Source organism: Chionomys nivalis, chromosome 1 (assembly GCF_950005125.1).
Source record: "Chionomys nivalis chromosome 1, mChiNiv1.1, whole genome shotgun sequence".
Classification (NCBI taxonomy): Eukaryota; Metazoa; Chordata; class Mammalia; order Rodentia; family Cricetidae; genus Chionomys; species Chionomys nivalis.
The window spans coordinates 28736070-28879442 of NC_080086.1; the positions used below are offsets into that span (position 1 = coordinate 28736070).

Sequence of the window (143373 nt, forward strand, 5' to 3'; positions counted from 1 at the left end):
AAGCTAAACCAAGACCAGGTGAACGATCTAAATAGACCTGTTAGTCGCAAAGAATTAGAAACTGTTATCAAAAATCTCTCTTCCCAAAAAAGCCCAGGACCAGATGGTTTCAATGCAGAATTCTACCAGAACTTCCAAGAAGAGCTAATAGCTATACTCCTTAATGTATTTCACAATATAGAAACAGAAAAGTCATTGCCAAATTCCTTTTATGAAGCTATAGTTACCCTGATACCAAAACCACACAAAGACCCAACCAAGAAAGAGAATTACAGGCCTATCTCACTCATGAACATCAACGCAAAAATTTTCAATAAAATACTGGCAAACCGAATCCAAGAACACATTAGAAAAATTATCCATTATGATCAGGTAGGCTTCATCCCAGAGATGCAGGGCTGGTTCAACATATGCAAATCTATCAATGTAATCCACCATATAAATAAACTGAAAGAAAAAAAACCATGTGATCATTTCATTAGATGCTGAAAAAGCATTTGACAAAATTCAACACCCATTTATGATAAAGGTCTTGGAGAGATTAGGGATACAAGGGTCATACCTAAATATAATAAAAGCTATTTACAGCAAGCCGACAGCTAACATTAAATTAAACGGAGAAAAACTCAAAGCCATCCCACTAAAATCAGGAACACGACAAGGATGTCCACTCTCTCCATACCTCTTCAATATAGTGCTTGAAGTTCTAGCAATAGCAATAAGACAACATAAGGGGATCAAGGGGATTCGTATTGGAAAGGAAGAAGTTAAGCTTTGATTATTTGCAGATGATATGATAGTATACATAAGCGACCCCAAAAACTCTACCAAAGAACTCCTACAGCTGATAAACACCTTTGGTAATATGGCAGGATACAAGATCAACTCCAAAAAATCAGTTGCCTTCCTATACACTAAGGATAAGGAAGCAGAGAGGGAAATCAGAGAAGCATCACCTTTCACGATAGCCACAAATAGCATAAAATATCTTGGGGTAACTCTGACCAAGGAAGTGAAAGATCTATTTGACAAGAATTTTAAGTCTTTGAAGAAAGAAATTGAAGAGGACACCAGAAAATGGAAGGATCTCCCTTGCTCTTGGATTGGGAGGATCAACATAGTAAAAATGGCAATTCTATCAAAAGCAATCTATAGATTCAATGCAATCCCCATCAAAATTCTTCACAGATCTGGAAAAGACAATAATCAACTTTATATGGAAAAACAAAAAATCCAGGATAGCCAAAACAATCTTATACAATAAAGGAACTTCTGGAGGCATTACCATCCCTGATTTCAAACTCTATTACAGAGCTACAGTATTGAAAACAGCTTGGTATTGGCAAAAAAAACAAAGAAGTCGACCAATGGAATCGAATAGAAGACCCGGACTTTAACTCACAAACCTATGAACACCTGATTTTCGATAAAGGAGCTAAAAGTATACAATGGAAAAAAGAGAGCATATTCAACAAATTGTGCTGGCAAAACTGGATGTCAATCTGTAGAAGAATGAAAATAGATCCATATCTAACACCATGCACAAAACTCAAGTCCAAATGGATTAAAGACCTCAATATCAGTCCGAACACACTGAACCTGATAGAAGAGAAAGTGGGAAGTACTCTACAACACATGGGCACAGGAGACCACTTCCTACGTATAACCCCAGCAGCACAGACATTAAGGGCATCATTGAATAAATGGAACCTCCTAAGACTGAGAAGCTTCTGTAAAGCAAAGGACACTGTCACTAAGACAAAAAGGGAACCCACTGACTGGGAGAAGATCTTCACCAACCCCGCAACTGACAAAGGTCTGATCTCCAAAATATATAAAGAACTCAAGAAACTAGACCGTAAAAAGCTAATCAACCCAATTATAAAATGGGGCACTGAGCTGAACAGAGAATTCTCAACAGAAGTTCAAATGGCCAAAAGACACTTAAGATCATGCTCAACTTCCTTAGCAATCAGCGAAATGCAAATCAAGACAACATTAAGATACCATCTTACACCTGTCAGAATGGCTAAAATCAAAAACCCCAATGATAGCCTTTGCTGGAGAGGTTGTGGAGAAGGGGGTACACTCATCCATTGCTGGTGGGAATGCAAACTTGTGCAACCACTTAGGAAAGCAGTATGGCGGTTTCTCAGGAAATTCGAGATCAACCTACCTCTGGACCCAGCAATACCACTCTTGGGAATATACCCAAGAGATGCCTTATCATACAACAAAAGTATATGCTCAACTATGTTCATAGCAGCATTGTTTGTAATAGCCAGAACCTGGAAACAACCTAGATGCCCTTCAATGGAAGAATGGATGAAGAAAGTATGGAATATATACATATTAGAGTACTACTCAGCAGTAAAAAACAATGACTTCTTGAATTTTGCATGCAAATGGACAGAAATAGAAAACACTATCCTGAGTGAGGTAAGCCATACCCAAAAAGAGGAACATGGGATGTACTCACTCATATTTGGTTTCTAGCCATAAATAAAGGACATTGAGCCTATAATTCGTGATCCTAGAGAAGCTAAATAAGAAGGTGAACCCAAAGAAAAACGTATAGGCATCCTCCTGAATATCAAACTTCATCAGGCGATGAAAGGAGACAGAGACAGAAACCCACATTGGAGCACCGGACTGAAATCTCAAGGTCCAAATCAGGAGCAGAAGGAGAGAGAGCACGAGCAAGAAACTCAGGACGGCAAGGGGTGCACCCACACACTGAGACAATGGGTGATGTTCTATCGGGAACTCACCAAGGCCAGCTGGCCCGGGTCTGAAAAAGCATGGGATAAAACCGAGCTCGCTGAACTTATCGGACAATGAGGACTACTGAGAACTCAAGAACAATGGCAATGGGTTTTTGATCCTACTGCACGTACTGGATTGTGGAAGTCAATCTAATAAATCCTCCTTTGATACGTATTCACCCTCTCATTTTGGTCTAATAGAACTGTGAAATACTGAGCCAGTCACTGAGTGTGTGCAGGAGGTGTTTCCTGTGCAGGACCAGGCTGTTGATTCCCGCCCTGCTCCCTTATTGCGGCCTCTGGATTCTTCGCACCACCCACACCTATTCCTGATCCAAAACGGCCCCAATGACGGTCAAAGTCCCTCTGCTCCGTCAGCTCTTTCTCTAACCTTTTCCACCCGAAGGTGAGTTTAACCATAACATAACTAAGCGTGTCTTCCCTTTTATAACCCTTCAGTAGTTCCCTAGCCGTCTGATTAAAGCCAAACCTCACAGCCTGGTTTGAGACCTTCCGCTTCACTCCCCGTCTCCACCCTTCAGGACTTTCTTCCCCACTGTGGGAACCCTGAGTGCTGCCTTCTTCAGCTGCACAATTGTGGATGCTTTCCCTATAAACACAGTTACTCTTCCCCCTGGGCCCCTCCCACTTCCTGCCCCACAACAGAAAGATTTCATTTTCAGTGCCTGTAGCACAAGCTCTCAGTATCTACGTACTTCAATTGTGCTTCATTAAAACCACAAACTTCCCAGCTGCTGGGACTGCTTTGGGAAGTGGGCGAAACTTCAGGTGGGATGTCGCTGGAAGAAATGGGGACCTTGAAGGTATGAATGGCCCCCAATCCCTTTCTTTCCTCTTCCCGCCCTTCCTCTCTTTCTTGCTCTCAAATTCTCTCTCCTTCCTGCCCACCATGGGGTGAGGAGCCTACCCCACTACACTTACAGAGCCTTGATGTGCACAGGGCTAAGTAACCATGTATGCTCTGAAGCTGCCAGCCCTTTAGGTTGCTCTTGAAGGTATTTTGGTCATGACTATGCAAAAGTAATATGACAACCTTATAGAAACTGAATGATCATACAATATTTACAAGTAAATGTGCAATAAACTAAAGTGGGGGCTGAGGGGGCTGGAGAGATGGATCAGCAAATAGGAACACTGATTACTCCTGCAGAGGACCTGGCTCACAGCCATCTCTAATTCCAGTTCCAAAAGGACCTGACGCCCTCTTGTGGCTTCCACAGGTACTTCATGAGTGGATGCACAGATACATAATGCAGACAAAGCACTCATACACATAAAAGAAAAATAAATGATCAAAAAACGTCAGGCCAAGGGTCACTGAGATTTCTCAGAGTGTAAAATGGCTTTGCATATAATTTTTTATTGTTTTTATTAAGCTATATATTTTTCTCTGTTCCCCTCTTCCCTCCTACCCTCTCCCATGATTCTCATGCTCCCAATTTACTCAGAGATCTTGTCTTTTTCTACTTCCCATGTAGATCCATGTATGTCTCTCTTAGGGTCATCTTTGTTGTCTAGGTTCTCTGGGATTGTGAATTGTAGGCTGGTTTTCTTTCGCATATATGTCTTAGCACCTGAGCCTAATCCCTGGGTCCCTCGGTGGGTGAGAGAACTAATTTCCATATGCATGCCGTGACACAGACAGACACACAGACACACTAATAATAATAACAACAACAATTGTAATATTTTTCAGTCAGGGTGATCTGTAGCCAGTGCTTGCCAGTATAGTCACACTAGCTGTTACAACACTAAAAACACCTGCTTCTACTGTCCCTTGTCACTCCAATTCCTCCTACTACCACTGAATCCTCTCTGACAATGCCTGGGTTCCCAGTTTCCCAACTGTGGTCATGTCTTGTACTGAAGGCCACATCAGGACCATGATCTAGCCAGATCCCCTGGTGAAATTACCCATTCCAACTGATCCAGACCCATGTGCGGTCATTGCTAAGCATCTACATTACAATTATATAACAATTATATTCATGCATTTTCTGTTGTCATCACAAAATACCCGAGGCTGAGTCATGTGTGATATAGCCTTTATTTGATTGGAAATTTTAATTGGCTGGAGGATCGAGCCAGCATGGCATTGGCATCATATTGTGGACCATATGGGATCATAGCATGGTAGAGAAACAGAGAAAGAACCATTAGTGCACAGAAGAGAGATCCCATGGACCAATTGCCTCCCACGGGGCCTTGTCTTTTAAAGGTTCTACCACCTAAGTATTGACACACTAAGAACCATGCCTCCTGTATGTGAGCTTTCAGGAGACGAGCCACGTCCAAGCCACAACAATATTAACTTCTGCTTATCAACAATATTAACTTCTGCTTATAAATAAGGTTTAACTGTGTTTTTTAAATTATGATTCTCATTGAAGGTGCAGCAAACATGGGAACAGGAAAGGAAAATAAGAGTCCACCACGGCCGGTGAGTATATCCATCAGGATCCGATCTTCGTGTAAACCAAGAGATAAGCAGTTTCCCGCCTAGAAAGCAAAGAACAAACACATCAGCACAGAAAATGAAGCATCTGCAGCGAATCCAGGACACAACATGCATCAGTAACCTTCCCAGTTCTTAGATCAAGCATCCATCTAACCCACGACCCGCGTGAGTGGTTATTAGTTGGCATCTAAATCATACAGTGAAAACTTGTGGGACCACAAACTAAATCTAACTCTGCTTCTGCAAATACACTCAGCCTACACAGCCGATTTCAATCGGTTGTCCATGTATTGCCCACAGCCTCTTCAGCGCCACAAGGGCAGCGCCACGCAGCTGCACCAGGAGCTGTGCTCCACAGCAGAGAACTTCCTCCCTCGCTCTCTACAGCCTGCCAGTCCCTGGCCTAAATCAGAAGGGCATCAGGAACAATCGGAAACAAAGATCTGGCATCGTACAGAGATTCTTGGAAGAAACAAAAGAAAGCTGGCAAGTGGGCTGAAGGAGGATTTCGACACAATTGTATCGACTTCTTTATTTATCAAGTGGTCCCGCCTGCCTCTGAGCTGAAAGTCATCTTGGATCACCTTTTGTGTATGCCATTGTCTCGAGACCAGGAAAAAAAGGCCGGCAAAGCTTTACAAAGACCCTTGGATCTGTCTTCATCCTGCTTTATTTTTCTCTGCAGCGCCCCAAGTAATGATTGGTTTTAAGAGCTCCTTGTTGATTCTTACTAAATGCAAGCGACTGGCAGACATGAAGAGATGAAAAGAATGACCTTTTCCCCTCAAAGAGTACATGTGACATGTAAAAGAAAGTTAGATAAGCAAGCAATTAAGAGATGGTCTTTGTCATAGGGACGCGTGCTTAAGATACAATGATAGCACGTGAGAAGCCCACGGATCTGCCTGGGTCAATCCATAAAGGCTTTGCACTGTGGGAAAAGGCCATGAGTAACGAAACACAGGGGGACTTTGCAGTTAGGTAGGAAATGGCAGAGGCGGCATTTGGACTCCATTACAAACCCACAGGCGTTACTGAAATCTTACTATCAAGGAAAGCACGGTGTAGTGGGCTGGGTAGTCACAGATGAAGCTGGCTAGTTAGTCTCAGGGGAGTTATCAGAATGTAAGTAGCAGCTGAAGTCATGAGAGTTTTCCCACGGCCAAGAATTCAGAGTGAGTTCACCAAGCCGGCCCTGTTCTTACCAGCGGTATCTGTGATTGCCGTAGGTACACTGGACGTCCTCCCAGGTCACCTGGGAATGCATAAAGAAGAAGTCAGCACCCGGCTCAGTATTCAGTGTTCCTAGCATGCGTGGTACTGTGATTTGCCCCCCCTTGACAACTCCATTACTCTTATGCCTTTCCAAGAGTTACAACTCTGGCCTTAGAGGAGTTCCCACGGTCTGAAGCACAGGGCACTGAGCCTAGAGGACCAGAACTTGGGCCCTGCGCTGAGTGTGTGTTTACACTTATAAACCAGGAGCAGTTTTCAAGAAAAAAAAAGGACTTTGCACTCATAAACAGCACCTCCATTCAGAAAACAGGCTCCATGGTGAGGATCCAGATAGCCCCAGGCTCCGGATCTATTAGAAGTAGCTAATCTGGGGCAAGCAGCAATTTGGATGATGATTCTCACCCTACAAACATGGGAGTCGTTGAAGCAGAACCATTTTCCGTCCACAGGATTCCGGATGTAGGCACAGTAATGACCAAAGTCAGCCAGCCCCACATGGGCGATCACAGCAAAGAGTTCATAGTGCACTTCAGACTGCGGGAGACAAAGGCAGAAATGGTTCAGCCACCACCCTCCATCCTACCGTCGCGGACTCCTTCTCTGGAACTGTAAGCCCAAAGTAAACCCTTTCTTCCCTAAGTATCCCTCCCTGGTCATGGCGCTTTAGGGACCAGTTCAATAGATATCAGGAAAGCAGCGTCGCTATCACAGATCAAGTACAAAATTACCAGAAGTATCCCTCAGAACTGACACTAAATCATGCCATTCCCTCAAAACCTTAGGAAAGCAAAGTAAGAGCTAATTCTCTGTGGGAAAGAGAGAGTGGTGGAGAGAGACTGGCTGCCTGTGAGTCAGGTGACCACGCTAGTCAGAACGCGTTCCACATGACGCGTTCCACATGTCCCACACGTGCGCTGTACTCAGCAGGCACGGAGCCTGGAGCCCAGGTCCCCGAGCTCCGCAGCCAGGGTCCCTCACTGCTCCGTGCCGTCTGAGCCACCACAGCTCACCTCCAGGAACCGAGAAGAGGATGTGAGCCCAGAGCCTACCCCTCTCCACAAGTCACTAGTACCTCACACACTTGGAGCACGGCCATTGGAGGCACCAGACAACCAAGCGAAAGCACCGCAGTGAGGCAAATGAGGGCCCTCCATGCTAATGGGATGAGAGGAGAAAGCAGACATGACACCCACTGCGTAAAGACGGTCCTTATACTCCAAAACCGTGGTCTGGGCGTGAACCGGCTAGCAGACCAACGAACCAGAACAAGCATTCCAACACCGGAACCACATGTGTCCGAGCTAAAACTTGCAAATGCAGCATTTCCTACGCCAAACCTCCAAGGAAAAGACAGTCTTTTTTTTTTTTCACTCAGAATCTCCGAAGAAGTTATTAACTTGAGACAACGGAATTAAATTTCCCCCTAGTTAAATCTGGTCCAACAACTGGCTACTTTGATATTATGGTCAAAGCAGGCTCTGGCTTTTCAATGCCAAAGTTTAGTTGGTTCTAAGAACCTGAAACTTTGTGTTTACTTATGTGTCTGAGAGTATTCCACACGCCATTTCAAACAGGAAGTACAAATTACAGGTCCCTTTCCTCACTGCTCTGAGGCATTTCCAGAACAGCCAGTGTTTAGAAATCTTTACAAGTCAAGACAAGGGCTTGTAGCGAGCTGCGTGAAGCCACACCTGATGGCAATGTAGAGAGCTGCGTGGAGTCGCACCTGATGGTGCTGGCTCCCGCCTTCCGCGATCCCAAAAGCGAGTGCTCTCTGTGATAATCAACTCCTATGGCTAAAGCCTGACTTATGCTATTATCACGCAATGATTGTCAGCTGCTTGCATATGCGTGGACCTATGGGCAATGCCCACCTGGCAATCTGAGGTTGGCAGCCCAGGCCTACTTAAGGGCTGGGAGAGGTTTGCCCAGGGGGGGGGGAGAGAGAGAGAGAGAGAGAGAGAGAGAGAGAGAGAGAGAGAGAGAGAGAGAGATTTTACAATTGTCAAAAGGTCCTGAATAAAACTGCAGTGAGAAGAGCTCCGGTGGTCGCGTCATCCTTGCTGGACGAGGGGGGCTGCGACAAGGGCTGGCGGTGACAATGGGTGATGACCCACCACTGCTTCTCAGCATGACAAAGGCTTGATCAGTAAAGTCTGTCATGGGGAAGGAAAGAACTGACCCCCACAAGTAGTCCTGACTCCACTCACGCCATACACATACTCTAACAAATAAATAAATGCAACTTTTTAATTTTTAAAAGTGAAGCAAAATAGAAGTCCTGAATGCATATGTGCTTTGTGAGTCATGCCAAACTGCAGTTGGTTCTCCACCGCTGTATATGCCAAGTACGGCCAAGGGGGCCTGGGTCCCTGGATGAGAGCTCGACCCAGGAAGTGTTTGGCCCACAGGTCACCTCACAGTCTGCTGACATGGACTAGAGCACTTATGAGTGACTGGTGCCCAGAAGCTAATGGGGATGGATGGCTACCTCAGAAGGACACAGAGCCTGCTGGACAGCTACCTCAGAAGGACACAGAGCCTGCTGGATGGCTACCTCAGAAGGACACAGAGCCTGCTGGACGGCTACCTCAGAAGAACACAGAGCCTGCTGGACGGCTACCTCAGAAGGACACAGAGCCTGCTGGACGGCTACCTCAGAAGGACACAGAGCCTGCTGGACGGCTACCTCAGAAGGACACAGAGCCTGCTGGACGGCTACCTCAGAAGGACACAGAGCCTGCTGGACGGCTACCTCAGAAGGACACAGAGCCTGCTGGACAGCTACCTCATGTTGAAATATGTCTCTGTTGTAATAAGAGCGGCGGGGCTGCGTCCCGGGCACCCAGCCGCCCACATGGCTAGCTTATGCCCCGAAATAATTACACGGAAACTGTATTCTTTTAATCACTGTCTGGCCCATTAGTTCCAGTCTCTTATTGGCTAGCTCTTACATATTGATCTAACCCATTTCTAATATTCTGTGTAGCCCCACAAGCTGGCTTACCAGGGAAGATCTTAACCTGCGTCTGTCTGGAGTGGGAGAATCATGGCGACTCCTTACTCGGCTTCTTTCTCCCAGCATCCTGTCTGTTTACTCCACCCACCTAAGGGCTGGCCTATAAATGGGCCTAGGCAGTTTCTTTATTATTTAACCAATGACCTTCCTCCATCATTCTCAGAAGGACACAGAGCCTGCTGGACGGCTACCTCAGAAGAACACAGAGCCTGCTGGACGGTTACCTCAGAAGGACACAGAGCCTGCTGGACAGCTACCTCAGAAGGACACAGAGCCTGCTGGACGGCTACCTCAGAAGAACACAGAGCCTGCTGGACGGTTACCTCAGAAGGACACAGAGCCTGCTGGACAGCTACCTCAGAAGGACACAGAGCCTGCTGGACGGCTACCTCAGAAGAACACAGAGCCTGCTGGACGGTTACCTCAGAAGGACACAGAGCCTGTTGGACAGTTACCTCATAAGGACACAGAACCTGCTGGATGGTCACCTCAGAAGGACACAGAACCTGCTGGACAGCTACCTCAGAAGGGCACAGAGCCTGCTGGACGGTTACCTCAGAAAGACACAGAACCTGCTGGACAGCTACTTCAGAAAGGCAAAGAGCCTGCTGGACGGTTACCTCAGAAGGACACAGAGCCTGCTGGATGGCTACCTCAGAAGGACATAGAGACTGCTGGACAGTTATCTCAGGACACATAGCCAGCTGGACAGTTACCTCAGAAGGACACCAAGCGAATCTGCTGAGATGAAGGACCGAAGGCAAGCCTCACCTGCTCCTTGGTATCACCAAGTTCTTTCTCAGTTGACAGAACCTGACTGAAATCCAGGTGCTGAGGGAAATACACTGAGTGGCAGACCTTTTCTGTCCTTGAGTTCCTGGTCGAGAATCTCATAAGGTGGATGGTCAAGGTCTGGGGCAGATGAGTCAGCTTCAAAACCTGACAAAGCAAAATCAGCGTGACAATAGAGTCTGGGCGCCTTAGATGGGCACATTCAGAGCTGTGGCAAGGCCAGCAAGATGCTCTTTCCCACGAGGGGCATGCAGGGCACCTCCAAGACTCACATGACTGAGTGTCACTCACCACACATTGCCACAGAAGGCCTCTGCTCAGGCACAGGAACTGTGGTGTCTGCTCTATACAGCTCTAGCCAAATCCTAAGGGGAAAACCTTACCCACTGCTCTTGTCCCTAAAAGGTTCTTCCTGTCCCTCTCAGTGTTACGATCTAAGAAGCCATGTCTGAAATTATGCAGATAAGAAGCCCTGGGATCCCAAGTACTGGCTGGACCCAGGTTCCTTATGTCGGCCATTATGAGATGCCCTTAAGGGGTCTGCAAAGACCTACCAGGAAACCCCACGGGCAGCCCCAGACTGTGAAGAGGTTAAATGGACTTAAAGAATACCTGTTTCTGAGTTGTCTTCTTCCCGCAGCTCTGACAGAAACACTTCTCTGGGCCTGCTAACTCTCTGGGCTGGGAGAAACAGCGTAGGGCATCCTCCTGTCCCACCCAGGAGAACAAGAATAAGCAAAGGGCAATATTCATGTTACTCATCTCAAAAACAGCCCTCTGCCCCTGCCAGCAGAAGCCCAAGCTTCGCTACACTTTAATCCCCATCCCCTTAAGTGGGCACATGTGATACATGGGGCAGGATTTCAGAAAGCACCCACTGGTGAGAGGAACAAAACTGGAGGGGACTTGCCAGGGGGAGAATGGGAAGAACACAGGAGGAGGGAAAGAAGCATCCTCCCCCAAGTCAAAGGAGAGATTGGCCCAGGGTACACACAGGAAACAGAAGTCACTTTTTAAAAATTGTATTGTTTTTGTTTTCTTTTTATTTATCATAGTAGGGGAGCATGTACTTTGCCAAGGCACATATGTGGAGTACAAAAACAAGTTTTCTAGTCTTCTTCTTCTACTGTGTAGGATGCAGGGATCAAACTCAGGTCATAACTATTGGCAACAAGCACCTTTGCATGCTAAGCCATCTTGCTAGTCCACAAATTACTTTTTAAAATGCAAGGGTAGGAGGGCTGGAGAGATGGCTCAGAGGTCAGGAGCACTGGCTGCTCTTCCAGAGGTCCTGAGTTCAATTCCCAGCAACCACATGGTGACTCACAACCACCTGTAATGAGATCTGGTGCCCTCTTCTGGTGTGCACACTGTATACATAATAAATAAATAAATCTTTTTTTAAAAAATCCAAGGATAGTGATTGAAGCAAGGGGAAACTGGCTACCTCGGGATGCACAAAGTCTCTGATGAGAAGTCTCTCACCAGTGTTTTCAGAGGCTTTGAGTCCACGTCAAAAAGAGGAAGAGAAAGAGTGAGCAGCCGACTGCTTCTGCTGCTCTCTGCGTCACAGCCCAAACAAATCAGGGACTCCTTCGTCCAGATTGCGAACAGAGTCTGCAAGCGCTCGGCCTGCAAGTAGAGAGAACAAGGAGGTCAGATGACCTAGGTCACGCTAGGTCAGGACAAGTGAATTTTAGACAGAAGCTCTAGAAATGACTGACATAAAATTTTGCTTCCCTGCACATAAATATAACTGCAGTGGGTCTGTTTACAAACTGTTTGTTTTTATATGTGAAGCCTTAGCCTTTAAACTGTTTATGTTAGCAAGAATTATAGGTTAATAGTCAGCCATGTTTGTCATGCTTATAGTCATGTTAGTTAGGTTTTCTAGATATACAGAAATATATGGCAGATGGATAGGTAATCTTCAAACACTTCATAGACCTAGATAAATGTTTTAATAACTTAGAATTCTGTTGACATGAGACACAAATGCTCCTGGCAGCACCAATCTACTCCCAAGAGGATGTTGGGCATCCAAGATACTCCATATGGAATTTGTATGCTTCTTGGCAAAATGACCTGTTGGGCAAAGAACTGCCCTTGCCTCTGCCACTGACAGTAAGCATGCTGTCCATTCCAGATGAGCAGGACACAAGGAGAAGCAACTGCTGAACCTTGCCAAGACAGGGTAGGACAACATTTCAAAATTCCCTGCTTCTGAAAATGAGCTGTCAGATATTCTAAGCCTGTAGCCAAAAGTGGATGCTCTAACTTTGCAGACAAACACTGGGTGATTGTCCAGGCAGCCAGCTATCTCTGTCATTTCTTGCATTTTTCAGAAGTTGCTTGTTTGCATTTCCTGCTTACTCGGGTAATATTTTCCTTCTCAGGTCTTCAATAGGATTGAAGACTAAATGGTTACAGTTATTCCTCTTGTATCTTAACTAAGAGTATATCAGGCACTAGATTCTGATTCTTCAGGATAGGACAGATATTGAAGTAATCTCTGTAATTTGCCATTTACCTATGGTCTGGACATTTAGTATGTGTTTCTTACTTGACATTCTTATTGGTCATAGTTCCATGTTTGTTTATGCTATTACCCTTTCTTTCTCCTAAACTGTACTTGATAATCATTTTTATTATATATGGTTTTGTATTATGTTTAGAACCTTCTTATTTAGACAAAAAATGGAAGTGTAGTGGGTGTTTACTCTGCCCATGACCTTGGGCTATCTGGGCCAAAAGAGGCAGAGCTTCTCATCACCTCTTTAAAGGAAAGAGGGAGAGTGTCACTCTCTCTTGGGTGGTGAAGACCGAGTCAGGTGGTGTGAAGCAGCGTGTGATTAGTTCCCAGTTTTCTGAGGGCTCTGCAACTGGATTTACCATATCCCATATGTGTGAGTGTATTTTTCCCCTTTCATGTCTTAATAAATTCTTGATACCCCTTAAACAGACACACGTGGATTTCTCATAACAGATAACCACACCAGGGAGCTGCGCCAAGCAAGACTCATTCCTCGCTCATAGTGCACACAGTAGTGGAGCGGGTCCCACAAGCCACATCTCACATCTCTGACTCCTCAAATCCCAGCCCTTACCAAGTCCACGTCAGTGATCTGGTCCTTAGTCAGGTTCCAGATTGTAAGGTAGAGATGAGCAGCGTCATGCTGGACACACACTGGTCAGAGGGAAACACAATTAGTAAGGAGACGTCTCATGCTCTTGGAGAGCCACATGAACACATAAACACTCCCTCCTTTATCCTTCCCTGGCCTTCCCTCACTTTCTAAAAGAGGAAATGAAAAGCAAGCTTGGCATTTGTTTTTTAAGAGTTTCTCTTAGAACTGAAGTCACAGTACCACCACTTTCTCTCATTAGCCACCTCTATAGGCCTCTGTCCGCTTGCCGCAGATCTATTTCTCCCACTTTTCTGCTGAGCAGCTCCTATGACTGGACTCCTCCGCCCCCTGGTGGCCATTTTATTCACTTCCCCAAAAGCAGAGCCCAGTCGGACCAGGATTCCCCAAAGGAGCCAGAGGAAAGGAGGATAAAGAAAAGACCAACTCCATGTTAGATGATCCTGGCTAAGATGAGCAGGAATGTTGCAGGGAGCTGTCTGTCTGTCTGTCTGTTATAAGTAGGTCTGAAATCGTGAACAGATACAACTGTCTTTAGTGGTGTTGTTCCAAAGGAATGGGAAGTCAGAAAAGACGAGAAACACACTGCGGACTATTTCACAAAAGGGCAGATCTGTGCCACAACGCAGACATTTCAGGCTACGGCACTTTCTGTGGACGTGCTACGTCTCCCATCACAGCACCATCGTGATAATCATAATACATATCACCGCAGAAACTTGACACCCTATGGTGTGTTCTCTGACTTTTGACCGGTCCTGTTTCTAAACTCTAAGCTCCCTGGAGGTAAAATCACTGCCATTCCTGTTGCCTTGTGCACATCAAATGTACCATGATGAATGTGAACAATATATGTTAATTGAACATATTAATTAATCTATATAATGAACCCAAACTCAACATTAATTTCCCTGGGGAATTGGGTGCAGACGGTGTCCTGTCACAGAGCTAACAGATGTAAAGAAAATTGGATTAAGGTGTTGTGATGGTCAATTTTGTTTTGCATTGTTTAGATTTATTTATTTGATTTTATATGTATATGTGTTTTTCATGCGTGTATATGTGTGTAACGTGTGTGCCTGGTACCCTTTAAAGTCATCGGCTCATCGAGGTATTTTATCACAAGAGAAACAAAACCAGGACAGTTGCCATCTCTAGTCATTTGTGTAAAACCTCATCTGGCCATCCCAGAACCAGAAATCCAAGTCCCAGTCATCTACAAAATGCAAGAGTGAAGCCGGGCGGTGGTGGCACACGCCTTTAATCCCAGCACTTGGGAGGCAGAGGCAGGCAGATCTCTGTGAGTTTGAGACCAGCCTGGTCTACAGAGCTAGTTCCAGGACAGGCTCCAAAACCACAGAGAAACCCTGTCTCAAAAAACCAAAAAAAAAAAAAAAAAAAAAAAGCAAGAGTGCTTGTCTGTGCCACTATGTACGTCACACTTGGGAGGCACTACACGCACCAAAGAAAACAGATGTCCCTGAGAAACCATATCCTAACGGAGGTCAGGTTCCAGCTGATCAAAATTCACACAAGAATAAAAGGCCCCCAGGGGACACAAAACACTACGGAAAGCTGAAGAAAGATGAGAATACAAATGAGATGGTGAGAAGGATCGTGTCGAGAAGTCGCTTTATTCATAAAAGCAATTAAAATGCTCACAACCTAAAACCGGAGGGCTGGCGAGATGGCTCAGAGAGCAGAAGCACTTCTGAGCAAGCCCAAGGACCTGAATTTGCGCACTGGAGCCCACTGTGCACAGAGAGCATTCCCAAAAGCCGCCCTCTGCCCTCCACGAGGGTCCATGTCAAACATGGTGTGGCGCTCGTGTGCCTGCACTGGTATATGAAAAACAATAAATAGGTAGTCCTTAAAAAATAAAACCATGTATGTCAAACTCACGTTTAATATCATACTGTGTGAAGGAAATCTGAGATTTTCCCCTAAGATTCACAGCAAATTAAGAATATCCTTTTTTAAGGTAGATACAAGAGACCCATCAGATACTCAAATATAAACTGAGACATTGGCTGTTCTTCCAAAGGTCCTGGGTTCAATTCCCAGTACCCACATGGCATATAATATATGTCTGTAGCTCTAGTCCTAGGGGATCCAACAATTACTTCTGGCCTCCAAGGATATCAGGCCTATAAATGGTACATAGACATATATACAAGCAAAATAATCATAAAAAACCTTTATAGTAAGTTTAAATCTGGATTTTAAGAATCATGAAAAACTACACTCCCTAGTGTCTCCAAAGGAACACAATAACTTGTTAGTGATGGGCCCCAAAAGGACAGAAAACTAATAAATTGTGTGACAAAGAATTCAAACAAATGATTGCAAGGAAATTTAATGAGACACAAGAGAATAAAAACATCAATTAAGTTAAAAAAGGAAAACCATTATATGAGTGAGAAATTCAGCATACATATAGAGAAAATAAAGAAAAATCATGGCACTAATGATACCATTAAGTTTTAAAACAAAACAAAACAGTAGATAGCCTCAACAGTGTTGAGCAGGCAGAAGAAAATTCTAAGTAAGAAAATAGGTCTTTGAAATAACCAAATCAGAAAAATGAAAACTAAGGAAATTAAGAAAAACTAAAAACAAAGTCTATGGGACATACAGCACACAATTAAGCAAGAAAGCATTTACAATACAAACATTCACAGTGCCGGTGCTGAAAGAGGGGACTGGAAAGGAGAGGCACAGAAAACCTACTGAATTCATCAATGACAACTTTCCAGCTCACTGGGAGCAAATATAAACATCCAAGTCCAGGAAGCTCAAAGAGCCTCCTAAAGATTTAGTTAGAAAAGACTCTCCTTAAGGCAAAGAAAGTGGGATGAGACACACAGAGTCCTGCAGCAGCAACAACACAAAGCCAACCAAGTATATTATACCCAGCAAAGCTATCCTTCAGAAATGAAGAAAAATAAAGGTTTTCCAAGAAAAAAAAAAAAAAACCTGAGGAATTCTTCACCAGGTTGGCCCATGAGAATCTAGATAATAGAAGAGAAAGATGACATCTGACATCATAAAAGTACATGACAGGTAGGACAGCACCTTCTGTGCACAAGAGAGAAAGAGAAGAAAAATGCCTATTCACAGGGGTGAACAAGAAAAAATGAAAGAAACTATGTGTGGTGGCACACACCTATAATCCTAGCAAGCAGGAGGCAGAGGCTGGAGGACCAGAGCTCAAGGCCAACTCAGCTATGTAATGTGCTTGAAGTGACGAAAAGAAAAACAGGAGGAGGAAGAGGAGGGGGGCAAGGACTAGGACGAGGAAGAGGGAAGAGAAGATGAGGAGGAAGAAAGGGACGAAAGAAGGAAAAAAGAATAAGAACTCTCCAGAACAAATACAGAAATTTCACATCATTACAAAAGCATGCCTCTTTTCCCAGTGGTGACAGTTAATGTACACCAGTTCAGTTCCCCATTGACATATCTAACAAATGACTATATAACATCAATGGTGTGATAGCTACAAGAAAATCTCTTTACTGGTACAGACACACAGAATGAAAGTGAAGGCTGAAACTGATGTAACAAGAAAAGAGAAACCAAAGGCAGCAGCTACACTCGTGCCAGTAAAGTGGACTAAAATTCAAGCACTGCAAAAGGGGACAGAGAAGGTCAGTATGGAACGAGAACACAGTTGACTCAACAAAAAGACGTAGCAATTGCAAATGTATACACTCCCAAAACTGAAGCACCCAACTACAGAAGGCAAATATTCTGAGGTCTAAGCACAGAGATAGATTCCAGAACTACCTGAGTGCTTCACTACCCCCACCTTCAACAGTGGACAAATCATTTGGGTCAAAAAAAAAAAAAAAATCAACAGTGCTGGTGAGACTGATGATTCATCAAGAAACTCAATGTCCAAGACCTGCAACCTGAGTGTGACACCCAGAACCCACAGTGGGAAGAATCAACTCCTGAAAGTTCTCCTCTGGCCTCTACACACATCTGTGGTACCCTCACTCACACATACATAGCATACATAAACATCATAAAAATAAACAAAATTTTAAATCTTTTTAAAACCAATAGACAATGAGTTAAACAATATGATACACCAAATGAATTCAACATTTACAAAACATTCCAAATGAAAAGAGAGGAATAAGCTCTGGCATTCAACTGTTGGTAGTTCATTCCATTTATTATATATTTTATAAAAGATTAGAAGAGAAGAATCCAAGGTCGACCCTTCTGAGTTAGGTCCTCAGAAGAAGAAACATTGTAGCATGGTCTGTGATAAAATTCCGAGAAAAGGCTTTCTCTGGTTTACACTTCTAGGTCACAGTCCATCACAGAAGTTGAGGCAGAAACTCAAGCGAGAACTTGAAAGAGAAACCATGAAGGGATGCTGCCTGCTGGCTTCTCTCTGACTCATGCTCAGCTGACTTTCTTATACAGCCTGGGACCACCTGTCCAGTGAGTGCTGTGGGCCCCAGTGAGCTGAGCCCTGCTGCATCCATTAACAATCAAGTCAATCATCCGTAGACACACCCACACCCCAGTCTAATCTGGACAATCCCTCAACTGCGCTCCCTGGTCAGGTGACTTGAGAGTTAAAAGTTAACCAGGACAAAGGACAACAACAGGGAGGTTGACAGTGTGTTTTGGCAAAGGCACACTTGGCTATAGGCAACACAAAGAAATGAGTGTTTAAAGAGAAAGATATGCTAATACCCCGATGTGGTCATTACACAATGCATAAATGTATCAAATCAACACACTACACCCTGAAAATAGGCAGGTGTCACACTAGCTTTCTTTAAAGCCACTTCAAAGCAGTAAGCGGATAATAGTCACAAAACATTCACACTGAAACTTTTCCTTTCAAAAATAAAGAGATGTGTGTTTCAGATCAACGTCAATGCCTCTAATAAAAGGGGTCTGGAGTCTCCCTGTCCTTTCGCTGACCAGCAGCCCTCGCCCTCACTCTTTCCCTCAGGCCCCCTCCCCAGCCGACACCGTGTATCAGTGGGCAGGAGCTGGAGCTGCGAGGGCTCTTACACGACACGTTGTACTTCTGGAGGCAGTAAGCCAGCTCCAGGGGCAGCACTGCTTTCTGTCGGCTGTCCTGCATCTTCTCCAGCAACAAAAGCAACTGGAAGGGGACGCTTCTCTTCTGCTCTTCTGTTCCCCGCGGCACTGTTATCCTGTCAAGTAAGAACAGCCAGGCGGCTCATACCCACCCTTCTCCAGGCCAGGAGCACACTGAAATCATTAAAAGAACTGCAAAGACTCTCCATGTCCTTGCTATTCTCTGAATTAAGGTAGAATTATGGGACTGGGTGGATTCATGCATGTACTCAAGTGATTTAGTATAGGAGGGAGATCAAGATAGTCCCACCCGACCATGCTCAACCATCACATTAAGGAAGGAAGTTGCACCACACTCTGGGCCCACACTAGAGTGAGCAGGCAAATGTCCAGCCTGAGGTACTTCATACTGCAAAGGCAAATACTGAGTTAGGTCCTGGGAAGAAAGGACAATACGGCAGATGACAGGTTTTGACAATGGTTTATTTAGCTACAGGCAAGTCTCACTTGCTTTGTGGATAAGCAAAACAAAAAAGCACAGGGCCAGATAAATCACTGACTAAATGTGTGCATCCATTCACCCACTTTCTCTGATGCTGGTCCACTCCCTCCCAGCTCCAAATCAGTGGCCGTCATCCTTGGTTGTACTTCAAAAGTGTCTGAGGAGTCTTTTAAAAAGCACTAGTGACAGCGAGAGAGATGGCTCGGCAGTTAAGAGCACTGACTACTCTCCCAGAGGACCCTGGTTCAATTCCAGACATCTACATGGTGACTCATAGCTATCTGTAACTCCAGTTCCGTGGGCTCTAACTCCCTCCTCTGGCCTCCATAGGCAAAACAATAAAATAATAATAATAATATTTAAAAGCACTAATGACACAAACCACCTGAAATCACCTGGAGGCAGGGGCGAGCATTGTCTATTTTTAAACTTTGTAAATGATGCTAACCTGCTGGACAAAATATGCAAGAAAAGGTCTTTTCTCGGGCATCTCTGGAAAGGAGACTTGGGGAAGTCAAAGTCATTGTGAACAAATGGAGATTCTAAAACACCAACGATATGCACATTATCAGGCAGAACCAGAGCTGTACCTCTTCAATATCTTCCTGAAGTCCACATTCATCATCAACACCTGCACCAAGGAGTTCAGGCAACAGGTCTGTCCGATGTTGTGTAAACCAACCAGGCCTTTAAGACAAAGAGGGGGAGAAAAAAGGCTGAAGGCCAGACATAACACACACCAAAACTCAAACGCTTTTCTTGGGTCTACAGAGGACATGGTATCCAGAGAAACACTCTCACAGACACAGATTTCATCAGGCTTTGAAGAGTTAAACGACAGAACAAGCCGTAGTAACTCACTAGACAAGAGCGACATCGCACATTGACAAGGAGCAGCAGAGTGGGTGTTAGAGGGAGAAGGCATAGCAACCCTGAGAAGGTATCTGGGGAGCTGCTCATTTTCCTCACTCCACGTTTCTACCCCGGTAAGTTAGGATGGGCAGCAGCCGGGCTCGGGGAGCATCAGAGTCCATCACGTTCACACTGGGCTCAGTCCTCTCCACAGAAATGGAGGGCACCTGAGGCGGCATTAGGCAGACCCACCAGCCCTAAGCTTACCTCAAGAGGCAAAAGGCCAAACAATGTTCAAGAAGAATGTGGGGGAACCAAAACTAATATTTCTAGACATGCCAGCAACCAGCCTCCCTTCCCATCCCAGCCACAGGCTCAGCTGACCCCAGAAGGTGAAAGGCTGAAGAACAAGAGAGTAGCCCGAATCTCAGAGGCCTGGACAAAGAGCTTCTGAGACAGGAAAAGACAAAGAAATGAAAACTTCAGGGGCAATGGGTTTTGGCTGCCAAATCAGCAGAGCCTCTTCTTTAGCAGATGAAGCCATTAACATGAAACTAATGCGGAGCACGCCCCTTTCACGACAGAGTGGGAACGAGGCATTTCATATGCTGGGAAGCAAGAGTGGAGGCTGCACTGACCGTGAGGGCGGTTCCAGGCACTGCAGTGTTCTCTAGACAGCCTTTTCTTCCTCTTCATGTCCTCGTCCTCCAGTTCTGAGGAGCACTGAGGGTCGGCCACGACTGACGGGCAGGTTTCCCTCAGAAACCCAGACCCCTTGCCCATTAGTGATCCACACCCAAACCCCGAGGCTGGGACTGCCTGACTGAGGCTCAGGATTCCCCAACTTCACTTCCAGGAAGCGTCCGCACAAGCCAGGCACAAAGGAACCTCTGTGGGAACACACAGCAACAGATAACACTGAGATGGGGGACACATGCATGCCACTGACTCTGACTGCTAGAGGTGGACTGGTTTAGCTCTAAAATGAGAATTAATGACAAGCTGGGCATCCCCTACCCTTCTTTACCTTTTATCCTTCCTCAGTATGAACTGTCGTGTCTTAATGCTGGCCTCTTCCTCCTCCTGGGTTCTTTATCTTAGTAAATGGTCTGGACCAAAAACCGAAGATCTCCTTGCCCCGACTCTCAATCCTTAAAAATTGAAAAAGGTGTCAATTCTACTGGCCAAAGACTGCTCACAAACAAACCCCTCATTTTCCACATCCTTGAGCCCCTGGGACATGCCTGCAAACATCTAAGGTCCTTCCTCTGGGAAGTTTGTCCTAGGTCCTCAGGAGGGCTTAATGGTCATCTGTTTTAAGCACTTTGTGCATGAAGTTGCTCAAACTCTGATGTAAGGACTCTGGGTCTCTGTGTGGAATTGGTGACCCACAGCTCAGGTTCCCCCTTCAGCAAACAATCCTTCCCAAACTCAGAGGACAACTGAGTCCCTTTCACCCAAACCAGAGAATCATAAGCACGAGATCATCGTACAGATGAGGAAATGTACTATGATCCGCCAACCCTTGTTCTTACTTCCTCCTGACAGTGCAGGCCTCCCCTAAAATTCTCTGGGATCCCCAGAGGTCCCGCATGTGTTGCAGAACAGAAGTCATAACTGCTGAGCCAGGTCTCACCTGCCCCTCTCCAGCAAGCTTGGGCAACTGCCAGCCACAGCAGCCAGATGGAAAGAGTGCACTGGTATCTCCAGCTAGGGATGACGTGAAAGTGGAAAACACCCAGCCATCCTCAGCGACCATGTGCCCTTTGATTCCCCCAGTTCCCTTGAAAGGGTTTCAACTTCTGCCTGCAGCTTCCTTCCAGCCCTCAGCCTGCCCACAGACCTAAGCTGAGGCACCGTGTCCTCTGTGTCTCCTTCTCTTTCTAGTCCGAGTAGACAAGCAACACAAGAGTTCCTCTGTGTTTCTCTTTCCCCACGGGCAAGTAAGTCAAGAGGCCTGAGAGCCCGTGGGCTATGAAACACTAAATCAGCTGGATTCAGCTAGGGCCCTCTCAATAGATTCTTCTCGAGACAGAGGCTGGTGATGGGAGGTTTCCTCGATTGCCCTCCATCTTATTCTTTGAGGCAGGGTCTCTCGGGTAACCAATACAGTCTGGTCTAGCCAGCCAGCTCACTCCATGGATTCCCTGCCCCCACCTCCTGAGCACTTAGAATTGCAAGGAGACTGCCATGCCCGCCTGGCACCTATGCAGGTGCAGGGAGCCCAACCCCTGTCCTCACCCAGCCAGCGTTTTACCTAATGAGTTATCTCCCCGGTCTAAAGGTAAGGTTTTCTTTAATTGTGCGTCTATGTTCCCACCTGCGTGTGGATTTGTGCTCATGCGTGCAGTTGCCCGTGGAGACCAGAAGAGGGTGCCGGATCCCTTAGAGCACTGGCTGTTGTGAGCTGCCCAGTTTGGTTGGCAACAAAACTTGGGTCTTCTGCAAGAGCAGTGTGCCCTCTTAACCGCTGAGCCATCTCTCCAGCACCAAAAAGGTGACATTTTTAATACATGTGGCTGGCTACATGTCTTGTATCAGTTTATAGTCTGGCCAATGGAGAGAACCAGTCAGAACTCAGTGGCTAAACGAGTGGCCTTGTAACAAAGTTTGTTAAAGATAAGAGGGCAGAAGGGGGTGGGTGCTAAGGCTGTTAAGCCAGGCGTGTTGTTAAACACCAGTAATTCCAGCACTCAGGAGGCTCAGGATAGAGAATTACAAGTTGGAGACCAGCCTGGGCCACAGAATGAGACCCTATGGAGAGCACAAGAATCTGAATCCTGATGCAAGAAAAGTAATACGGGTGGTGTGCAAACATGTGGTGTCTGGAGAAAGGGCATGTGGGTAAGTTTATGCAGAGGGCTGCAAGAATATTTGCATAAGGAAATCTGCATAAGGAAATCCAAACTCAAAATGGAAGGAAAATACAGTCTAGAAATTTACTAAAGTGGTAAGCTAACAGTCATGGAAGCCCAAATCGAGACCATAATAAGACATCCTTCTACACTTTCCATCCGGGAGCAGTCAACACTTCTGACAATCTGATCATCACACGTGACAAATGTGTTGAAGTGAAATGCCATTTCACTCATAAATATGCAGTTGGGGGGAGAGAGGTGTTTGCTCGTTTTGGTTTTGGTTTAAGATTCGTTATTTTATGTATGAGTGCTCTATCTGCATGTATGCCTGTATGCCAGAAGAGGGCATCAGCTTCCACTATAGACGGTTGTGAGTCACCATTTGGTTGCTGGGAATTGAACTCAGATTCTCTGGAAGAGCAGCCAGTGCTCTTAACCTCTGAGTCATTTCTCTAGCCCCAGTTTGATTATTTTTTGAGACAAGATGTTACTTGGAGCCAAGACTGGCCTCAAATTTAATCCCCTTGCCTCAACCACCTGAGTTCCAAAATGACTGGCAGCAATGTCACCACACCCAGTAGAAATCTGTATAATTCCTGTGTATCAATTAAAAATAAAATGCATATTTAAATTTTTTATTGAGCCAAGCATTGGACAAGGTATGGGTAAGTAGGATTTTTTTTTTTTTTTAAACTTGGAGACAGAGTTTCTCTGTGCTCCCTGGCTACCCTGGAACTCACTCTGTAGATCAGGCTGGCCTCAAACTCAGAGATCTGCCTGCCTCCACCTCCAGAGTACTGGGATTAAAGGTGTTTGTCACCAACGCCAGGTTGGATCTTTTTCTTTTCAAATATTAATAATGTGCGTATGTGTGTGTGCGCACACACATGGCTACATGCCACAGCACACATTCAGAAATCAGAGGACACTTTGGCTGAGTCGGTTCTGCCTGGGGATTGAACCCAGGCCCCCAGGCTTGTGCAGTAAACACCTTTACCATGATTTTTTAAGATTAAAAGTTTCTTATTGTATTATTTACTTACTTCGTGTGTGTGTGTGTGTGTGTGTGTGTGTGTGTGTGTGTGTACATGAACGCCATGGCACACAAAGAGAGGTCAGGGGACAACTTTCTGGAGTCAGTCTTCTCCTTCCAAATAGGTCCCAGGACTCAAACTCAGGACATCAGGCCTGGCCACAGGGCTTTCAGTCACCGAGCCATCTCACTGCCGGCCCCCAAACAGGATTCTTAATGCTACAAGGGGCAGACTATAAAATGGCCCAATCACTTGGGCAAGTAACTTGTTATCATCTTTTAAACTCAAATTCAATATCAAAATTTCAAGGGATTCTTTTTTACTTTTTCCCTTTTCTTTACTGTTTCTTTGTTTGAGTTTGTTTTATTTTGCTGGTGACCTTTTCCTTCCTCCCTTTCTTTCTTAGCTAACTAATTTGTTTGCAGTGCTGGAGATGAATCTAGGCACTCTCAACATGCTAGGCAAATGGTCTACACTGAATCACATCTACACCCCATACAGAAATTCTCAGTGTCCTTGGAGACATGTGTGACATGGTCACAGTGGCACTGTGCTGTACAAACCTTAGATACCGCGTGTCCATCAATGGACATGAATAGACTATAGCACATGTCACAACAGGCTGAATCGAGAAACAAAATATTTACTCATGGGAGCTGGAGAAATGACTTAGCCTTAAGAGCACTTGCTGCTCTTGCAGAGAACCTGGGTTTGGTTCCCAACACCTACATGGGAGCTCAGAATTCCAGTTCCAGGAGATGAGATGCCCTGATCTTGCCTTTGTGGGAACTGCATGTATGTGGTGTACATATATGCATGGAGGCAAATCCTTGTATGCAATTTTAAAGTAAATAAATCTTTTAAAAATAAAATATCTACTCAAAACAGTGAATCTCAGGCCTGAGGAGATGGCTCAGTCTGTAAAGGGCTTGCTTAGCAAGCGTGAGGACCTGAGTTCGAGTCCCCAGAACTCACATAAAAAAGCCAGATGTACATATCTGTAGTCTCCAGAATAAGAGACCCTATCTCAAAAGACAAAGTAAATGGCTTCTGAGGAGCTACACTAAGGGTGATGTCTTGCCTTTATGCACATATCCACATAGACAGACAGACAGACAGACACACACACACACACACACCATCACCATGACAAAAATTTCTAAATAGAAAATAAAAATCAAGTTTAGGCCATTGTTCTGAGGGAAGGCAAAGGCATGAAGCTTGAGGAGGGTCAATTGTGGCTCGGGACAGTCGGCTTTGGTAGCAGAGCAAGCACCCGAGGTTTATTTCACTATGGGTCAGTCCATGTAACCTGGATGACAGCAGCAGATGCTGTCTAGCTTAGGCCTGAGGGAAGCAACCCTCTCTCTGTGCAGCTTGAGCTTGGGAGGCAGAGCCAGCGCGTGGAGGCCAAGTCTGCAAAGCTGTTTGGCTGATGTGGGGAGTCTTTAAAAGTTCAGGCTGAGCCTGATGGTGACTGCAGCACACACCTGTAATCCCAGCACTCAGGAGGCAGCAGTAAGAGGGTTTCTGAGAGTTTGCGGCCAGTCTGATCTAGAGTGAGTTCTGGGACTGCCAGGAATACAGGGCGCAGGGGGTGGGGGTAAAGGTTCAGGCTGGTACAGACGCAGGTAGAGCACCATGGGGAAGGAAATCGAAACAAAGGGAACTGAGGAAGGTGGTAAGTGGGCAGAGAGGATGCAGCTGAGGCAGGGGTGACAGACATCTGCGGGAGTAGAGGAAGCTGCATTTCTAAGCTCAACCCCTGACTCAAAACACACTGGTTCCAAAGAAGAAACGTAGCTCCGCTGAACCTTTCTGAAGCTGTAGCCTTCAAATGAGGGGGAACGGCGGGAATAACCACCATGGGTAACCCACCGATGTGGTCATAGAATCAGTGAGGGTCTTGAGGGAAAGAGCTAGAGAGTTAATGACATGGTGTGGGAATTCCGGGTGGGGAGTCCCTCCAGGGCTATTCACTGGGGGGGGGGCAGCTATAAATGCCCTGAAAGGAACAAAATTAGTATTATTGGCAATATCAAAGTAGCCTCATCTTCAAAACTTTTGAGACAAGGTCTAGTAATGTTGTCCACTGACTCAAACTTTTTTGCATAGATAGATAGATAGATAGATAGATAGATAGATAGATAGATAGATAGATAGATAGATAGACATATTAGATAAAGTCTCACTATGTAGCCTAGGCTGGCCTCAAATTCTCAACACAATCCCGCCTTGCCTCTCCAGTGCTGTGATTACAGGTGTGAGCTGAACCATCACATCCAAACCCTTGGTCCTCTCACCTCACTCAGCCTGCCCAGGGCTAAAATCCCCAGGGACTACTAATGGCCCAAACCACTGTTCTGGACTTTGAGCCATTTTCAAGGATCTGCTCACATTTTAGGAACAATGGGAATGTGGTGGACAAACTGAGATCTCCCCAGAGAAAACCCAACTAACAGAGCATCTTGGGGCTCCTCTGGCCCGTGTGGGATGATGAGAATTGGTGCTCTCCTGAGCATACCCTTAGACATACTCAGCCCGGAAATGCGGGTGCACCTGTCCAGTGCCCACTGGAGCTCTGGCCACAGTCCAGGCACATCGTGCCCGCCATTGTAAGCCTTATCAACCTAAAGTTGATTTAAAGTACCAAGACTGCGGAGCACGGGCTTGCTGAGCAAAAAAAAGAAAACGAACAAGCAAAAAGCCTCCCTTTTAAAAAGGCCCTCTGCTAGTGCGCAGTGAGTCACGGAGAGACCATACAACCCACCTCTGGGCTACATTCTGCTCAGCTTATTTTTCTAAACACAGGACGGAACAGGTATCAAAGCTCTCAAAAGACACTTCTCAGGGAATGTTCTAAAATGTTTTGAAACATTTACTTCACCTTCTGAACCGATTTCAAAGTATGAACTCCCTCCATGTTAGGCATGAAATTAAGTCATAACTTTGAAACAGCTTGAACTCGGACTTCCAGAGGACTTTTATGTTTAAAGGTATATATTTGGCTTCCTTCACAGAAGATGAAAAGCAAGCCCGGGGAACAGGTTTAGAAGATTTGACAAAAGTCTTTCCACTTTCTGAGTTCACTGATTGCACTTTTAGGAGTTTTCCACGAGTGTATTTGTGTATTTGCACGAGGGCATACAAAAAAAGATAGTAAAAATAAGACATAACCTAAATGTCCATGAGTTAGTGAAATACGAACTTCTCATACGACACAGCGGTTAAAACAGTAGCATGGAAAGGAGAAAAACAAGAAGCAAGTTACAGAACAACGTTAAAGATATTCATAAAATGATATTGAGTTAATAATTAAGCGAAACATTTCTACACATCTGTCTGCGTTGTTTGGATTTTTAACACACCACTTTTGTAATTTCTTTTTCAAAGTAAACATAATGCATGCCTAAGGTCCAAATAAATATATCTGCTTGGGAACAAACCTATTGTCCCCGTAGATGCATGCCAAAAATGCAGACTGACACTATTTGCGGAGCCCAAGTAAATTCTTAATCATTTGGAGTTACATGAGCTCTGGTGGATGAAGGAAACTTCCAAAGTTAGCCACAAACTTGCCTCAAGTACCTCGCGTCAAGCCTCCTACGCGAAGACCCAGGAGGGATCCGCGACGAGCTCCGGAGGAGGACACGGTGCAGCTACCGCGCCCGGGACAGCCACGAAGCAGCTTGTCAGCCTCGCGGCTCAGGAACATCTACAGTTCTTAAGGCACAGCGCGCTGGGTCCCGCCCTGGCCCTCCCCGCCAAGCCCTCTGCACGCCCGGCCACGCCCCCCTCACCGCCAAGCTTTCGTTTTCCTCTAGATTCAAAGGAAAGCGAAACTCAAGACAGCGAGCCGGCAGGCGGGCGGGCGCGAGGAGCGCGTGTGCACGCGCCCAGGGAACCCGTGGTCTCCTGCACCGCATCTCAGCATCCTTGTCGGACGTGGCCCGGTGCCTCCCGGGTACACGGTCTTTTTTATGTGCAATTGTAAGATTGGAAATGCTCACAGTTGCTGTGACAGCTGCTCTGGGAGCCGGCAGCAGAGGACTCCCTGGCTGAGGCTAGCCGCAAGGGGGGTAAAGAGTCAGCGCTAACATTTATTGCGTTTCTGTTATTTGCCAGACTCACCGTTAAACTATGAAAATAATTTTATCTACACAGTGGCCTTTTGTGTCTTTACATTTAATCCCAATTTTATAGGATAAAATGTTAAATTTAAATTAACGGGCCACTGACCAATCCCACCCCTTTGTGGAAAACAGCAGACCATTGTAATTAGCACACCAGGTGACCATGAAGGTACGAACACAGCCTAAACCGAGCATGGTTTGAAGGATTCGGGATGTACATACATGAAATGCTTTCCTCGCTCTTTACGGATGTATTTCGTGTGTGCAGGCTGTGGGAGCGGAGCCAGAGGGTGATCTGCTAGCTGCTGGGCTTGGCAAGATGGGCACGAGATCAGAATGACATTTCCACACGTATTTGCTCAGAGAGTGGGTCTTCCCTCCCCACCCCTCCCCCAGCACAGGGCAAAGGTGACAGAGAGATACCCCTAACCCAAAGCTAACGGGATTTTATGAGTTCTGGTAGAGTCTTATTCTGTTTTTTGGTTGTAATTACAACCTAAAGATACACAAATATATGCCTGTCTATAACGTGTGTGTGTGTGTGTGTGTGTGTGTGTGTGTGTGTGTGAGAGAGAGAGAGAGAGAGAGAGAGAGAGGAGAGAGAGAGAGAGAGAGAGAGAGAGAGAGAGAGAGAGAGAGAGAGAGAGAGAGATGAACTATACACAGTTGTTGATAATAATCCAGGATGTCCATGTTTGGAAAGAGAAAGCGGTATGGTGCTCGAGACAGCACATTGTCTCTTGACAATGGTTGACAGTGGTTGAGGTAATCAACGTGGCATTTGTACACATCATGAACAAATATTTTAATTAAGTCCCCAAATGCATCTGCTAACCAACCAGTTATGTGGCTAACTTCTTTTATCTGCTCAATTGTGTCCAAAAACAGGAACATCAAAAACTGGAGGGAAATGAAAAGAGGATGTTGTAAAATTTGATCATTTGATTAATATATTTTACCCAAAGAGTTCTAGGGAACAAATTGTATTTGACCCCAGTGGTTATTAGCAAACAGCTCCTTATAGCCAAGTGATTTTTTTTTTAAATCCTGCTTGTTCAATGAAGCAAGTGATTGGCATCTGTGCCAGTACGGAATGGACAAGGGTCAATCATGGCCAGGAGACATGGTTGACTAAGAACTCACTGGGATTCCTATTGGGTCTCTTCCCTCGCCTATTCCTGTTCTCTCCTTACCTACCAGCACAGTTCAGGGCTAGATCAAGGAAGTAGACTGAGCGAGGTAGACAGCCCTGCAGTGGAACTCCACAGGGGCCCAGGGCAGGGTGTGGAGAGTGTCAACAAACACAGGAAGACTGCCCACCACCGATGTCAGAACCTGTTCTAGTTGAGGAATCCACCCATACATGGAACGGGTCCAGTTTGCCTGGGCATCGGAGCCTAGAGAACTGGAGTGGGATTCTGTGTGATAAGAAAGCACAGGCTGGTGAGGAATGGTTCCACGAAAAAAGACGCTGGTAGAGGTGAAACGCTAATTACACCCAGAAGCAGAATTACACAAGCAAATTCACAACAGTTTAGAACAGGTAACAAGCTTGAAAATGCCCAGGAGTAGAGCTGAAGATGAAGAACGAAAGCCAAGTCCTGCAACTGTGAGTCTACATGGACCCAGGTTTTTGATGAGCAGTTAGAGAGGTGTGCCTGTATAAGTGTGCATACTTCCCTAGCTTGGCTCACTGCGAGGGATGGATTGGAGACACCCCAGAGGAACATCACACCGGTCTGGCTTCTAGTTGTTCTTCTCAAACAAAACAAACCAGAACTGCTTTTTAAAAATGGTTCTTCCAGCAGGGCAGTGGTGGGTGCATGCCTTTAATCCCAGCACGCAGGAGGCAGAGGCTGGGGCGGATCTCTGTGAGTTCAAGTTCAACCTGGTCTACAAGAGCTATAGTTCCAGGACAGGCTCCAAAGCAACAGAGAAACCCTGTTTGGGAAGGAAAAAAAAATGGTGCTTCCAGAATTGGGACAAAGAAAAGCACAAGAGAAACCCAAGCAGAACCCCTTTCTGCACAAAATAAATGTCCAAAGAATGAGAGGGGTGTGTCTAAAGGACACATACCCCCCCCCCATTGGTCAAGTCTGGAACAAACTAAACTTGGAAATGGATATGGTAATAACGTTGCAATCACTAAAATTGACAGAAAACTGTTGTAAATAACGGGGCAAAATGAAAGAGAGCTATGACTTGGATATTTACATAATGTCAAAGTAGTTTCCCTGAAGGCACACACCACTTACTAGTAAGAGTCTACACATAATGTTACTTTGTAACTGCAAATAATATAATTAATGTGAAGACCAGCTAAGTGGTCAGAATGAAATGTCCTTCCCACAGCAGGGGACGTCACTGGTGTCTAGGCCATTGCAGTCACACCAAGTAACAGAATGTAACAGGACGTAAAGAACAAAAGGAATGCAGCTCCCGTCTATGATTCTCTTGTCACAGACCTGAGGCCTGACTGCTCCCAAAGGAACATCTGAGTAACCCAGAGTGACCGATGTTCTGCAAATCAGCTAACTGTCTTCACTAAAGAAAATCAAAGGTGTGAAGAACAGAACCAGACTGGCAGGAACTGTAGGAATGAGGATAAACCACAGGCCCTGAGCTGGGTCCTTCTGCTGGAAAGGATGTTATTGCGAAAACTGGTAAAATTTGAGTGGCAATAATTTCACACTAAGGAAGGGGCTGGGGGGGGGAAGAAACATCATGTGGGAAGTGTATTCTTGCTGGGCATGGTGGCACACATCTGTAACCCCAACACCTGGGAAGCAGAGGTCGGAGAATTGCCTCAAGTTAAAGGCCAGCCTCGTCTACAGAGTTAGACTTTACCTCAAAAAAAAAAGGGGGGGGGGAGAAAGATAATTTACCTTTATGTGGTACAGAAAATAATGTAAGTTCTTTGTACTCCAGCTTTCTATAGGCTTTCTATTGGTAGTATATCTTTTTCTGAAGACCGCTAATATAATTGTACTTTGTAGATGCTTTTTCAGTACCAGGAAGGAAAGAATTTCAGCTCCAACCACCTAATACTTGTTTCAGAAGTAAGTTTGAGACCCCAGGAGCTTTTCCTGAGGCCTGTCCATTTCTGCCTATGTAGGGTAATTTCAGTATTACCAGAATTCTCACTGACAGAATGTCTTACTTTTTGCCTTTTGGGTAAAGTTGAATTATGAAACAAGAGGCCATGCTTAACCACCTCACTCAAAAACTTGGTCACAGAAGAAATTGTTGACTTGGAAGGATGAGGCAGTCCCCTCCCTGATGGGGAAGTTACTTCAAAAACAAGTCCTACCAGAGGCCAGAACAGCGATGCTTATAAGGACAGACCATCTGCATGTAGTGAGAAAGCTTGTTGTTTTAAGGGAAGCCATGGCTAATAAAATTTTAGTGATTCCTTACCAACCGCATTTCTACACAATGTGTGCTATCTGGTGTAGCTACATCTCCACAGCTCTTTTCTAGTTCCCTCTTTGCATCTTGATGTCTTTGTACTCTAAATTTCTCTGCATTCTGCATATGGTCAAGAATAAATAGTAAGCTTTATTTTTAAGGCTGAGAACTGAATCTCCCTCAACAGAGTCCTGCCCTGAGAAGGAGGGCGGTGCTGGCTTGAAGCAGCCACACAGGAACTTAGGTTTCACTTTCCCAGCTAAAGGTTCAGAAGACACAGTAACAGAGACTGTGAGGAAAGGAGAGCGCCTGTCACCTGCCCAGACGTCCCCTGTGCCCTGGCGATGCCTCACTGGGGGCCCTTCTAACGCAGTACAAAATGTCCTATTTTGAAATATATATTTTACACATAAGGAAAAACAGAAATATTCCAGTGACCTCAACATGACATTCACTCAGCATTAATTTTGGTACAACTGTCTAATTTGTTTATCAACCTTGAACATGTGCATACCAAGCACACCACTTATAAATCTACATATTGATTTTTCCTTTTTGTGGACTATTTGGTGGTGAATTACAGAATCAAGATTCTTCAGCTCTGAATAATTCACTGTGTATCTCCTAGAACCAAAGATCATTTATTACCTAACCCTGGTAAAATTATCATCAAATTTGGAAATTTTCTAAAATCTAGCCAATATAAATATTGATTAAGATGAATAATCTCATTTATTTAGGGTTTTCATCATAATTTAGAGACCTTTATAGACTCATGTGTTCAGTTAAAAGAAAAATAAACTGGAAGCATCTTATGCTCCCAGTACAACGTCTTGCAAAACTCTAGTACAAATTTCACCCAGAGCGCTGACACAAGCCAGCGTGCAGTGTTTCCTGTACCGAAGAATGCTCCTATGTCCTTGCTCCTCCACCTCCCTTCCCTAATTCACTTGTCTGATTTCCGTATCTACAGTTTTGTCGCTTCAAAGGTGTATGTGAACAAGAGAGATAGTGCAGAGACTGACTAACGGATGGGGACCACAGTAGATGGAGAAGCTGAAACACTGCAGGTCCAGGGCTAGCTTTAGCCTCCTAAGTAAATATATTTCCTCATCCACCTCTGTGTAGGACTTTAAGTCCTGTGATTGACAGGTAAAGCCTTTGGAACTTATTAACATAAGAGACCACTAGGTTCCAACAACCCAAAAGCTGAGATTGTCGTCAGACAGCGTCCGGACCTATAGGAGAGATTCCCCCGTCTTCTTTTGCCACCTCTCTGATGTACCCACCACTGTATTTTAAAATTGCCTTGATTTATGACTCTGTCCTGCTACTAGGAAACTGCTTTCATGATGGAACATGGGACCTGGGGTAGCCTAGCTCTGTGTTTCCCATGCCATGGTCACTCATGATTGTAGAGTAATAGCAATAGTTTGTTTTCTTCTATTACTGAGTAGTATTCCGTAGAATGAATGTATTTGTCTAGCCGTCTCTCGAGTTATTTTCATTTTTTATTGATTACAGATAAGAATATTTAAAATTATGTCATTTTTCCGCATGGATCTATTTTTTCTGGGATAGACACCTAGAGCACAATTGCAGGTGGTTGGTAGCTACATGCTTAAGTCTTCTTATGAGTGCCCAATTCTCTTCCACACTTGACAACATTGTTTTACCTTCCCAGTAGCCATGGGTATGCGATCTGGTCACCAGTACCCTTCCAGCATTTGCTGGTGTCACTGTTTCTTAGTTTAACCGTCTGATAGTGTCCACAGTAGTTGGCAGATGAAACCCAGCACTGTTGCCAGTAGCCTAAGGAAATAGGGACCATGGGGACCCTCCATTCAGATAAAGCCAGGTCCTTGAGTACTTTTAGGACAAGACAAAGTGACATGTTAGCTAGCTTATTCGGGGCTTAATAGGGACGGTGTATATTTCCATATTTAAACATGGAGAGCGAGAAAGAAGGATGGAGGGAGGGAAGGAGAGAGAGAGAGAGAGAGAGAGAGAGAGAGAGAGAGAGAGAGAGAGAAAATATTCCTGTGAGACATGATGAGCACAAGGTTCTCAAGAGAGGTGTCCCTCTCACTGTCTCTGCAATGACTGGCGCATGACGACAGAATCATAGCATCTTTTTAGGTTACTGTCCTCAAAGGATGTAGCTCACAACATTTAAAGACTAAGCAAGGTGAAAATTGAGCTTAACCATTAGCTGTTTCACTGTTCTTCAATTTCCATTATAAATGAGATTTCTGTAAGGGAGACATTGTTAGAGACAAGAAAGGAATGGTGGGCTGGAGAGGTGGCCCAGCCATTAAAGGCTAGGCTCACAACCAAAAAGATAAGAAAGGGATGGTGGTGCAGCCACGGTCATGGCCCCGAGAAAGCACAGTTCTTTGTCTGTGTTGAGCAGCCATGTCTGGGAGTTTTTGCAGAAACCATGCCTCATCTCCGAGTCAGGCTTAGTGGTATTGGCCGCATTTGTGACTCAGTCAGAGGGAAATGCAGACTGGACTCCAATATGAGGAGCTACTCTGCCTTTCTGGGCCATCTCAGTTTTTCCTCTACAGTTTTCTGCTGTTGCTATGGCTGTCTCCTTCTGTGACTGGGGTGGCTGCTCTTTGACATGCAACCATGGAGCCCAGGGTGGCCTCAAAAGTCACTAGGTAACCGAGGATGACCTTTGCCTTCTGATACTCCTGCCTCTGCCTCCTAAATCCTTAGTCCCAAGCCAGTTTGATAATTAATCCTTGAAATTAGCTAGGATAATTAATTAGCTAGGACTGGATCAACTTTAAGTAACCAGTTTTTCCTTCTTCCTTCCTTCCTTTCTTCCCTCACTCCCTCGCTCCCTTCTTCCTTCCTTCCTTCCTTCCTTCCTTCCTTCCTATCTTTCTTTCTTTCTTCTTTAACACAGGGTTTCTCTGGCTGTGTAGCTCTGTAGCTGTCCTGGAACTCACTCTGTTGACTAGGATGACCTTTAACTCAGAGATCTGCCTGCTGATGCTGGGATTAAAGACACGCACCACCACCACACCCATCGAATAGCCCCAGTTTTCGTAGAGGCACAGAAGGGCGGGGAATTGAGTAATTAGGGTGAAAGAAAAGAAGAAAGAAAAAATTCCCCATATTGCAGCCTCACATACAAAACAAGAATGCCAACTCATAGGCGTGGGTTAACAGCTAAACCAACAGCCAAAATGGCACATAAACAGTCATGAGAAACCAACACGTGTTGTGAACACAGACCACAGACTAACACAGAGCTAAAGGAGCGTAATACAATCACATTAACTCAGGGGGTTTGGACCAACATGGCTATTTTTGTTGTTTTGCTTTTTTTTAAAAAAAAAAAAAATTTATATTGAGGCCCTTGTGTTTGGTTGTATATCTAGAAGGAAAGGGGAAAAGAAGAACTAGGAAAAACCCTGGATTTTTCAGTGTCCCTAGAGTACCCCTTTAGAGATTTAGGGAAGCTACAAGCACGTTTCTTTGGAGGGTGGTGTCCACGTTTCTTGTGTATGCAATTGCAGACTTTACAAAAGGCCGTTGGTTCCTGTGGGAGAAGGAGGGGGTGAGGAATCAACTGGAAAGTCTCAGTTTCCATAGAGAGAAGATAAGAGCCTTATCAAGTAAAGAACTGGCCGGCTAAATGTGTTTTGGAACCAGAAATGTGTTGATTAAAGATATTATCTCCTTGGGTGCCATCCTAGGGCTAGTTCATCTCAGCTGTATCTTAAGTGTTTTTAAGACAGGGAGTGGCTGGTAAAATGGTATCTCCCCAGACAAGCCATGTTCTGTTTCGTCTGGCCCAGGACAAGGGTATGTATGAAAAAGCAACGTTGGAACCCAGGGCTGCTGCTCAGGTCACTGCACCTGAAGCAGCTCTTCCCCCTCACAGACAGACATCTGTGACTCTCTGGAGAACAGACTTCTGAGTGCTAGGACTTCTCATGTGGAAAAGTGGGTATGCATCAAAGTGGGGACTGGCGGGAACACATCCTGCTCCTTACCTCCTCCCTGCCCCCTGCCTGAGAACCAGGGAGCCTCACTTGTAACTGTGAAGTCACCCTCGACCTCAGGAAAGTCTAAGAAGATGCAAGAAGTACATTACAGCGGTGCATTTTCAAGGTGCTGTGAGCTTAAAGTCCACCCGACTTACAGGTCAGCAAGATGCACCAAGTACCTCTTACTCTGAGTAGCCTGAGGTGGTCCTCTCTTAGGGACAGGTAAAGCCAGGTACTTCTGTGCCACAGAAAAGAGTTGAACAAGTCACAGGACAGCAAGGTCAATAATGTTTTGGATTGAGTTGGGGGTTTTGGGTGAGGGAGGATGGTGTTTGTCTGTGTTTCTCGAGACAGGGTTTCTCTGTGTAACCCTGGCTCTTCTGAAACTCCCTCTGTAGACCAGGTTGGCTCCAAACTCAGAAATCTGCCTGCCTCTGCTTCCTGAGTGCTGGGATTAAAGGTGTGCGCCACCACTGCAGCCACCACCACTCCTAAGCTGTTTTTGTTTTTGTTGGACCCTAGTGTCCAATCACCGAGGAGGAGGAGTCGCCCCAAGAGACCATCTCTCTCATCACAGCTGATGTACAAGCATGAGGATTTTATTGATTCTGTCATGGCAGGGTCTTCCAGGAGTCAGGAGGCTAGAAGACCCTGAATGTCTGGTACAGGCTATTTTAAAGGGAAAAACCACAGAAGGAAGGGGTCCTGGGGGTTGTTCTTTATTATGATTGGCTTATTCAAAAGGGCTATTACCAATAATTGGCTGGAGAGTGGTTGTCAGACCAGATGAGGTAAAAGGAAACATCTGAGGGTCACTTCGCCCCTTTCCCAGGGCCTGAGTCAAAACATCAGTCACTGATTCAATACCTAAGGGCTATCTCGCCCCTATTCAATAACTGAGTTCTATTTGGAGAACATTGACAAGGACTCAGGGAGATGATGGAACGTTTCCAACATTTCAGTACGTGTGTGGGCAATTGTTAGGTTCGTGGTTCCCAGGGGATTGGGAAGCATTACTGCTGAGACTGAGAGTTGTCAGAAATGGCTTCAGAATTGTCTTAAAGTTCTACAGTTTTGTTTTGCTTTTTTTTTTCTGCCCCCTTCCTACCCAACTGCTTCCCACTACTCCACGAGTGAGTTAAGTTTATTAAGCAGAAAAATCTCCAGTGGGAACAGATGACCCAGATGATCCAGCGTTTCAGAGAACAGTTGTCAGAGTTCCTCTGAGTTCTATATCCAGAACAGCTTCAAGACTGCTGACTGAAATGATCCAGCCTCACAGAATACTCCAGGACTTGGCCATAATCTTAAATTTTCTTTGGGTCCCCATAAGATTATCAGTGCCTCTAATCAGCAGTAAGTAGCCTAAAAAACTGTACCCACATTCCCCCAAAAACTGAATTATGGATGTTTGTTCTTGTTTAACGTGTTGGTTACAAGTTGTTATGGATAATGGTCAGGAAAAAAACTAAACAAAGAAAATTAGATTCAAGGTTCTTGTTTTGAAAAAAAAAAAAAGGCCAGGCGGTGGTGGTGTGTACCCTTAATCCTAGCACTCTGGAGGCAGAAGCAGGTGGATCTCTAAGAGTTCAAGGTCAACCTGGTCTACAGAAACTTTGTCTTGAAAAACCAAAAAAAAGAGAAAGAAAAGAAAAAAGGAAGGAAGGAAGGAAGGAAGGAAGGAAGAAGGAAAAGAAAGGAAAAGAAAAAAGGCAGTATAAATAGGGTAAGATAGAAGGTAGATTATTGAATCTACTTTTAAAAGTACCTATTAGTTTTAAATGTTTTACATTGGATTGAACTTTTATATATTGTATAAAAACGTTGTATATTGATACAAGTTTGATATTAATTTTCTTTTTTTAGATTTTTATTTATTATATATACAGTGGGCTGCTTGCAGGTATGGCTGCAGGCCAGAAGAGAACACCAAATCTCATTACAGATGGTTGTGAGCCACCATGTGGTTGCTGGGAATTGAACTCAAAACCTCTGGAAGAGCAACCAGTGCTCTTAACCTTCGAGCCATCGCTCCAGCCCTGAGATTAATTTTTTAAAACATATTGTACATACATTTCTAATCTTCTTCAAGGTACTGTACTTATACAGCTCATTTAACAATGCAATGTAAATTTCTAGCCCTTGAAAATTATTATTATCAACTGTTTATGATAATAAATGAATATAGGTTAGTAGTTAATCACCTAGTATAATTGAACTTGTAGTCACCTTAGGTATGTCTTCAAGGTCAAACAACGATGTATTTTAGATAGACAGGTCATCTTCAAACACTTCAGAGATCTATAGAGTATGACATTTAAGGTGTTTTAATAACCTAGGTTCTTCTTTTTCATGACAATGAAACATGTCTGCTCCTGGTAGCACCAATCTACTTCAGAGAAGATAATGGGCATCAAAGAAACTCCAAAAGTAAGCCACTGGGCAAGAAAATGCCCCTGCCTTGACTGCTGACATTATGCTGTCCAATTAGACAAGCAGGACACAAAATATCCTGCTTCATAGAAAAGTCTGTCAAATACATTAGGCCTGTGTGCCGAAGATGGATGCTCTAACGTTGCAGAGGACCTTTGGATGGCTGTCCAGGCAGCCAGCTGTTTCTGTCATCACTCACATGTTCTGGAAGTCACTTGCTTGCACTTCCTGCTTACTCAGTTAGTATTATTTCCTTCTTGGGTCTCTGAGGGAGTTTAAGATTACATAGCTGTAGTTACAGCTTACCAGACACAGAAAGCAAGTTATGATAGAAAGTAAATTAAGTATAAGATTTTGATCTTACCAATACAGGATAGATATGAAATATTTTCTATAAATTTGTCAAATGCAAATGGACTAGACATTGTTGATGTGTTTATTGCCTGTATATATTATTTATAGTCATTGTACTTATTGTATATAGTTTTCTTATATTAGTTATAGCTTTTTTATTTTTTTAGACAAAAAGGAGAAATTTAATTGTATTTTAATAAATAAAGACTGCCTAAAGTAAAACAGTTCCCACCCATTAGCCTTACAGATCAGATATGCACCTTTAATCCCAGTAGCCACCCTAGTTGCCATAGAAATCGGGTGTGCATGCCTTTAATCCCAGTGGTGCACGCCTTTAATCCCAGCCCTTGAGAGGATTATAAAACAGGAGGAGACAGTTCTTAACACACAAACTCATTCTGAGATTCTGGGAGGCAGGATTGCCATTTCAGACTGAGGTCAAGGTAAGAGCCATTGGCCAACTGTTTTGCTTTTCAGATCTTCAGGTTGAACCCCAATTTCTCTCTCTGAGTTTTTATGAATCATGCTTCAGTAAATGATCTGAGTAAGCATGAGTATTCAGAAAGATTGTTGAGAAAGGAACAGTACAGTGCAGAACCAGTCTGCCTCCATGTTAGGCCTAAAGGTCGTCTTATAGTAAAGACAAACTAGGCTCATTCTTGTTTTATGATAAATCTGTTTCTCAAGGATTAAGCTATGTCCCATCTGTGACCTTAATACAAATGGTTCTGTTCTGTCTGTTCCAGGAACGACAACCATGTCCTTATTTCAAAAAGTTAATAGCCATCTGGCACTCCACCTTTGTTTCCAGAGGCTACAAGACCCCCTAGAACTGCCCTGTTATCACTACCTGCTGTTATGCCCACCTGGCGACCATGTCTTTGTTTCAGGAGGTTGTTATGCCTAACTCTGTTCTGTTCTGCTGCTTTAACCCTGCCCACTGTGTCCATCAAATCTCCCATTTGGAAACCCTCTCCCCTGAGCTTTATAGAAACCTTTTCTTCCTCACATCCAATGCCGACCATTAGCAATATTTCTTGCTTCCTGACCAGTATTCCAAAGATGGATGCCAGGGGCTGGGGTGAGGCCCCCGACTATAATACTGACCCATAGAACCCCGCCTTAGGGGGAGGCAGTCCATGTACACAAATTTAAAAAAAAAAAAAAAAAAAAAAAAAAAAAAGCTTGCTTTAATTAATTTGGCCATGATGATTTAGGTCAGTGATTTCTCTCCTCCCATCTTTGAGATTAACATAGAGCTAGACATGGTAATGCACTTCTTAATCCTAACCCTGGAGAGATTAGGCATGGAGGCATAAAATGATCAGGAGTTCAAGATCAGCCTCAGCTGCAAAGCAAGTTCAAGGCCAGCCTGAGCTACATGAGACCCTGTCTCAAAACTGAAAGGAATAATTTCAGCTCAGGACCCCCCAAGACCAAAGGAGATTTACTTGCCCCAACAGGGACAGAGGGCAAGGGACAAGGGACAAAGGCAGGAGGCAGAGGAAGAGGGGTAAGAGGAAGGGAGCAAATGAGAGGGGATAAAGGAGCAAGGGAGAGGGGGAAGGGGTATTTGTTCCAGGGGACAAAGGACTGCCTCTGAATAGAGAGGACACAGATGTGGCACATAGGAAAATGGCAGTTTATAAAGGTACCAGGGGAAACCCGGTGTTAGGATGGGGTGTTTAATTTTATTTGGGCATGTTGATTAGGTAAGTCAAAGGGGGATTTTGATTACTGGACTTTAATACTTTGGTAGCTGGAGGAGGAAGTTGCCACATAAGGGAATAAATAGTTCTTGGTGGCTGGTTTTAGGAATGTAATCTAACAGTTTAGCAAGGCAGAGGAATAGGGGAGAAGGCCAAGGTCTGCCAGAGCCATGCCCACCATGTTCAAGCTGGCCAGAGTCCCTTCAAAAACCAAAGCAAGTTCAAGGCCACCTGGGCTATCTGAGATCCTGTCTCAAAACATGAGAAAGATAAAGAAAGAACAGAAGAGAGGGAGGGAGGGAGGGAGGAAGGGAGGGAGGAAGGGAAGGAGAAAGAAAGGAAGAGAGAAGAAATAGAAGAAATGGAAGAGAGAGAGAACACATATACCCAAGATAAGGATACAAGATTCCCAAATTCATACATGTACCCCTGCATAAACATGAGCATACACAATACATACATACCGATTTACAGTTAGGGCGAAGTGCTGGGGGAGAGAGATATCATGCTCTCCCCTCCATGCCTATGATCTCCATCCAGTTTATAGGAAACTGCGAGACAATGGCTACAACGGATGAACATTCAACTGTTACGTAGGCAAACTGCTCCTTGCTTCTGAGGAAGGGGACCTTAGGTCTTAGGTCTTTCAGGCAGCTTTATACATAAGTCCAGGAAGAAGAAAATGGAGTCCTTAAAAGTCACCATTTTGAAAGCAAAGAGAATTGAGTTTTGGAGACAGACAATTCCCACCCATCCCAAGTCTGGCAGAGTTCATAGGCCCTAGGTCCAATCCTCTAATGAACAGATAATAGAAGTCTTTTGTATTTTTTTCTCTGGGGGTCAGCATCAAGGACCAGACTTCTGCATTCCTACCAAACACTGAAACAGGCATGCCTAAAGGAATGAGGACATCCAATGGAGCCTTTCTCTCTGGCTAGCTGACATCTTGAAATAAAGGACTCCAGGGAATCGTAATTTCCCCTGACTGGGGACTCCCAGACTAGAGGAGCAAAAGACTGGAGCCTGGTGCCGGCCAGAGAAGAGCAGGGGGATTTTCACAGTCCGACAACATGCCCTATCACCTACAGGAGAGACTGGAACTGAGCCGCAGGTCAGTGATGGAACCACATTTGACCAGGGCTACTTACATGTGTGATCCTCTTGGCTTCTATTTAAAATCTATCCCCCACGTTAAGACATAAAAGATGGACTTGGGGTTCTTGGGGGAAATTCTGTCTCTCTTTGTCCCTCTTCTCAACTGTCCACCTTGAATAAATCTTTTTCTGTTTTTCATTATTAATTTGGCTCCGTTTTTGTTTGTTCTGTTTTGGTTTTGAGTCAGGGTCTCTCTGTGTAGCCCTGGCCCTCCTGGAACTCATTCTATAGACCAGGCTGGCCTCGAATTCACAGAGATTCGCCTGCCTCTGTCTCCCAAGTGCTGGGGTTAAAGGCGTCTGCCACCACCGCCCAGCTACCATCAATCCTTTTTGTTATCCACCAAAACCAGAAGATAAGCCCCTATTGCACCAAACACCTCCTTTCCCTAAGTAGACAAAACGGGCACAGCTGTTGTGGAGGCTATGCCACCCTCTGACTGGATCGGAGGTGCGCGCCACAAGCAGAAGCTGATACTGTAGCCTGACTAACAACCTCACCTGGGAGATCATAGGTCAAGTAGGGCGCTTAAGACTGTTGTTTAAGTAAGATGACATAGAAGCACCCGCCTTCTAAATCTCAGTTTATACCACAGATGAAAGTTACGCTCAGTCTTAACTAGAGAAGCCTCTCTCTGCAGTGAGCGTCAGTGCATACAGAGACTCTTGGCTGTCCAGGGCACAGAGTGCAAGTGGAAAGGGAGGGCTCAGCCCTAAACAAGACATTTACAACCCCACTGAAGCCTGAGAAACACTGCAGAAGAAAGAACAGGAAGCCTAGAAGAGAACACGAGGTGAAGGGCTGTGAAACGCACGCCTCTAGACTGCACACAACACTTACGAACCTGAACTTACAGCACTCGGCACTGTCTGACTAGATTGGACCTGTCAACAGTCAATCATGAAATGACAGGAAGGCTCATCTGGCCCACCTCTTACAGCTAAACCACTAGCTATTAACAAGTTCTGGGAGGGGGAGAGTCATTAACTGTAGTTGGCTTCCCACTATTGAGCCCCCCAGGCTCCAGTGGATAGCTCCAAACCACGGGCACACAGACAACCGTGGTTAAGATCAGTGGGTCACTAGCAATACCACTTTTGGGTATATACCCAAAGGATGCTCAATCATACCACAAGAACATGTGCTCAACTATGTTCATAGCAGCATTGTTGGTCATAGCCGGAACCTGGAAACAACCTAAATGCCCCTCAACTGAAGAATGGATAAGGAAAATGTGGTACATTTACACAGTGGAGTACTACACAGCAGAAAAAAATAATGGCATCTTGAAATTTGCAGACAAATGGGTAGATCTAGAAAACATCATATTGAGTGAAGTAACCCAGACCCAGAAAGACAATTATCACATGTACTCATTCATAAGTGGCTTTTAGACATAAAGCAAAGAAAACCAGCCTACAAATCATAATCCCAGAGAACCTAGACAACAATGAGGACCCTAAGAAAGACATATGCAGATCTAATCTACATGGGAAATAGAAAAAGACAAGATCCCCTGAGTAAATTAGGAGCATGGAGACCATGGAAGAGAGTGGAAGGGGAGGGGAGAGGAGAGGAAGGGAGAGGAGCAGAGAAAAATGTAGAGCTCAATAAAATCAATTAAAAAAATCAGTGGGTCACAAACCAAGCATGAATGTGAGAGAGAGCAGGTTTTGTAGGTAGTAGGAAGATGGGAGAGGGCTGGGGGTGAGAGCAGCCATGCATGCATGCATGAAATTGTCAAAGAGCAAATTTAATGAAAAAAGTAATAATGAAATAGACCCGAGAGAGACTTCTGTACCCTTGTTTATTTCAGCATTATTCACTACAACCAAGATGTAGAATAAGCCTGGGTGCCCAGCAACATATGAAAGAATAAGGAAAATGTAAACATGTACACAGTGGCGTGTTAGCTATAATGAAGAACAAATGTATCATTTACAGGAAAATGGATGGCACTGGAAAGCATCATGTTGAACAAAATAAGATATCCTCACAAAGATAAATATCACACAGATTCTCTCATGAGTGCAATCTAGAGAAAATGATAAAGATGGCATGAAAGTCTGCAGGGAAATGGAAAGAAAACTGGGAGAAATAAGGGCAAAAATTAAGGTTGCTACATGCCTGTCTAAAATGGCCACAATTATGAAACCTAGTGGTTTTATAATTACTATACCCCTGTTCGTAAGAGTTAAAAACAATGCATATACACACGGAATAGGTTGTGTTATGATTTGACTCTGAAATAGCTTCCACAAGCTCACGTTCTGAGTGCTGTGGAACCTTTAGGAAGAGGAGGCTAGCTAGTAGAAGTAGTGGGCATTTAAAACGTGACCTCTGGCTGCAGATTGTTCTGTTCCCTGGTCCACTGTGACGTGACACACGGCCATCACACTCCACTGCTGCCATGAGCCGAACTCTTCTGGAACCAGGAACCAGAGCAGGTCTTTCTTTCGTCAAACTGTTTCTGCCGGGTATTTTGGTCACAGGAATAAGACAGTAATTTAGGTGGGAGCCAAGACCTGCACAGTTTTGGATTTGACCTAGTTGAGGTAACGGGAAATGAAGATATAACAGACACACGTGCAGAAAAACTGGGGTCCTGAGAGCAGTGCACTCCAATGGAGACACAGCAGCCGGAAACTCAGATGGTCTTCTACACAGCAGGAAGGAGGGGGCAGGTGAGCTATTCCTGGTAGAGGATCTCTGTAGGGGAGCAGTCTCCCATTGCAGGTACCCCAACCTGGGAGAGGAAGCCATGGTCTGTACAGGAAGCTGTGGTCGTACTCCGTGCACGCACTGCCAACATCTGTACTCAAACCTGGGGAAGGCCTTGCTGTTCCCATGGGTCTGATGTTTTGGCATCCTTGACAGGGCCATGCTCACCGTCAACAACACACATCCGCTAAGGATTTCATCTCTCCCCACAGGTGGAGGAAATGATTTACCATGCAAACATCAAACACAAATAATGATCAGGGGCTACATTTGATATCATAAAGGTTTCAGAGTGGCTAAAATTGAAGAAAGAAAAAAAGAAAGAGAGAGAGAGAGAAGAGAAGAGAAGAGAAGAGAAGAGAAGAGAAGAGAAGAGAAGAGAAGAGAAGAGAAGAGAAGAGAAAAGAAAAGGACATTACCCTTACCAACAGAACAGACATTTAGATTCCAGATACGTGAGGCAAAAATTTATCTACTAGGAGAAATCTCGATGATCAACAGAACAGCTATACAGAAAATCAGCAAGAACAACAAAATAACTCAGCGCCAATGGGATCTAACTGATTTTTTTAAAGATTTATTCATTATGTATACAGTGTTCTGCCTGCACACCAGAAGAGGGCATCAGATCTCATTACAGATGGTTGTGAGCCACCATGTGGCTGCTGGGAATTGAACTCAGGACCTCGGGAGCAGTGACTGCTCTTCACCTCTGAGCCATCTACCTCGCTAGCCCCAGTCTAACTGATTCTTACTGAACACCTTATCCAGCAACACGTGTTCTGTGCAAGTGCACGTAATATTTCCTAAGATGAAACTTGTGAGATCCAGCACACACGGAGCACAGCTACTGCTATGAATGACTGTACAGCACCAAGTGTTCATATTAGGGGAAAAACTAAGTCTTAATTATTTAAGATTCCACTAACAGAAATTAAGCCAGGCATGGTGGTGCATGCCATTGAATCCAGCATGCAAGAGGCAGAGGCAGGAGGATCACCACAACTTCAAGGCCAGCCTGGTCTATACAGGGAGGTCTAAGCTAGGTAGAGATTTATAGCAACGAATGAATAAATATTAAAAGTATGGGCATAGGTAAATGAAATTGGAAAAACACACAACAGTGAAAAATAATAAAACAGGAAGTCTATTCTTTTTTTAAAAAAAAATCTCCAACAGGCATGACTAACAAAGAAACAGAGAAGACATAAATTTCCAATATGGAGAATGAAAAGAAATTAATACTAAAGACATAGAGACACAAAGCATCAAATAGGAATCCATAAACAATAATATACACAAATTTCACAGCCCTTCTGGTTCCCATTGATTACATAGTACTCTATCGGTTGTTCCGTTACACCATCTATAGAGAGTATTCTCTGGTGTTTCCTTATCCAATTGCTCTAGTCAATACTTTCAGCGTGAGCCAAATTGCTGGATGTAGAAGGTCCAGGTGCCTACCATCCTGGACTTACACTACTGTGCTGGGGCGGTTTGTTTTATGTTATTTCTTAGTGTGGGGAGTTAGGTCTTGCAACACAGAGAGAAACAGGAAGGAGGCAGAGCGGGGGGAAAAGGAGAGAAGAGGGGAGAGGACAGGACAGGGGAGAGATGGCAATCCTGTTAGATTGCATGAGAGGCAAGCCAGACTATGGGAACCTAATGCCCATTCTTGTCAGCTTGATTAGGTCTATAATTAACTAAAACCCACAAGGCTGGGTACAGTTGTGAGAGGGGTTTTTTCTTAACTAAATCATTTGAAGTAGGTAGACCCACATTTTTTTTAACTTGTCTGAATTGATAGAGTAATTTTTGAAATGTTTTTATTGTTTTTATTGAGCTATATATTTTTCTCCGTTCTCCTCCCTTCCTCCCCACTCCTCTTCTACCCTCTCCCATGGTCCCCATGCTCCCAATTTACTCAGGAGATCTTGTCTTTTTCTCCTTCCCATGTAGATTAGATCCATGTATGTCTCTCTTAGGGTTCTTTTTGTTGTCTAGGTTCTCTGGGACTGTGAATTGTAGGCTGGTTTTCTTTGCTATATGGAAAGACCCACTTTTAATCTGGGTCTTTTGAGGAAGATCCACCTTTAATCTAGGTCATACCTTCTGTTGGCAGCCTATGGCATTAAGCCTACTTCTTGGGGATTCTGGTGTATACCGAAAACCAGCTGAGACATCTAGCCTTGTGACCAAACAGCTACTGCATTCTTGGACCTTATACTCATAGACAATCATTGTTGGGTTATCTGGGTAACAGCCTGTAAGCTATTCTAATAAATCCCAAATACATATGTGTGCTTTGTGTTGTGTGTATGTGTGCGCATATCATGCATACAGGTGCCAAAAGAGCATGTCATCTATTCTGGGAATGAAGTTACAGACTGTGAGCTGTTGGAGTGGGTACTGGGAACCAAACTCGGGTTCCCTAGAAGAGCAGGGAGTATTCTTAACCACTGAGCCCTCTCTCCAGCTCTCTACTTCACCTTCCTAAGAAGCCTCAAGCTGTGATAGGCTAGGAGCTACCGGCCCTAGCCACTTGCTTCCCTAGCCACCCTCACATAGGGACACTAGTCTCCAGTTCTAAAACAACACTCCTCCATCTCCTAAGCGAGTCCTGGACTTGCTTTCTTAGCACCATGATCTCCTGCACAGAAGGGCCAGAAAGCAGGTTGTTACACACCTTGCCTAGCCTTCCTTTTCTTGGACAAGGACATTCTACTTCTCTCAGGGCCCCCAAGCAATAGACTAGAAAGTTTCTGGGAACACACTTGAAGAGCTATGCACTTGATACACAAGGACCCATAGCACAAGGGGCTTGACCCTGGAAATCTTAGGGGTAACTAAACAATAACAGCCTTCCGATCGCCTGAAATCCTGAGTGTTGGCTGAGGGAGGCACTGTGCCCCCATCCTCTCCTTGGCAAATGGCAGACTTGTTTCTGCTGTGTGCTGTTTCATGAGGAACCCAGAAGCACGAGAGTCAGAAACAGTGGCGAGAGGCCTGGTGTTGGAACCTTACAGTCTCAAGCAGTTGCCTCTGCACACCTCAGTGTCCCCTCCAGAGTGACCCAAAACTTCATCCTGAGATTGTTGGGAGCACTGGAACTCAGGACAGTGAAGCCGTCTTCAAGCCTTCGAGTGCTTGTGTTTCACTTAGGAGACATGTAAGCATCCATGATGCTGAGGATGGACAGACCCGGCACCTGCCCATCTTCCCACCCTCCTAGCCAGCGCCTCTCTTGCCATCAGACCCACACTTGCTGCTCCGTAAGCCCAGGATCTCTGGACTCGTGCTCTCTGGGCTCCACAACGACACAATGACACTCCAAATACTGTCACTGCTATCTGAAATCTCAAAATGCCTTCTAAAGTGACCTCATTATCTAAACATGTATTCAGGAAGGCAGGAAGCTGTCACATTCATGATTCTCTAGCTCTGAGGACAGTGCCTAGGGCCGAGGACAGACTGTAGGCACCACGATTTCACTTTCTGTTCCTGTGGTTTCCTTTTCCCATAGAAGAGAAAATACAGCATCCTCAGATAAGAAAACAGGAACAAGCAGGCACATCTGTTCTGTGTCTGTCTGTCTGTCTGTCTGAGTACAGTGGGAGAAAATGAACCCAGGGTTTCACACAGGCTAAGGACCTGCTCACCACAGAACTACACTCCAAGTCTTTGAATTATTTTTATTATGGAGCTCTGTTGTAGTTGTTGTATTTCATTGATGGCGACTGTTAATCTTTCACTGTGCTGATATATAAATTGTATTTCATAATGTAAGTATTAAAATACACACACACACACACACACATATGTACAAACATACATACAGAGCCAGGACTCTCGGTGGCTGTCAACACCTAATGAGGGTCTTGGGATACCCTCCCCAGGGGGATCATGATGGATCCATGTGAACTCAGAGCTGTGCCACAGATCCCTTTCACAAGTTCCTGTTTGCTCTCTCCACAGCATCTTCTGAGAGTGGGAGTTTCCTGGTGTTTTCCCATTCCTCCCCCAGCAGGCCCTGTCTTAGAGGTAAGCAGCCTAACCCACCTAGAGTAAAGATTCCTGATGTACCTCCTTACCCCACCCACCCTGTGCGTGTGTGACTTGTCCACCTTAACTTCATTCTTTAGGAATGAAGCTATTCTCATTCCAGGGGAGGGAGGGGGTTCCCTGTGTGCTCGGGACCCATGTGCTGGAGTCAAGAGCCCTAATCTATGTAGGACAGGAACTGGGCTGGTGCCGACAGGCCAGTCTCTCACTTTCTGTGGTTTCCTTTCTATGCAACCATGAGCACAGCATACTAAGAAGAGAAAGGGGGAGCGAGCAGGCTCAACTGCTGTTGCCCTGTCTGTCTGTCTGTCTGTCTGTTTGTCGTTGAACAGTGCTAGGAGATGAACCCACCATGGTTAGAGTGGAGCGACACAAACAATGAGACGCAGTCATGGGGCAGGTGTATATTTAAAATTCCTCCCCCTCATTTTCTTCTTCAAATGAATCAGTCCCCACTTCTTCATAATCCTTCTCCAGCGCAGCCAGGTCCTCCCTGGCCTCGGAAAACTCTCCTTCCTCCATTCCCTCTCCAACATACCAATGTACGAAGGCCCGCTTGGCGTACATGAGATCAAATTTGTGGTCCAGGCGGGCCCAGGCCTCTGCAATTGCTGTGGTGTTGCTCAGCATGCACACAGCTCGCTGGACTTTAGCCAGGTCCCCTCCTGGCACAACAGTGGGGGGCTGGTAGTTGATGCCCACCTGAGGAACAAAGAAAGAAGACGGGCAACAGAAAGACACACAAGTTGGTCAAGGACAGCGTTGGGCAATCTGTCGGTAATAAGCTTTGTTGGCAAGATCTAGACATGGGTGTGGGGTGGAATGGCCTGATGGAGCAGAAGGAGGAACAAGGAAGTTGGGAACATGGGCAGAGCAAAAGGGTGTGTGCTGGGAAATAAAAAAAAAGGGGAGAGGCATGGTGGCACATGGTAACTTCAGTACCGTGGAGTCTGAGGCAGGAGGATCACAGGGGCTGGAAAAGAAACGGCCAGGCTGTTAAAAAGAGGAAATAAGTTGATGAATGTAGTTAAGTGAAATTGTAGCATGAAAGAGGGGTCTAAAGTGTTTATCTCATGAGCAAGGGGCAGGAAATACCTTCCCTGTTAAAGGCAAATCAATTTCTAGAATTGACATTATTATCATAAAGTTTATTGTTTTCTAGATGTTTATCTGATGCTCCTTTTAATTTTTTTTGCAATAAATTTAGGGAAGTTTCTCTGTCGAGGTGAAGGGCTTTTTAAGAGGTTCCAGGGAGAATCCAGAGAAATAAATTTTAAAAGGTCCTTGGGGACAGTGTTACTGCTCACACGGCCAGATCTCTAGTAAACAGTTCTCTTAGAAGAAAGGCAGAAACAGCAAGCACAGAAGTCAAAAGTCACACACAGGCAAGCCAACCTCCCGAGATCTGCTAGTGCACTGGGAAGGGGGAGTTTCCCAGTGGGGCTTCTACCCTAGAAACCTCCCCACAAAGGCCTCAAGCCAAGGCAGACCGAGAATTATAGGAAACTGGAAGGCATCAAATGGCAAAGTGTGATATCACCAGTAGGACACTGAGAGCCATGGCAGTGTCCAGAACTAAGGCCGTTGTGCTTACGTTACCAACCTCATGGATTCGTTGCTTAGGAACACAAGTCTAGTGCTAGTGCAAGGCACACGGCCACTAAACAAGCAGGTGGCCACAGATGTGAAAGAGATATATATTTTACCACATCTTGCATCTTGCTACTGTGGCTCTGGCCAGCACAGGCCTCTCTTCCCTTCTCAACAGTGACATTGTAGACCCTAGTCAAACTGGGGACTAATACCCCTGGGGACAATGACAGCCGGTGAGGCTTAGCAATATGCATTCTGCCAGCACGTAGTTTTCTGAAAAGCAGCTACCAATGCTAACACCATCTTACTCATAGTTCCATACAGGACCTCAGAACAAGCTTGAACTAGAGGGGGTGGCATCCCCTCTGTGTTCGTCACCCACTATCTCCACGATTCATTTTTTCTTCTTCCCATTAACTCCCTTATTAGCTTATGTTGTTGTTTCAACTAAAAAACAGAACCCCAGTTTTTGGATAACCTTGATTACTTTGGCCAGAATGACACACAAAAATAGGTTGTGTCCAGGAAGGAAAGATGATGTGTGTCACAAGGAATAAGAGCGGTGAGCAGGAAGACCGTGTGCCCTTGGCCTGCAGGAACAACACTAATAGGAGGGGAAAAAGTGAGACTTCATGACAAACATGTCAATCACAAAGACAAGGCACTGCCTCAGTGTTACTCTAAGCTGAGTAAGGCTTACAGGGTGAATAGTTAACTCTTAACATATATTAGGGAAACGCATCTTCTGTTAGAAGAGAGAACTGTGCCTCTCTAGCAATTTGAACCAGTTAGTTAACTCTAAAATTCAATCATTTAGTGAACTCTAAAATTAAAATGTACCTAGAAGGGTAAAACACCCATTGAGCTTTCTTTTCGGCAAATTGAAATGAATTGCAAGTCCTCAAGGCATTGTGATTCAGATCCCTCAGTTTAAAAAAGGAAAAAGTCAACGATAATTAACCTTAAATAGCAGCAGAGACATGCACTTGCTAAAATGGCTTAAGTAGACCTGCCTTCAAGGGCTGAATGTCTCGGTCAAAGTTGAATGAGGTTAATGTTGCATCGGGTTAGGTCATCTCCCAGCATTTTCACAAAGTGATGGAGGAGGGTCTTTTTTCTATCTGTTGCTTTCATTGGTTAATTAATAAAGAAAACTGCTTGGCCTGATAGGACAGCAGCTTAGATAGGCGGAGAAGACAGAACAGAATGCTGGGAGAAAGAAGGCAATAAGCCACATGCTATAGGTCTCCTCTCCAAGATGGACGCAGGTTAAGATCCTTCCTGGTAAACCACCACCTCGTGGTGCTACACAGATTATTAGAAATGGGTTAATCAAGATGTGAGAATTAGCCAGTAAGAGGGTAGAGCTAATGGGCCAAGCAGTGCTTAAAAGAATACAGTTTCTGTGTAATTATTTTCAGTAAAGCTTGCCGGTGGCCAGGAGCTGGGAGGTGGGAAGCGGCCCATCACTCCTTCTACAATAAAGACCAGAAGTTCACAAGGTTCATTCTCTCGAGTAATCCCCTCTACATCCCCAGTTGTCCCCCACCCCAAGTCCTCAATTCTCACCTTGAAACCTGTGGGACACCAGTCAACAAACTGGATGGTTCTCTTGGTCTTGATGGCAGCAATGGCGACATTCACGTCCTTGGGTACCACATCCCCACGGTAGAGCATACAGCAGGCCATGTATTTGCCGTGACGTGGGTCACACTTCACCATCTGGCTGTTGGGCTCAAAGCAGGAACTAGTTATCTCTGCCACAGACAGCTGCTCATGGTAGGCTTTCTCCGCAGAAATGATGGGTGCATACGTGACCAGCGGGAAATGGATTCTGGGATAGGGTACTAGGTTGGTTTGGAACTCTGTGAGGTCCACATTGAGGGCTCCATCGAAGCGGAGAGAGGCAGTGATTGAGGACACAATCTGGCTGATGAGGCGGTTGAGGTTGGTGTAGGTGGGGCGCTCAATGTCCAGGTTCCGGCGGCAGATATCATAGATGGCTTCGTTGTCCACCATGAAAGCACAGTCCGAGTGTTCCAGGGTGGTGTGGGTCGTCAGAATGGAGTTATAGGGCTCTACCACTGCAGTGGAGACCTGTGGTGCTGGGTAGATGGCAAATTCTAGCTTGGATTTCTTGCCATAGTCAAGGGAAAGGCGTTCCATCAAGAGAGAAGTGAAGCCAGATCCTGTGCCGCCTCCAAAGCTGTGGAAGATGAGGAAGCCCTGCAAGCCCGAGCAGGCATCTGTCTGGGGAGAGTCAGAAACAAGGAGAAATCAGAAGAATCCTGAGACCTCACGTGGAGACAAATCCAGACAAACCCCTTTTGTCTGCATATCCTACCCTCATAAAAAATCATAACAGCCTATAAGGAATAAGACACAAAAGAGGTTGTTTTGGTCTTGGGAGGAGTGGTTAATGTCTAGACTGGCAAACTACACATGCGTGCATAAGGCTCTGACTTGGAGCTGGCCAAAGCAAGAGTAGAAAGTCTCAGAGTTGCCTTTGTGGTGGGCCTTGCCTTCTGAGAGCTCAAATCTTGTTAACTACCCTTGTCCTTGACATATGCTTCTATGGGCATGGCTGATGGGCACACTCAAACGTGGAAAGGGCTCAGGATGCCTGCCGGTCTGAGAAATGTAAAAGGAGCTATGGATATTTTTCTTTTAAGATTTTGAAATTTCGAGATTAAAAAAACAACAACATGTTTTTAGGTTGACAAATCATAATTTTGTGTACTTATAGGGCCCACTATGCTGCTGTGGTTTTTGTGTGCACTGTGGAATGGCCACACCAAAATGAGCAACACGTCCATGAATTCCCAATGTGTAAACACTCCAGCCAGTCATTAAGCTTTCCAAAGGCCTCCTCCCCCACGACTACATCATCATCTTATAAGGTTTAGTGATGGTTAGTGAGATGGCAGAACTGAAGTAAGCACTCCATGTTGACTCCTGGCAGATCTACAGTAAGCACTCCATGTTAACTCCTGGCAGAACTACTGTAAGCATTCCATGTTGACTCCTGGCATAACTACTGTAAGCACTCCATGTTGACTCCTGGCAGAACTACAGTGAGCACTCCATGTTGACTCCTGGCAGAACTAAGAGAATTTATAGACTCACAGAGGATGTGAGCTATTATCATCTGATCCAGTGGTTCTGAACTTTTGGGCACCACTAGTTTTGTCAATTTTTTTTCCATCACATGGAAATGAGAGCTTATAAATACAAAGTGATATAACCCACAACGCAGCTTAGTAGTCAAGCCAGCCTGATTCAAATCCTAACTTGGCAGCCTCTAGCACTCTTGAGTAGTGTGACCCAACTTAAGACACCAACTGCCCCAGCCCAAAACTCCTGCATTTAATACAAGGGAAATGCCTCCCTTGTTTATTAGAAAGCAAATGGAGGTGTGAAATTATCACTTATAGTGTAAACATAACTACTCAAATGTGTAATAAAATCTCTCCCTCAGTTCTTCCAAGCCAATGCTTTACTAACTTATGTTTCTAACTCTAACTCCATCTACAGGGTTGGCCAGTATACCCAGGCAGGGGGAGGTGTACATTCCTTTGAATGTTCCTTCTGAAACATGACCAGAGGCCCATGGTACAGCCAGCAGTACAGCGTGTGCCTGACATGATGAGGCCCTGGATCTGAACCCCAGCACCAACCAACAACCAACGAACCTCCCCCAAGAACTCTAGGAGCTATTCCTGCAGCCAGCTGACGCACGCCTCTAACCCACCTGAGTCCAAGCCTGACCCGATGGGCTCTGTCCTGCCCGATTGTGCTTACCAGTTTACGGATGCGGTCCAGCACCAGGTCAATACTCTCCTTGCCCACCGTATAGTGCCCACGGGCATAATTGTTAGCCGCATCCTCCTTCCCCGTGATCAGCTGCTCGGGATGGAAGAGCTGGCGGTATGTTCCTGCCCGCACCTCATCTGTCAAGAGACAGGACCCTTAGATCCCCGTTTCCAGGAGGAGCGCACTATTCCACTCATCTGAGTAGGAAACTCGGCTTGAGTGATCCGGTCTACCCTAGAACAATGACTCAGAGATCTAGAGGGACAAGGGCACACTAACCAAGCCCAGGCCTCAGAGTCGAGCTAGAGAGGAGGAGACTTGAAGGAGCAGACCCCACTTGTCAAACACCAAAGCCATTTCCTTCCCATCTCTCCTTCCCTCCACCTGCGTCTGGATCCTCGGGAGCCCTGTCCTGAGAAAGCCAGACTCCACCTGTATGGTTCTAACTCAGAAGGAGCAGGGTTGCAGCAGCTCTACCTATGAATGTGGCCACTCTCACCCCACCTTGACTGCCAAGTGCTGCAAGGTTAGACCATACCCCTGAGGCCAGACTACAGCGATGGTCAGAAACCTATGCTTTAGGAAATGGACCGTTGAAGAGGTGTTTTGAGACAGGGTTATTTTGTGTAGCCCTGACTGTCCTGGAACTCACTCTCTAGACCAGCCTGGCCTTGAACTCACAGAGACCCGCCTGTCTCTGCCACCCAAGTGCTGGAATTAAAGGTGTGCACTACCACCACCTGACTGAGAGGTTTCTAACAATTTCTAGAGCTTTTTGTGTCTTTTATCTCTGTACCATCAGTAACAATCGTGGCCATTTCTTGTCTCAGCAGGTTTAAGAAGCATTTTGTTCTGCACAGCTTAGCAGGATCCTTTTGACCCCTATTACAAATCCCACAAGGACCTGAGGGAAGTCACATGGCTCACTTACACCTTTCAACTCATTTCCCTCTCATAAACCCAATCCCTGCACTTTGCTGTTGCAGCAGAGCCCTTGGCCGGTACTCACCTACTACCGTAGGTTCCAGGTCGACCATGACAGCCCGGGGCACATGCTTGCCATTGCCAGTCTCACTGAAGAAGGTGGTGAAGGAGTCGTCATCGTTGACCTTGCTGGCTTGAGTGCCAAAGGTCCCATCTGCCTGGATGCCATGTTCCAAGCAGAAGAGCTCCCAGCAGGCATTGCCAATCTGAACTCCAGCTTGACCCACGTGGACTGATATGCATTCCCGCTGTGGAAACAGGGCACATCAAAGTCAGAGGACCCGAGTCCCCGGCCATGGGCCGAAGCCCCACATCTAAAGGCTGTCTCTTCCGCACATTCAACCATCAGGATGTTCGAGCCTACAGCCGCACCACCCCACAACCAGGGTGTGTCTGGGGTTCCAGGTGCCTGGCACCACAACGTCTGGCACAGGACATCGTTCCAAATAAGTCAAAGATAGCAACAGACTAACCTTGACCTTACAACACATGGGCGCCAGCGTTCACATTAATTCCTAAGCACCGACCTTCTGAGATATCACACACAGAGTGTGCATACAGAGCCCGGAACTGTCACAGGGGAGCCACCATAGGCACAGTCAGTATGATGGCTATAGTGGAAACAATAAATGAGTTATTTACCATCAAGGCCAAGTTAGGCTCTTCCTGAATGTTGAGAAATGAACATTTTTGGAGACAGCACTCACTATCTACTTTGCTGTTTAGGTCAGCCCAAGTATTAAATAAATCTCAGCTTTTTTTTTTTTTTTTATGTATACAATATTCTATCTGTGTGTGTTTGCCGACCAGAAGAGGGCAGCAGACCTCGTTACAGATGGTTGTGAGCCACCATGTGGTTGCCGGGAATTGAACTCATGATCTTTGGAAGAGCAGGCAATGTTCTTAACCACTGAGCCATCTCTCCAGCCCCCAAATCTCAGCTTTTGAGTGCTCCTCTAACTTAGTTGCTCTGATTTAAAACCTCAATTGTCTAACTGACTCTAGCATTATCACCTAAGAATAAGGGCTGTGTGTGTGTGTCTGTGTATCTGTGTGTGTGTGTGTGTGTGTGTGTGTGTGTGTATGAAAAACCCTTCCAAGCAAATTTCCTGGAAAAATGGACTCATCCTCCACCTCTTGCCCATCTGTGGGGAAGCAGTGGCCCACATGGGGTAACTCTGTCCTGTGATACCTGGCAGAGCTCAGCAGGGAAGCATGTGCCTGGTCTGTAGGTTTCTATTCTTATCCATGACCTGATGTGGCACTCTCCAGCTCTGGGTAGCCCAAGCCAGGATCAGAAGCTCCGGAGAGCATAGCTGGTTGAGGAAACAAGCAGTGTATGCATCAAAATTCAGAACCCAGAAGCCTCTCCGGGCACAGGAATGGAGCAGATGCCCTGACCATCTTCAAGGCCTAGAGACTTCAGGACCAGTTGCTCCTTGGTTTGGTTTTGCAACTGAGTCCCTACTCTCCCCATCACTCTGCTAGCCCTTGCCACTGGGAGGAACGTGTGCAGGCATTCGAAGCCACCAATATGGAGCACAGAGCTGCAGACTACAGCCCAACAGTACTTCCCAACACCCAGGGAAAGGCTTCACTCCCGGCTTGCCCACACCCAGGCTTCACAGCTTAGCCATCTCAATTCATTTGTTGTGTTGCGTGACCTTGGCTGAGTCACTTAAACTCTCCTCATCTGAAAAGAAGCATTTAGCTGTGGTTGTCATTGGCTTTACCATTATCATCATATGGCATGATCTAGCTCCTCCTCCACCTGCTGGGAACGCAGGCAGGGAGTCAGAGCTCATAGGCAGGCTCACTTTGTTGTGGGGCTGTCTTCTACTTCCATTTTAGGACTAAGGAAAGCACACCCTACACGGAGCAATGGTCCCACACCTATGTTATTATTGACCCAAAGCTACAGCACACATTCAGCAAGAAGCCGTGGTTTCTCGGGAAGGACCTGACATTGTGGGAACACAGCGCAGGCCCATGTGGAATCTGATTCTGGATCACCTCCTTTAAATTCCAGTCTCATCTGTAGCCCCAAACTTCAGCTTTCTGAGTTTGTCCCTTCGTGTCACCATCGTATGCCAACCACCCCCACTTATTGAGGGTGCTGTATGGTTTCCAGTCTTCTGACTTCCTTCCAGAACACTCTCAGTCTTCCCAGGGAAGATGAAGGGTTATTACAGGAAGAAACAAAATCAAAAGCAAAACATGGGAAGAAGAGCAGAGTGTCCTGAAGCCACCAACACATGACCCAGGGTTTTTGGTCTCTTTGATGCCCTTCTCAATCTTACTTGAATGAATAAATATCTCTCCTCCTGATATAGTCTCTCTCTCTCCACCTCCTCCTGACAGTCTCTCTCCTCCTCCTACTACTACTGACAGCCTCTCTCTCTCCCTCCTCTCTCTCTCCTTTCTCTCTCTCTTCCCCCCACCCCGAAAAACCAGGCAAGCGATCCACTGCTGAGCCACACACTCTCTCCCAATCAATGAGAAAGAAGAGCAACAGCAGAAACTGTGCCCTACCAAAACTACATTAGAAGCAGAACGGCTACATGGACCATGCAGAATCTGAATTATAACTTTAACAAATCAAACTAGAGAAGCTCATTAATTTTAATTATTAAGTATGATAAAAATGAGGTTAAGTATGAAAATGCTTTCAGTGTCCAGAATTATGTCTGAAGCACCTAGCAATGAACTTTAATGTATTTAGTTCATTATTTAAATATTTAAATTTCAATATTTAAAGTATTATTTTTTGATTTTTAACAGTATTGGAGATCAAACCCAGAGTCTTCAAATGTTAGGCAAGTGAGCTACACTCCCAGCTTCTAAAACACATTAATAAATACAGGAGATAAGTAGATACAGCCAAAAATGATAACTTTTACACGTAAGCAATCAATATATTGGTGGCTTTATACTCATCTACTCTTCTGGAAGTTTAAATTTTTTCAAAATAAAAATCAAGATGTTAATAACAAAGTAAAATAAATAGATGAAGGGCTGGAGAGATGGCTCAGAGGTTAAGAGCACTGACTGCTCTTCCAGAGGTCCTGAGTTCAATTCCCAGCAACCACATGATGGCTCACAACCATCTGTAATGAGACCTGGCGCCCTCTTCTGGTGTGTGGGCATACATGGAAGCAGAATGCTGTACACATAATAAATAAATAAATTTTTTTAAAAAAAGAAATGGATGAAAAGTAGGAGTCAGAATAGAGACTCCATCCACATTAGCCTGGTTCTTCTCATCTAACATAGCCACCTGCCCAGCTGACTCTAAGGGCGCACCCTAAGAGAGCAAGCAAAACCTTCAAAGCTACATAAGGAGAACTTGCCTACCACAAGCCAGGTCCTGGGCTTGGTCTCTGTTTCCTGCTTGGAATTTTGCATGGCTAGTTTGGCCTGGATGCCCACGACCAGGCTGGTACTGAGGTAGGTGCAGCCACCATCTGCTCAAGGCACAGGAAGTTCAGAGTAAGAGAGAGCTAAGAGGTTTGGGGTGCAGAGGGTAGTGTTCAGATGCAAGTAAAGTTACAACTTCTATGAAGTTTCTGGGAACTCTGTGGTCTATGAAAATCTTTAGAATTCCACTGGACACTTTGCTCATGGTAGGGGTACTATAGTTTGCATCCGGAATGCAAAGGGGGAGGAGGCTAAGAGGTGGAGCCCAGGAGTATGTGTCTCAGTTCTCAGGGGCACACCCTCATGGGACTGTGGAACCCCAGTTTCTCCCTCTGTCTCTTTTGCACCTTAGCCATCAGGTGTGTGGTTTGTCACTAGTTTCTACCTTGTGCCACTTCGCCTCAAACCCAGAACCGACAGGGACAACCAAGCGCACACTGAAACCTCCAAAACTGAGCCAAAATAAACCCTACGCTTCACAAGTCCACAACCTCAGGGTCTGTTGCCCTGGCAGAAGCTGGCACAGGGGCAGCCTTCTCTACGTCGTCAGTCACCCCTCATCCCCCCCGAAGTTCCACACAGAGGAGCATGGGAGATGAGTGGGTCACCCTTGGGAAGTCAATCCTCACACCCAGTAAAGGTCATCAATCTGCCACGCTGAGGATGAACATAAGAGCCAAACACGTGGCACGTAGGTGGGCCGGTCCCATGGGTCACCTAATGATTCCTTCTCCATTGCTGGCAGGTCAAACTGAGGCACAGGGAGGCAAAGGTTAGACTGATGGTGCCTGACCTAGAACCCAGTCCGAGCTGGTCCTTTGCACCCTGCCACCCCCTGGCTCACCCTCACTCTGAATTTCCAGGGCCTTGCGATGTGGTTGCGTCTACCTCAGTACCAGCCTGGTAGTGGACATCAGTACCAAGCTAGCCATGCAAAATGCCCAACAGAAAATGCTCTCCTACAGAAATGCTGCAAGCCAATCAGAAATCGGTCTCTTTTAATCTTCCTTTCTTGCTATCTGGAGACTGTTCCTCGGGATAAACTGTGTGGCCAAAGATGGGGGCAGGCAAAGGTAAGCTGAGTTAGCAAGGACATTTCAGTCATATGTTGCTCCAAACTCCTATCTCAGGTTCCCCTTGGTAGTCAGAGTTCCTGGCCCTCCCCCTCTTGATTCTATTTTGAATCTGGGCCTGTGGCGCTCTGTTCTCTTGGGTGCCTTGTAAGGGAAGGAAGGCGCTGTATGCTGCCAGAGCCCCTGAACTCAACAATGGGGGGGAGGAGTTAAGGAAGATAAAGAGATGCATACACCCCTCTCAAGAAAAGCGGCATCCCTCAATAGGCCTGATATGTCAACTGCCACTACAAAAGTTCATCCCAGCATGTTGAGGGCAAGAAGGTTCTAAATGGCAGTGTGCTGACGCCACTTTTCAGGACTCCAGTTAAATGTCACTGCCTATTGGCAGGAAGTCAGGATAACCACAGAGCATCGCAGGGTCCCTGCTGTGTTTGTTCATGATTGTCTTTCTGTTTATCGCACAACACTCATGATGGTTGCTTCTTCAAGCGTCTGTCTTTTCCTGATACAGAGACTAAACTCCATGGGCAAGCGACTGAAACTCCAGCACCAAGCACAGTGCTCGGACATAGCAGAGGTGAGCAGAACTAGAGCCCTCCGTGGCTTTACAGGACCGGTTAACACCAAGAGCGGGCTGAGCCGAAGAACACAGACACAGCTCAGGGGAGTTCGGCCAAGGGACCCCCACTGCTGACTTGGTCTGCTGAAGAAGGAAAATGGACAGGTCCCTGATGCGTTTAGACAGGCCTGGGGACATGTTAGGAATAGTGAACACAAGAGACGGGAGAATTCAGGACATGTCCCACAACTGCCAGATTCGATGGTGCAAGAGCTCATGAAGGGACAGCTGTGTCCCCTCCGCCCATCCTCCACGGAGAGCATATGTCACGGGAAATCATATTCCAGAACTCTGCAGCCTTTCAGAGCCAACTTTGAGGAACCCTTCCTTGTGCTGATCCAATCTAATATATTCCCTCTGCTTCAGCCTTGTCAGTTCCTCTTGCTTTGCTCTCAGAAACAATCACTCTCCTCAGTGGAAGAATGGTTTGAATCTTTCAACATCATTTTGAGGCCAGAGGCACAGCTCAGCATGGTAGAGTGATTTCATGTGTGTTTAAGACCCTGGACTTGGGGGGAAAAAAAGTCAGTTCAAGGTTTCAAAAAAAAAAAACAGTGGCGTATTTCTCTAGGAAAGCTAGTGACTCAGACCAGCATCAGGAGCCCTGTGAAGGACTCAGACAGGGCCATTGTCCCTGGGCCACCTGTGTGCACAGTTGCCATGCAGCTGCTCTCAGGGAACCTATTATCACCGCATTCCTTCTAGTTGTTAGGCTAGAATTAAAAAAAAAATCACATGTATCTTAGGAGCTAGGTCACAAAGCTGGCAAGTAAAAAGTGGATCCATAGTGTTCCACAGGGATAATTAAAGCAGGAACAAACGTGACTCATCAAAGCGTGCGTTATCTCTGCTCAGACCCTTCAATTACAGTGGATTTGGGATCACTGACAAGAAAAAAAAAGACAGCAAATGAGCAACAGCCAGAACAGAGCTGACCTCAATGAGCATCCGCGAGAGAGACGGCAGCTCAGGAGAGGGGCTCGGATGATGTGGGCAGCAATGATGTGGATGAGAAGCAAGTGATGGGGTGCTCGGGAAGAAGATTCTGGCACAAGAGACCCTCGTATGGCAAAACCCACGGGCTCCCAGCTGGCATTGAGACAGGACTCACACAGCCTGCTGCACTTTTCACGGTCTCCCAGGAGACAGGAAATGCGTACCACAAAGGCCACAGTATTGTCAGCTCCCCAAGAAGTCCGAGAAAAAGTGAACTGTTGGTCCCCTTCCTTCCTCAAACAATACCACATCCTCCCACTCCTCCCAATCACTGACCTAGTCATCAGCCACTTTCTCCTCAAGGTTAACATTTTATCCTAGAAGCCTAGGCGTCATCAAGGTCATCAAGGTCGCCTAAGAGCCGCCTCAGCAAAGACACACAGCAAACACTTGGCGACAGTGTTCATGTCCCCACCCCTCCCTCAGCTGAGCCTAAAAGAGTTCCAGCAAGACTCACTCAACGGCTTCACCCCATCACTTTAGCCAAGGACCATGACTCGGAAGCAGATACCCAAGTACCTAGGAGGAAAAACCTCCCACAGTGAAGGAAAGGAGAGGTGGCTGTAATCCCACAGTGCTCTGGGTCACAATGTTCATCTGCTTTGCACAGCACAGCCAGTGGTACAGCTGAGTGATGACAGAGATACCAGACATGGCAGTGACTCCACCCCACCCAGACACACTGCTCTCCCCCCTAACTGCCAATTTTTTACAAGTGTATAGGATCTTTGACACCATTTGATGTCAACTTCCATACAATGCAGGTAGAGTTCCTCAAAGCTAAAGAAATGGCATGAAGGTATTTCAAAGGTCATATAGGTGTGCCCATCTCCCTGAGACCTTTATAAAAACTCTCTCTGGTTATAAAACTCTACTGCTACCATGGACATGGGTTCAGCTTAGGGTACCTGGCCAGGAGTCTCCATACTACTTTCCAAAAATAAATGTCATTGTCACATTTCCAGGGGCTGCTTGCTGGATAGATACAGACAGCAGATGGGATGCTGGGGTATGCATGCCGTCGACTGCTGAGCTGATGGTTAAGAAGGAATGCTTTAGAGAGTGGATTTCACCAGCTGTGTGACCTGAGTATCTGGTGTGGGACCAGTAAAAGACACTGGTGGGTGGAGCACTAGGCACCAGGGGAGAAAGACAGCAAGTCTCAAGAAGAATGCTCACCTGCCCAGTACCTGAAGAATGACCACACTGAAAATATTGTGGGAAACAGTTACATATTTCTTACCCAACCAAAAATTAGAAATGGCAAAGCTAATTCTGCTTACCTCCCAAGAAGGCTTCCATGACAGCATAGGAAATGGGGACACGGAGGTCAGCTGCCTGAAACCTGACCCACTAGAGGAAGTGAGGACATTCTTGAAAGAGTGGGATTCTTAGGGCTGGAGAGATGACTCAGTGGTTAAGAGCACTGTTTGCTCTTCCAAAGGTCCTGAGTTCAATTCCCAGAAGCAACATGGTGGCTCACAACCATCTGTACTGAGATCTGGCGCCCTCCTCTGGCGTGTGGGCATACATGGAGGCAGGATGTTGTAGACATAATAAATAAATCAAAAAAAAAAAAAAGAGTGGGATTCTTGAGATGAAGTCTTACAAATTGATCATTCTAGTCTTCCAGGAATGAGTCAGGGTCTGGGGATGTGGCTCACGGGTAGTGCAGTTGCCAAGCATACAAGGCTTGGCCTCAGGATTCCATCACTCCCACCACCCCACCGCCACCACCGCTCCCTCCACAACATAACAAGAAAGGAGAAAAAGAAAAGGATCCGGGTCTCCCTACTGCTCAGGAGGCCGAGGGAACAGAAACAGCACAAGTTTAAGGGAAGCCTGGGTATCATAATGGCATCCCTCTCAAAATGAAAAATAAAGAGAGAGGAAGGAGGTAAACAGGAAAAAATTCACTGTGAAGTTCTGGAATGGGAAATGTTGCCCATCAAGACAGGGCTGAGCATATAAGGAATGTTCTCAGTACACGAAGCCCAGGGTTTCACAATAAAATGATGGGCTCTTTTCAAGACAGTTGGCCATGCAGGTTTCAAAACCTCTTAAACTTCACTGCTTTTCACTTGTCTTGTTGTTTCCCAGGTATATTCCGAACATATTGGTATCTGTTCAAAGGTTGGATTGCTGTCTTTGCCCTCTTCTCTTAACATCTTTTAGGCTCTACTCAGAGTCCGCAGACATTCAGGTCAGAATTAAAATATAGATGTGAATGCACTTGGAAAATCTTAAAGCAATTGCTATGCACTGGAAACTGTAAATGTTAAATATCACTTCTACAAGCCGGACGGTGGTGGCACACACCTTTAATCCCAGCACTCGGGAGGCAGAGGCGGGTGGATCTCTGTGAGTTCGAGGCCAGCCTGGTCTACAAGAACTAGTTCCAGGGCAGACTCCAAAGCTACAGTGAAACTTTGTCTCAAAAAAAAAAAATCAGTTCTACAACATGTGATCAAATAAATAAACAAAGCAAGTCTGATAACTGAGGCCACAGAGACGGGTCATCAGGTAAAAGCACTTGCTAAGCAAGCCTGATGACTGGAATTTGATCACCAAATTCCATGGTGAAAGGAAAACATTAATACATAGAGACACATGCTGTGTGTGTGTATGTAGCACACTCGCACACATGCACATGAAAACACGCTAGTAAATATTTTGATCTTTTCTGGGTGTGATAGTATGCACTCAGGAGGCAGAGGTAAATGGATCCCTGAATTTGAGGCCAGCCTGGTCTACTGAACAAGTTCCAGGACAGCCAGGGCCACACAGAGAAAGCCTGTCTTGAATAAAAAATTAATGACCAATCATAGCAAATACACAAAGCTGGGTGATATATAGAATAAGCTCATTTACTCTTCATATATGTACATATAACATGCACATTTAAATCACTTTATAGCTAAAAGCTTAAAAATAATAAACTGTATGCAAGAGCTTTGAATATTTGTACTAAACTCTCTTCATTTTGTAGATGAGAAAAACCAGTCCAGAAAAGTTTGATGACCTTCCTGAAGGCACACAACTAGCTGCGGAGCCAAGCGCCAAAATCTGAACTTCAACTCTGCACTCCTAAGATCCCATACCAGTGACCAGAACAGAATCGTTTCCTCTGGCCACTCTCTGTGTTCCCAAATTCTTTGCGCTCCCAGGTGTGTCGAGGAGCATGCTGGGGAGTGAGAAATGATGGACAGGCTTGGAGGTAGGACTAGCAGAAGGGCCAGCGCCAGCAAGTCTTGGACACTCTCCCAAATGAACAGCCAGAGAGGAGGAGGGGTGGCTGGAGGCGGCGTGGAACAGGAGAAGGGGGAAGGAGAGAGAGGAGGTGGAAAGGGGAGGAGAGAGGGCGGTGAGGAGGAGAGAAGGGAGGTTCTGGCGCCGCAGCCTGTCACTGACACCTGAGCAAGTGAGCTCCTCAGAGAACCTGACCTTGGTCTGTGAGATACTCTTATACTGCCTCCCCCACTCCTCCCCGCCCACCCCCACCCCCACCCCCCTAACCGTCCTGTCCCACTTGACTGCAGAAACACTAGACCTTCCAGGCGTCGGGGAAAGGTGATTGAGGCCAACATTAGGGCCGGGTAGCTGGGCGTCCCAGGAGCTTTTGGCGCAGCTGATGAAGCTGATGAAGCGCTCAGGAGGGGGGGTCTCTCTAGCTATAAAGGTAGCAGCCCCTAGTGAAGACAGCCGCTAGTGAGGAGTCCCTGCCTCAAAGCCAGGAAAGGAAATAAAATTAAACGGCTGAAGTCCCCTGGTCTCCAGGGAGGCAAACTTCTTTTCTGACTTTGACCGCTGGGAAGGGTGAGAAGCCGGCACCAGTGCCAGGCGCCTGCGAAGCTGGTTAGGTCCAAAGGACCCAGCTCGAATTGAGAGTGCCTCAAACCCAAGACGGTGGCCAGATGATAAGAGTGGAGAATAACCCCAACCTGGAGTCTGTCACTTTTGATTGCGTTTGGAGACTTGACTCTATCTACACCCAAGACACCCAGGTCCAGACCATCTGCCCAGAATCCCTCGGCATCCCACTTCTTCTCTGGTCCACGAGTGGCAGTCCCCCAGATTCCCACTCCGCCCCCCTCTCATTCGCGAGCGCAAATCCCTTAGGTCCCTTTAAAGGGCGAACGCCCCCCCCGCACCCCCCCCCCCCCCGCTCTCTACTTTCTTTGCAAAATTAAAGGTACCGGACAACTAGATGTTTCCCACCCTTGGGTATATGACCCTTGATCCTGAACTGACCCACAACACCCCGCCCCCAAAAGAGACTTGGAGCCCAGTGGATCCAAAGCCATCCGGCAGCTACTCTGTAGCCCCGGAGCTCTGTACCCGGGCACCTGCGCGCGTCCCTGGCAAGCCGGGGCCCGGGAAGTCTCACCATCGTGGCAGCTCTCCTCGCCCGCTCGCCTCCCAGCTGGGCCTGCCCACCCCAACTGCTCCAGATACGGCCGCCTCCGCGGTTGTGACACACTGCGAGGGAGGGGGCCTGAGACAGACATTGCTGGGCCAGCAGTTGCCCTGCAGCATCACAGTGCCCGCGGAGGGGAGGGATCTGGGTAGGTCACAATGGTACTTCCCCTCCTACCGGAGGCTCGCTGATCCAGCCCCGCTGCTTCCCACGCCCGGAGCGGTGGCAGCTGAGCTCCTGCGCCTAGTGAGTCGGAAAAGCAGTCCTGTGAGCGCAACACACGTGTGCACACATACCCCGCATCCACCGCGAGATCTGCATTGGAAAGCAGTGGAAAAATACTTCAAAACAAAATGCTCATTTCTCTCCAAATGTTCCTAGTCTTCCTGCTGCCAGCACTGGCTGGCGTCCTGGGAAGGCAGCTAACTGGCCTGTTAGAGTCACCTCAGCCCAGGAGAGCAGGCAGGATCTGACCTCCCCGGGTCAGAGCCCAAGCTTAATGCTTCTACCACCGCCTGTCCGGTTACTGGAGAATTCAGTATACACAGGGCCCCTGGTCTACAGCAAGCACTCCATAAGAGGGTTCAGGAATTCGGTGGTGTTTTAAATACAGTCGGAGTAGCTCCCGCTCCATCCTTCTCAAGTGTCTCCTCCTGACCCATTCCTACAAGACCCTGCCTACTTAATCCCCAAATGCGGGGTGTCACCTCAAGTACTGCAGAACATCAGGGTTCTCATTGCCTCTGTCCTGTACTAGGACCTCCTCTTTGTGGCCACAGGCGACATTGAAGAGCAAGTGATTTCCTCTCATCCATCTGGGGGCGGGGGGGGGGGGGACTGGGGGCGGGGAGCTGGCCCTGTTAGGAGTCTCTGCTCCTTTGTTGCCCACCTCACTAACTGGCTCAACCCTTTGTCTCCAGGCCCAGGGGACTGGAGGGTTCCCATGCCTTGAGCTCAACACAGACTTCCCTATCCAGGGCCACTTCATACTTACAGATGTAACCTGAAGTCTTTCTTCTCTCCCTCTTTTCTCTGGCAACCGCCCACCACACAAGTCCCGGGGGAAATCAGAAGTTCTTCAGGATGTATTTGGACTGCTGTGGCCAGATGATGTGTCTCTGTTTCCAAGCACAGGTGAAGAGACGCCTCCCCTCTGCTCTTAGGAATAGGCAGAGAACCCTGTGTGGTGGCCTATTCTGTCGGCCACCATTCCTGTATTTGCCTATTGCATGTGAGAAAGCATTGAACACACTTCCACTGATACCCAGTCTCCAGGCTGGGATTGCCCGCTCTAACTGCTCCGGATAAGTCACTTCCATGGCTGTGACACACTGTGGAGAGAGACATGCTGGGCCCGCGGCTTCCCTGCAGCTGTGCCCACAGAGAGGAAGGACCCAAGCAGGTCGCAGTATTATAATGTAATAGCTTAAAAATGGAGATTCAGCGAGGGGAGGGTGGTGCACGCCTTTAATTCCAGTATTCAAGAAGCAGAGGTAGGTCATATCTCTGTGAGTTCAAGGCTAGCCTGGTCTACAGAGCAAGTTCCAGGATAGCCAGGTTTACAGAGAGAGAAACCCTGTCTTGAAAAACCAAAAAATTAAAATATTAATAAAAACGGAGACCTATAATTAAATTGTGTCAAACTCATGACAAATGCTCAATAAAGAATGGTTATTATTAATTCCACAATTTATTTCTCTTCCAAATTCCTATGGCATATTCTATTACTTCTTCCACTTACTTATTACTTAATATTTTATATGCTTTGAATTGCAGGTTATGTGTACATGTGTTTTGACACTCCCATTAAATTGCAGCACCTGTGTTGTGTTCAGCTTCATGCCTGCCTCACTAGAACCCAGAGAATGTACCTGAATAAGTTAAATTTTCAAGTCTTTTTTCATAAGCCATTAAGTATGTTATGAGCGGCTCTTACTGTCTCAGGATAAAGTTGATGATACTCATAGCAGTGATGGCATCCAATTGTATTCTATAATGGTGATACCCTTGGACATCTCATCTCTATAGGATTTGATGGAGCCGTGACTATACTACAAATAACAAGTCTTTTGGTTCCAGAGTAATACAAAGAATGTTGACTGTCATTCATGGAACTGTTGGCATCTGCCCCCAGTTTCTGAAGCCCTAATCCCCAGGGGAATGTATTTGGAGGTAGGACCTTTAGAATTAAAGAGAAGACCCTAGGGCTGAAGAGATGGTTCGGCTCTCAAGACCATTTGTTGCTTTTGCAGAGGACCAGGGTCCAATTCCCAGCACCCACATGGCAGCTCACAATTGTCTGTAACTCCAGTCCAAGAGGATTGAGTGCTCTCTTCGAGCCTCCACGGGCACTTTATGCTTGTGGTACCTAAACACAAGCAGGCAACAACACACACACACACACATCTCATCACATCGAACCTCATAAATATGAAATTGTTTTAAAAGAAAGAGGTGTGTGCTTCTTTTTCATTTTTAATTCCTCATTCTTAAAATTATTTGAGCAATAATAGCTCAATCCCAGAATGCTTACTGATACTCTCCCAGTCCGCCCCTGCCTACCCCATGTGTCCCTTCCTGAGTGGATTTGAAAGACAAAAGGGTGTCTTTATATCCTGTGTGTATATGTGCATCTATCTGACTGTATGTGTGTGTTTGTGTGTGTGTCTGTGTGTGTGTGTGGTGTAGCGTTAACCGGGCCACAGAGTATCAAACATCTGGCTGTATCTGTGAGAGCATTTCTGAATGAAATCAACATCAAGTTAATCAGATGCCTTCCTACAAGTGGATGGACTCACCCAAATGAAGAATGGAACAGAGTGCAAGGCTACATTCCAGAGGATCTTCTGTGCTTTGTTGCATTTGAGATAGACTAGGCACCAGTGGCCCTCCTGGGTCTGCAGACTGCACAGCCACCGTAATAGCATGAACAACCTTCATGACCAATCTTGTTGGAGCTGAACAGGTGGCTCAATGGTAGAGCATCATTCTAGCAGGTGCAAGGTTCTGGGTTTGATCCCCAGCACTGCACATGCAAATGAAATAAATCTCTTTAATCTATATCTAGGTAGATCAGTAAATAAAAAGACATTTCCAATCCTTAGAGGAACCTAATAGAGAAACTATGTCAAATCCAGGCTGTTAATGAGAAAGCAACCACCCACATTGTGTTTGAAAAGCCTTCTAAAGGAATTATCTCTACCTCCTCCACATTCTGCTTAGCAGGTGTGGGTCTTCTTCTTCTGGGATGCATTTTCGTGCAGTGAGTTCACAGTTGCTAGAATAATTACGATGACCTCAAAGTTGAGCCATACTCATTTAAAGAGGAGATAATGTCTACAGATAATACAGGAAAAGCTGGTCTTCATAGGAATGAATATGTATATGTATATTTGTGTTTGCCATAGTGAGGATTGAACCTAGAGCTTCATATGTGCTAGACAAGTCCCATAACTGATGTATCCTCAGGTTTTTGTTTATTTGTCTTTAGCCATTTGTTTATTTGTTTGTTTCAGACAGGTCTCTCTGTGTAGCTCTGTCTGTCCTGGAACTAACACACTCTATAGACCAGGCTGACCTCCAACTCAAAGGTCCACCTGCCTCTACTTCCCCGAGATTAAAGGCATGGGCCATCACTGCCCAGCTTCTTTTACAGCTTTTATTTCTTGAGACAGTCTCACTATGTTACCTGGGTTAACCTTGAACTTACTGTGTAGAATTTTGATCCATCAGTCTCAGCCTCCTGAGGAGCAAGGATCCAGGTCTACTGGTGATATTCATATTTATTTGTGCAGTATTTCCTGACATTGAGTAAACATTGTGTTAAGGGCTTTCTGTACATTATTTCATTTACTTCTCTAATAGACTACAGAAAATAAACTTATCATTTTCATTGTACAGATAAAGACTCTGAAACCTACAGAAGTTGATTCTTTTTTTTTTAATATTTATTTATTTATTATGCATACAATATTCTGTCTGTATGTATGTCTGTAGGCCAGAAGAGGGCACCAGACCTCATTACAGATGGTTGTGAGCTACCACGTGGTTGCCGGGAATTGAACTCAGGACCTTTGGAAGAGCAGGCAATGCTCTTAACCACTGAGCCATCTCTCCAGCCCCAGAAGTTGATTCTTAGCCCTCGTTAAGCAACTGGTAAAAGACGGAGCTTCACATCCAAGAGTCTGATGCCAGAGGCCTGAGCTCCAGTGTGATCGTTGGCTATGAACCCAAACTGGGAAGCCAAACCTTACATGAAGAGGCTTGTCCATGCTCTATTGGCTTAGACCTTGAGGGTACAGATACCCAGGATGGTGCTGCCAGATGAGGAGTGCCAAAGATGGAGTTTACCTTGTGGAAAGAACTAGAAAGAAGTGTCCATGTCCAGGTGCCCAAGCCTGTGATAGACAACAAGCAGTATCTTACCATGAGATAACCCGGATTCAAATACTTGACATTGGTAATGAGTGCTACCACCTTGTTTAAGTGTGAATATTCCAGTGTTGTTATCTCAGAGTCTGAGGGCATTTGGAACAGGGAGCATCAGCATTTTGGCCATAGTGTCACAGACACAGTGGCCTCCGTTTTCAAGTCTCCATGGTTACAGCATCTGTCATCAGGTTACCATGGGGAAAAAGCAAGTCTCAGGACAACCGTAAGAGCACCCAGTCCCATCAGCTCTTCTCCTAGGTAATTCTTCCAAAATCAACAGTAGGGTGACTGGGTCGCTTTTGTTTTAAGTGGAAAAGACATCATCAATTGGCTCTGCTTCTTCCCCATGCCCACGCCTGCTGGCGGCTGACTTCACAAATGGCAACTCTCAGGGCATCATCTCTTTAGCTTTAGCCTCAACTCCTGTTCAACTCACCTGCCTGGGAGTGGGAGGGCTTTGTAAAGACACCAGTAGACACATGTGTCACACACAGGGAACTAACTCAGAGGCAGTGAGTGCCTGGAGCTGAAAGGCAAGGACAGCAAACAGATGCAGAGGCCATTAAGGTCAAGGGATAAAGAAAACCTTACCTCCTCTTCTTCACCAATTGCTTCAGGCACACTAGAGGCCAGCACATAAAGCTTAAACCCCTCAGGACATCTAAAGTAATGTCAACCCAGCTAACCACCTGCTTATTTTAAAGAAACTGAGGTACAGGAAAGATATTTGTCAAAGAAAGGGAAGCCAAGATATCAGTTCACAAATTATGGTCTCAGGAAGCACACCTGTAGTGAGGAGGCCAGCAGGCCTGCTTTTCGTCCCACCCAGCTCCCGCATGGCTAGCTTTACACCCAAAATAACAACATACAAATTGTATTCTTTTAAACACTGCCTGGCCCATTAGCTCTAGCCTCTTACTGGCTAATTCTCACATCTTCATTAACCCATTTCTAATAATGTGTGTAACACCACTAAGTGGTGGCTTACTGGGGAAGATTCAGCATGTCTGACCTGGCGGCTGGCTCCATGGCGTCTCTGACCCAGAGAGGAGAGGCATGGCGATTGCCTCACTTCCCTCTTCCTCCCAGCATTCTGTTCTGTCTACCCCACCCACCTAAGGGCTGGCCTATCAAATGGCCAAGGCAGTTTCTTTATTAACCAATGAAATCAACACAAAACAGAAGACCCTCCCACATCACACACCCCTAAATTCCATCCCACAATGCCTACTCCTTATATAGCAGAAGTACTCCATGGAGTATATGCCTTAAAAACAGAAAAAGAGGCCATAAAGGGATTACTTATCCTTACAGCTTGGCAGTAGTTAGTGCTTAGCATGCTCCAGTCTGAGCATCCTAAAGTGCACACACACACACACACACACACACACACACATATACAAGCATGTCTTTTGACCATTGCTTTTGGCACCTATGAAGACAAGCCATTGCCACTCCCCTAAGAGATCATAAAACCTATAAGAGCACCACCACTGAGAGGAGAGGGGCTAAGCACCTCAGAATTTTCTAGAGGTCTGAGTGTTTGCTGAAAGGTAGCTACCATCCAGTGCCAAAGAGAGACTGGGAATGGATATGGAGATTTTGCCAGCTCCCAGCTTTGTAGCAGCTAGGAAGAGGAAGCCCAGTCTCAGATGACCTTCGGAGAGGAGCAAAGACGCAAAGTGGCTGCTTTCGGAAGAGACAGAAGAGGCGGTTGATCCACCTGAGTCACCTTGGTGGAGTCACCAATCTGTCATTGTCATTTCCAGAACACTGCGGTGAGCTGAGCAAAGGCACTACCAAACAGGCCCTGAAGCTGGCCCTTCTTCCTCCCGCCCTCACTCCTTAGGCTTATGTTGACCTTCATGGCTCCCCAACTTCTGCTGCTTCTATTCCTTCCTTCCTCTGACTCTCAAGACCAAACTGCACCTTCATTCAACTCCTCTTTATTACATGGCCTCTTATGAATAAAGCCTCACTCTGGGTGCAGCAATGGAAGGTGAGAATTTGACCTCTGGTTCCAGTTAGACTAGGTTCGAATCCCAGTACCACTGAACAGCCAAGCAGAGCTGAACAAGCTGCTGGCTCTATGGTATGTGCTTTGTCCTCTCTGTCCCCGTCCACTGCAGGATACAATCTATGATTATCTATTAACAACCTATATACATTACATTTTTAAGTGAACTACACAATCACAATACCTTAATCAAGATCAAAAATACATATACATATAACAAAATTGACCTTAAATTTATATCAATAAAGTCAAATCCATACCAATGCAAATTATTCATATCTATATCATATCCCCCTTTAAATGTAAAAGAACATCTATAAACAATATTTGGGAATATGGGCACAGTTATTTCTCTCCAAACTGCTTCCTGCTGTATAAGGGCGCTGTTATTCAGGTCTTTCATGGTATAACCTGTGTACTAGATTCATCTCAGTCAGCAGTCGAGTGAAGTAATTTTTTGAAGGTGTTCACAACAACCCTTCAGGAGGACGTGGTCTATCATACCATATTGGAATAGAAACAATCCACAGGGTTTCATCTTCTGTGAAAACAAAAGAAGAAACTCTTTTCTAAAGTATCATATCCTTAGATCCAAATTCTGAAGTCAAGGTATTTTCCAAATATCTATGTTGGATTAGTTCAGCAGTATTTATAAACAAATATCTTTTAGCATCTGTTGCTCCTTCCTCAGCATTCAAACAATTCAAACAGAGCATAATAGCATACAATATCAAAATTCTCATTGTATTTTCCTTCTTTGTGCAGCTTTATTTTAACTCTATTTTGTTTATTTTTACTTTACTTTTATTTATTTATTTATTTATTGAGATAAGTTCTCTGTATGTCTTTGACCTGGAATAACTCTGTCGACCAGGCTGTCCTTGAACTCTCAGAGATCCTTCTGTCTCTGCCTTCCAGGCATTGGGGTTAAAGGTGTGTGCTACCACACCTTGAAGTCACAGAGGTCAATCTCCCTCTGCCTCCCAAGTGTTGGGATTAAAGGTGTGTACTAACACATCCAACTACTCTCTTTCTTCCTTTTTTTTTACTTTTAAGAACTTTAACTTTTAGCCTGCATATATTTTTAACACACTGTAAATCATTTAAAGGTTTTCTTTGGTTTTGAATCTCTCTTTACTGTATCTCTCTCTCTTTTTCTGACCACATGAGCCTTTAAATTACTGAGCAATGTGGGTAGGATTAAAGCTGTGGCTTTGCCAGCCAGATCCAGCCCATTCCTTAGCTTTCCAGCTTCACGGCAGAGGTACTGCTGGAGCCATTTTATTGCCACAACTGTGTGGCGTTTCAAAGTCCCTGCTAGCAAGCAAGTTGCAACAGTATTAAGCAACACTCAAAAGCTCTGTAGTCAGGACCACCTGCTTGAAAGTCAGAGTTTGCCCTGGCCGGACGGCCCAGAAAACCGGCATTTTAAATTGGCAGAGCTTTTTTCCTGCTAAGGCTGAAAACCAAAATGCACATGTTCAGCTTTTCATCAGCACCATTTAAGTGTTTCATGGCAGGACCTCTTAAGAGAGCTGCAGGGTTTTGCAGCTAAAGCTGAGTCAGGAAGCCTCTCTTAGATGAGAGCGCTTGCTTGCCTCTAGCAAGCAGAACAGACCCGAGAAATTGCTGCTACCAAGAAAACATGCTTTATTCTATTCTTTCCCAAGCTTTCTCAGGCTTTCTGTGGACTCAGTGGTCCACACGTTGGGCAGCCATTCTGTTGAAGGAGCTGCAGGCTGCGTTCCTGCCACCCAGCTCCCGGCCACCTGGCTAGCTTATGCCCCGAAATAACAACACACAAACTGTATTCTTTTAAACACTGCGTGGCCCATTAGCTCTAGCCCTTACTGGCTAATTCTCATATCCCGATCAACCCATCTCTAATAATCTGTGTAGCACCAGTCTTACCGGGAAAGATTCAGCATGTCTGACCTGGCAGCTGGCTGCATTGTGTCTGCTCTGGAGCACAGCGGCATCGTGTCTGCCCCAGAGAGGAGAGGAAATGGCGTCTGAGCTCACTTCCTCTTCCTTCCAGCATTCTGTTCTGTTTACTCCACCCACCTAAGTTCTAACCTATGAGGCCAAGCAGTTTCTTTATTATTTAACCAATGACCTTCCTCCATCACAAGCTAGTTTTCTGCCCAAGAAACAGCTCCATATAAATAACACTGATGTTATTGGTAAAATGACTTTTTTTTTCAAACTGAAATTTGTTAACAAAAATTGTTTGGGTTTCCAACCAAGTCTTCCAATATCATCTTATGCTTATCAGTCTCCATCTGATCGAACACCCCCTCAGGTAGGATGAAAGGGACAAGGGGTGCCAAAGAGTTTGAAGAGGCTATTGGGAAACAGGAGAAAGACATGAGCTTGGGTCAGAAGCATTAAAACTAGAAGTGGGGCTGGGCTACGGCGGCACATGCCTTTAGTTCCAGCACACACAGAGGCAGGAAGATCTCTGTGAGTGAGTTCGAGGTCAGCCTGGTCTACAGAGCAAGTTTCAGAGGGCTTTGCAGCTACTGGGAAACCCTGTCTTGAAAACACAAAAACAAAACAAAACAAAACAAAACAAAAACTAGAAGTGGGCCACAAAACCCCTAGCCTGTATATTCAGATCCGGCCCTGGTGCTGAGAGTGGGCACATGTAGCCATGCCCCTATATAGCCCTGTCCCAAGTTCATTTCCCTTCTCTTGGAGCAGAGGATCAGTCCCTCTCAAGTACAAACTGCTATTTCCTCCACAGGTTCTCAGGCTGCCAGAGTTAGGTGGTTTATACTTAAAGCAAAAAAAAAAAAAAAAATTTAAAATCTGACAGTCGTGGAGACACAGGCCTGTAATCCCAGCAGCTGGGAGCAGAGACGGGAACGGAGGACTTCAACGTCATCCTCTGTTACACAGGGAGTTCAGTTTGAGGCAAGCTTGGTTAGGTGGCTCATCATGCTACACACACACACACACACACACACACACACACACACGCAAGCACACGCGCGCACGTACCCCAACCTTACCTAAGAAGACGAGGGACTCCCCTAGTGGATGCCTGAGACTGGGGATAATAGCAAATTCTAATATATATAATATATGTATATCATATATACATATATGATAAAGATAATAAACTGGGGTATATATAATAAAGATATTTAATCAGGGACTATGCCAAGCAGTGGTGGCACATACCTTTAATCCCAGTACTTGGGAGGCAGAGGCAGGTGGATCTCTGTGAGTTTGAGGCCAGCCTGGTCTACAGAGCGAGTTCCAGGACAGCCAGGGCTGAAACACAGAAAAACTGTCTCAAAAGAAAAATTTAAATAAATAAATAAGTCAGGGGGCTAGCAAGATGGCTCAAGATTCCAGTGAAGCCTGAAGACTTTTGATTCCTTGGACCCACATAGTGAAGGGAAAGAACCAACTCCCACGGGTTGCCCTCTGACCCCCACCCAGGTGCTGTGGCATGCGTGCACACACACACAACGATTAAAGAAAATTTTGAGTTTATAAGTTGGATACAGCATGAAATTAATCACTTGACAATAATGAGAATGGTCACAGCAACGCTGTAATAAGTGATAAGCACGTTTCACTCTCTCAGAATCTCACTGTACCGTACCCAATCTGTTTAGGACCCTGAAAATGTGAAAATTATGAGCTTAAGTAAGTGGACAGGTTGAAGCAATGCTTATAAGTCAGGGAAAGCAGGGCCGGGCACAGCCGGGTGGCAGAGGTGATGCAGAGCATGTGTGCGACCCTGAATGGCGTCCAGCCCCATCCCCATCAAAGACGGGAGCATGTGCTTTGTCGAAAGGCTGGAGGCTAACACCTGATCTACTTAATCCAGAGTAGGGTATCGTGCCCATAGCATCTAACTTCTAGTTCAACATACTAAGGGAGGGAAATAAAATGCAGAGGGAGAGCATTGGGGGCCTACACTTAAGCATTGAGCAGAGTGAGGTCAGCCAGGGCCGGGACATAGCGTGTTGCCCAACTAAGGCAGAGGGAAACTCGCCACACCCCCAAACGGAGGCAGAGGTCAAAGCTCACTAATCCTGTAGCATTTCCACGCAGAGAGGACTCAGGTCAAAATCCCTGACAGTTCCTCCCAGGCAGTTCACACCAAACCTTCTCTTTCAGTCATTTCTTCTGGCAGTTTTGGAGGCAGACTACAAGCTTAGGGAAAACCCGGAAGTCTAGACAGAGAGTACACAAGCCACCCTCCACCTCGACACAGATGCTGCTGCTGGGGCCCTGACCACGGGGGCTGCTTTGGCAGCAGCTCTGTGGGAAACGACAGGGAAGAGCTCTGACCATCTTCTGTGGATCTTAAACCGGGCAGAGGGGGGCAGATTCCAGCAATGTGATAAGAAAAGGGGGCCGGGGTGCCAGCACTCAGGAGAGGCTGAAGCAGGACTGTCACTTGAGTCGAAAGTTCAAGCCCAATCCAGAAATGCGGTCAGACACCATCTTAAAAGTTGGTTGGTTCTGGTTTTTCGTTTTTTAATAATTTATTTATTTTATTTCACATGCATTGGTGTTTTGTTTGCATGTACGTCTGTGTGAGGGTGTCAGAATCCGTGGAACTGGAGTTACAGACAGTTGTGAGCAGCCATGTGGGTGCTGGGAATTGAACCCAGGTCCTCTAGAAGAGCAGTCAGTGCTCTTAAACGTTGAGCCATCTCTCCAGCCACTTGCTCTTTGTTTTTAACTCTTAGATTTATGTATGTATGTATGAATGTATACCCTTCCGTGCCTGGTACCTGAGGAGGTCAGAGGAGGATGTCAGATCCCCGGAACTGGAGTTGCTGATGGCTGAGTCACCATGTGGATGCCGAGAAATAAACCAAGGCCCTCTGCAATAATAATGGGTGATCTTAACCACTAAGCCACCTTCCCAGCCCGTTTTTGTTTTTAAATGAAAAAGTGATCTTGTTATATACAACTATGAAAAATGAGACAGATCTCCCTGTGCTCACAGGGAGCAAAGTTCCCTTGATTAATGAAGTTGTTCGGTTTTTTTTTAAGTGGTAAGGGTGTGTAAAGGCAGTAGTGTGCAGGAAGGAAAACTTGAAGGGCAGGTGAACATATCTGATGATGCCAACAGCAGTTGCCCTGGGGCAGAAAACGAGGCACAGAAATGGATGCATTGAAGGGACAGGCTTTCTTTCCCATAATGACACTTTTATATCTTATGCATTGCTTTGTATATGCAAACCCTAATATATTTATGTCTTCATATACGTATGTGCATATGCACATGAAAATGTACATGTAAGTACATATACATGCCAAGAGCAGGTGACATTATGGGCATCTTGTCTTCTCAGAGCTTCATGCCCCCCTGCAGAGGCTAGCTCTCCTGCTGCCTGCCCACCTCCGTCTGATCCCAGCCCCCGTGCCAGCCCAACCTCCTAAGCTCGGGATGCCTGTTCCAGCTGTCCCAAGCACCCCTTCGGTCACATCTGTTCTACATCACACGCTGCACACCTGGGAGCTGACTGAGTATACCTAGTCTTCCCTCTCTGATACAGCTGCATATTAACAATGAACTCCAGCCGGAGTGACAGCGGAGCCTGGCTGGGAGGAGCAGGGTAAGAACTGTAGGAGGCTCAGGAGGCCTGGGTCTTATTCAGCCTGTGACTTAGGACCAACGGTTTCACCTTTCTGCATCTCGGTTTCGTTAACTGAAAGAGAAGGTGGTTGCAAGATAGCATCTGCAACTGAGACACATCTCCCAATCCCAGCATGCACTGCTCTTCTCAGACATCAATCCCCCTCTGAAACTGGCCAGTATGTGTGGCGTCTTGAATGGCACTATTCAAATGAAAGCAGCATAATTTTAAACATTCTAGAAGCCCTACTACAAAACATAGAAACAGCCAAAATTAGTTTCAACAGATTTTATTTGAGCCAATATATCAAAAATATTATCATTTCAACATTCAGTCAATATAAAAATCTTTGTATTTCCATTTTTTTTATTTTAGCTTTTATTTTTGTTTTAGTAGTTGGTCTTTGAAATCTAGTGTGTGTGTTTTACAATTACAGAATGTGTCTACATGGATGAGCCACATTTCATGCTCAAAAGCCACCTTTGGCTGATGGCTACTGTACTGGTCTACCAAGAAAGCTCGCCCTTCACTTTGACCTCGTTAAGCCCAGAGCTGAGGACAAGCCTACACCCTTGGAAAGGCCAAAGTAACAGCAGTGGTTTGGGTTGCAAGATCCTCACCTGACAGGCAGCTGGTTAGGGCTGGATACAGGCAGCCCTGCAGCAATGGACAACAGCCAGAGCCCCACAGGCCCCCAGCAGAACAATGAAGAACACCAGGAGAGCAGCCGGACAAGGGGGCACAATCAAGCCTATGTGCCCAGGGTTTCATAGCATAGGACAGCACGCGTGCCAGGTGCACATGCCCTCTCCAGACGCCCGCTCATCCACCCCTCTGAGCACTGTGCATGCCCAGCTGGGCCTCAGCTCAGCCACCACTCACAAGAACTCTTCCTCAGGACAGAAGAAGCGCCAAAAGCTCCTGACATGCCCATTGAGTCATGTGTGAGTCCCTGTGAGATGAGACGGCTGACCTCTGCCTCACAGTCACCCGCACAGCAGAGCAGGAATGCGAACCTTGCTCTGCAGCTTCCAGAGCTCACAGCACTGGTAGAGGTGAACAACCCCACCACTATCAAAGTCACCATGGCAGGAGGGGCATGAGACGGGGCTGAGAACTGAGCAGGCCTGAAAAGCGAAGGGTCTCCTGCGGCAGAGCTGCTACAAGACCCTCCAGCAGTACCAGCAAAGCCACAGTGGCGAGGCCTGAGGAGGGCCTGGCAGCTAGGATGCAGCATACCCCGGAATCAGAGTAACACAGCAAAGGAGCTGCCGCCAAATCCGCTAACATGGGGCCTAAGTTTCCATTACAAAGACTATGGATTTGTATCCTGTGGGCCATGGAAGCCATTAAGGAGGTTTTTCTAGGGCAGTGAATGTCCAGATTCTCATTTCAAAATCATTCTCATAAGTGTATGAGTCACAGATATTCAAGAAGATGGTGGGTGGAGTCCACCGCTCAAGCCCTGGGGTCTGGGACAAGTTGGGCAATAATAGTGAAACTCACATCTCAAAAGCAATACTAGAGGAATCATTGTCAAGGGCTTTCAACTCTCTGAATCCTTTTCTCTCCCCACCGATCTAGGGTCTACTTAAAGAGTCATCCACAAAATGAGAGGGAAAGGCTATCATGGTTCCCAAGACATCAGGATGCAGATGAATTCTAACTGTGAAGTTTCTTCTTCTAAGGAAAAGCTGTTGACGCATGGTTCCTAAAAAAAAAAAAAAAAATCAACCAGCAATGAGCTAGCAACCCTCCCTGCATTCTCGTCATCCACTCAACAGAGATCCGGTGTGGGCGGCTGCATGTACTCACACAGGAACACACGAGACCTCTGTGGTCATCAAAGAAAGGCCTCCTCCCCGAGGTTTGTCCCTTCGGCCCCCACCACCCCCCTGGCCCGGCCCCCACAGCTCTTCCAGCTCACCTGATTACCCAGTTCCATTTTCAGCGCTCAGCTCCGAGACTGGCCTACTTTTCACGCCACACGAGCAAAGAAACTTGGGCATGACACAAACAGCAGACCACAGCTAGGACAACAGGGCACAGAGAGGGGACCTGCCGCCGTGGGCCCCGAGGGGAAACAGTGATGAGATGAAGTGAGCTGGACAGGCCGAAGGTGATGGGGTACAGTGGGAAGTCAGTGGGTCCAAGAGAGCTAGGCTTGGGCCCTGGAACACTGGAAAACTGAGCTAAGACTATGAGGCACCAAGAAAGATCACATTCCCGGAGATAAGGTCGGGCAGACTCACTTTGCTCCCAGTGGTCACCCAGGTGGGTCAAAAGCCACATTCTGACTGACGGGCAAAAAGCCTCAAGCAGAAGCCTCTCTCACCCGACTGCAGGACCGATGGGGGAGGCAGGGGTGGAAGGTGGGGGTGGCATCTGTGGGAGGAGCATGGGAGAGAGGATACATCTCTGGTTTCACTGCCCTAGGGAGCAATTCTCAGAGCTAAGTTTTTCAGAAGCAGAAGGCTTCTCCACCAGACGCCTGTGAACTCCGAACTCCCTTAACACCCTAAGCTGGAAAGTCATCCTCTGCCTCTGTCAATAAAAGAGAACGTTCCCTGCTCCGGGACCCCTTCTTTCTGAGGAGCTGTTGCAGGAAGAAGTAGAGAACTGTTCTGGGCAGCCAGACCTCTGTTCTGTAGCTGGGCCTCAGGCCCCACTATTTCCACACTCCCTTTGAGGCCAGCCGCGGTGGGATGCCAAAGGGAGGGCTCAGAGGCAGCAAGCCACAGCTCACTCTTTCTAGAAAGAGGTGGTCCCTCTCCCACAGTGCCATCTGGGACTCAGTCACTGGACTCGACTCTTCTGCTTCTGTAGATGTGGACAGTAAGAGACAAGGCAGCCAGGTAGAACCACTCAGTCACGGAGGGCAAGTGGGTAGAGCCGAGAGAGGGTGGCCTTCTGGATCCGGCGGAAGAGCTGGGCCAGCTGGTAGATGAAGGGCAGTGAAGAAGGACTTGCTGTGGGGAAGGGAAACACTGTCGTGAGTGCTTGTCCCTCAGCCCCTCCATGGTGGCTAGGAGACACATCTGGGCTTCCTGCTATTCGAAGCCTCCCCAACAACAAGGACTTTCTCTTTCTCTGAGATAGGTTTTCTCCACTAGAATTACAATAACCTTGAATATTCTAGAAAAATAATCCAGATTTATTGCGTCTTTCTGATATACGCACAGATGCTGGTGGCTCTCAGAGAAGCCCCCACCCATGCTTCCAAGTGTGTCTCGCTTCCTTCTGAGTGCCTCTCTTTACTCCCATGCTTAAGCCTATATTAAAATATTTTTATTGGGTTTGGAGAGATGGCTCAGTGGTTAAGAGCACTTGCTGTTCTCGCGAAGGCCTGGGCTCAGTTCCCAGCACCCACCTGGAGGCTCACAACCATCTGTAACACAGGTCCAGGGAATCCAGCACTTCCTTTGCCTCCAAGAGCACCAGGCATGCACATACATACATGCAGACTCATACATATTTTTTAAAGTCTTTAAAAAAATGGTTATTAAGCCCCAACCCTACTTCATGAAAAAAATAAACACCCTAATAGCAATGACTGCCACTGGAGAGGGTCATTTGGGGAGACTTTCACTGCATTTTGTACCTTTATATGCCTTTTCAATTTGGAGCCTTATGACAGTATTGCCTATTACACCACAAACTGACCACACTGAAAATAAATTTTAAAAAATCCACCACTTGTTTATTTTCCTTGTTTGGATCACAGATTTAAAAAGCAAACAATAACTATTTCTACCTTTGTTTTGGTTTGATTTGGGAAGCTTATTTTATTTGAGACAGGTCTTATGTAACCCAAGATGGCCTTGGACTTATACAGGCAAGGATAGCTGGCCCTCTGATCTTTCTGCCTTTATCTCCTAAATGCCACCACACCAGGTCTCACATGGTGCTGGGGACAGAGCCCAGGCCTCAGGACATACCAGGCAAGCATGGTATCTCAGCCCATCTCTGGCCTCCAAATAAGGAATACATACTTCTTTCTTAAACAGAAAAAAAATACCCACCCCAGGTCCTTAGATGGCTGAGGCAGGAGCCTCAGCTGGGACTAGAAGTTGAGACCAGGATGGGCAACACAATGAGACACACACAGCCCTGCCCCTCAAATGGAGAACAGCAGTGTTTAGGGCTAAGGAGAGGGCTCGGTGGGTAAAGCACTTGTAGAACAAGTGTGAAGACCTGGGTGTGAATCCTGAACACCCATGTGAAAGTCAGCACGGCGGCAGCACAAGCCTGTAACCCCACAGCAGGCTCCAGGTTCAGCGAAGACACACTCTCCAAACCCACAGCAGAGGGCTGCGGCTGTAGCTCCGTGATAGAACACCTGCCCCCAAGTATGAGGCCCTAGACTTAACCCCAGCCGTCATCATCATCATCATAGCAATAATAATAATAACGTGGAGCATAAGAGAAGAAAGCACCAACGTCAACCTCGAGTGTCCATGCTTGTGTGTACATATGCACACACACATGATGTGGGGGGGTGGGCATTTATTCCTCTAAGGCTGGGGATGCTATATCTGCCATCTACCACCAAAAGCTACCCCTAAGCCATGCAGCGGTGGCGTTTGCCTTTAATCCCAGCATTTGGAAGGAAGAGGCAAGCAGATCTCTGTGAGTTCAAGGCCAGCTTCGTCTACAGAACGAGTTCCAGGATAGGCTCCAAAGCTACACAGAGAAACCCTGTCCCGAAAAACCAAAACGGGGAAGAACTACCCCTAACCCTCCATACATGCTATTTTTCTTTAAAGCAACTGACCTATTTCTTCCCAATTCGACTGGTATCCCACCCCCAGGTCCTCCTCTCCTGAGGGCCAGCACACAGCTGAGGAAGCTGGGCAGCTCAGGACACACCCAAGTTCAAATGGCTTCTGCGTCACCATGCAGGAGATCAGCGTTGAGGACACAGAAGAGTTTAGGGGAAGTCATAAGGCATTTCTAAATTCTTATCACATCTACAAAGTAGGCAGTCAGGGACAGATGGAAATCACAGACTACACCTCCCTGTTTCACATGTATTTTTCCAGCATGAGAATGTGCTTCCCACGTCAGGTGTGGCTGCTCGCCTGTCTTTTTCACAGAGTTTCTGGAAGCTGCAGGTGGCTTTCCTGTATAACTGTCCAGAGGGGACATTCCTGCTCAGAGTCCAGCAAAGGGGTCAACAAACTCTGACTAAGGAAAAGGGGAAGTAAGGAAGCCGGCAGCTTTAGAAACAGGCGCACAGCGGGACTCTAGCCTAGTCACTGTGCCCCTCTGGCTATTAGATTTCTCAACCAAAAATGAAAGAAAGTGATCGGATCAAAACAAAGGATTTTCATTTCCCCTTGGTTTTGAAAGCTGCATAATCCTACCCTACGTCTAAATTCTTGAGAAAAGCAGAGATTAGGTTGCAATTCACAGAGCAAGGAGAAGGCAGAAAACCTGGCTTGCCGGGCATGGTGGCGCACGCCTTTAATCCCAGCACTTGGGAGGCAGAGGCAGGCGGATCTCTGTGAGTTCGAGACCAGCCTGGTCTACAAGAGCTAGTTCCAGGACAGGTTCCAAAACCACAGAGAAACCCTGTCTCGAAAAACCAAAAAAAAAAAAAAAAAAGAAGAAAAGAAAACCTGGCTTGGGATGCACACCCACAATCCCAGGGCTTGGAAGGCACACCCACAGTCCCGGGGTTTGGGATACACACCCACAATCCCAGGGTTTCAGAATGCACACCCGTAATCCCAGGATTTGGAATGCACACCCACAATCCCAGGGCTTGGGATGCACACCGCAATCCCAGGATTTGGAATGCACACCCACAATCCCAGGGCTTGGGATGCACACCGCAATCCCAGGATTTGGTTTTTTTTTTTTTTTTTTTTGGTTTTTCGAGACAGGGTTTCTCTGTGGTTTTGGAGCCTGTCCTGGAACTAGCTCTTGTAGACCAGGCTGGTCTCGAACTCACAGAGATCCGCCTGCCTCTGCCTCCCAAGTGCTGGGATTAAAGGCGTGCACCACCACCGCCCGGCCCCCAGGATTTGGAATGCACACCCACAATCCCAGGGTTTCGGAAGCTGAAACAAAGAAGTTGAGGACATTCTGTACTATGCAGCAAGACCTTGTCTTTGTTGTTTTTCAAAGGTGAAGGATGGTGTTTCTCAAAAAGTGGTCCCCTAATTGTGGCCCAGTGTCTGCACACCTGGGTGAGTACTCCTCAGGAAACCCCCAGGTGTGTTCCCAAATCTCACTTGGAAAGCTCATGTCTGTCACAGTGAAGCTAAAGAGACAAACGAGGCCCAGCACACATCAGCAGGGAACGTTCTGTCCCACCTCGTCTAGAGTGCATAGAATTTCATCTACATTTTCAAGGTCACACTAGCCAGGAGACACTTGGATCAACAGACTCTATTTCAGGTGCTACAATAGGAAAGGCTTCCTTAGCTTGCATTCTGACTAGCGGTTGTCCCTGGATGGAGCAGAGGCCTAGGTGACTCCATCAGCAGGGTGGGAAATGTTCTCCAGCTGCTCTCCTAGGTTCTAGGCCTGGTCTCTCCTTCAGGTGAGGTTGACTCTCACTTATTACAGAAGAGGCTCAGAGAACAACAAGGCTCCCTCCCAGAAGCGCCTGCTCTCACAAGCCCTGCTGTAGGCGCCCTTGACTCACCTGGGTCAAACCGCAGAACCAGGAGACAGAGGATCAAGGCGGCCAGGAGGCTCTTTCTGAAAGGATGAGAGAGGAGGTGGCTCGCCACAGAACCCCAGAGCCGGTGAAGCAACCTCAGCAGTGACATCAACTTACGGGAGAAGGAACCTGACCAGGGGACAGAGCATTGCAGAGTGAGTCAGGCGAATCAGCTTCCCTGGCTGAGCCTTGAGCTAGATCTGAAGAGTCAATCAAAACAGAACGAGAATGATTTCCTTGCACAGCCCAAGAAACAGTTCAAAAGAAAACGCTGAGAGCTCTAAAAATAACATTGTTTGTTTGGAGGTTCCGTTTGGTTTTTGCAGTGCTGGGGACAGATCTATGACCTTGTGGACGCTGGGAAAGTATTCTACCGCTGAGCTACACCTCAACTGTGCAGGCTGAGCTACACCCACAGCTCACAGCTGTGCAGAGAGGGTTTCAGGACAGGCTGTCTGAAGACACAGTCAGTGCACACAGGACCTACTCAGCTGTCTAGGTGTGTGTCTGAAAACGGCCCCCTTATTTCACAGCATTCTTCGTGTTACGAATTGACACGTGTAAGATAACTCAGAGCCGCACCAGTGACACATCAACACAGAGAAGAGAAGGCTTGAACATATGCAGTAGAGAATCCAGATGGGGATTGTGGATAAAATCAGGACTACTGGTAGCCAGAGACAAGTGGTGCAGTTCTGACAGAGGGCCCAGACTGGCCGCTGGGGTTATGGCTGTGCTGTCAATTTTCATGTCATCTTGACACAGACGAGAATCACTTGGGAAGAGAGAACCTCTGCTGAGACAATGCCCCCACCAGACTGGCCTTGATGTGGCTGAGCCTTTTCCACAGGGCACAGGACTGTCCCTGGGCCAGTGGTCCTGGGTCCTGTAAGAAACAGGCTGAAGACATCATGAGGAGCAAGCCAGTCAGCAGCGGTCCCTCTATGACTTCCTCGTCAGTCTCCAGGTTCCTGTCCTCAGCTCCTACCCTGGCTTCCTTTAATGACGGACTGTGACGGGGAAGGGCGAGATGAAATAAACCCTTTTCTCCTCAGATTGCTCAGTCCATAGTGTTGAACCACAGCAACAGAAACCTACCTAAGGCAAAGATGGGAGGCCTGGCAGCCACAGGCTACTCCTGAAACCAGCAATCTGCTAGCAAAAAAGGGCTACGATCCCAGCAGGTCCACGGGGAAAAGTACTTTGGAGAAAGGATTATAATTTCCTGACAGGCTTTAGCGTACATTTTAAAAAGGAGAATATTTAACAATCTCTAAGCTGTAAAAAACAGAAGATGTTGAAAGAAGGTATAAAGCTAATTGTTTTTCTAGTTCTACTCTAAAATGGATATTTTGTTTCTGATGGTGGCAAAGTACATAAAAATACATTCAGTGTGGAAGTATAAGATCAAATATGAAACTCCACAGCTCTGTTCTGAACAGCTATTTAAATTATATACAAATTCACTGAACTGTATATATAGTCTTTTGGTTTGGTTAATTTTGGTGTTTTGTTTTTTGTTTTGTTTAATTTACAGTCATTCTTTGTCACATCTAAATTTTTATTTAGTTTATTTATTCCACCGCACAATGAAGTGATATCATACCAAATAAAAGGGATAAATCTTTCCTATAATAAAGTTCACACACACACACACACACACTTATTATATGCTCAGTTCCTGGCACCCACACTGTGGAGCTCACAACTGCCTGTAACTCCAGCTCCAGGGGGCTCTGATGTCTCCAGCCTCCATGGGCACCTACATTCACATCACATATCCACACACAGACGCTTACATGAACATGATTTAAAACAATAAAAATAAGTCTTTAAAAATTAAAGAAGGCAGGCACTGGTCCAGGAGACAGGCAATGTTCTAACCTTGGACGTATTCACACACAGAATGAAGGAAAGGGAACTGGAAAGGCTTAGGAGCAAAGACAGTTTGGGGCCAAGCGCCTCTAAGTTCCTGTAACAAGAAAACCTGACTCCTGGCTCCTCTCCACTGCCTCGGAAGGATGCTACCAGAAGCCACCGGGTAGCACAATTACATGCTAATGAACGAGGCAGACCTTAGCTGAAAAATCAAAACACCCAAAAGCTCTAGTTAAGTGACGGCAGACAGGAGGCTGCGCACAAAAAATGAGGGAGGTCATTTTTATTTCATAAGTTACCAAGTTAAGCTGTGTGTATTCACGCTAGCATCTGAAGGAGTAACAGTTCCCAGGCCAGCACGACAGAAGGAATAAAACCTAGTGAGAGGATCCCAAGGAAATGACTGATCAGACACCAAAGGAAAGCAACTTTTCTTTCTTTCTTTTCTGTTTTTGATTTGTTTTGTTTTTCCAAGACAGGGTTTCTCTGTGTAGCCCTGGCTGTCCTAGAACTCACTCCATAGACCAGGCTGGCCTTGAACTCACAGAGATCTGCCTGTCTCTACCTCCGTGTGCTGGTATTAAAGGTGAACACTATCACAGCAGGTCTTTAATCCCGTACTTGGGAGACAAATCAGGGTCAGGGGACCCAGCAAGACCTCCCCAGATGCAGACTCTCCTTGTGTTCCAACTTCAGAGAGTGTAGCCTGATTTGTAATGCAATGCAGCAGCTTTCCATCCTGTGACTTAAATTCTTAAGTTCCTAAGTTTAGGGGTGCCACGGAACCCCTCTGCAGGGGCCAGGGAGCCCTGATGTCCTACCTTCCTGGCTCGGCTTCGGTTGCTCCTGAGAACTCAAGGGCTCCTGCGTGGACTGTTGCCTTGCTGTGCGGATGGCCTGGAGCACTTCTTCCTGTTGCTCCTCTCGGAAAGCTGCAGAGCCCAGTGCCAGTCCCTCGGCCTCTGACAAACGACCCAAGGGTAGAAGCACCCGGAGCACGTGGAGTTCTGCTAGGGATCTGTACTCAGGAAGGCCCTGGTTGTCTGGGTCTTGGAGCCAGGCATCAACCACAGTCAGCACAGCTCCAGGCTCTTGCATTTTGCTGTACAGAAGGATGCTGCGTCCCCAGAGGAGAAGAGTCAGTGCTCTACAGGAGACTCACCCCCAGAACCACATACTTCTGCAACCCTACCCACCCAGGTCCTCCAGCCCTTCCCTGTGGGACAGGAACACTGCTAAGAATTAAAAATTGGAAGATTGGAGGGATAGTGATTAAGGACTAGAGTTTGATTCATGGCACCCATACTGGAGAACTCACAACCACCTGTAACTCTAGTTCTGGAATATCTGATACTATCTCCTGGCCTCCAAGGGTACTGGTACTCATATGTATGCACACATGCATACACAAACACACACACACACACACACACAATTTTTTAAAAATAATAATAAATTTTTAAGAAGTAGAGATTGCAGCCAGGCGGTGGTGGCACACACCTTTAATCCCAGCACTCAGGAGGCAGAGGTAGGCAGATCTCTGTGAGTTCAAGACCATCCTGGTCTATAGAGCTAGTTCCAGAACAGGTTCCAAAGCTACAGAGAAACCCTGTCTCAAGAAAAAAAAAAAGAAAAAAATTATGGCGGCTTGCGCCTTTAATCCCAGCATTTGTGAGGCAGAGGCCTGCCAGCAGATCTCTGTGAGTTCAAGGTCAGCCTGGTCTTGTTCCAGGACAGCCACACAGAGATGGGGAACTTCTGTAGGGATATAGCCCCACCCATTGGGGGCGTGTTCACCTCGGGCTAATGTTTACTGATAAATCTGCCGGGCGTGATCCCAGCAGCCCCTTTTTGCTCTGCTTTTCCTGTTCTCCGCGGGAACCTGTGGTCCTGTAAGTCTATTTCCTTATTAAAGCTGTATATATTTTTATAATCTTCCTGCATTCATTTACGCCGCCACAAACTTCCTTCAGCCAATGGCCTTTGAGAGGCTGGACCAGGTTGAGGCATGGCTTTGGGGTACCAAAAAGCCGTGTTCCCGCCCACTCACCCCACTTTCTCCCACGCCACACCTGGATTTTGGACCCATTCCAATTTCCTCGCTGTGATCTGTGAGTTCCCTTTTAATAAAGAAAAACTTTAATATACCCTATTCAGAGCTAGTGTGGGATTTCTTTACTTGCATCAACACAGAGAAACTCTGTCTTAAGAAAAGGAAATGAGAGATTGAGGGTTTGAGAGATGGTTCAAAAGTTAAGAGCACTGGCTGTTCCTCCAGAGGACCCAGGTTCAAGTTTCAGATCTACACGGAGGCTCATAACTGTCTGTAACTGCAGTTCCAGGGGATCCAGCACCCTCTTCTGGCATCTGCGGGCATCAGGCACTCATGTAGTGCAGCTATACAATACATGTAGTGCAATGCATGTGATACACTCAGGCACAACACCCATTCATGTAATAAAATAAAACAAAAAGTTGTGGGTTTTTTTGGGTTTTTTTTTTTGGTTTTTTTTTTTTTTTGGTTTTTCAAGACAGGGTTTTGCTGTAGCTCTAGTAGACCAGGCTGGCCTTGAACTCACAGGGATCCGCCTGCCTCTGCCTCCCAAGTGCTGTGAAATGTTTTTTAAAAAGAGTACTAGCTGTGTAAACCTGAGGATCAGAGTTGGGGGCCTAGCACCCACATAATAAGCAGGATGTGGGTTCTACCCACATCTATAATCCTAGCATGGAGAAGGAAGAGACAAGAGGACCTACTAGGGCTTTCTGGCTAAGAGCCTAGCCAAGAAAGAATGTGAGCTTCAGGTTCGGGGAGAGACCCTGCCTCAGAGGAATACAGCAGAGAATGACAGATGACTGCAAGTACCCTTCTCTCATCTCCATGAGCACATGCATGTGCACCCACATACACCACACGCACACCACTTATACACATACCCACACACAGAAAACACATGCCAAAAACTTCTGTTAAGAATTAGAAACCCCCAGGAAGGAGCAGGAAGCTTGACTGGCCCTGTCCACCCATTGGCCTGGTTCACTACTGTCCTACGTGCGCTCTTTTTTCTTCTCTTTTACTCCCAAATGCCACCTTCCCCATCCTTAGCTGCTGTGGTCTGAGGTCCACAAGTGGGGAGACCTGAATTTGAAGGTAACTGGTACAGAAGGAGAACAAATGAAATGAGCCATGAGACCCTAGCTCAAGACAGGACTTGGGTTCTTACACTGACCCAGTGCCAGCAACCAGAACCTACCACAGCTCCAGGACTTTGGGAGGAAGCTTTTCAGGATCCTGGTAATACTGGAGGACCCAGGACAGGACTTCTCTCCACCGATCCATTTCTGCCAGAGCCTGGATCCCCACAACACACAGGGAGCATTTCACCTCCACAACGCTGTCAACAGAAAGACAGGAGTCAGGCTGAGCAAGGCACCCCCTCTCTCCGTTCCCTCTTCCACTCTGACTGGACTGCTCTCCGGCTTCCAACTCGGAGGTTATCACCCTTACCTCTTCTGCTATTGATTGGACCAGGCCTCACCATGGTCTCTTGGGCTGCCCATCCCCCCTGGAGCTAAGTTCTGGAAACTTCTCCGAAGCAAATGAACTATTGCCCAACATACATCTTGGCACTCAGGTGGAATCAGAACTGAATGAGCCAGGTAATCCCTCTGGGAATGGCACCCGGCAAGCATGCAGCAAGAGGTGTGCCTTGAAGGGGAGAGGGCACCAACAGTTTGCTTAGTGCCAAGTGGGCTTGGAGGGAAGGGTCTGGCTGGGTGTTCATATAGGAACTCAACTGGCCATTAGAATCATCTGTATCCAGGTGGCCAGCATTCGCTGTGCAACATCCACCCCACTAAAAACCACAGCCGATCTCCCCAGTTTTTGCTTCTCTGACATCAACTTTGGCTATTCATTCTGCCTACTCCCTCCCTGGTATGCTCACACAGCTAGCTCTAAGGAAGGTTTACACTCCACAGAGAAATGGTGCCCCCAGCTGCCAGAGGAGGCCTATGCATCAGAAAGAGCAACCCGGGGCAAGGGTTTCCTAAAAGTAATCCATCCAGTCCTTCAACAGGACCAGGCCACACTTCTGCCTTGACGCCCATTTTCCACGATCCGACAAGGTCAGGAGTGAATGAGAGATGGGTTCCCAAAGGAGGCCTCCTGCTACCTGCTTACTGATCCCCTTAGGATTGTACACTTAATAGACAGTCACCCTGTCCTGCACTGAAAGAGTGAGTAACGAACTGGCTGCGGCTTTCCCCAAACTGTCGCATGATTTGACTTCTTCATTGTACAGCAACCCTTTCTTCCTCAGTAGCACGGGTGCAGAATAAGCAACCAGCCTCTCCGAGAGAGGATCTCCTAGTGAAAGCAAGGTATAAGGTTGGTACAATCTGGCCATGCCAGAAAAGCAGACCGAGTTCCTCCCCAAAAGGATCAGAAAGGAACGCAGTCCAGCACGTACGTGCCACTTGCGGGCTCCTCGGCCAGGCTCTCCCAAGCCCGTTCACAAGTCTCTAGTGCGGCAGGGAAGTCCAGATGCACCACCAGCAGGTCGGACGCCTCCTCCAGCAGGTGCACCGCGGGAGACACAGCCGGAAGGGCACGCGCAGGCTCGCTGCTCCGCAAAGGGCCCCCAAGCCCTTTCAAGGGGGCTGCAGAAGTCGAGGCGTCGTTCTTCATAGCCAGCCTTGGGCTCGTCACCCGTCAGGAAGACAGCTTCTCCGGAGCCTCCTGGAAATCCGGAGTGGGCCCGGTAGATGACCGGCAGGCCTCGTGCTCTCCTCCTCCACACCTCTCCAGGTCAGTTCCTAGGAAAGGGCCGTGAAGACGCGAGACCCGAGGCACGGCATGCGCTCACCGACAGCCAAACTCTTGGAGGAGTGGCCCGCACAAAAATCGAGGTGCTGCCGAACGCCAAGCACTTGCTCCTCCCTCCCCTCGACAAGTGTTGGAAGGACCAGAGCTCCCTGAACCGCAAGCGCGCCGCCAACAGAGCCCTACTCTGAGAACCCACAGAAGTGGACACCTCCGCCTCCGCCACTACGGTGCACGCGCGCGCGCTGGAGCGCGGAACTCTGGGAGTTGTAGTCCTGGCCTCTGCGCTGCGAAACTTGAGGGAGCGTTCCGACTACAACCTCAAACCTTTGGCACCCAGAGGCGGTCATCCTCCAGAGAGAACGCACCAGTTCACCAGCTTTAGGTTGGAAAAGTTGGGGAAGCTCAGCTGAACCACTAGTGAAATCTCCTACGTCCTGTGAAATGTGATCCTTCCCAAACTAACCGGAAGAGGCCGGACGGAAGAAATTCCAGTAGGAGGTGGAGCTACCTGCACCTTTATTCTGAACCTCCGAAGGGGTGCGTTGAAGATCTGGGCGGAGATAGAACTGAGCCTGCATTGTTTGTGTAAAACAAACATATCATAAAAACAAAGCCATGGGGGCTGGAGAGATGGCTCCGTGATTAAGAGCACTGGTTGTTCTTCCAGAGGGCCGGAGTTCAATTCCCAGCACCCACAACTGTCTGTAAATTCAGTTCCAAGGGATGTGACACCTTCACCCCAATGCACATAAAATAAAGTTAAACAAAATTAAAAAAAAAAAACAAAGCCATGCATATGTAATGCAATTTTTCAGTAATACAGTACTGGGACCAAAGTAAGAAATGCTAAGTTGCAGCTGTTATATATGGTTTCTTTGTCTGTTTGTTTTTTGAAACAGGGTTTCAATGTGTAGCCCTGGGTTTCCTGGAACTCGCTTTGTAGACCACGCTGGCCTTGAACTCAGGGATTAGACTGCTACCACTTGCTATTATATGCCAGCTTGCTATTATAGAATTTTACACAGACACATAAATCACTCATTGTCTGTGTGCTTCAGGCAGGGTTTCCTAACTCTTCTGCATTTATACTCAACCTTTTGGTTTTCCTTTCGTCCAGTTCTCTAGCTTCTGAACTCTTCTCTCCCACTCTTTCCTAGAATCATTTGCTCCCTTAGTGACTGGGTAAGACAGCTAGGACCAAGCCAGGACCTGCTCACCCCATACATGCCTTTCTCTTATTGCTAACACAGACACAGCAGCCTTTAAGTCTCTGCAGAAAGTCCTCAGACAGCTGAGATAGAAATGTCAAGTTCGTCAGACCCTGGTACTATGACCATGTAAGGTGAAAAGACCACGATGTCACTCTTTAAAAGAACTGTTTAATTTGTTTTTCCCATAGGGACTGGAGAGATAGCTCAGCAGTTAAGAGCACTTGTTCTTGCAGAAGACCTGGGTTCAATTCCCAGCACCCACATACACAGGCGCTCACCACCATCTGTAACTCTAATTTCCAGGGGATCCAATGCCCTCGTCTGACTTCCTGGGGCAGCAGGCTTGCACATGGCGCACACGCATACATGTGAGCAAAACACATAAAATAAGATAAATGGATCTAAAATGTACATATTTTAATTTTCTGCATTTGCTTGTAGAAACAGATGCCACAGCACACATGTGGAAGTCAGAGGCCACCCTGCAGGAGTCACTTCTCTCCGGCCCCCATTTGTGTCTTCGAGATCAACCTCAGGTCACCAGGCTTGGTAGTAAGCTCCTCTACCCACTGAGCCTTCTCACTGGCCCCACAAATACTTTTTGATACTAGCTGGTGGCAGGCATTGCTCTAGACACTGAGGGTCCCACAGAAATCAAGGACAGAGCCTTGGGGAGCTTATATCATAATGGAAGGAAACAAACAACAAAAATAGGCAAATCTTACTAATAAACGAGCGTACATGCCTGTGGGCCCAGCTACTCCTAAGGCTGATGCAGAGATTATTTTGTGGTCAGGAATTGGAGACCAGCCTGGGCAACACAGCAAGACCCCTGTTTCTAAATATATACATACACACATGCATGCATACATTTAAGCAAACAAAATACAGTCGATAGTGCTGTCAGATGGTAAAAGACTGAAGAGAAAGAGATGGGGAGATGGGGGCGACCGTGGAGAGACCAGCACCCTAGATGCCCTTGCCTTTGTTTTCTAACAGCAAGTCCTGAGACAGGGACAGACCACACAGAAACGGTGGCCTTGCTCTGCACTGGCCCTTGTTATTGGGGGTCAGTACTTGGAGCATCACATCTGGGATCAGCATATCCTCTGTATCATTGTGAGGAGAACTTCTTCCTCAACAGACAGCATTTACTCCCCTGCAGCCAACACTAAAACGAAGCAGAGATGCTTGACATGTGAGTTGCATAAACCAAAGCTGTCAAAATGTCCCATCAGCTCTGCTCCAATTGAGCATTAAAGGATAAAGATCATTAGTAATAACATAATTACGGGGTTGCAAAACATAACAGCTCATCTGTTTCTCAAACTGAGTTGTTATTTTTAAAAGAATGTTTTTGTTTTAAAATGTGGATGGGAGTTTTGTTCCATGCATGTCTGTGTATCACATGCATGCCTGGTGCCAGCAGACGCCAGAAGAGAAGGCTATTTTGGATCCCCCAATATATGAAATTTCAGATGTTTATGAACTATCTGCCATGTGGGTGCTGAAACTCAAACCTGGGTCCTCTATAGCAAGTACATCCTGTACAGCCAAGGCAACAGGAAAATCAGCCACTTAGGATTCTCTCGGCACACCTCTAGGAGGCGCCATCATGTCAAGGCATCTGGAGTTGTGCGGCTTGACAATCGGGGTGGGGGGAGCACAGCCACAAGGGCTTTTGGTGCTAAAGTGCTAATGTACTGGGCTCTTTCTGAAGTTAAGCAGCAAGAATATGACATTTAATGTTTTAATAACTTAGGGCTTTTCATGACAATGAGACACGTCTGCTCCTGGCAGCACCAATCTACTTCAAGAGGAAGATGGGCACTGAAGAGGCTCCTTAAGGAGTTTGATAGCCATTTGGGCATGAAACTGCTCATGCCTGGACTGTTGCATAAACTGGACACAGAGAACCCGCAGAAAAAGAACTGCTGAACTTGCCTAAAGGTGAGATGGTTTTTCGGGGTTCCTGACTCATAAAAGAGTCTACGAGACATTCTGCAGGACACAGCAAAAAGTGACTGAACTGTCTTTGGAATTTCCTGCTTGATGAAAATGTCTGCTGGATACTATGGGCCTGAAGGCTGAAGATGGATGCCCCAACAGTCCAAAAGAACTTTGGGTGACTGTCCAGGCAATGAGATGTCTCTGTCATTTCTAGAGTTTTGGATCTCTTGTTTGCTTAGGTAATATTATATCCTTCTGGAGTCTTTGATGGAGTTGAAGAATGGTTAGTTATAGTTATAATTTTCCTTAGTTATGATAAAAGATAAAATAGATATAAATATTATAATTGTAATTCTTGCTTGATAACTGTTTTGCTATATGTAATCTTACTATGTTAAAATGAAAGCCTTTCTTTTTTGTTTAAACAGAAAAAGGGGAAATGATGGAGGTGGGTCTTGTATTAATCTGTTGCTTTCATTGGTTAATTAATAAAGAAGCTGCCTAGGCCCATTTGATAGGCCAACCCTTAGGTGGGTGGAGTAAACAGAAGAGAATGCTGGGAGAAAGAAGCCAAGTCAGGAGTCACCATGATTCTCCCACTCCAGACAGACGCAGGTTAAGATCTTTCCTGGTAAGCCAGCTCATGGTGCTACACAGAATATTAGAAATGGGTTAGATCAATATGTAAGAGCTAGTCAATAAGAGGCTGGAACTAATGGGCCAGGCAGTGTTTAAAAGAATATAGTTTCCGTGTAATTATTTTGGGGCATAAGCCATGCGGGCGGCCGGGTGCCGGAGACACAGCCCTGCCGCTCTTACCCCAACACTCTCTAGCCCCTCAAACCCTCAAACTGAGTTTAAAAGTGTGTCCTGAAAACTCGGAAGAGTAGGAACTGGGAGACGGTTCAGTTGGTGACTCAGCTGATCATCAGTTGCAAGTATGAGGACCTGATCCTGGGTTCTCAACACCCACATTAAAGAATAATAATAATAATAATAATAATAATAATAATAATAATAATAATAATAAACAAAAACCAAACAGGTGCAGTGGCACACGCCTATAATCCAGGCATTGCTAGTGGAAACAGGAAAGTCTCTGGGACTTACTGGCTACCCAAGATAGCCAAACCAATGAGCTCCAGTTTCAACAAGAGACCCAATCTCAAAAGATACATGGAAGATAGAGGAAGACACCCAATGTCAACCCCTGGCCTGTGTGCACGCACTCACAGACCAAAAACAATCAAACTGAAAGAGCAACAAAAGGTAGAACACACACACACACACACACAAATCTTAATTTAAAAAAAAAAGTGACTGAGGCCAGGATAAGTCTTTCTTAATTCCTTAACGAATTTCTAACTATTCCAGGTTTGTCCAGCAGATGGCAGAAGAGCCTTTAAAAAAATCTTCCTTATCAGAAATTTCTCTAGTTAGTGGTACAGTAACCAGAATGAGGTCAAGATATTTAAAGCCAGAGTGGGATGTGCTAAAACTCACATAAAAATAAAATTGTGTCAATGTGTGCTAAATGCATGTGTTAAAACATCACAATGAAACCCATTATTTTGTACATTTAATACACATAATAAATGTTAATAAAAATAAGGTTCTACTTCATTTTAGTGGCCTCTGTGTTAACAGCTAACCTTTGGCAATTATGTTCTCAACACACCGCTGTCATGACCCACTGTCCCCCTTTTCTGAGTATACCCAGTTTCTCGGGTGCAGATATAGCAATCCTAAACAGAAGGCAGTCTGTTCTATGTATATGAGAGTAGACATGTCTGGACTACACCTGGCCAGCCAGATTTCTTCCTAACTCAGGGGATGTTTGGAAAGTACCTGTCTTCCTTTCATTGGATCATCCTTGAAATAAAGCTAGGAGTAGAAGGAAGGACAGTTCTCCCAGTCCGCAAGGCCTGGTCCAGGCTAGTGTCTGTATTGGTGGGATTATCTCACTGTGGAAAAACCAGCAGAGTGAATCAGACATGGGTCTCCCCATCACATCCCTGCTCCCAGTACCTGCCTGGATGTGATGTTCTTCCTTCTATGTGACACCTTCAGGACTCAACTTGGGGCACCTCTTCAAGTGCAGGTATCTTCAGAATGGTCCCCTGCTGGGACAGAAGTTAGGCACTGGTTACATTCTTGCTTCCGTCTGTGACAAAGCTGACTGATCTGCACGTAACCATCCAACTTCCCTGTGCCTCGGACTTCTCTGAGGACGTGGATGCTAGCACATGCCATATACAGCAACTATGAGCGTCAAGAGATTGGGATAGCCCACTGAACCTGCAACTATGAGCATCAGGAGATTGGGATAGCCCACTGAACCTGCAACTATGAGCATCAGGAGATTGGGATAGCCCACTGAACCTCCAAATCCGTGCCATCCTTCAGGCTAATGGCCGGTGTCATATATTCAGGGTCAAGAATGGAACTGACTGTTCCTCACCTCCAGGCTCTGGAATCTCTGTGACCACACTTTTAGGAACAAACTGTCCTTGAATTCACTTCATAGCAAAGGATGACGTTGAACTTCTCCTGAGTGCTAGGATTACTACGTCCCCAAACCCAGTTTATATGGTAGTAGAGATTGCACTCAGGGCTCTATGCACACTAAGAGAGCCCTCTATGCGCCGAGACACATCCACAGCCTGGAGTCCAGCTCTACCTAGAGGCTTCCGTGCGGTCAGAAACATTCACCTCTCTGGTCAGCCTGGCCCATCATTCCAAGCCAGTCAACTCTCCACAGCTGCTCTCTCAAGCCAGTGCCAGTCAACCATGGGGCCTTAGCTAGGTTATCGGTGCCAGTGCTCCACAGGCAACAGATCCCACTAAGCATGAACTTTTGGCCTGGTAAGAGCCAAAGAGGTAAGTAAGGGCAGGGTGGAGAGAAGGCTTTCCCAAGACTTCAGGGGCGTGCCTCCTGACTCTAGACCTTCCAGGTATTTTTATGACTTTTTGATAAAACTGAGACTCAAGGTTCAGAGAACTCAATGCTCCTGTTTTCTCCTCCCCTTTTAGTGGCAGTGAGAATTCAACTCTGTGCTTAGAAAGTGATCACCATAGTTGTATAATCCTCCTGCAGAGGACGTCAATATAATGATGTCTCAGTTTATGTGGCATGTCACTGACTCTATGCTGGGTGCTGTTTAGAGTACTGAAGGCATCTCTGATAATTAAAATTACTTATCTTAATCAGCATTATGACGTGGGTTCTGTATCATCCTTATTCTGTAGATAAAGACAGTGAGATACAGAATGCTGAGTAACTTGCCAAGGTCCTAGAATAAATACACAGCAGAGAAGGACAGAAGCCAGGCATTCAGGCCCCAGTCTCCTCCCTACCGAGGATATAAAGCTGGCTCTTTAAAACCCAGATGCTTGTATTATTTGTGCTTGGTAGCAACCATGTAAGGCAAATCTCATTGTTACTGAATGGAGGGAAAGGATGCCATTATATTTTGATTTTAAAATGCTGCTCTTGTTGTTGTTCCTGCTTATTGTTTCTGCTAAAGCTTAGACTCTGCCTCAGCTCCAAATCCTGGTCTTTGATGGCAAAACTCCAACTTAACAGGTTTCCCAGCATTTCCTTGGCTATTCTATATCCAATACCAATAAAAACAAACAAACATACAAAGAGACATTAATAAGCCAGGTACGGTGGCACATACCTTTAATCCAAGGACTCAGGAGGCAGAGACAGGTAGATCTCTGAATTTGAGGTCAATTGGATCTACATAGTAAATTCTGGGTCAGCCAGGGTTATATATGAGAATCTGTCACACACACCACGCTATTTATAATTCTCTTTATCTACCTTGAAGATACTGAGGTGCTCACCAGGGAACCCTTCTCAGGAGGCCTTTCTTCACTGACCCATAAGTCAAGAAAATCTATTCAGAAAAGGTGACCTGATCTCATGACAGACAAACAGACAGAAAGATAGCTGTTTGGAATATGGAATAGATGCTCTTGGGACAGGTGTTCAGCCTGACCCTGCAGCCAAAGGGGTAAAATGCTCTCCTCTCCACCGAGTTCAAGTTCATCCTTACTCTCCACAAACTCCCACTGCACTCAGCTTTTTCATGCCTCTCCTGTACATCTTTCTCAATTTCCATGTTGCCTTTTAATTCTATCATTCCCGTGTTTGTGTCCTTCCTAAAGACAGAGGTTGGATCTCACTCACGTCTGGATCCCCATGCTCCTCGACATGGTACAAAACAGTAGGCGTGCAGTGCCCTAGAGGGACCTCTCCAAATGATTGTCACCATTGCATCCTCATGTCGGAGCACCCTGGCTGGAGAGCAAAGGAAAAGCATCGGGCCCCACCCAGCCCAGCTACCCCAACCCTCAGGAGACTGAGGCAGGAGTATCAGGCACCCAAGCCAACCTGACTGTAGCAAGACAGGCAGGGAGGTTTTTTGTTGTTGGTTTGTTTGTTTGTTTGTTTGTTTGTTTGTTTGTTTGTTTGTTTCGAGACAGGGTTTCTCTGTGGTTTTGGAGCCTGTCCTGGAACTAGCTCTTGTAGACCAGGCTGGTCTCGAACTCACAGAGATCCGCCTGCCTCTGCCTCCCGAGTGCTGGGATTAAAGGCGTGTGCCACCACCACCCGACAGGGAGGTTTTTTTTTTTGAAAGTTTATATACATTGGTGTTTGGCCTGCATGTATGTCTGGGTAAGAGTGTTGGGTCCCCTGGAACTGGAGTTACAAACAGCTGTGAGCTGCCATGTGGGTGCTGGGAATTGAACCCAGCTCCTCTGGTAGAGAGATCAGTGCTCTTAACCACTGAGCTATCTCCAATACCCAAGGGGGGGCTTTTTAATAGTTCCTAAGTGTTGCTACCCCAGCCTGCCTTCTTGCCTATGAGTGATTTTTCAGTGTCCTTTCTGGAGTAATTTTTCTTGTTTTCTAGGAAATACCTAATAAAGCCTGTAGCTCTGACCCAAAGAGCTTTGGGGTTGGAAGGAGCTGTGTACTATAGCAAGGGAAACTGAGGCTGGGGCAGCTGCTTATGGAGCTCAGTAAGGTGATACAAGATGGAATACCGGAGATTAACACGATGAAGACCACAGGTGTCTGGAGACTATATATATTAGACAAATAAATAGACAGACAGATAGATCTCCAATAACAGTTCTGCTCAATTCAGAGTTACAGGTTACTCAGCTAAACTCTAGTCTTGTTGGTTTTATTTCTGTACAGCCAAGGCAACAGGAAAATCAGCCACTTAGGATTCTCTCGGCACACCTCTAGGAGGCGCCATCATGTCAAGGCAACTGGAGTTGTGCGGCTTGACAATCGGGGTGGGGGGAGCACAGCCACAAGGGCTTTTGGTGCTAAAGTGCTAATGTACTGGGCTCTTCCTGAAGGTGTGTTTGTGTGTGTGTGTGTGTGTGTGTGTGTGTGTGTGTGTGTGTGTGTGTACAACAAAGCCTTCCCAGCCCCTGTCTCTTGTTCTCAGTGGGGGATGGGATCTCCACAGGCAAGCTGTCTCCAGGCACACACAGACTCGTCTATGGAAAGTTCTCTGGGGAGTACGCTGTCATGCACAGTAGGCACATTGCTGTCATCCCTTCCATTTTGTATCCTGCTGAGGAGTGTGTTTTCTCCTGGGCTTCTGGCTCCAACATTGCAGGCACTGGTGGCCTATTACAGGTAGGCGCACCACACCCTTCCCCTAATCCCTCAGGACAAAGGTTGATTATGGGGGCCATGTGAGCGTGTGGGCGAGTTCAGCGTCCTTTTCTCTGACAGCCAGAATCCAAGGGACCACAAAGAATAGAGGTAGAAAAACAGGACTCCCATGTTACCATAGCAAACAAGGAAATGCATGTGTACACAGGCTCTGACTGAAACCACCGTGTTATCACAGCCCATGAAGCAAACAGGAGGGAGGGGGAAGGGCACACATGCCACCCCACCCCTGCTCCAGGGATGTCTAGAAGAGCCCCCATCTCTCTCTGACTTTCCGTCATTATAATCTTCTACAGTTCCTCCTTGATCCCAGAGACACCATTTTCCTTTCCTAGAGAAGCGTTCAGTAGAAGGAGCACATGAGACCTTTCCCCCCATCCTTTCCACCTGAGACTCAGCTGTCCAGAAATCGCAGTCCTTTATTCTTTCGTCATTTTTGTTGAAATGTACCTAAAGTAAAAGTATCTCAAGATCTCTCAGGTGAAAAGAGAATGATAACAAGAGATCCCGCCATTCAAAGTGACCCTTAGCATTTAATGGACACACGTCTATCTGTGAAATTCTGTATAATTATCCTACGCCCCCATCCCATCTACCCACCCGCAGTGTGTCATGGGAGTCTTGGTTAGCACTCCGTTGGATGCTAGTAGGACCCACGATCTAAAACAAGGAGTCCAGAATGTTGCTGCTAACACTGTGGTGTATGTGTTTGTAGTTCTCTGTAGCTAAGTAATAGCCAGAGACTCTTGAGTCTTATGGTCATGAAGCTAGAAGGAAAATTTCAGAACTCTACTTCTCCTCTTCTATTGAATGCTGATGGCCCCACTCATTTGTGCAGTGCTCTCCAAATTAAGAAACACTTTCACATTTTTTAACAATAATATTTTTTAATTTTTAAAATTTATTTATATTTTATGTATATCTGCATGTATACCTGCAGGCTAGAAGAGGGCATCAGATCCTATTATAGCTGGTTGTGGTTGCTGGGAATTGAACTCAGGACCTCTGGAAGTCAGCCAGTACTCTAACCACTGAGCCATCTCTCCAGCCCCTTACCTTATTTCACTTGACTATTACCAAACAAGCTGACCAAAGGTGAAGCTTATAATCAACATTGCAATGACAGTCAGGATCATAGCTGTGTTAGCGTAGCATGAGTGTGCACTAAGGTCTGTGCTAGGTTCATTACACACTTGGTCTCAGTTATAGTTACAGATATTATAATTTAGGCTTAAGTAGATTAAATTTCCGTGGATAAACCAAAGGGAATTTCAATCCAGTGTATGAAGCACCTGCTACTAAAGGGGGAGCTGTTGCTTAGTTTGTATTGTTTGCAGAGCATGCATGAAGCCCTGGGCTTGAGCTCCAGCATAGCATAAACCAGGCTTGGTGATACACGTCAGCAACCCCAGCTCTGGGGAAATAGAGGCACAGGAGGACCAGGAGTTCAAGGTCATCCTCAGCTCCGTAAAGAGTTTGAGGCTAGCCTGGGCTACATGAGAACTAACATTTTAAAAGCCCCTTCTGTTAACCACTGCACCTTACCAACCATACCACCTCTTATACCACTTTGGGCCACATCTTCCAGAACATTTTACTGTATATAGTGACCTCAACTCTTACAGGAACAGAACAGGCCAGAGGGGTTAAATGGGTGACCTGAAGTCTCGAAGCCAGGCTTCTATGCATTCTGCTGCTGTCTACTGCAGACCCCACCGCACCATGGCAGCCTCCAACCTCTACAGAGCCAGGAGCCAAAACTCTTGGGTTCCCCAGATAGGCGAGTTCTCCTCAGATCATCAGAAACCCCCCAGACTGTGGAAGCATCTTCCTCTCCCACAGCTGCTGAGCAGGCCATTATTAGTAGGAAGAAGGAAGCAGAAGCCAGCGGTTCCCGAAGCAGATGCCAGGCCTTCCGCATCATGGCTTTCCTGTGCTTTTCTCATAGGGCAGACTTGCTCTTCTCTCTTTTCAGAGAGGAAGGAGAGCTTATTCTCGAGGACACGAAACTGGAGATGACGAAAGAAGATAGAATGAGATGCAAGAAAACCATTTAAATACAGGGTGGGCAGAAGACATAGGAGGGATTAAACCGCGTCTTCCTGATGTGTAGGCAGGGCTGGTTTGTGGAGGCCATTAGGCAATCAAAATTAATATTTTCCCCTATAGAGATAACAATTTTCCTTTATAAGGTACTCCTTGCTGGAATGAGCTCAAAGGGTTTCATGGATGCTGGTTAAATTGCCCTACCCAACGAACAATTTAAAAAGTAGGAAAGGAGAGGGGTAATTATTCCCATTTTACAGGTTAGCAGACTGAGCTACGAAAGAGCGCCACCTTACTCTAAACCAGAGCTGAAAGAACAAACCGGCTTCTACAGGTACCCTCCCATCTCCCCTGTAGACACGGGGTTCCTGTTGGTAGATAGCCTTGAGAAAGGACGACCCACTCATTGACCAGAAGAACTACAGCTCCCAGCAGACACTGAGAGGATACAGGGCTGTGCCCCTAGTGCCCATTTCAGATTCCCAAATATGGATAAGGACTGGGCTTTGGACGAGGAGCTGCACAATCACCCTTAAGAGAGGGAAGAGGATGAGGTAAGTTTGGAATATTTAACTCTATCCCTCAGTGTCTGTCCAGTGTTTGTAACACAGCAGCCTGAAGTCACAACACTGTAAATCTTTGGGGAAGATCTCTCCTGAGTCAAGCAGTCGGTTCAGTTGCACAGTCTTCTCAGGGTAGATGAGTGAGGGAAGGGCCCCTTGCAGAACACCAGATGCCCAATGTGAGCAGCTCAGAAAGTGATGGCAGTGGCAGGAGGAAACCAGAGAAAGACCTGCCTGCTGCCCAGGAGAATTCCAGAGTCTAGGCCGACTGGTACCCTGTCTAATGCAAAGACAGATCCTGGGAGGGCAAGGGTTACTCATTTACTGCCTCGGAGACTGTGGAGCCTGCCTGGTGGGAAAGGCGTGAAGGCACTATTTTTTACCACTCCTGCGTTCATGCTGTCAGCAAACACTAATGAACACACTCACCTGGGTGGGTAGCGCTGGCGCCTGCCAGCAGGTGGCAAGCAGAAATCAGAGCTCTGCCTTCAGGAGGCTTAGTAGAAACTGGAACAAAAGGATGGATGATGGGGTGGAGGGAAGGAAAAGACAGTGCATGGCAATGTGGCATGTGTGCCTTCAGCCACTGTGTATCGACCAAGCACCTACCATGAGCCAGGCATTATCTAAGCCACTCGGAACATAGTATTATATATACATTAGTATTGTATTATATATATAATATAGTATACTAATAATACATACATATATATGCATACACACACACACACACACACACATATATATATATATATCAAAAGAAAAGGCTCCCATCTTTCTAGATTTCTCCTGGTAATCCTGATGTCTGGGGAGAGCTCTGTAGTAGAAGGAACAGCTAGCAATACAGAACCTGGGGTGAAGATGAACACGGAGAACCTGATGCTGCTGAAAGGGAGTTTGGGATCAAATGGCACATGGCCTCAAAATGGCAGGAACCTTTCCTCTGAGGGCTATAGGAAGCCATAGTTATTTCGTTTTGGTTTGGTTGTGGTTTTGTGGTATCTGACCAAACCCAGGGCCTTGCATGTGCCAGGCAAACACTCTATCACCAAACTTCATCGCCAACCTTTAATTTGAGTGTTTCAGACAGCTTCTCAGTATCCAGCCTAGGCTGGCCTCAAATTTGCAATCCTCCTGCCTCCACCTCACCAACCCTGGGACTACATACGTGTGCTGTGCTGGCCCCCACTGAATTCATCGCTGTGGTATCACCTGTGCTGGCTGAGTGAAGGAGACTTTTGAAGGAGTTCAGAGAATGCAGGTGGAGTCTCAGAGCTGGGCTGACAAGGAAGGCCTAGCTGCAGCTCCATTGACTGTGTGCTTTAGAACACAGGTTCTCACTGTTGCAGGAGGCTGCTTGTTGGTTCCCGACTGCTCAGCCCAGAAATAATCACACAGAAACTGCATTAATTAAATCACTGCTTGGCCCATTAGTTCTAGCTTCTTATTGGCTAACTCTTACATATTAATTTAACCCATTTCTATGTATAGCTACGTGGCTGTGGCTTACCTGCTAAAGTTCTGGCATCTGTCTCCGGCAGGGGCTCCATGGTTTCTCTCTGACTCCACCTCCTCTCTCCCAGCATTCAGCTTAGTTTTCCCCACCTAGCTCTGTTCCCCTATAGCTCTGCTATAGGCCCAAAGCAGTTCCTTTATTAACCAATGATATTCACATCATACAGAGGGGAATCCCACACTCAACCTTCCTAACACAGCGGCCTTTATTACAGTTTCTCATGTGTGGTGACCCCCCCCAACCACAAAGTTATTTTCATTGCTACTTCATAACTGTAATTTTGCTACTGTAATGAACCATAATGTAAATATCTGATATTTCCAGTGGTCTTAGGAAACCCCTGTAAAAGGGTCATGCAACCCCAAAGGGTCCCAGCCCGTAGGTTGAGAATCACTGCTCCAGACAGTAGCATTCCAATTAGGAGGAACTTCTGAAACAAGGGGCGGAGTCAGGATGGGACAAGGCATTTCCAGGTCATTTGTCTGCCCAGAGGTGTGCTCATGGGGGTGGGGGTGGGGAGTAGGCAGTGTTAAGCTTGAAAGAGAGAAGATACAAAACATTTTTGAAGCCTTTATGTTAAAAGACCCTGGGTCTCAGGCCAACAATAAGACTTGTAAGGTCAGGGGCATTTGTTTCATAACTTTAAATATCTAGTCGGAGTCGACGTTGTCCCCAACAGATTTGTTGCTTTATTTTAGAGTCTCAGAGCGAAACCAAGGTGTCTGCATTGCACAGCTCCCAGGACCATTTGCTTCGCGTAGGAAAGGCAGTTCCTGTATGTGCTATCTCCACAAGGCGAGTGACACCACCATGTGAGACAAAGCATCACTCCTGTCAAAGGAGGTGTGAGTGAGGAGATGGCTCATGATTAAGAACATTTACTGCTCTTGCAGAGGACCCGGGTTGGGTACCAGCACCCATACCTGGTATCTTACAACCACCTACACTTCCATATCAGGAAATCACACACACTCTGACCTCCCCGGGCACTTGTATTCATGTGGCATGCACAAACTCCTGCAGGCACGTATCCATACAAATAGTAAATCTTTATTTTGTAAAGCACGCTGTGTTTTAGTAGCCTCTTCTTCATTCCCAGATTAACGCCCAGTCAATGGGTCGTCAAAGCGGAATCAGGCCCATGATGGAGTGAGAGACTAGTGAAAGGGTGATGGAGAGCCTTGGAGTTAGATGATGACCCTGAACCAGAGAAGGACAGTTATCTAGGGCCACCCGGGCCCTGGCGGTGGGGACAAGCTGACGTGCACATTAAGTGCTTTGCCCAGTGCTCTCATTGGAACTGGTTTTCCTTTTATCTGAATTCTGGGAAACAGCAGTGTGATTCCAACAGGCCAAAGTGGACTACGTCCAAAGTAAATGGCAGTGATGTCTCTCTGCCTTCCTGGTCTCCCAGCCCTCGCGTGCTGAAAAGCGAGCATTCACAAGCAGGGAGCAGCAGAATGCTGCACAGGTGGCATGTCTCCCCAGGAAAAGGCGGGGTGGAGAGCTGGCATTTACACATTCGTGACCAAACTGGATCTCATGTAGGCTCCCTATTCCCTCCTACATGGTAGACCCAGGAGATTCCAAAGAGTCATGATGTTCAACAGTGAACAGTCAGATTCCAATATCACCACTTCTTCTACTGCTTGAGCAGGCACTGCATTTAGAATGTGCTGCCCTCACTTCATGCACCGGATACAACTGGCGTACAGGCAAGCCCTACCCCACCCTACAGATAGCTATTTTTTAAGAACCAGTGAACATCTTCCTAACCCGAAAAACACATAGTCCCCACAGAGAAACCCTGTCTCAAAAAACCAAAAAAAAAAAAAACCAAAAAAAAAAAAAAGAAAAAAAAAGAAAGAAAAACACATAGTCCTTGGTCTTCTGATCTTTCTGAGGGTTCAATGTCCATGTCGCATGAGAGCTGAGCACCTCTGCCCACCTGCCTTCTCCCAGCCCCCGTGCCATACCCTGCAGCTTAGTCTGTTGCAGGAGAGCCACTTGTTCATCCTGGCCGCCCAGAACCAAAATAACCACACAGAAACTGTATTAGTTAAATCACTGCTCGGCCCACTACCCCTCACTTCTTATTGGCTAATTCTTACATCTTAATTTAACCCATCTCCATTAATCTATGTATGGCCACATGGCAGTGGCTTACCAGCAAAGATTTGGCATGTCAGACTCTGGCAGCTCCATAGCATCTCCCTGATGCCACCTTACTTCCTCCCAGCATTCAGTTCCATTTTCCCCGCCTACTTAAGTTCTGCCCTATCAACAGGCCAAGGCAGTTTCTTTATTCACTAACCAATGAAAGCTGCACATGGGCAGAAGGACCTCCCACACCATTAGTCCTGATCTGGGGATCTAGGAGGTGACACATGTGCCATCAAGGAAAGCAGCCACCAGTCATTCATGGGTGGGCACAGCTGTGACGGTCTTTCAAGGACACAGTCTCATTCCTATTCTCAAAGCAGCTCGCCTATGTTACTTCTGCGCCTTCCTGGTCTCATTTCTTGCTACCAGGCCTCCTCCTCCTTATACCCAAGGTTAAGTCCTGAAGCTCACTATCTTTTCCCCAGGGCCCACTCTGATTTCTCGGAACCTCAGACTCGAATGAGTTCTTCTTCTTCCTGGAAGACTTCTCTGCTTCCTAGACTACTTTCTTGAGCCTTATTGTTAAGCTCTGAATCTGAAGTGTCCCCCAAAGACCCAAGTGTTTACAGATCTGTGATACTATTGGGGCACAGCGTGATCTTCAGGAAGGGGACTCTCCTTGGAGAAAGTTCTGCCTTTGGAGATTGTTTTAGTCGGGGTCACTATTGCTGTGATGAGACGCCGTGACCAATGCAACTTGGGCAGGAAAGGGTTTATTCAGCTTGTTTCTCCACATTGTAGTTCACCAGCAAAGGGAGTGAGGACAGGAACTTAAGCAGGCAGGGCCCTGGAGGCAGGAGCTGATGCAGGGGTGCTGCTTATTGACTTGCTTCTCATGATTTGCTCACCCTGATTTCTTATAGAACCCAGACCAGCAGCCCAGGGGTGCTACCTCCCACCATAGCCTGGGCCCTTCTCAACCAATCACTAATTAAGAAAATGCCTTATAGTTGGATCTTAAGAAGGCATTTTCTCAGTTGAGACTCCCAGTGTCTCAAATTGACACAAAACTAGCCAGCACAGAGCAATGTACTTTGAAGGGGCTAGTGGAGACCTAGCCGCCCCCCACTTCTTTGTTTCTTGGCCACTGTGAGGTGAACAGTTTTCTTTTACACACATCTACCACGATGTTCTGCTTTACCAGAGGCCTAAAGGCAACAGGGATGACTAACCACGGACTGAAAGCAAAATAGATCATTCCTCCATTTGTGTGGTGGGGAGATGAGGGGGCGCACGTGTGTATGTATGCACATGTAGAAGCTTGGGGGAGGGGCACGTGTGTATGTATGCACGTGTAGAAGCTTGGAGGAGGGGCACGTGTGTGTATGCACATGTAGAAGTTTGGGGGAGGGTCACATGTGTATGTATGCACATGTAGAAGCTAGAAGTCTACACTGGGTGGCTTTCAAAAACCACTTTCCACTTTATCATTTGAGACAGAGTCTCTTCACTAAAGCTGGAGTTTGGCAGTTCGGCTGGACTGGCTGGCCAACAAGCCCTAGAGATCCTTCCATCTCTACCTCCCATGCCCACATCTCAATACCCAGCTTTCAGTGGTTTGGTTTTTAACGTGAGAGCTGGGCATGAACTCTGGTCCTCTTGCTTACATGGCAAACACTGTACTGATGAAGCCGTCTCCCTAGCCCCTTCCCTTCCTCGTTTTAAAGGAAAGGAATTGTTATCTCAGGATTATGTCCCATTAACAAGAACCTGACTAACGTGTCCAGTGTCCAGGGTTCCACTCAGTTATCACTTCTAGGGAGAGTTCCTGAATCTCTCCTGCCCTCCTGTGTGGATTAAGTGCTCTTGGGTCTGCACTCCATTCTTCTTTTCTGTTCTGGACTTTGTTGTTTGTTGTTTTGTTTGTCCTGTTGGTTTGTTATTCTTGCTATTGTTTCTTCCTCCTCCTTTTGGAGGACTTATTTTGTTTTGAGACATGGCCTCATAGCCCAGACTAGGCTGGAACACAATATCCTTCTGCTCCACTTACTGAGGACCTGGAATTAAACGTGTGTGTGGTGGTTTGAAAGAAAATGGCCCCCAAAGAGAGTGGCACTATTAGGAGGTGTGGCTTTGTTGGAGTGAGTGTGATCTTGTTGAAGGAAGTGTGTCACTGTGGAGGTGGGCTTTGAGGTCTCATTTATGCTCAAGCCACGCCCAGTGAGACAGACCACGTCCTGTTAATCGAAATGTAAAATTCTCTGTTACTTCTCCAGCACCATGTCTGCCTGTCTGTCCCCGTACTCCCAGCTGCCATGCTCCCTGCCATGATGATATTGGACTAAACCTCTAAGTCACTAAACTCTAAACCCCAATTAAATGTTTTCCTTTATAAGAATTACTGTGGTCATGGTGTGTCTTCTCAGTAACAGAAACCGTAAAACGGCATGTGCCCTCACACTCAGCCCCAGTCTGTACACTTAGAGTTCCCCCTACTTAGGTTGCAGTAACCACCAATTCTTAAGTGAATTCCCACTAGACTATTGACGCCTTTGGAATTCAGCCACGGAGGGAGTATGTGAATATTTTTTTTAACTTTTTTCTTATGTGTATGGATGCTTTGCCAGTGTGTGTCGGTACTCTGTGTGCAAGCCTGGTAATTGGAGAGGCCAGAAGGAGTCTGATTCTCCTTGAGCTGGAGTTATAGACTGTCGTGAACTGCGATGTGGGTGCTGAGAATTCAACCCTGAACTTCTGGAAGAGCCGCCTGAGCTCTTAATCTCTGAGCCTTCTCTCCAGACCCTACCTAGGTCTATGGCTGCTTATTGAATGAATGAGAATTGCCTGACTTGATGAGTAGCCAGGCCTCTTGAGATACAGAAATAAAGTGGATTCCCCAGCCTACCACCTGACTCAAAAGACATCCACTACCTAGAAACTTGACTTCACACACGCTATCCAGCCCCTCCACTCCTCTCAACTCCTTCCCTTCCTCATCCACATTGTCTACCCCAGGCTTGTCCTGGGTTCTTGTTTGGCTAAGGGAACTTACCAACACAGCCTTTCAAAGAGAGCACACTGTGTTCTTGGATGCGGTTTCCTTTTCCTCCTCTTCCTAAGGCAGGAGGATGTGGGTGGCCTGTGTTCTCTTTAAACCTCAGAATCAGCCTCCTCCCTCAACCTCAGGGAGGGATCAGAGGTGAAAACTTGATTCAGTTTAAAATATGGGGCTGGTGTCAACAAAACAGAGAGGAGGAGAATCAGTGCTTAGCTGGGAGACCTGGGGGCAGGAAAACAAGGCAGAAACCAAGATCAACCTCCTTGAGCCAGGCAGTGTTCAAATAGATTTCCACAGCAGAGACTGTCTGCTAGAAGCTAAAGTGAGACCCTCAAGAAGTACTTCCTGCCCTGGAATTATGCCCAAGGCCAGATGTGGCCTTCCTGAGACCAGCTTCCGTGGGAGCTATTTGGATCTGCCATAAATTAGCTTGTCCTGAGAGGAGAAAGCAATGCTCACTAGGTCAGGATGCCCTGCGGTGCCTGCTCAGCTCTAGGAAGCACAGAACAATGGTGTCCAGTGTGCAGAGTGGCCTGGGTTAAGGGGGCAGTCTCAGCAGTCCGGGACCCCTCAGCAGATGGGCAAGCCAGGACTCAGAGGAGCAGAGAGTCCCAAAGCCTTTCTGTCAGCAGCTCCATCCCACGTTCCTGACACTGACTACCCCTCATGGTACAACAGGCCAGCCTTAATCACTCTGTTTTTCTTGTTTCGTCTTGTTTGTTTTCTTCTTTTGAGACAGGGGCTTGCTATGCTGTTGCCTTAGCTGATCCTGACCCCTGAGCTGAAACAATCCTTCAGGCAGGCCCAGCAGTCAGACCTAATGGTTTACTTCTAAAAATGTTCGTGATGCCTGGGATGGATATCGGGTTGGCAGTGGGGAGAGAGTCTGGACCAGGCTTCATTCAGAGAGGAAACTCTTGATGCCCATCTGACACACAGACGTAGAGTGCTACCTCTGCAGAACCACATACGAGGACCCCAAGGTGTCCTTTCTCCTAGCTAGGCCAGGAGCAAGTAAGAGCTGGCAGAGCTAGGCAGAGGAAGCAGGCTTGGAGGGGACAGTCTGGGAGTAGCGTAGAAAGCCCTAGGCCTGGACCAGAGCATCCGGGTCAAACTACTCACACTTCAATTCTCAGGTTCGTTATCAAGGAAAGGGGCTGGGACTATGGGAACAAAGCTATGAAGATGTCACCAACCATTCTTCACCTCACTGGACCTCTACTAGGGAGAAATATGCGGTCGTTGCTCAGGTAGAGCCTTGAGTGCCATATACAGAAGAGTTGCATAAAATCTTTTAGTTTTTGTACATTGAATCTCCAAACCAATCAGTGTGTCTTATGGATATTCATGGTCCCCACTCCCCATATTCTCTCCCTTTCCTGTTTCTATCTCAGTGGTTCTCAACTTGTGGGTCGTGGCTCCTTTGAAGGGGATCAAATGATGCTTTCACAGGGGTCACCTAAAACCATCAGAAAGCACAAATATTTACATTACGATTATAACAGTAGCAAAATTACGGTTATGACGTGACAATGAAAACAATTTTCTGGTTGGGGGTGCTACCACAACCTGAGGAACTGTCTTCAAGGGTCACAGCACGAGGAAGGCTGAGAAACACTGCTCTCCCTGGCACTGAGGTTAGAACCCAGGGCCTCCTTCCTGTTAGGTAAGGGCTGTAGCACCCAGCTTTCTAGGGACTCTCAAGGTAGACATTTTGTCACTACTCAAATGGCTCAGCCTGGGGTTCTCTATGATTCTCATTGGTCTAATCGAGAAGTCTCTTCAAAATTCTGACAAGCGCCCCATCTGGTCCCTACCTAGTTGTGTCCCACGGAGTTCTAAGCTTGTGATGGGAACAACCTTGGACCCTTTTTTCTGAATAAGTCCATTTCTTCCTCATCCCTGAACCTTTGCAAACACACTCCAGGTCCTCGACTGAGACTGCTCGGTGTGAGGACTCCTGCCCCGCTGTTAGGCCAGTGTGTCACAAGCAGACCCTGGCACGCCCTCAGCAGTCACTGCTGTGTAGAATGCAGCCGGTGCCAGATGAATGCTGATGGCGCCCTGGTCTGCTACACACACACACACACACACACACACACACACCCACTTGGCTGGCCTGACCTCACCCTGTGAGATGCCACGGGGATTAGCTAGTGAATGATGGTGATTCCCTGGGGACATCAGTTTGTTAATATTTAACAGATACAGCTGAGAGAGCAGTGACCCAGGAAAGGCCATGACGAAAGGCTCTGAACATCTTGGACCATCAGGAGTCCTGCTGCACGCCCTGGGTGGGAGGCCTGTCCTCCATCCTGGGTGTTTCCCAAGACCTGCACTCCACTCTTGGCAAGGCACAGGCCAGCCAGCAGCCTGGAGGCTCAGCCCTGCCCCAGCATCCATTGCACATACTGCCCCTCTCCTGGGGATTCTGGGAGATCTGGAGGCCACCATCATGCTTTGATTCCTAGTCCCCATTCTCAGGGCAGAGAATGGAGCCTGGGAATATGAAGGAGGTAGAAAAATGGAGAACAATGGTCACTGGCAGTGAATAAATCAGTGTGAAAAGACCCGTGCCAGCCGCAGCACACTGGGAAAGTCAGCATAGCCTTGAATTATTCTGTTTATCCTTAATACAAACTGATGGTTTGAACTTAATAATAGTAGATTGGGCTGCAGTTGCAGGCCATTCACCAAGACAAATGCATGGAGCAGTTTTTGCCCCTCCAGATTCATTCAAAGCCTTGGCACGACTCCACGCCAAGTCTTGCTGCTTTCCTGGCTAACTTCATTGTCTAAACAGACCAGTTATTTACAAACTAGGGATCACAACCCATTAGTGTGTCATGAAATTAAGTTAGAGGCTTGTGGCAGCATTATTCTTTAAAGAAACAGAATAAGAACATGTCAGAGTACTTCACCTAAAAGAAGTGTGGTTTGCATTATTACTTAAATAATTTTATTATTAAAATAATGATTCAATAATTATTTAAATAAATATTCAAGTAATTTATTAAATAACTACTTAAATAATAAATAATTAAATAATTCAGATTATTTATTTAAATAATGCACATTATATAACACATACCAATGAGATATGATTTCAATAATATATACATATATAACAGATGATAATGTAAATTACAATTTTATTGTGCATCATAATAAAAACTTAAAGTATATATAGTGAGATATTATTTGGCCTTACAATAATTCTGACTGTGGGGACGTTAGAGTAAGTGAACTCAGCCAGCTACAAAAAGAAAATATTACTCAATACCATTTATATGAGGCTCCTAGAATAGCCAAATTCATCCAAGAAATTCATAGAATTCCACAGGCTAGGGATGGTGTCAGGAGCAGAGTTTCAGTTTTTATGAGGAAAGAGCTCTGTGGAGGATGGTGATGACGGCATTGGCGACGGTGGGGATGATGGTGGTGACGGCATTGGTGACAGTGGGGATGCTGGCGGTGACGGCATTGGCGATGGTGGGAAGATGGTGGTGACGGCATTGGCGATGGTGGGGATGATGACGGTGACGGCATTGGCAACGGTGGGAATAATTGTGATGACTGCAACCAAATTCAACTTGAACTCACTATGTAGTTCCAGCTGGCCTCAAACTCTATCGTCCCACCTCTGGCTCCCAGGTAGTAGGACTATACGTATGTGCCACCACACCCTACCCCACATTTTTTATTCCAGCACCCCAGTTCTGGTGGGCTGTGAACACAAGTTCTTTGGGGAAACAGTAAGCACATTATTTGAGGACATCTGTGCACTCCACCTCACACAATATTCTAATGCACTTAAAGCAATGAGCTTGGTTCACTTTTAAAGGTTAAGATGGTAAAATGCGGTGTGCTTTGTTGTTGTTTTGTTGAGACAGATCTCACTATGTAGCCTTGACTGGTCTGGAACTGAGAGAGATCAGTCTTCGAGGCCTCCGGAGTACTGGGATTAGAGGCATGTGCCACCATGCCTGGCTGCTAGGTGCATTTTACTACCATTCATTTTAAACCGTGGGAGAAGCCTCCCGGGTCTTTAACATTTATGCTGACCTTCATCTTCCCTCACACCCATTCTCCAGCCCAACCCTGGGCAGGAGCTCTCTCCCCTGTTTTCCCAGCTCTCCCATCCCCCCTCCTTCCCCACACAGCAGCATTTCTGCTCTCTCTCCCTGCTCTGTTGGTGAGGCCACCTCCACTACCCTGAGTTGCTCCAAGAGCCTTAAGGTCTGGAGTCCTGCACCCTCTAGCTCACCCTCTGAATTGGGAGTGCCATTTCTAAAGTTCCAAACTGATCTTAACCCCGAACAAGGCAGGCGTGGTGACATGGCTTCCCATTGCTCTTCCTCCCTGTCCTCCTGAGTCGGGGACTTCACTTCTTGCAATACATTAAGATCGCAATACTGAGCACAGTGGCGCGTCCCTGTCATCCCCGCACTTGCGAGGGAGGTCAGCGCCATGCAGCTGGCTAACTGCAGTGGGGTGCTGAGAGACGGGAGGCTGTTCCAATGGGTGGATTCCACGGGTTTGGAGATTCAAACCTGCAATCAGTTTCTATCAACACGTCCAGACGGAAGCATCTCAGCCAGAGCTTAAAGGAGAGTTTATCCCAGAGGGACAGACGCGCCTGTGTTTGCACAAGACACCAAGGTTTATAACCACTGTCATATTTATTTCTTACTTGACATACTTCATGGCATGAAAAGCAAGCTGGAAAACCATCTGCAGTACCAATGAGGAATAAAGCAGGCCTTGCGTGAGGTCAGAGGATTAGCAAGGGCTTGAGGCAGAACACGCGTTCGTGTCTCTCACACACTCATTTTACTTCTTTCCTATACTCCGTCTCACCCGCTGAGTGGAAAGTATCAAAATAATTCAACCGAAGATCAAAACGTCAGAAAGCAGCAAGTGCATGCATTTCCTGGCTTCTCCAGTGCCCAACCAAAATCCTGGGTCATGGGTCCTTTGTAAATTTAACTAGCTCCATTCTAAGTAAATTCTCCCTATGCCTTGATCCTCCAGTTTCTAGAAAAAAAAACAAAGTACTTGAAAGACCTAGGCTTAACAAGACATCCCAATCGATACCTTCTTACATTAATCCTGAAGCTCTGAGTTGCACACAAAGCCCAGTTTGCATTGTACTTGCCTCTCAATAGAGATAAAATAACAACAGAAACCCCATGAGTATCATGTATGTCCATCCCTTCCACATCACAGTGCGGAGAAAAGGAAGAGTGTCTCACCGTCCCCGTGTGCCCTCTCGCACACCGCAAGGCCATCCTAAGGGTATTTGGAAAAAGATCTACTTCCTCTATTCAATCTCTCGTCGCTGCTGCTCATTTTTAGACTGTCTCTAAAGTTGGACGTGGGTCAGCACCAGAAAGAGTCTGGTTCGAAACCAAGAGTGGAGGAAGGTGACTTGGTGGTCCTGAAGCTTGCCCAGGAACTCATTTCAGCGCATCCCAGGCATATCCTGGCACCTGGGGTCGTGGGCTGCTGCACACGGGAAAGTGCTCCAGGTGCTGGTCCTCCGCCCACACACCCACACACCCACACACCCACCCTTGCTCCCATCCCCATCTGGATCAGCGAGGCCCTGTCAACAGCCTTCTGGGAAGGCGAAACTGGCCGAAGCCTGAAGCTCTGGCTTTAGAGCCATGGACAAAGCCCGTGTGACCACAAATCCTGACTTTTCTAGAACTGTCCAGACCCCAAAACTCTGTTCTCATTTACCATAAAATCGCCAAACTATCCACAGAATTTTGACATTTCTGTTTCTAAAGAACACCTCTGAGGAGGCCTCATGCATCTCCAACTAATAATAAAAGATCCTTTGACAGGCACCATGTCCGTTTTTGTTTTGTTTTAAAGTCATGATCCGTGAATCCAAGCTTTCCAATAAGCAGTAACTCCTTTGCTTCCTTCAACCTACAATCCCAGCTAGTGCCTCCTCCCTTCTGATCTGAAGGTGTCGCCAGGCTTATCAGTGGACAATACCACTTAAACTCTTAGTAGATGTTGATAACTTAGCGGGTATGTTTCAGCTTCTTCACTGACAGCGCAGCACCCAGTCGGCCACCTGGTGAGTTCCATGACTGTCCTCTCATTGCCATAAGCATTTTAACATCTTCCTGATCATTTCCTTTCAGCATTACCTGGCATTATGTTTGCAAATTCTATGTCCCTCAGTGTTCTGGGCATAAACATGCACCTCAGAGCCAGGCAGTGGTACAAGCCTTTAATCGCAACACTCGGGAGGCAGAGGAAGGTGATCTCAGTAGTTTGAGGTCAGCCTGGACTACAGAGCAAGTTCCAGGGCAGCCAAGACTACACAGAGAAACCCTGTCTTGAAAAGGCAAAGAAAAAAGTTCACCTCAGAATGAATGGCTGAGCAGCCATCACCAAGAAGGAAACACATTCGATTCAAGAGGCCAAGAGGCTCCACAGACAGCTTCTCTCTGTGCGAGGGGAGAAGGGTCTCTTTCTGGTGACCATGACAAACATTCCCAGGTGCAGGAGCCAACACCCTAGGAGGAAGCTGGGCATGGGTCTAAGGACCCATGGGATTGGTGTGTGCTTCATACCCAGAGATGGTAGAGAGGATAGCTTAGCATCCAAAGCATTTGACTGGTAGAAAAGGGGAAATAAATACCCAGTTCCATTCTCTGGAAGGACAGAGGCACTGCTACGAAAAATCAGTGCTGGTCTAGAGCCACGGGGTCCTCCTCCTTTGAAATAGCACTAGTTACTGCCTTAGTAACCGGAGATTACAAACTGTTTGACTTGTCAAGAGTCCTACAGATGAAAGCTAAGAGAAGCAAAACAGAAGAACTGGAAATCCAGCACAGCTAGGAAGCAGAGATAAAAAAGCTACTCCCCACACGGGCCGCCCCAGATGAAGAGAAGGTAAACAAATGATGCCAGCCAGGGTCATCCAAAGAAACAAGAAAGAGTTCTATAAATATAACCAGAAAGAAAATATTTGTTTTAACTGATGAGATCACCACTCGTGGCTCATAACAGGGATCTTTTGTTGCTCCCTTAATTGAAGCTTGGAAAAGAGCAGAAATCAGACAACCAGCCCACAAGGTTCCAGCGAGGCGGCCCAGGTTAAATTAGATGCAGCTGGAGTCATTCAGCCTTGATACCATCAATCTGGACTTTGGCCTGTGTTTTTGTGGACGTGTTGGCTCTCATTCTTCCCATCTACGCCTTCCCTAACACCCACCTGGCTAGAATCTTACACTAGGAAATGGGGACAAAAACAGGAAGAGGCAGATAGCGATGGGCTGGACACAGACCTAGGGGAGGGGCAAGGTCTCACACTCTCCACAACTTTCTCTGCGGGTACTGACCATAGCACAAGAGTCAGGAGTGTTGGAAGCACCCACAGATATTCAGTGCCTGCCATATGCCAAGTTAGAGTCCTAGGCAGTGATGATAGAGATCCCTGCACCAAGAGCCTTGTGTTCAAGAGTTCAAGGTGTGTTGTTGGAGAGAGATGACATACATACATAATGACTGTATGAGGTAATCACATGCTGATAATCGCTACACAAAGAATTAAGTACAGATAAGCAACTGGGGTTCCTTTAACTCAGAAGTTAGGGTAAGCTGTCTGAGCAGGTGTCATTAAATCTGGCATCTGCAAGATGAAGATGCAGCAGCTGAGATCGGGAAGACAGACAAGGCAGTGGCCCTGGTGGTGAAGAGAACAGAGAGAAGCAGCTGCAAACTTGAAGGGCCAGTTTTATAGGACCTTGTGGGCCACAGGAAAGAGTCTGTTGGATGTGTTTAGGGGAAGGACGAATACAATCGAATACAATGATGCCAGAGCTGCTTTAAGAACACGGGAGCTGGGTGCTGTAGAGAGTGACTGTAATCCCAGCATTCCAGATGATGAGGCAGGAAAATTGCGAGTTCAAGACCAGCCTGGGCTAGATACTAAGAAGAAGGTGGAGGAGAAGAAGGAGGGAAGAGGAGAAGGAAGAAGAGGAAGAGGAGGAGGAAGAAGAAAATTAGGAAAGATCCCCTTCCTCATAGAGGGGTGCAAGAATAGACACTGGGATACCTGGAAGGGGCATTGGCCCAAGAAGGAGAGAATGGAGGAGTGGGAGTGGGGTTACCAGCCCATCAGTAAATGCACAATGAAGAGAACTTAAAGTGGAGCTCTGTGAGATTTAAGAAAAGCAAAAATTTCTGGTTTCTTTCTTTTTTAGCAGTACACTTCATACCACCAGTCTTTCCACATTTTCAGCTAACTGTGGTTGGAAATTACTACATGAAAGATTCCAGAAGTAGATCTCACACAGGCCCCTCTGTCCATCCTAGGACATGGTTCATGCATCTGTGCCATGCATTTGTGCTGCATTGCATGTGTGCACAGGATACCCACATTCCTCACTTACCATGGTTTGACTTGTGATTTTTTTTTTTGGGGGGGGGGGTGGCTTGGTTTGGTTTTTCAAGACAGGGTTTCTCTGTGTAGTCCTGACTATCTTGGAACTCACTCTGAAGACCAGGCTGGCCTTGAATTCAGAGATCCACCTGCCTCCGCCTCCCAAGTACTGGCATTAAAGACATACGCCACCACCACTTGGCATGACTTGTGATTTATTTGACTTTACAAAAGTCACATGGAACTGGTATACAACTGGCAGAGACTCTCATGAAATTTTGGATTTTGGTCCTTCCCTGAGCCCCTGACCTTCTGAAGGATATCCTATCATGATGCTTAGAATGAATCCCTCACAGATGAGAAGTACTACTTCAGGAAGATGGAAGAAACTAGAAAATGAACAGATTGGTGTGAGAGGGATCAGGGACTTTGATTTGGACCGACTGAGTCTGAGTTGTGTACTGGAGACCAGGAACAGAACCAGGACATGGAGTCTGAAGCCCAGCGAGTCAGATAGGAGAGTTAGCAGACACATGGTATAGAAATCCACCAGACTGAAAGAGAATAATCCCAAGAGGAGTGCAGATGGGAGGGAGGGGAGGGCATCAGAAATACCAGGAACACTAAAGTGGAAAGAGAGAAATAAAGCCAGAAAGCCTAACAAAGGAAGATCTTCAAAGCCAGGTGGCTTGTTTGTTTTTCCAGACAGTGTTTCTCTGTGTAGCCCTCTGTACTGTAACTCAGTCTGTACTTCAGGCTGGCCTTGAACAAACAGAGATCCACCTGCCTCTGCCTCCCAAGTGCTGGGATTAATGGCAGGCACCATCACCACCTGGCCTGAGACAGAAGCTCATTAAGTTGCCCATGCTGGTCCTGGCTCTTCAGTTCTCCTGTCTCAGCTGGATGAGTGCTGGGATGATAGGTCTGTACCACACACTCTCTATAACTCTATCTCTGCGTGTACTGAGACTCACACTCAGGGCCCCACCCATTCAGAGTAAACACCAACTGTACCCCAAGCCCCAATTTTTCTTTAATTTTAAATGATGAGAACAAAAGAAAAAGATTTTCAGACAAAATAGAAAGTGGTCAAACCAAGATGTTGAGGAGAAAAGGGGTGGGTCCCAGAGTCAAAGGAGACGGTGCCATTAGACAGAAACAGACAAGGGGCAAGTGTAGTGCTAAAGCAAGGAGATGCCGTCCTCACTGGGGAGGAGGGGGCAAAGGGAAGAGGAGGTAGGTCTCATCTGACCACGTGATTTTCTCCAGAAAGTATGAAGCCAGATCCTCATCTCATTGAAAAAATGGGGAGGAAAGGAAGCTGGAGAGTCAGCATACACAGGAGGGTGGGCCATGATCCTGTCTTCTCCAAGGGCAGAACAGAGATCACGGGGACGTGGAATGTGGCAGGTGGGGACACAGCCTTCTCAGACCACCTCTCACGAGGACAGCTGTGCCGTGGCCGTCAGTCCTGTCAATTTGTTTGAGCAGGTGTTTTGTGGGTGACTTACCTAGGGAGCTAAACGTGAGCAGCATAGCATGTTCCGTCTGGTTGTAGTGAGAACTTTTATAGCAAATTAAATACTTTGAGCGCAAATAGGGTTCTTTTTGGAAATGAAAGATTGTGCTATTAAGAAGGATACTGCCAAAGCAGTATACAAAACAGTGCTGACCACGGGGTGGGGCACCTACCGGTGACCGTCTATGGAGGCTAGTGGGAAGGAGCCAGGACTAGCACTGGAATTGGAAGAGCAGGTTCTGGGAACCTATGGTCCTCTAGACTCTGCCCCGTCTCCATCATGTGTTCTACCCCAAGATTGCTTTCATAAACCACCTGCTCTGTCTGATGATAGTCCATCTATGTCCTCAGCGGAAATAGCAGCTAGACAGTCACTCAGGAGGCTTCCTGTTCTCTGGGAGTACCATCTCACAGACCTACCTCTTCCTAACATCGTACAGCCCTGGAAAAGAGCTAATTGAGATGTTCTAGCAGAAACATAGCCCGAAAGAACATAGTGATCCGGACACGTCTTTCTCCCCCATGATAAGCCCATTCCTTTTCACTTTTTTGTTTGTTTGTTTTGTTGTTGTTGCTTTTTTGAGACAGGGTTTCTCTGTGTAGCCCTGGCTGTCCTGGAACTCGCTTTGTAGACCAGGCTGGCCTCGAACTTACAGTGATCCACCTGTCTCTGCCTCCCACTACTCACCTGGTAAGGAAAGAAATTCTGAAGGTATGCTGGCATTAAAGGCATGAGCCCCCGTGCCTGGCAAAGAATTTTACTTTTGGGGGTTGGGGGGGGGCAGGATAAGCCCATTCTTATTCCTTGCATGGCAGAACAGTCTGTTGGGTTACTAGTAATTATCCCAACTCTGAGGTTCTTTCTCTGAGGCCTTGGGGACATACCCCTGCAGGAGGCCTGTATGTGGCAGGCTGAGGAGAGTGATTGGAGACACTTGGGTTTGGGCTCCAAACACGTGCTCCTCATGACACACCAGAAAGGAGCAGCCAGCATTGCTCTGAACTGACAAAGTGACTTCTGAGCCTGGACTTGCTGGCGAAGCTGCTTCCCTAAAAGGCAACTCAAACCCTATGTCCTGCCTGCCTTTCTCTGGAACTCTGGCCCCCTGCCACCACACTGCTACCAAGACCTCTTCAGACTCCATGGGTGCAGGGTTCCTCTCATCCAGTCTCTCAGCTCCATCCTTCAACTCCCCCTTGACTGCTTGCCATCCCTCGTGATAAGACAGAGTCAGAAAACCCTTTCAGTCCAACTCTTGGAAGGCAAACTGTCCCTTGTTCCATCTACTATGAAGCCCAAGTCTCCAGGCTCTGGGTTAGTCTCCTGGATTCAGCTCCCAAAAGCTTCATTCCAGTCCAGGACACTTCAGAACCCAAACTCCAGTGGTGGGGTGGGATCTCAGGATGTCCTCTGTCTTTGCTGGACTGTCAGATCACTTGGAAGTGAGATGAATTGGGACTGTGACTCTCTCTCTCTCTCTCATTTTTTTGAGACAGGTTTTCTCTGGGTAACATTCCTGCCTGTCCTGGAACTCAGTTTGTAGACCAGGTTGGCCTTGACCTCACTGAGATTCACCTGCCTCTGCCTCCCAAGTGCGGGATTAAAGGCGTGCACCACCACCGCCAGGCTGGGGTTGTAACTCTTTAGAGAAGCGTATGAGAGCCTAAGAGAAAGGGGGCTCAAAGGCACTGTAAGTCTCCAATCCCACGCCCTCTGAAAAGCGTCTCAGAAAGCAGGAAAAGGAGAGATGAAGGGAGCTGCTGCCATTGCTGCGGCATCGGGAGGCTTTCCTGGATGTACCCTGGGATAAGGACAGTGCCCAGGCCTCCTGTGTACAGCCACACCTTGTCACTTTCCTCTTCTCCAGCACCGTTGTCTGCCCAAGACGAAGTCTTCTGACAGGTCCACCAGAGTAGCCAGGCCCGGTAAGCAGCAGGAGGGGTTTACAAAGCCCTGAACTGAACGTGAACTGATGACTGACTTGGATGTGAGGGGGGCTAGAAGGGACGTCTGCTAAAGGGAGACCAGGACAGATAAAAATTGGGTCTTTGAGAAAGATGAGTGAGAGGCAGCCAGCTAACAGCTGCAGCGAGCTTTGCCTGGCCTGCTGAGCCACCCACAGAGCCGTGTGTGTGTGTGTGTGTGTGTGTGTGTGTGTGTGTACATGCGTGCACACATGCGCATGTGCACCCCCAGCCAGCCAGAACTACTCTAGCTTTGGGGTCCCTGCAGAAGGAACTGTGTTCCTGGGCACTCCTGGATCTGATCTAACCCTTGATTTCTAAGTCTTTTTCTTTTTTAAAATAACATTTTTTTATTATTTGAGAATTTCATACCGATGTATTTGATAATATTCGTTCTCTCCACCAGCCCCTCCCAAATCCACCCCACCTCCCTACTCACCCAACTTCATACCTTCCTTTTCTTTTCTTTTTTAAACTTGCTAAGTCCAATTTGTGCTGTCCTTTTTTTTTTTTTTTTTTTTTGGCTCTTTATAGTTCATTGCACGAAGGAGTTACACTAGTCCCACATTGAAAGTGAATCCCAAATGGTTCAGTTATTCAAGCTGTGAAGTTTTTGACTTGTTTTTCAGCTTGTGACAAGACAAAAGGGAATTGCAAGAAACACTCTCAGGTTTCCGAGAGCCACCAGCCCTCAGAAACCATGAGCCTTCATGGTGGTTCTTCGTCAGTCCAAGCTCTACAGGAGCTAGCATGGTAAGACCAGGCTGGGCAGCCTGTGGCCGGACTGAATGTCTCTATTTGTTGGCTGCTCAGGGACAGTCTCATGGCACGCAGACTTCTTTTTTCGTTTTTTTTTTTTTTTTTTTTTTTTTTTTTTTTTTTTTGCTGAAAGCAGTTTTCTTTATGGAAAGAATTTCATAGCAGAGGTAAATGTATAGCTACAATAACAAAGGTTTTTGGTGCATCCCTTTCAGATGTTAAAAAAGACCTGGATTGTTTGCACATTAATTTTGCAAGTATTTATCAAATATGTCAAATAACCAAACATCTTATTATGGTAGGAAAACAGGCTTAAAAATAGAAAAACTTGTTTGATCTTCCTTGATTTTTCTCAACAATTTCCAAAGAAAACTGGCTTCGTAAACTGGTATGGGTGCATCCAACTGAGTTCTGAGAAAGAAAATTAAAATTGAACAACTTGCTGTTTTATTTCTTGACTTTTCTGAACAACTTCCATGGAAGCTTTTGCCTCGTACAGTGGAATGGGTTCATCAAGTAGCGGTCTGAAAATACCAGCTGATAACTTCTCCATCACGTCTCTTTTTTTTTTTTTTTTTTTTTTTTTTTTTTTGCGCCACAGCAATGTTTATTGAGAACGGGGAGGGGATCAGTCCTTCTTGGCCGCCGCCTTCCTCATGGCAGCCAGCACGTTGCTCAGCTCCTCCCGCTTCCTCTTGGCGCTTATGTGCGTGCCCACCCGCTTCTTGATGAACTTGAGCGCGCGCTTGTCCTTGGACACCTTGAGCAGCTCCATGGCGCGCCGCTCGTAGGGCGCGAAGCCGCACACCTCCCGGATCATGTCCCGCACGAACTTGGTGTGCTTTGTGAGGCGCCCGCGCCGCCGGCTGTGCCTCGGCTGGCTTACGTTCTTCGTCACCTTGTGGCCCTTGTTGAGGCCCACGGCCATGGGGTAGCGCAGGGCCATGGCTGCTCCTCTCCGATGGCGGCCGCGACAGGCCATCACGTCTCTTAAGATGCGTGACTGGAGGCTTGTTAAGGTGACAGCTATTAGAGAGAGGACTAAGTAAGTCATCCAGTACACACAGGATGCTTGCCTCATCACTTTTATTTTTCTTTTTTAAGAAAAGTTTGTACTTTGAAATTCAAAGTGGTATTACAGCAACTAGAAACTGTCAATCACTTCTAAAACAAAGAGATCTGAGGTGTTCCAGGAGCACAAGCTTCTAAAGGCACGTGTCAAGAGCAGCGACCGGCACGGCAGTAAGCAGTGACCGAGACTCTGTCCTCCAGGGGCGGTTAACGGAGTCACACATGGCTTTCATTCCTGCATTGTGCGTGGTCTTCAGCACTTACATCTCTTACAGGAGGTAAACATATACCAGTTAATTTGTTGATATCAGGTCAAACTTGTTTGCATAAATTTCTTTATTTCAAAATTTGTTTCAAAAAGTATGGAGAAAAGCTAATTAATATGTATCTATTTATGGTAGTTTGAATGAAAAATGTCTCCCACTGGTTCTTGGTGCCTAGTTGGTTGTGTTCTGGAACTTATGGAAACTTTAGTTGGAAGTACTGTGAGGGGGGTGGGCTTTGATGGTTTTATGGCCTCATCCCTGCTTCCTGTTCTCTTGTTCCTGCTGTCAAGACACGCGGCAGGCAGACTTCTTACACACCTTCGCTGGTGGCTTTGTGTCACGACCATCAGCTGTCCCTTGGGCAGAGGCGGGTCTTGCTGCCATTTCACTGTTGACTCCTTAGAGCCAGCAGGAAGTGGATCATCGCCATGACTCATGTCCACAAAGGGGTTGAAGGACAAGTTAGACGTTCTGGATTGCAAGCATTTGCCCTCATTCCCTTTCATTGGTGGAAACACATGATGGGAGCAAGAGGACTGGGGGTGCCGGTCTGAAGTGAGGGACCCCAGGAAGAGGCTGCTGAACTTGGCAGCCTTCTCAGTCATGGGGCTCCCGGACTCCTAAATGTACTCACTACCACACAGTAGAGATCTGAGATCTATGTTTATTACACTCTGAAGTCCTGAAGGAAAAGTTCCTTGTTTATCCTCAGAAGGCTTGTTTGTTTGTTGTTTGTTGTTGTTGTTTTGACACAGGGTTTCTCTGTGTAACAGCCCTGGTTGTCCTGGAACTCACTCTGTTGACCAGGCTGACCTCAAACTTACAGAGATCCGCCTGCCTCTGCCTCCTGAGTGTTTTATCCTCAGGAGTTTTATTTACAGTTCAACCACACACACACACACAGTTTCTTTAATAAAATCAATGTAAAATGTGACCAACAGAGCAAAGACAGAATAAGAGATACGTTGTTATTAGTACCATGTAAAATAAAGGTTCTTTTCAGTCTTTTATTTTTATTAGCATATTTCAATTATACATGATGAATTTCATCATGATGTTTCCATACAAGTACATAATAAATTTGGATCACATTCACACACCCCATACCTTCTCTTGCCCCCTCCCACTCACATCTTCTCAATTAGTCCCTCTGAAATAAAGGTTCTTTATTTCAAAGAACTGGGGGTATTGCTTCGTTTATAATGCTAGGAATTGAACCTAGGGTCTCACACTTGCTAGACAAGTGTTCTATCCCTGGGAAATAGGGAGGAAGCCCTGTTGCAAAGTGTTGTGAAGTCTTGGTCCCTTAGGACCCTTGAATAAATACATTTTCTCATTGTAGGAATGTTTATCTGACGATGACCCGATTGCAAACCTTCCTAAATGCAACTGAGGTATACCTTCTGTCCAGTTTGTTCTTTTGGGGTTTTTGTTTGTTTGTTTGGTTGGTTGGTTGATTGGTTTTTCAAGACATGATTTTTCTGTGTAGCCTGACTTGGAATTTGCTCTGTGGACCAGGCTGGTCTCGAAACAGGGATTCTCCTGCCTCTGCCTTCCAAGTGCTGGGATTAAAGGCATGAGCCACCACCAACCAATTCAGTTTGTTCGTTTTTAAAAATTACTTTTTAACTGTGCATGTGAATGTGCACGTACATGCATGTGTGCATGTGTGTGTATGTGTGTGTTGTGTGTGTGAGTTCAGGGGTCAAGGGTGTAGCTCAGCTGTAGAACTAACATAATTGGGAGATTTGCTTTGCAAAATAAATACATAGTAAGAGTTGAGTGATTATGAATAAATTTGACTATAAAAACAGGGCATACAAATGATTTTGAAAGCTAGCATAATGTTGCCCGTCTTGGGAAGTGGAGGCAGAAGGATCAGGAGTTCAAGTCCATCCTCAGCTACATAATGAGTTCAAGGCCAGCCTGGACTACAAAAGACCCTAAACAAAATGTCAAATGTTGACATTTGTTCACTTTCTCACCTCTAAAACAGAACAAAACTGGGGAGATTGCTGCTTCTTTGCAAGCAAAAGAGCCTAATTCAATCTCCAGGTTACTGTCAGCCCCAAACTAGGCATGTGACACACACAATTAATCCCAGTACCCGGGAGGCAGAAGCAGGGGGATTCTGTGAGTTTGAGAGGAACTACCATAGTGAGTTCCAGAGGTAGACACTTGGTAGCAATGACAGCACAGGGAATGGCAATAAGCGTACCCTTGGTATTCTGGGGCCAGTTAGCTTTGCCCGACTCAAACAAAAGTAGAAGGACAAAGGTTGTCCTCTAACCTACACACACACACACATCACAAAGTTTGTCCCTCAGAAAAGTGGCTTTTGGAATTGTCATGCCTGGGGTGTGGTTCAACTGTAGAGTGCTCACTCAGGACTTTTCAGGTACTGTGCTTCATCTTCCCACCACGGCAAATAACAAGATACACTGACTAGCACGACCTCTGACAGGTAGTATGGATAGAAAATGGGTATCTTACAGAAAGACACGCAATCCTGCCTCTTTAAAAATAGTCATTGATGTGTGACATCTGTACTGATTGATTTCTGTCAGCTTAACACAAACCTAGACATATCTGAAGAGGGTCTTAATTGATCATCTGCCTCCATTAGACTGGATTGTAGGGAAGAAGACTTGGGGGAATTTCTTGATTAATGGTGAAGTGGGAGGACCCAGCTCACTTGGGAGGTACTACCGTGGGCAGGTGGTCCTGGGTTGTAGGAGAAAGCAGGCCGAGCAAGCCTGTAAGCAGCATGCCTCCATTGGCCCCTGCTTCAGCCCCAGCCCTGGCTTCACTCAATAGGCTGTGATTCCGGATATAAAAGTTAAATAAACCCTTTCTTACCATGGCAATGGGAACCCTGACTAAGACAACACCTGTCATTTAATTTATATAATAACACTTCATAGTGGGTTTTTGGTTTTTTTTTTTTTCCTCACGGGGACCAGGCTGGCCTTTAACTATGTATCCCAGGATAACCTTGAACTCCTGATCCTCCTGCCTCCACCAAGAGCTGGTCCCCTCTGTAAGCAACTGCTGCTCTCAGTCAGGAAGAATATTTTGTAGAGAAATAGGAACCAGCCTGTAGGAAAGGATTCAACCTGAACCAAGCCAGCCCGAGGGTCCTCAAACTGTGCTGGCCCCTGTGTTCAGCATGCACACCTGGTTGAACTTCCCTTGAAGAGGCCCTCTTTCCATCCCCGTCCTGTACCCCAAATCCTGAACTCCCCTGGCTGTGCCCATCTGAGAGATAACTGGCAGTCTCCCTGAGAAGGAAGAACAGATTGTTTCCACGGTGTATGGTCTGGCTCCTGGGCGTCAGGAGAGTAGGAGGGTGGGGAAGCACCCCAAGGGGAGGGATGGCCACTGTGCTGGGGAACAGGACAATAAGTAGAATCTACTGTCCTTTGTCCACATCTGGGGACGGGGGTCCTGGCTGCAGGCTTTGGTCCCGTCCTTGGCCTCCGTTCCTCCATGCTCTTCTTGGCATAATCACAGTCTTTCTGTGTCACATGACCAAATCTCTGCACAGCTGACTCAGGGAAGAGAGTGAGGGAAAGACTGAGACAGAGAGCAGCCTCTCAGTTCTTACCATATTTGAAGCGAAATGATTCTCCTGGGTGTGACTAAAGACTGTCACATAGTGTGGCTCTGTGGGACAATGCTTATCCAACATACAAGAAGCCCTGGGTCCACAGGGGGCCCAAGGAAGAAAAGCCAACATCAGAGCACTCTTTCTCGAGGAATACAGTAAACCACTTTCCCCCCACCCTGAAATATTCACACCCACAGCATCCTCTGTTCACGCCCACAGCATCCTCTGTTCACGCCCACAGCATCCTCTGTTCACACCCACAGCATCCTCTGTCTTCCACGCATATGTTTCTGTTTGGTTGGCTGGTTTGTTAGTCGGTTGGTTGGTTGGTCGGTCAGTTGGTCGGTCGGTTGGTTGTATCAAGACAAAAGCTCAGCTTTCTCCTCAAAGGGAATAAGAGATAGTTGGTTCTGGAGCCAAATTTGAGTGACTCTGACCCAGCAATGCATTTAGGTCTCTGCAAACACGATGTTCCAACATGAGGGCAGTTTCATGGAGTTTTTGTTTTTTTTTTTTTTTTGAGATTTATTTATATATGTTTTACGTATAAGTACTCTACATGTACATCTGCATGACAGAAGAGGGCATCGGGTCCCACTATAGATGGTTGTGAGCCATCGGGTGGGAGCTGGGAGTTGAACTCAGGTCCTCCGGAAGAGCAATGCTTGATCTTAACCAGTGAATTATCTCTCCAGCCCCTGGTTTGATTTTTTGAGGCAGGGACTTGTTGTATACAGCCCAGCTTGGACTCTCAATCTCCATCCTTCCTCTACCTTCCGATTGCTGAGCTTCACCACAACCAATCTACAAGTTGCTCTGAACGGTCTGGAACAACAACCCTCCCCTATGCCAAAACACAAAACAAGTATGTACAAACTATCACGATTCCCGAAAGAACAATAAGCATTTTAACCAAATAAGTTGTGTAAAATATGTTAGATGCAAACATTAACACCACCACCACCCAGAAACAATCATTGGCTCTGGAATTGATTACAGATCCTGTCTCCAGTATCAACTCTTGAACTCCATCTTCCTGTTTTCTCATTAATGTGTGTGTTTCTCAGAGGGGAAGTTATCTACTAACATCAAACCTCACAATCTGTAACTTTTAAAAATCGACCCTTGTGGTTTGGGGATGTAATTCAATGGTAGAGATCTTACCAGCACGAGCAAGTTGGGAGGCCAGGCGGTGGTGGCTCACGCCTTTAATCACAGAACTTGGAAGGCAGAGGCAGGCGGATCTCTGTGAGTTCAAGGCTAGCCTGGTCTACTGAGTGAGTTCCAGGACAGGCTTCAAATATACACAGAGAAACCCCGTCTCAAAAGAAAGAGAGAGAGAGAGAGAGAGAGAGAGAGAGAGAGAGAGAGAGAGAGAGAGAGAGAGGAGGAGGAGGAGAAGGAGGAGGAGAGGAGAGGAGAGGAGAGGAGAGGAGAGGAGAGGAGAGGAGAGGAGAGGAGAGGAGAGAAGAGAAGAGAAGAGAAGAGAAGAGAAGAGAAGAGAAGAGAAGAGAAGAGAAGAGAAGAGAAGAGAAGAGAAAGAAGGGAGCGGAAGGGAGGAAGGAAGCCTCAAGCTCTCTATTCCTCCACATCCCAGGGTAAAGTCTTCATCCTCAGCCTTTCCATTGAGCCACAACCACCACCTCATTGTTCCCACCAGCTTCTCCCACCGCCAGTGCCATCTGTGCTAACGTGGTTAAGATTCATTGTCTGCCCATATTGCCCCGGGCTACCTCTCTCAGCCATACTCTACCAGCTAGAGGCCCATAGTGATTGGCCTTACAAAAACTCGATTTGAAACAGATGATTGTTTATGGCTCTGGTTTGGTGGGGGGGGGGGCAGTTATTTGTTTGTTTTAAGCAAACAGGAACAGGGGAAGCGGCTCAGCAGTGGAGTACTTGACTAACCTGTGAAAGGTTCTGGGTCGCATCCCAGCATTGCAAAACTGAGAACTGATCTTCAATACACACATGAAGCCGTGTATGATAGTGACGGGGAGAGGCATTGAGTCTGCTACTTCTCAAGGGCATCGGTGGGAAAGCAACCTTCATTTAGATGTGGAAATTTTGATGTGATTTAAAAGTTAGAGGCCTTACAGTGTAGACATCTAAGACACTTTTGTAACATAGAGCAATAGGGCCTAGCAAAACAGGTCTGTAATCAAAGCTACTGAGGAGGCTGAGGCAGGAGAGTCAAAGGTTCAAGGCTGAGGTAGGAGGTTCAGAAGTTCAAGGCCAGTCCAGCACACAGAATGAACTATAGGCTAGCCCAGGCAATTGAGTGAGACCCTGTCTCAATAAATCAAAAGAGCTGGTAACGTAGCTAAATGCGTTTGCTTGTCAGATGCAAGGCCCTGGGCTCAGTCTCCAGCACCACAGAAGAAAAAGTGATGGGAGGGGTGGGTGGCATGGAAGGGTAGAAAGAAAAAGGCAAAGAGAAAGAAAACAAAAAAGAAGCACACAAACAAACAAGTGAACAGCGAAGGCTCCGTTGCTCAGTCCTCGGTTGAGGTTGATCCGTAGGGGCTGTAGTCTATGTAACGTTGCTTAGCAGACTCGTGGCCAAATCCTGGTTCCGTGTGGTCTGCGAGCTAAGGATGTTTTTGTTTAAAAGCAGAATAGTATTTCATGACATGTGAAAATTATAGTAATCCCCAATTTCAGTGTGTATACATAACGTTTTGCTGGAGCCCAGCCACGCTCCTTTATTTACACAGTTTCATGGTCCCTTGTGCAAGATGACAAGTGTCAAGTGGTTGTAACAGAAACTGCAGGGCTCTCAGAGCCTAAAATATTCGCTGTCTGGCCTTTCACCAGGAACACTTACCAAAATTCTGCTCCCAAACACTGCGTTTCAGGCCCTTAATAGCTTTAGGACGGGTGTGTATCGTTCACAACGGGCCTGGCTTTCCTAGAAACAGAAGTCTTAAGCCAGAGGGCCTATTCCACAGAGGGGGCTTGGTTTTCTCTCACATCAGAGCAGCATGGCACTCTCCCTTCAGCAGTGCACATACTAAAATTAGAATGATACAGAGAAAATTAGCGTGGCCCCTGGGCAAGGATGACACTTAAGGAAATCTGGTTGTGGGTGGTAGCACGTGCCCTTGATCCCAGCGTTCAGGAGGCAGAGGCACGAAGATCTTTAAGTTGAAGACCAGCTTGGTCTACATATGGAGTTCCAGGACGGCAAAAGCTACATGATGAAACTCTGTCGAGGAAGGAAGGAAGGAATTTGGATGAGCTGGGGAGCTGGCTCCCTTGGGAGAGTTGTGGCTGGTCAAGCATGAGGACTTCAGTTCAATACACAGCAGTGCCCACGGAAGAAGCTAGGGATCGCGGTGCACCTGCAATCATGGGGCGGGGGGGGAACCTCTGGGGTTGGCTGGCCAACTGGTCTGGTCAAATTGGTGAGTTCCAGGTTCAGTGAGAGATCCAGTCTCAGATAGGGTGGAGATGTCTCCAGAGGTAGAAGTACTGGCCATGCAAGCCAGATGCCATGAATTAGATCTCACGTTGAAAAACAAAAAAAAAAAGTGCTTTGGGAAGGCACATGCCTGCCATCCCTGTACTGAGGAGGCAGAGATAGGCAGAGCCCTGGGGCTTGCTACCAGCCAGCCTAAGCTATTTGGCAAACTCCGGGCCAGTAAAAGAGACTATCTCAAATAAATAAATAAATAAGTCCAACATCCTAGGTTTATATTTAGCCTCCACACATTCACACAATCAAAAAGGAAGAAAGAAAGAAAGAAAGAAAGAAAGAAAGAAAGAAAGAAAGAAAGAAAGAAAGAAAGAAAGAAAGAAAGAAAGAAGCTAATTTCTGGTGGGATACCTATATATTTATTTAGATTTCCACCTAAAGAAAACCAGGGCCTCATTAGTAAGGCAGAGAAAGACAGTAGATGAGAGCAAGGCAACCAGCTGTCCACACCCTGAGAACTAGGAGAGGCCCATGTCCTTTCCATTGCACCGTGCAATAGTTTTGGGGATTTTTTGTTTTGTTTGTTTGGTTTTTTTGAGAAGGGTTTCTCTGTGGCTTTGGAGCCTGTGTCCTGGAATTAGCTCTTGTAGACCAGACTGGCCTCGAACTCACAGAGATCCACTTGCCTCTACCTCCCAAGTGCTAGGATTACAAGCATGCACCACCACCGCCCAGTTGTACAGTGGTTTATAGGCGGAGCTTTTTGTCAGGACCACCAGTCAGTTCTGTCCCACCAGCCGCTCCTGAATAACCATACAGAGACTTATTATTAATTACAAATGCCTAACTGAAAGCTTAGGCTTGTTACTTACTAGCTCTTGTAGCTTAAATTAACCCACCATTCTTATCTCCCCTCTGCCACCTGGCAGTACCTTCTTCCAGCACGGCTTGCTCATCTCCTGCTTCCTCTTCACCTCTCGCAACTCTTCAGACTCCGCCCTTCTTCCCAGCATCCTCCTAGTTCGGCTCTCCCACCAAATCTCTTCCTGCCGAGCTACAGGCCAGTCATCTCTGTTAATCAATGGGAGTAATACATATATACCGTGGAGAAAGTGTTTCACAGCAGTGGGTTCCTTTAAACACAGGAGCTCTGTCAAGTACCATTTCCTCTCTCCAGCATAGGTCTCCACTCCGCTTCCTCAGGTCTAGCGCTTTACAAAGCAGATTTGATGTAGAGTGAGGCCTGAAGGCCTTACAGTTTCCCTGTGGAACCGTGAGGAAATTGGAATTCAGAGAGTGCTGACAGCACCCGAGCTCACACTGATTTCCAGTAGATGTGGCAGAACTCAGGCCCAGATCTCCAGTCCTACGTCCCTCTGCTTCCCGCTCACACACTATACAAAACAGCCCATTTTGATGGCAATGCTCACTTTTGTAGGGAACACAGTCACCCTTCCCCTTCATAAAAATGAACAGCAGGGAGTCAGGGTGGCGAAACCAAGGCGGCTTATTCTACAGTCAGTCAGGGGCCAACCCACACGACATGGTGGTCGCACTGAGTAGGGTTCGAACTGTCATTCCCTTTTTAACTTTAAAAATAGTTTTATTTTATGCATACAAGTGTTTTGCCTGCAGGTATGTAAGTGCGCCCTGTATGTGCAGCGTCTGTGGAGGCCAGAAGACAGTTCTGGAACCCTGGAAACCAGAATTACAGGGATATAAGCCACCTGGTGTGAGCACTAGAAACTGAACCTACGTCATCTGGAAGAGCAGCAAGTGTTCTTAACCAGGGAGCTATCTCTCCCCACCTGAAATTGAACCACAGTCCCTTGTGTGACAAGAGGGGACACTAACCTCTGCACCACCAAGGAGTGAGCTCTGGGGCGCTTTTGTGTTGAAAATGGACCGTCATATTTTTTTTTTCTCACAGTTTTTTTTTCTCTCATCCACATTGAGTATATTTTTATATTTAGTTTAACCTTTCATTTATTCCAAACTTTCTTCACTCTTTTCATCATAGGACTTTTGATCTGATTCCACATTCAGATGCATTATTTTGTTGGTATGTCATGGGCATTTGTTTATTAATTGCTGCCTCAATGAGCCTTTGGGTTAACCCTCTCACACAGAGAATGATACTGCAGCCAGCTGTGGTTAGGATCCTAGAAGGCTAAAGCCATTACATCTTTTCATGTTCCAACCCCCCCCCCCCCATTTAATGAATCAGTAAATGAATAATCTATCGTTGAGTTTTCTGCTAACTCAACAGCAAGGGCAGTCAGTATGTGAATGGACAAAGACCAGCAGTCTCAACTGGGTGGTGGTGGCGCACACCTTTAATCCCAGTGCTCAGGAGACAGAGGAAGGCAGAGTTCTGTGAGTTTGAGGCCAGCCTGGTCTACAGAGGGAGTTCCAAGACAGCCAGAGCTACACAGAGAGAAACCCTGTCTCAAACCCCCCACCCTCTCAAAAAAAGAGCAATAGTCTTGGGCTAGAGAGATGACTCAGTGGTAAGAGCACTGACTGCTCTTCCAGAGGACATGGGTTCAATTCCCAGCACCCACATGGCAGCTCACAACGTCTGTAACTCCAATTTCAGGGGATTCAACACCCTCACACAGACATATATACAGACAAAACATCAATGCTTGATGAAGGCGTAAATCACAAACGATCCCACACCAGTTTGGAATTATGATTAATAGGATGGTATTTATTTAAAGGGGAAAAAACTTACAGATCACCGTCCCAGACAACAGCCCTCTGCGCAATCAGGAAGAAGTCTAGTCGCCAGAAGCGGAGCCGGAAGCAAAAGAAAAAGGAGAGGGAAGTGGCCACTTTTTTAAAGGGAGAGAGACCACATCCCAATGGGCTGGTATTTCAGCAGCTATTGGCTGAAGGAGCGGAAGGAGCTCCCGCAACACCTCCCCCTTTTGTTTAAGTAAGAGAGTTCTAAACCTACTATGAAATTATATACAATAAGTACAAATATCCTATTCTAACTAGCTTAAGTCTTATATAATAAATAGCTTGGCCAAGTCATGAGTGGAAAGTAACTACATTTATATAGTCTTCAACCCCATCGAAGATCTGAGAAGGGAAATAATGTTACCTGACTAATTAGGAAGTGCAATCAAACAACTTCCAAAACATGCAACAAATCACAGAGACAACTAGCTACCTGGGCAATCACCCAAGGTCATGTTTGCAGCGTTGAAGCAACCAACTTTGGCTAAGGTCTAACATAACTGACATACCATTTTCAAAGGCAAGAAACTTCTCAAAACTATCTTACCCTGTCTTGGCAGGATATGACAGTCCTGTTTTTTCCATTCACGGATACTCTGTATCTCTGTCAGTGGTCGAGGTATGGGCATTTCTTTGCCCAACAGCCAGTTCTGCCAAAAAGAAAGGCTCCAGGTGGAGCATCTTTGGTGTTCAACATTCTCTCGGGAATAGATTGGTGTTGCCAGGAGCAATTGTGTCTCACTACCACAAAACTCTGAGTTAGATTAAAGGCCATTTTCTACAGCTCTTTGAAGAGGTTGAAGATTATCTATCTATACTGAGTATAATCTCTATGTATCTAAAGAACTTGATCAGTCTAATTATAAATGACAAACTTAGATGACTATTGATCTATATAATTCTCAATATCTATCTAACTTAAAGACTAAGACAATAAACAACTGTGAAACAAATGAGGACAATGACCTCCAAATATAAACAATGTACAAATATACATTGCAATATGGTAAATATATATCAATACACAAACAATATATAAGTATCTTAATCAGAGGTAGAAATGTACACTGCAATATGGTAAATATATACAATATGTATATATCAATACAATATATGTCAATACATAAAAAATGTTTTAAACAGAGGTAGAAACATGCATGCATACAATAGTCAATATAATTTAACTTTGTATCAATATACAAGAATTGATACCAATATATTTGTCTAAAACAGTAACTCACAATTATAAATCTGTTATCCCATCATCCAATTATCCCTCTCTTTTTTTTTCAAATGATCCCTGAGCTTATAAAATTCCTCCCCCAACCCTCAACTGTATACTAATTATAATCAACCCCTAAATGATGTCCCTAAACCCAAGGGCAAACTTTACTGGGAGAGGGACGTCATCCTCTAGAGTTACTTCCAGCTGTCGTGGGGGCGACGTTCTTTCTGGGGGATCCTGTGAAAGTAAAATGATGGTTAAATTTCAAGATCAATGTCTTTTAAAATTGTAAATAGTCTCTGAGTATTTTGTGCAGCTCTGGCCAGAATGTTGTATAAGAGGTGCACCATTTCAGCTAACCAAGTTGGAACTGTCTTGTGCAGCTGGTACCCAAAACAGGTCTTGTAGTAGCGCTATCAGTATCATGACGTCATATCAACCAGGCGGAGTTGTTGTTATGGGGCCCCATCTTCTTCCTGGAAACTTCAAATGTCACTTCAGGAAAAACTCATTGTTCGTTGTGAAAAACTTAAACATTAATCATATAGACATATATAGACATACATATATTCAATGAAAGGCATGATAGATATATTCAATGAAAGGTATGATAGATATGAAGAAAAGCAAAGATGTTTTCTAAACTCATATTTCTTTCTGTCCCATATCATGGCTCTAGACATGAGACAAAAACTCCAGAAACTCTGGATTTTTCTCTTACCAACAGGCTTGGAATTGGAGAGGGACTGAGCCAGAGTCCAACTTCAAAACCAGCTCTATATATTTAAAAATAAATGCACATTAATACATATTTAAAGATAAGTGTAGAATAATTTCAGGGAAGTGGCCACTTTTTTAAACGGAGAGAGAGACCACACCCCAATGGGCTGGTATCTCAGCAGCTATTGGCTGAAGGAGCAGAAGGAGCTCCTGCAACAAATGCTCATAAAATCAAAAATAAGTATTTTTAAAAAGAGCAGTCATCTTGGGGATAAAAGTGCAGCATTTCTCCCTAGTTATAACACAACCTCCCTTCCCTGCTAGCATCATGCTGAGTGCGAGTCTAGTCTCATAAGGCAGTCTCCTGGAGCCTATTCCCACAAGGTAGTCTCGGTCCACTGGCAGCATCCAGCTGTCTACACTCTGCTTATGAGCATCCCTAGAATGACTGAAAAGCTGTTCTTTATAATAGGTACAGTTAACCCAGTCCACAGTCTTTAATTTTTAAGACTTATTTTTATCTATCTCTCTATCATCTATCTATCTATCATCTATCTATCTATCTATCTATCTATCTATCTATCTATCTATCTATCTATCTCTATGTATGTGTGTGTGTTTGTACATTAGTGTACATGCCACATGTATGCCCATATTCATGGAGGCCAGAAGAGGGTGTTGGAGCCCCTGGAGTTTGAGATACAGAAAGTTGGGGGGGGGTTGGTTCTTTTGAAGGCAGGGTTTCTCTGCCCTGGCTGGCCTGGAACTCCCTTTGCAGACCAGGCTGGCCTTGAACTCTCAGAGGTCTGCCTGTCTTTATCTCCAAGTGCTGGGATTAAAGGTGTTTGACACTGCTGTCCAGCTGGAGAAACAATAGTAACCAGACAGCTTTGGGTACTGGAAACCAAACTTGGGTCCTCTGGAGGAACAGCTGGCAGTCTCTCCAGGTTCCCAACCGACATTTTTGTTTATTGTTGACCACCGGAACATAGCTTATTCAAATCCTGCTGCTATTTGGTTTCTTGCCCTAAATTCATTGGGAAACTCCCTGGGGACCCCTATAGAATCAACGCAGACATGAGAGTCAAAGGAAACAGATATGAACCTCTTAATTCAGTGATTAGTCTTTCTAAAGGGAGGGAAATTAAAGGCCAGAGCAATCGAACCATGGCACAGGTCCTACACCAGCTGGGTAGTGTGCCTGAGTAAAGGTTCCCATCAGACACTGAGCCCGGAGTGATTGCTGTTTGTTTCTTTGTCAATTGAGACATTCTGGACATGGGTAGAGACTCCCAGTCTCTAATTGGGTGAGAGAGTAAAGAAATCCATCTTTCTGCCATGTGAGGTGTGAGAAATTTCACTCTCCTCGCTGAGGAAGGAGGAAGTTCGGGTGGGCCAGTCTGTATTGTTAAGAACAAGAGTAATGAAATGCAGCAAGTCTCACTGCTCCGTGTGCCCTTATCCTGAAACAAAACCAGCATGCAGCTGACTCCAGCATGCAACACTCTGGGTGTGCATCTCATCTGAGGGGAAAGGGTATTGCTTGACCTGAGAGTGTCCTGAAACACACGCATAGCAAACACTCTCCCTGAGAGTCTGTAGTGTAAACCTAACCCATCTGCCAAAGCATTTAACTCTCCATATCCAAGTTCTGTTTCTAAGGTGTGTCTTAAACCCTTGATTTCTACCTCTCCTACCCTCCGTGGATCTTTTCAGGAGCCCCTTTGTGTTTCTCTGTGGTCCTCTAGGAACTTTCGGTAGTGGTTCAGTTAGGAGGAGCTGAAGATCTGACGAAGATATAGAGCCATGCTATCAGGAGGATCCAGATTCGTTCATTCCCAGTCCTTAAGGCCTGGGACTGGGGGGCGAGGGGGGTTGTTCGGTGTTAGAGCACTTACCGAGCAAGCATAAGGCCCTGGATTTGGTCCTTAGTTCTGGGAGACAAACCCGTAAGTCCTGTTTGAAAGGACCTCAAAGTCACTACAAGACACCCCAAGACCGAGTTCTCAGCACAAAGGAGATTTATTTCCCTCAGAGGAACAAAGGACATAAAATAAGAGACAAAGACAGAAGACAGAATGAGGGAGAGGGGAAGAGGAATGAGGCAGGGGGGAAGAGGAACGAGGGAGAGGGGAAAGGGATGTTTGCCCCAGAGGGACAAAGAACTGCCTCTGGATAGAGAGGAGACAGGTGTGGCCCGCAGGCAAATGACAGCTTATAAAGGAAAAAGAGAAAACCCCATGTTAGGATGAGGTGTTTAATTTTGATTGGATAGGTTAGTCAGGGTAGTCAAAAGGGGGACGGACTTAAATACTTTAATAGCTGGACCTTGGTGGTCAGTCTCAGGAGGGGGAAGTGGCCAAATAAGGGAATAGACCTTGGTGGCTGGCATTAAGAATGTAATTTAACGTTTTTTAAGCAAGGAAGAAGCAGTGGGGGAGGGCAAGGCCTGCCAGAGCTTGTTTGCCATGCTCTGGCCTTCTAGAGCCCCTGGACTGTTGACTTCATCTGCTTTAATTATGGCTTTAGGGAGAGGGTTACATTGTTGACAGTCTTGTCTCAGGTCTACAGGATAGATAGCTTTGGTATGAGAGGTACCTACAGAATAAGGTGTTGTCTGTCAATTGTAGGCTATGGTCCACCCCACATAAGACTGCCCAGGGGACTGGGCTTCCCAGTAGGTAGACTTTTGGGAATCAGAACAGAGATATTGTTTGAACTGCTGAGAGCCCCTCTGACAATAGATGTTCCCACAGTTTTAAATTAGGCAGGGATCTGCTTTTACAGTTTGAGGCTCACTTTGGGTTTGATACCTCACTGGGTATCCCCATCTCTTATCCATTTGTCTAGCTCCCTAATGTCCCATGCCTCGTTACTTAAACCCAGGATATTTGTTATCACCATAATTAAGAGGTTCAAGGCTCTTTCAGTTTTAGGGCCTCCCTAGGTACCCTTATCACTTTCCAATTGCTTGATCACTCTGTCCCTTGGTTCATGTTTACCAGTCTGTGGTGGTTTGGAAAGAATGGCCCCCAAAGGGAGTTGCACTATTAGGAGGTGTGGCTTTGCTGGAGTGGGGTGTGGCCTCATGGAGAAAGTGTGTAACTGTGGGGGCAGACTTTGAGGTCTCATATATGCTCCAATCATACCCAGTATCACAGATCATTTCCTGTTGCCTGCCAATCAAGATGTAGGACTCTCGGCTCCAGCACCATGTCTGCCTACATGCCACCATGTCCCATTATGATGATAATGGACTAAACCTCTGAAACTGTAAGCTACTCCATTAAATGTTTTCCTTTATAATAGTTGCCATGGGCATGGTGTCTTCTCAGTGACAGAACCTCTAAGACTCTGTCCTTTAACTCACGCATCAGGGGCCCTGCCTTTGTTCTGAAGTTCATACAGCAAGCTCAGGGGTCAGAAACACTTGGCCGGAGTTTTCTCTGCTGAGCTGAAGCTTGTCCAAATCTTCTGGTCAGTACTGATAAACCTTGAACTTCAAGGGTAGGACCCAGGCTAAAAGTCCCTTAAATATGATGACCAAGTGGGAGATATGGCCCGTACACAGTTTTTTAAGAATCGGTCTCTACGTTCCATTGTTGGGGGTACAGTTCCTCTACCCATGTTATAGACTACATAACATTTCATAATAGGGATGATCCCAGGTCCCTTCTGGAAGCTGTTCTAGTCCTGAGAAGAGCTACAGGGAGAGTGTAGTAGGAAGGGTCACTTGTCGATTCCCAGCTGCTCAACCCCGAAATAATCACACAGGAACTATATTATTTAAAACACTGCTTGGCCCATTAGCTCTAGCTTCTTATTGGCTAATACTTATATCTTAATTTAACCTATTTCTAGTAATCCGTGTATTGCCACATGGCTGTGGCTTACCAGGTAAAATTGCATCTGGCTCTGGCAGAGCTACGTGGCTTCTCCCTGACTCCCCCCCCCCCCACGCCTACCTAAGTTCTGCCCTGCTATAGGTCCAAAGCAGTTTCTTTATTCACTAATGGTAATCACAGCATTCAAAGGGAAACCCCACATCAGGAGACATTTGGTCCAGGGAGGCAGGTCTCTAAGACCAGCTTTGTTATACATGTTTTAAGGTTTGATTCAGCCTTTCTGCTCCCTCGGTGAAGGGGGATGCCATGGAGTATGACAGCTCATGGTTCCCTGTAATGTCTTAGAAGTAAAATGGCTGCCATCGTACAAATCTGTTTTTTACAAGACCAAATCGCAATATCCTCTGTTTTAAGGTTATCTTGGTTGGCAACTGCCAGCAGTAGGAATTGGGAGAGAGTCCTGGAGATCAATATTATCCCTTTTAGAGTCAGTGTTTGGAAATTTTTGTTTTGTCAGGGGAACTCCTCCAGAGACAGTTCTGTTTCTCAGATAACCCAACTGCCCTGCTATCCCCACCCTCCCCTTCCCCTTCCTTCCCAAGCCAACCTCATCTCAGCCCAGGTATAGAAGCTAGGACCCAGAAAATGCCTCTTCCAAAGGCTTCATGTCTTTCTTGGATTTCCTGACTCCAACACTAGAGATGGAACACCTGCAGATCTTGTCACCCCCTTGTCCTACAGGAATTTTAAAGGAGCAAAACCATTTTGGGGCAGCTGTTTAGAGGGAAGGGGACATTTTTCTATGTCCTTTTTACACGGTTCTGTTTCCTTCAGAGGCCAGAGCAGGGACTGAAAGGGGCTGTCAGTCTTGCTTTCTCCTCACTCCACAGTTTCTTGTGATCTGAGACCCCTCAGCTGTCCCTAGGTCTTTCTACTCTCCATTTTGTGGGCCATAAACAGGAGACAAACAAGGCAAATGATCCCAGGACCTTTTATCTGGATCTCTGCTGTCTTTTTAAAGACAGAATGCATTAGTTGCTTTTCTGCTGCTGGATAAAACTCTATGAGCAAAAGCAACTTATGGGAGAAAGTGTTCTCATTCTGGATGTGGTTCCAGAAGGGTGAGTCCATCACAGCGGATAGGCATGACAGCAAGTGGCAGGCAAGGGGGCTGGAGCAGTAGGCAGACAGTGACATCCTCGAGCCTGAAGCAGAAAGCAAATTGGAAGTGGGGACGTGGGGCAAGGCTATAAGCGTTTAAAGCCTGGCCCCAGTGACCTACTTCCTCCATGAAGGCTCCACTGCCCAAAGGTTCCACAACCTCCCCAGTGTTGCCAGCTAGGGACCGAGTGCTCATATATCTGAGCCTATGGAGGACATTTCTCAAATAGCCACACAGGATCTCACTATGTGGCCCTGACTGGCTTGAAACTCACAGCCGCCTCTGCCTCCCGCGTGCTGTTACTGAAAGTGTATCCCGCCATATTGGGCTCTTCCAGGTCACTCTTTGAAGGGGAAGGGCATTAACTCCTTCATCACACAGAACATGCTGTTTCTTCCTGAGAGGGTGGGATTTTATCATTAACATAAAGGATTGAAGCCTGGCATACCCAATCTCCCAGACCAGCAGAACCCCAGTTCTACACCGAAACTGTCCCATCCCTGCTGCTTGGAATCTAGTGCCAGAGTTAGCATTAGGAACCTGAAGAATGTGCAAGGCCAGCGTTTGGTCCCCAGGGAAGGGGGAAAAGGAACTAAATAAACATTGACAAGGCTGATTGGAACTTGTGAACTTCCTCTGAACTCACGTTAGAATTCACTTAACGCTGAGAGAAAAGTGAAATAGGATTGTTTCCAGAAATCACAACCAAAGACTCAGTGTGAGGAGGGGAGTACGGCAACCTTCTGGAAAAGCTGATTGCACATTCTGAGAGACGGCCAAATCCTTCATGGGAAATTGGCGTGCGGTAAGGGACACAAGGGTCACAACCCCAAGAGTGCAGGGGTTACACTGCAGTACTTGCCTGGCTGTGGAGTTGAACAATCCCTTTAGGAGGAAAAGGACATAATAGAGAAAGAAATGAGGTTGGGCAGCGGTGGCACACGCCTTTAATCCCAGCACTTGGGAGGCAGAGACAGGCAGATCTCTGTGAGTTTGAGGCCAGCCTGGTCTACAGAGCTAGTTCCAGGACAGGCTCCAAAGCTACAGAGAAACCGTTTCTGTCAAAAAAATAAATAAATAAAAAATAAAGAAGTGGAAATTTTAATTTATTTAGTTTAGGTTAGAACTGGATAGATAGGATTTATAAATAAATAAAAACAAAGAAAGAGAAAAAAAAAAGATGGTCTCATGTAGTCCAGGCTGGCTCTGAAAAGGCTACGTGGCTCAGGATAACCTCACGAGTGCTAGGATTTCAGACATGTTGAATCTCCTAGCTGAGAGAGGGAAATTTCATCTTGCTTACAGCAGTGTCACCGTTTATAGAAAAATGAAGCCAGACAATTTGAGTATACAAATTTAGCTGGGGCCCAGGAGTCAGCAGAACTAGGAGTCAATTTTGTTCCTGGACTAGGGTCCTAGGACTGGCCAATCCCACACCATTCTTCCTAATCCCTAGGGACCAATCGTAGATGGAAAGCAATGGACAAGGGACAGGGCAGTGGGTAGAGGCACTGGTCTAACCTGCACACTGGGTGGAAAAGGGGCACAGACGAGGTCCACTAACAATTCATCTGTGTGTCAGAAGAGGACCCTGGGCGGGGGTATGTCACTCCGTATTAGCATGCATGATGCCCTGGGTTCAAATCCAGCCCCGCAAGAAAGCAAAACAAATAAATAAAAACAGCGGCCCCTGCATAGTTCAGCCTCCAAAATTCCAAAAGAACCCAGCCTGCATCTTTTATCTCATGGGGGGAGGAATGCTTTCAACTGTCTGTAAAGCAGAAAATCGGACTCTTTCGGGGATGAGTGGCGCAGGGGCATGAAGCAGATTCCAGCTGTGGGCAGCACAGACAGCTGCTGGACCACCAGAGCGGCTGCGTCCCGGGATGGCCTTCCCCAGGAGGGACAGAGTGAGGGCTGGTTTAGGAGGGAGATCACAAAGGGAGGAGGTGGGTTGGGAGGGAAACCGCTGTGGAGAGCTGAGGCAGAGGTGCAGGTGGTAGACAAGCAGGACTGTGAGGCAGGCGCCGTCCATCCGGCGGGGCTGTAGGGAATTTGTGCTTTCCTTTTTAACGTATATGGAATATTTCAAAACATAAATTTTTTTGAATTTTATTTTAAGATGGAGACCTATGTGTTGCCCAGGCTGGCCTTGAACTCTCCAAAGCAATTTTTTTTTTTTTTTTGGCCTCAGCTTCTAGAATAGCTAGGACTAACGACCCACGCCACAGTACACTAGGCGATATTTTGTTCTTGATCCTGAGAACAAAGGAAGCATCTTCAGTATAGGAACCCACTTAATGTAAGGAAAAAAAAGGGCCAACTGCTGGTGAGGATGTTGACAAAACAGAAGCAGGAGGAGCTCAAGCTGACAGTTCCTCCTCTCCCAGGGCTTCAGAATTCATCTCCATCACCTTGTCTAGGTGATCCCTCGAAGGTGTGCCTGGGGTCTTATCTCTTTAGTCTAGGGCTTGTCAGGCTAATGAAAACCACCTGGTAGCTATAGGCAGCTTCTAGGGAGTGAGGCGAAAGGGAGAGGGCCGGGATGGCCCAATGGTCAGAGCCTGCACAGGTGGGTGGAAAGGCATGCAGAAACCAGACTTCTCTATCCCAGGCCGGCCAAAGGTCATGGCGCTGATGGAAAGAAGGCCAAAGGAGAGGATCTTTAAGACTGATTAGTCACCGGGCAGTGGTGGCACTCGCCTTTAACCCCAGCACTGGAGGCAGAGGCAGCTGTGAGTTTGAGGCCAGCCTGGTCTACAGAGTGAGTTCCAGGACAGCCAGGTCTGTCACACAGAGAAACATAACAACAACAGAAAGGGTGATTAGTCAGTCAGCAGGAAAGAGAGACAACCTCAGAGGCACAGCTGGGATAGCTGGGGGAGGGTTGGTGATCTAAACCTGATGGAATTTCTTAAGGTCTTTAGTCCGCTTCCTTCTGATGATGGAATTTCTTAAGGTCTTCTGGTGGAATTCCTTAAGGTCTTCCTTTAGTCTGCTTTCTTCTGCTATGAATTGTTGGAAGGCCCTGAGGTGTAGTTGATGATAAAACATATGCACTACTTGGGATCCCATCCCCAGCAGCAAACAAGAACCCAGAACAGAACCAATCCAGATTTGCTTTGGTCTGATTCTGAGACAGGGACACACTGTGCAGCCTCAGCTGGCCTGGAACGTACTCTGTAGACCAGGCTAGCCTCTAACTTACTGATATCTGCAAGCCTCTGCCTCTTATGCTGGAATTCAAGTCATGTGACACCATAACTGGCTCAAGCCAGATTTTAGTCAATTACGTCTTTCTAAGAAATACTTTTGTCCCCACACTTCCTGATCTTTGCTCCATCTTGTCTCCATGATAACACGAGTTCTCATAGGGAATGAGCCTCATCCCCAACCCCTTCATATATATATATATATATATATATATATATATATATACCACATCCATACCAGAAACACTGTTTATTATTATAGAAAAATCATTCCTGGACCTGGAAATGCAGACTCAGAATGCTTCCTCTTCACAGGCACCCCAATTTATCATTGTGGTGCAGTTGGGGAAACTGAGGCCCTTACTGTGGAATGGAGGCTTTCTGGCCTATGGTTTGGGGAGCTAGGCCTTAAGCCATAAGACGGAAGGAGCAGGGAAGCGTTTCATGCCTCTGAGGGGCAGGGCAGGGCAGATGCAGCCGCCACAGTGGGAGTCAACAAGGAGACAGGCCTGTGAGATGAAGTCAGCCCCTGTCCTGGGTCCTGGCTCCCTGCCACCGGCTAGCTCAGTTCTTCCTCCCTCCTATTACAGAGGCCATTAGAACGGGGTGTGTCAACAGTTGGCCAATCAGATGAGGACTGAAGACTGGGGGTGGGGGGAGAGAAGTAGAAATGGCTGTCCTGGAACCCTGGGGGGTGGGGTGGGGGCGGGGAAGCAAAGAACCTCTGTGCTTAGGCAGAGCCAAAGAAAATACTGGAGGGGGAAGGGGAGGTGCTGACTTGTTCTGTTTGTTCTACGACAACATGCTTCTGACTTTCAGTACCTGAAAGTCCACACAAGCCTGTATATTAATTTGTCTACAGGCACACACTCTTATGCTTCTTCTGAAGCACTTGTGCAACCTAACCGCACGTGTGTTATCTATATGCACTCGTGTATAACAGCACTGAAGCACACACATGCACACGGGGATGTCCAGCAGCCAGCGTGAGATGGTACAGATAGATCTAGGCAATTGTAGCTGTGTCAAGGACGGGGAAGGGACAAACTGCAAGCTCAGCTATGTGTCCCTCCCACCTTGACAGGATTTGATCCAAACACCAAAGGTGCTTGTTGGTAGGCTTCTAACTGCCTCATAATCCCTCCCTGTTAATGAAAGGAGGAGCTGAGCCCCATTAGCCATTTGGGGTTCCTAAACTCAGAG

The 143373-nt window shown here is 46.3% G+C and overlaps 4 protein-coding genes and 1 pseudogene across 7 annotated transcripts; 1 reads left to right on the forward strand and 4 right to left on the reverse strand.

Annotated features, from left to right (window-relative positions):
• Positions 1-4834: 4834 nt before the first annotated feature.
• Positions 4835-27450, reverse strand: Usp18 (ubiquitin specific peptidase 18). 3 transcript variants are annotated; one of them, XM_057776007.1, is made up of 12 exons: positions 27342-27450; positions 20889-21012; positions 20500-20751; positions 19600-19696; positions 18478-18623; positions 13399-13478; positions 11777-11923; positions 10904-10999; positions 10271-10438; positions 6883-7014; positions 6450-6499; positions 4835-5285 (listed from the first exon to the last, which is right to left on the reverse strand). In XM_057776007.1, exons 3-12 carry the CDS (start codon positions 20642-20644, stop codon positions 5240-5242), a joined length of 1107 nt encoding a protein of 368 aa, XP_057631990.1. In that variant the 5' UTR covers positions 20645-20751; positions 20889-21012; positions 27342-27450; the 3' UTR covers positions 4835-5239. The 3 variants fall into 3 exon arrangements, with proteins under 3 accessions (XP_057631990.1, XP_057631999.1, XP_057632008.1); XM_057776016.1 differs by lacking the exon at positions 20500-20751; XM_057776025.1 differs by lacking the exons at positions 20500-20751; positions 20889-21012; positions 27342-27450 and adding an exon at positions 20129-20143.
• Positions 27451-42745: 15295 nt separating this feature from the next.
• Positions 42746-64773, reverse strand: Tuba8 (tubulin alpha 8). The gene is made up of 5 exons (XM_057787578.1): positions 64621-64773; positions 54151-54373; positions 53130-53278; positions 50898-51578; positions 42746-48437 (listed from the first exon to the last, which is right to left on the reverse strand). The coding sequence occupies exons 1-5, from the start codon at positions 64621-64623 to the stop codon at positions 48144-48146; spliced, it is 1350 nt and encodes a 449-aa protein (XP_057643561.1). The 5' UTR covers positions 64624-64773; the 3' UTR covers positions 42746-48143.
• Positions 64774-77002: 12229 nt separating this feature from the next.
• Positions 77003-90508, reverse strand: Pex26 (peroxisomal biogenesis factor 26). 2 transcript variants are annotated; one of them, XR_009058301.1, is made up of 6 exons: positions 89731-90508; positions 88513-88653; positions 86083-86378; positions 83366-83512; positions 78638-79679; positions 77003-78421 (listed from the first exon to the last, which is right to left on the reverse strand). XR_009058301.1 is itself a non-coding variant. In XM_057788855.1 (5 exons), the coding sequence occupies exons 1-5, from the start codon at positions 89946-89948 to the stop codon at positions 79576-79578; spliced, it is 906 nt and encodes a 301-aa protein (XP_057644838.1). In that variant the 5' UTR covers positions 89949-90508; the 3' UTR covers positions 77003-79575. The 2 variants fall into 2 exon arrangements, 1 of the variants encoding a protein (XP_057644838.1); XM_057788855.1 differs by having other exon boundaries at positions 77003-79679.
• Positions 90509-121521: 31013 nt separating this feature from the next.
• Positions 121522-121865, reverse strand: LOC130884845 (60S ribosomal protein L36-like). The gene has a single exon (XM_057786089.1). The coding sequence runs from the start codon at positions 121837-121839 to the stop codon at positions 121522-121524; it is 318 nt and encodes a 105-aa protein (XP_057642072.1). The 5' UTR covers positions 121840-121865.
• Positions 121866-128827: 6962 nt separating this feature from the next.
• Positions 128828-128926, forward strand: LOC130889537 (U6 spliceosomal RNA; annotated as a pseudogene).
• The last annotated feature ends 14447 nt before the right edge of the window (positions 128927-143373 follow it).

Excerpts from the sequence above, each read along its gene's own strand:
- LOC130884845 (XM_057786089.1), bottom strand. The coding sequence starts at position 121,839 with ATGGCCCTGCGCTACCCCATGGCCGTGGGCCTCAACAAGGGCCACAAG.
- Pex26 (XM_057788855.1), bottom strand. The coding sequence starts at position 89,948 with ATGAAGAACGACGCCTCGACTTCTGCAGCCCCCTTGAAAGGGCTTGGG. Across the intron at positions 88,654-89,730 it reads GAGGAGCCCGCAAGTGGCAC|CGTTGTGGAGGTGAAATGCT; the intron begins GTACGTGCTGGA and ends TTCTGTTGACAG. Across the intron at positions 83,513-86,082 it reads ACCGAAGCCGAGCCAGGAAG|GTTCCTTCTCCCGTAAGTTG; the intron begins GTAGGACATCAG and ends TCCCCTGGTCAG.
- Tuba8 (XM_057787578.1), bottom strand. Across the intron at positions 51,579-53,129 it reads TGGACCGCATCCGTAAACTG|ACAGATGCCTGCTCGGGCTT; the intron begins GTAAGCACAATC and ends GACTCTCCCCAG. Across the intron at positions 48,438-50,897 it reads GGTGTCCCACAGGTTTCAAG|GTGGGCATCAACTACCAGCC; the intron begins GTGAGAATTGAG and ends TTTGTTCCTCAG.
- Usp18 (XM_057776007.1), bottom strand. The coding sequence starts at position 20,644 with ATGGGCAAGGGGTCTGGGTTTCTGAGGGAAACCTGCCCGTCAGTCGTG. Across the intron at positions 13,479-18,477 it reads CCAGAAGTACAACGTGTCGT|TGTGTGTCCAGCATGACGCT; the intron begins GTAAGAGCCCTC and ends CCCTCTGACCAG. Across the intron at positions 7,015-10,270 it reads TTGGTGATACCAAGGAGCAG|TCTGAAGTGCACTATGAACT; the intron begins GTGAGGCTTGCC and ends TGTCTCCCGCAG.